The sequence below is a fragment of the Spea bombifrons genome, chromosome 13 (assembly GCF_027358695.1).
Source record: "Spea bombifrons isolate aSpeBom1 chromosome 13, aSpeBom1.2.pri, whole genome shotgun sequence".
Classification (NCBI taxonomy): Eukaryota; Metazoa; Chordata; class Amphibia; order Anura; family Pelobatidae; genus Spea; species Spea bombifrons.
In genome coordinates, this window is record NC_071099.1 from 4,117,827 (window position 1) to 4,226,477 (window position 108,651).

At 41.1% G+C, this 108,651-nt stretch overlaps 6 protein-coding genes and 1 long non-coding RNA gene across 13 annotated transcripts; 3 read left to right on the top strand and 4 right to left on the bottom strand.

Annotated features, from left to right (window-relative positions):
* Positions 1–8,234: 8,234 nt before the first annotated feature.
* DNTTIP1 (deoxynucleotidyltransferase terminal interacting protein 1) lies at positions 8,235–15,329 on the bottom strand. The gene is made up of 13 exons (XM_053453354.1): positions 15,175–15,329; positions 14,984–15,054; positions 14,354–14,450; positions 13,200–13,298; positions 11,876–11,944; positions 11,509–11,565; positions 11,379–11,440; positions 10,992–11,037; positions 10,780–10,838; positions 9,912–9,972; positions 9,529–9,600; positions 8,608–8,663; positions 8,235–8,350 (listed from the first exon to the last, which is right to left on the bottom strand). The coding sequence occupies exons 1-13, from the start codon at positions 15,262–15,264 to the stop codon at positions 8,242–8,244; spliced, it is 948 nt and encodes a 315-aa protein (XP_053309329.1). The 5' UTR covers positions 15,265–15,329; the 3' UTR covers positions 8,235–8,241.
* Positions 15,330–18,569: 3,240 nt separating this feature from the next.
* On the bottom strand, positions 18,570–39,818 carry UNK (unk zinc finger). 4 transcript variants are annotated; one of them, XM_053453397.1, is made up of 17 exons: positions 39,511–39,818; positions 35,650–35,859; positions 35,148–35,324; positions 34,499–34,629; positions 34,170–34,305; positions 33,299–33,416; positions 29,630–29,714; positions 29,329–29,471; positions 28,704–28,751; positions 27,741–27,926; positions 26,601–26,666; positions 23,300–23,474; positions 22,750–22,851; positions 22,299–22,484; positions 21,120–21,301; positions 19,401–19,658; positions 18,570–19,099 (listed from the first exon to the last, which is right to left on the bottom strand). In XM_053453397.1, exons 1-17 carry the CDS (start codon positions 39,615–39,617, stop codon positions 18,941–18,943), a joined length of 2,469 nt encoding a protein of 822 aa, XP_053309372.1. In that variant the 5' UTR covers positions 39,618–39,818; the 3' UTR covers positions 18,570–18,940. The 4 variants fall into 4 exon arrangements, with proteins under 4 accessions (XP_053309372.1, XP_053309374.1, XP_053309371.1 ...); XM_053453399.1 differs by having other exon boundaries at positions 19,388–19,658; XM_053453396.1 differs by having other exon boundaries at positions 35,121–35,324.
* On the top strand, positions 30,554–30,720 carry LOC128471456 (uncharacterized). Its single transcript, XR_008346110.1, has 2 exons — positions 30,554–30,634; positions 30,665–30,720. It is a non-coding gene; the product is annotated as an uncharacterized LOC128471456 (long non-coding RNA).
* Positions 39,819–44,460: 4,642 nt separating the features above from the next.
* Positions 44,461–47,136, top strand: LOC128471253 (histone H3.3A). Of its 2 annotated transcripts, none has more exons than XM_053453147.1 (4): positions 44,461–44,556; positions 45,656–45,796; positions 45,876–46,029; positions 46,286–47,136. In XM_053453147.1, the coding sequence occupies exons 2-4, from the start codon at positions 45,669–45,671 to the stop codon at positions 46,412–46,414; spliced, it is 411 nt and encodes a 136-aa protein (XP_053309122.1). In that variant the 5' UTR covers positions 44,461–44,556; positions 45,656–45,668; the 3' UTR covers positions 46,415–47,136. The 2 variants fall into 2 exon arrangements, with proteins under 2 accessions (XP_053309122.1, XP_053309123.1); XM_053453148.1 differs by lacking the exon at positions 44,461–44,556 and adding an exon at positions 44,884–44,973.
* Positions 46,891–63,861, bottom strand: LOC128471252 (uncharacterized). Its single transcript, XM_053453146.1, has 16 exons — positions 63,407–63,861; positions 59,321–59,431; positions 57,706–57,781; positions 57,403–57,562; positions 56,965–57,010; positions 56,709–56,767; positions 56,559–56,594; positions 56,390–56,442; positions 54,339–54,471; positions 51,512–51,708; positions 51,388–51,433; positions 50,709–50,774; positions 50,161–50,220; positions 49,996–50,078; positions 47,503–47,594; positions 46,891–47,426 (listed from the first exon to the last, which is right to left on the bottom strand). The coding sequence occupies exons 1-16, from the start codon at positions 63,441–63,443 to the stop codon at positions 47,392–47,394; spliced, it is 1,290 nt and encodes a 429-aa protein (XP_053309121.1). The 5' UTR covers positions 63,444–63,861; the 3' UTR covers positions 46,891–47,391.
* Positions 63,862–69,022: 5,161 nt separating this feature from the next.
* GALK1 (galactokinase 1) lies at positions 69,023–73,955 on the top strand. Its single transcript, XM_053453780.1, has 9 exons — positions 69,023–69,037; positions 69,437–69,616; positions 70,511–70,700; positions 70,816–70,935; positions 71,895–72,030; positions 72,120–72,301; positions 72,565–72,715; positions 73,117–73,279; positions 73,819–73,955. Exons 1-9 carry the CDS (start codon positions 69,023–69,025, stop codon positions 73,888–73,890), a joined length of 1,209 nt encoding a protein of 402 aa, XP_053309755.1. The 3' UTR covers positions 73,891–73,955.
* A 1,189-nt stretch (positions 73,956–75,144) lies between these two features.
* Positions 75,145–105,674, bottom strand: ITGB4 (integrin subunit beta 4). Of its 3 annotated transcripts, XM_053452915.1 has the most exons (42): positions 105,292–105,674; positions 100,467–100,544; positions 96,860–96,942; positions 96,390–96,491; positions 95,973–96,177; positions 95,495–95,591; positions 94,849–95,020; positions 94,326–94,589; positions 93,703–93,792; positions 92,965–93,087; positions 92,635–92,802; positions 92,292–92,368; positions 90,685–90,896; positions 89,967–90,070; positions 89,743–89,841; positions 89,417–89,546; positions 88,717–88,839; positions 87,834–87,940; positions 87,486–87,519; positions 87,094–87,279; positions 86,819–86,922; positions 85,895–85,953; positions 85,795–85,818; positions 85,473–85,621; positions 85,210–85,389; positions 84,768–84,916; positions 84,247–84,454; positions 84,005–84,150; positions 83,580–83,760; positions 83,027–83,164; positions 82,594–82,776; positions 82,236–82,367; positions 81,777–81,974; positions 80,291–80,455; positions 79,602–79,748; positions 77,820–77,936; positions 77,582–77,731; positions 77,277–77,465; positions 76,801–76,956; positions 76,531–76,695; positions 75,820–75,936; positions 75,145–75,631 (listed from the first exon to the last, which is right to left on the bottom strand). In XM_053452915.1, the coding sequence occupies exons 1-42, from the start codon at positions 105,320–105,322 to the stop codon at positions 75,492–75,494; spliced, it is 5,682 nt and encodes a 1,893-aa protein (XP_053308890.1). In that variant the 5' UTR covers positions 105,323–105,674; the 3' UTR covers positions 75,145–75,491. The 3 variants fall into 3 exon arrangements, with proteins under 3 accessions (XP_053308890.1, XP_053308888.1, XP_053308889.1); XM_053452913.1 differs by lacking the exon at positions 81,777–81,974 and having other exon boundaries at positions 105,292–105,673; XM_053452914.1 differs by lacking the exons at positions 79,602–79,748; positions 81,777–81,974 and having other exon boundaries at positions 75,146–75,631; positions 105,292–105,671.
* Between the last annotated feature and the right edge of the window lie 2,977 nt (positions 105,675–108,651).

The window sequence follows — 108,651 nt, forward strand, 5'->3', positions numbered from 1 at the left end:
ATACAGCGTTTGAAACTTTTGGAAGTGATTGGTTGTCAAAAAAAGGCAATGGCTGGCCGGGATTCGATGGTTAAAATGTCAATCAATAATGCGCCGTCAGTTTTTTTTATTTTTTTTATTTTTCTAATCTGTGACTGGCGCACTTACGATAGTTTTGCAGGCCAGCGTGTCTGAACATGTACCTAATTACATAATCCGGTATGACTAAATGGCCGGCTGGTTCCTTGTTAAGCAATATATATTGTTAAAGCACTTAAATATGAGGTAACCAATTCCATCATTTATGTATACATCAAAACAGTGCAACAAAATAAGTAGCCACAAATGTGTCATACGGCCCAAGTGCCCCGCTTTAGGAGAGCCAGTCACTTAATCAGGGCCGGCCTTTGGGGTGTGCGACCTGTGCGACCGCACAGGGCGCCACACTCCAGGGGGCGCCGCCGCCGCCGCCACGGGGTCCTCCGCCGCCGCCGCCGCCGCGGGGTCCTCCTCCGCTGCCGCCGCCGCGGGGTCCTCCTCCTCCGCCGCCCCCTCCGCACCTAAATGAAAACGTTGTTTTTTTTGTTGTTGGTTTTTTTAACTTTATTTAACATGGACGATGTTAAATAAAGTTAAAAAAACCAACAACAAAAAAAACAACGTTTTCATTTAGGTGCGGAGGGGGCGGCGGAGGAGGAGGACCCCGCGGCGGCGGCGGCAGCGGAGGAGGACCCCGCGGCGGCGGCGGCGGCGGAGGACCCCGTGGCGGCGGCGGCGGAGGACCCCGTGGCGGCGGCGGAGGACCCCGTGGCGGCGGGGGAGGACCCGGCGGCGGCGCCCCCTGGAGTGTGGCGCCCTGTGCGGTTTGAAGGGGCAGAGGGGGGGTAGTTTGAAGGGGCAGAGGGGGGGGGTAGTTTGAAGGGGCAGAGGGGGGGGTAGTTTGAAGGGGCAGAGGGGGGGGTAGTTTGAAGGGGCAGAGGGGGGGGTAGTTTGAAGGGGCAGAGGGGGGGTAGTTTGAAGGGGCAGAGGGGGGGGTAGTTTGAAGGGGCAGAGGGGGGGGTAGTTTGAAGGGGCAGAGGGGGGGGGTAGTTTGAAGGGGCAGAGGGGGGGGGTAGTTTGAAGGGGCAGAGGGGGGGGTAGTTTGAAGGGGCAGAGGGGGGGGGTAGTTTGAAGGGGCAGAGGGGGGGGTAGTTTGAAGGGGCAGAGGGGGGGGGTAGTTTGAAGGGGCAGAGGGGGGGTAGTGAGGGGGGCGCCAGAGGAGTAGTTCGCACAGGGCGCCGGAACACCTAAGGCCGGCTCTGCACTTAATTCAATAACTCCAAGGTTTTAAAAAAAGTGGGTCTCCTAAAAATCTCCTTTATTCTTCCTTCTTCCATTTTTTTCTGGGCGTTTTGAATGTAAGGTGGGCATGAATGCATCACATTGTTCCAAACACAATAATGTCACAAAAGTCTAATGCTCTAGAGCGGCAGCTTCTCCTTAATACAATGCATATCAAGTTACTAACAAAGTACTTTGCATATGCAATGTATCCTTCACTGGTGGGTGTGAAGGAGTGTCTCTGCCATAGAGATCTTCCTTGCTGCTGACAGCTCAATTGCTCAAGGGATTAACCCTTCATATTCCCCCAAGCACTAGCCGAAACTTAGTGTAGAGGTAAAACAGAAAGCTCTTTATTGAGGACAGCACACATATATTTATAGACGGACCAAAAATTATGGTGTATGATCAATATTAGATGAGAGTGATGTGTTGCACTCACAAGTGAAATAGATGATTCAGACCCATCAGAGTGGAGAAAAGTAGTATCTTTAATAATCTTAGTGTTGTAGATTGAGGACAGCACACATATATTTATATACAGCAAATATGATAGGATTAAAAATATAATCCCATCAACCACCAGACAGCCCGGCGCCATCATACAGTTCTCTGGCCAGCAGTGCCCACTATTTCGGGGTGATCCCGAGGGTCAATGAGCACAGGGTTACTTAGACATAAGAAGTTACTGGGCAGGCAGGTAAGGAGCCTCCCCAACTCAAACATACCCTCATGAGTCCTCGGCCTTAAAGGGTTAACGTGACAGTGGGGCTGTCCCTTTAAATAAAATATGTTATTCTTCTGCATGCTTTAGCCTGTTACATAGTTAAATAGCATTAAGCACGCATTTTTGGTAAAGACTACACATAGCCATGTCTCATGCCACACTTCCTAAAACATGAGTATTTGACATGTTGAGAGGAATGACATCTCGCCCGCATGTGTGCTGTGAGCTCATCCGCAATACTCTCAGTGGTGCCAATGAATGAGAATTGTAAGCATACAACAGATCACAGAATAAGCATGCGTGTAACCTGCCTTGGTTAATTCACTGAACTTGCAACATCATGAAGTTGCCTACAGGTAGGAAACATGGAACTTGTCACGGATGCTCTGCTCACATTTCTATTAGAAAGGGACAATGATGTAAATGTGGTGTCCCTTGGCGATCTGCTTGAAAACAAAGGAACATGTGCTCACTCTAATTTAAGGAGGACTTTAATCCTGAAGAAAAAAAAACATCTTAACTAAATCAGAATGACCAGATTGGCGGGTTTAACGGGTATATCTTAAAAAGCTATCATGAATGGCAGTGGCATTGCAGTATACATCACTGGTTAAGGGACACAGGATCACTATTAAAAGGAGTCAACCAAAAGAATTTGCCATTTAGGTAACTCTTTTGATATTATATTAATACTACTACTAATCTTTACAATAAACTGGAATACTAACCATGTAATGAGAATAAAAGGCATGCAACAGTGCCATTTTTTTCTGTTAGACAGCTTTAGTCTGCTAGAAGCAAAAGTGTCTCAATGGCTGCCCGTTCAGGCAGTTATCTCGTTTCTCTGGAGTGTTGTGTGTTCTACAACTGCACTTGGACAGTGTCGGTTTCTGAACAGCATGTTTGTGTCTCAACCAGTGCTCTGGAGTTAAGAAAGAATAACTTCCTTTTTTTGTATTTCATTTAATGAAGAAATCCCTTCTGCAGTTGGTGGGACAGAAGTCTACCTGAAAGTTCTGCCAGAGTAAAGATATATGTATGTGCTGCAGTGTCACAAATCTCCACCAGTTACCTCACACACAACACTGCTGTGGGCAAAAGATGCCACAGGTCTGACCACATGCTATAAACATACCCGTGGCTACCCCAGCCCTATCACAAAGCCAGGTAGCAGGCCACGGCATGTCTATACCCCGATAATAAAATGAAAGGAAGCACTTCAGAACTTGTCTCTAGTGCAAATGATACCTTTAACACAATAAATAAGTTAATTATATGTACATAACCCTCCAACTACCGGACAATAACCTGCATCTCCACAACATGAAAAGTCCTATCCGGCATCATAGCCACCAAGCTACAGGACCACATGGGCCAATACATGAGCACAGCTCAGAAGGGCATTGGGAGCAACACCAGAGGCCCCAGGGACAACTTGCTCATAGACAGAGCAGTCGCCCCCGACTCAAAGTCTGGACAGACCAACCTGAGCACAGCCTGGATTGACTACAGAAAAGCCTAGGATTCAATGCCACACACGTGGATCTAGAAATGCCTGGAGCTATACAAAGTCAGCAGAACACTAAGGACCTTAAGAAAAAGTTCAAGAGCGGAACTACTATCAGCCACTTCCTTTACATGGATTACATCAAGCTGTATGGTATGGCAAGAGCAAATGAGATATCGCTGATCCATTTGACACAGATTTACAGTAAAGACATTGGGATGTCATTCGGACTGGAGAAGTGCACCCGGATTCTAGTAAAGAGAGGAAAGGTACTTAAGACCAGTGGGGTGGGACCACGAGCAGTCCACACAGCAGACATACAGACCAGCTACAAGCACCTTGGTATCCAACAGTCACATGGGAACCACGATGAGGAGGCAAGAAAGGCATCAAAATCCAAGTACCACCAAAATATAAGGCAGATCCTAAAGAGCAAGCACAATGGGAAGAACAAGATCCACACCATCAACACGTACGACCTGCCAGTCATCAGATACCCTGCCGGCATAGTGAGCTGGCCAATGCCTATTTACAATGTACAAAGGTTTCCACCCCAAGTCCAACACCCAGAGACTGTACACCAGACAGAAATAAAGTGGATGGGGTCTGGTAAGTGTCAAAGCCGCCGTCCTGGATGAAACCAAGAGCATCTGCTAGTACATCAGTAAGGTGGCACCCAAGATTTAAAAACTCTAGTTAGCCTCCCTGGCAGACCAATTGTATCTGGTATTGGTGGTCTTGGTGAAGGCCTTTCTGAATTAGAAGATCGTTATCGTCAACCAATAGTTATTAAACAGAAGAGCTATCTTCGTGATCTTCTAAGTTCTGCAACATATGAATAAATTTAAATGGCAACGTGAGTACTATTGGTTATCACTTGATGATACCTCGCTTTATTCTACTTATTCTACTTATTCTACTTTATTTCACACACACAGGGCCTATGAGCCATTAAGTGGTGCTTACCAAGATATAGCGAATGTGTTCCTGGAACTATTGATTTTCTATTACAAGGTATTTCATTTTTATTAACACATAACTTCTTTAGTTACCATGGTAATATATATTTACAACTTCAGGGCACTGCAATGGGGGGGGGCGATTTGCTGCCTCATCTACTAACCTTTATATGAACTTACCATTATAAATTCAGTCATTACCACCAAAAATTATCATAAGAAAGTTGCTGGTAACACCATTTTGCATGCAAACAATTGTCATCCACGCAGCACTATAAAAAGGGATCCCTGTTGGACAAACTGTAACGATTTATCAGATTTTGAGCAACAGGCATTAGAACTAGTTGAGAGGTTAAATCTAGAGGTTATAAACGCAACAATATTTTGAATGCTTACAAAAAAGCCTCTAACAAGTCACGGACAGAATTATTAATTGATCGTAAATATCATTAAGTTAGCTTTTAACAAAGCGCCTCTGGTCTTTTTCAGTCGCCTGTTATGTTCTTTTTCTGTATAATGTTTTTTTTTTTTAATTTTAATTGAAGATTGGAATAAAGGAATTATTATTAGACGTAAACTGTTTGACCTGTTATTCTCATGGAGTCCCAGTGCTTTAAATTTTGAGCATCCAAAGATAAGCCTGAACCAGCAACAGACATGCAAGGTAGATGAAGTGGAGGAAGTACCATGGCAAGCCAAGACCCTGCATTGGATGTACCATCAAGAAGTAGCGAAGGTGGCTGACACTGGGAAATTCTACCAGTGGTTGGACAGAGCTTGACTCAAATACAGCACTGAGGCACTGATAATGGCAGCACAAGAGCAGGCACTAAGCACCAGAGCCATAGAGGCAGGCATCTGACACACCAGGCAGGACCCAAGGTGCATGTAGAGAGGCTTCTGAGGCAGTCCAACACGCTTGCAGGAACAGCGTACACTGAGCGGCACAACCTATTTGCTGGCATTGTGTATAAGAACATTGGCACAGATTCCACAGAAGGTTTTAGAGAACAGCAGGGCTAAAATCCTGTGGGACTTCCAAATCAGACAGACAAGCACGTACTGGCCAATCAACCCGACATCGTGGTGGTAGACAAGGTCCCAGTGGTCATAGAAGCACTAGGGGCTGCGACTCCTATACTGGGAGAGCAGTTCTGACAGATTTCAGGAGGACATCAGGACACTCTGTCCAGAAGAGTGCAGTGCTAAGACACTGCGCAGAACCCTCAAACTCCCAGGCCTCTGGTAGAGGACCCTTGGAAGGAAGGCACGTACCACCGGTATGGAGTGGTTCAAACTATATCTGTGTGATGGAATGCATAAACCCTTCACCCAAAGCACCAAGCTTCCAAACAAGGCCAGGGAGTCAGGTCTTTAAATTCTGTCTCTAGTGCACAGGCAGGAGCTGCACATGTGGATCATGGAGGCTAATACCTTCTGTTTTCAACCTGAGGGAGAGGCCAGTCTGAGAAGTCTCCAGGTTGGTATTAGATACTTTATGGATTACCAATAGAACACTTATGGAAGAGCATTGCATGCCAGTGTGTGAAAATAATGGTTTATCTTTTATTTGCTGTTTATTAACAAACTGAGCCCCTGCTGTTAAGAGGTATATGCTGTGTATATTCGGCAGCAGAGTAAAATAAAACAGACTTTATTTTGAACCTTGTGTGAGACGAACCCTGAAGAGGCACACGCTACCACAATCAGGTACGTAATTATTTTGTTCGTTTGTCTCTTAAGAGAATCTGACTTGGTTCCTCAGGCTTCAATATGTGCATCTTAGTTTCACAAAAACATTACAAAGCTCTTGAATACACACAGTAAAATACAGCAACCTTTGTGGAATATTACATTTTAATTGTGCAAATTATGCTACAATACACAAATATCGAAATTTCGAACACACCAACAGGTGTATGGTGACATATGCATTGGGAACCTCTTGCTGCTCCTATGTGCCAAAGTTGTTACAGTAATATTTGACTCAGTTCTAAAAGTTAACACTTAATTTTTTAGACGATATTCAATATGAAAAACTGATATTAACCCCTTAAGGACAATAGGGGTTTTTACTCGTAGTATATTGTGGGACAATGGCTATTTTAACATTTTTCGGTGTTCCTGTTTAGCTGTGATTTTCTTCTTTCTCATATCGTGCTCCCACACATATTATATATTGTTTTTTTCAGGACAAACAGGGCTTTCTTTAGATACCATTAATTTTATCATATCATCTAATTTACTATAAAAAAAATGATAAAATATGGGGATTTTTTGTTAAAAAATTACTTTTTCTCACTTTTTAAACAAAAAACTTTTACTCATCTGCAAAAACGAATGAAAAAACCTGCTAAATAGATTCTACTATTTGTCCTGAGTTTAGAAATACCCAATGTTTTTATGTTTTTTTGCTTTTTTCTGCATGTTATGGGGCAATAAGTACAGGTAGCGTTTTGCTATTTCAAAACCTTTTTTTCCAAATCTGGTAATTCTTCCCCCCATGTGCCATTTCGGGTATCTTTGAAGCCGGCCAATGCAATTTACCCCATCAAGTCATATATTTTTAAAAACTAGACACCCCAAGGTATTTCACATGCTGGTAATTTAACCCTTTCCATGCACTAATTTTACCACCAGCCTTTGTGAAACTTTATGGTAGTAATTTTTTTTGTATTTTTTTCACACACGTTGTACTTCAGGTATAAATTTATCGCTCCTGGTATATGTCCCTGTCAAACAACACCCCAATATGTGTTCAGTAACATCTCCTGAGCGCAGTGATACCCCACATGCATGGGTTTGTTGGGTTATTTGGGAGGTAAAAGGCCGCCTTTGTGAGGTGTGTATTTTTTGGCCATTTAGACATCTGATCCTACTGCCCCCATGTCCCATATTTGGGACACCTTTGAACCCGGCCAATTCAATTTACCCCATCAACTCAAATATTTTTTAATACTAGACACCCTATGGGCATTTGTAATGCCAATATTTTAACTCTTTCCATGCTGGAATTTTTATAAAGATAAAGAATTTTAGGACTTGCTTATTAATTTTTTTTTTTTTTTTTTGGTGACAGTGGAGATTTTTATATGTTACCATATTTTTATTTTTTTTAAAAAAAAAAATTTAAAATTTTTTTTAATTTTTTTTACTAATCATTCATTAGTGAGCTGGGCTCCATTGACCTTGCATGGTTGGATGCAGTACCTGCATTCAACCTGCAGGGGGAGCTCGAGAGTTCACAAGAGGGTCTGGATAGACCCTCTATGAACTAATTTCTATTGTTGATGCCATTCTGTGAATGACGGCAACGTCATTCACAGGATGGCACTTGTGGTTGCTCTTCGGAGCAATCACAAGGCGATCGGGGTAGGGGGGTAGTGTTGCTGGCATGCCTCGATATCGAGGCATGTCAGTAACACCATTTATGCTTAGGAAGCGATTCAGATCGCTTCCTAAGCTGTTTTAGCCGGGCGCCGCCGCGATCTTTCATGATCGGTGCGGCGGCGGCCATTTTTCTTCCGGGGAGGGCTGCCGAGGGCTGCCCTCCCCGGATCCACGGTCAGCCTCACTTGGGAGGCTTCCGTGGATGCTGCAAAGCCGCCGATCGCGGCGAAAACGCCGCGATCGCGGCGATGCAGCTATTTAACGGCAGCCCGTACATGTACGGGCATTGTCGTTAACCCGTTGCACGGCAACCCCGTACATGTACGGGGATTGTCGTTAAGGGGTTAAAGTGGATGTCCCTAGTCCTGTTCTGTCCTCTGCAACTCCATACACCGTCTCATCTTTCCAATCATCCATTGTGGTACAGTAAATGGCTTTAGTTCATCCAGTTTCAGTTCCATAGACTCTCTAGAAAGCAAAAAACAACATTTCCCGTTTAAACATTTTTATTGATAGGTACACCATTTTAAAATGTACTTTAACAATGAAAAATAGACATTTAAAAAATAAAAAATTTTAAAAAGAGACGCAAGGGTAAAACAAAATAGTGGAATATGCTGTACTTCTGGACCAAAATTACAAAAACAAAAAATGAAATGAATAGAACAAAAGGGGAGAGGAATCAAATCAGAAGCGTGCAAAAGGATAAGCACTATGTATGCTACCTGTAGTCCTCACTGGCTGCCAGCTCCAAGATATCTTGCTCCAGAAGCAGATAAGCCTGTATTGGCAGAGGTGATTCAAGATTAGCCACATGTATCTATAACAATGGGATGTTAAACTAAACATTTCCAACCTGAGGCCCACCGTTAAATGACAAAATATTAGAAGTGATTTTGTACGCTCACTATCTACTACGACTTCTGATTAAAAATAGTTCATAACGCGAGAAAAAAAAATCTGAAAACAAATACACAGTATATTACAAAAATTAAAGTCATTTTAAATGGAATTGTGGATTATGACTCAATTCCTATAGGCATGGCCTTAAAATTAACTGTATATGGTATTTGTGCTGTAAGGCCCTGCTTTAGTGGCATCTGTTACCTTGTAGATACTCAACTGAGATTATTCAGAATGAATTACACAGATGTACTTTGGGGCAAGTATCACAGAACTGGGATTCTAAGCCTAACTTTAGAATTTATTGAAGGGTAATATGAGATAATACAAAAGGCGACTACAGACTGTAAACAGAAACAATGCAAGACTGAAAGCCAAACTATACTGTAATGCTCTGTTCAGTTTCAGCTACTGCATTGGAGAAATCAAACTGTGAATATTGTATTAATGCACATCCTCGACTACAGACAAAATGACGGCCTAAGTACGCTTTCCTGAAATCTGGGACAATGGATGGTAAACGTAGCACTGTACCAGTCTGTCCTGTTCTAAACATTTGTTATAGCCAAGGTTTCCTGCAAGAACGTTGTACTATTGTGCTATAAAGCTTGTAAGGGATCTCCACCCAAACTCAAAGTTGGTACACATTTCATGTTTTTTTTACAAAGAATAAAACAAATAAAGAATACATAAAATAATAATAAATGTAAAAAAAACCAACTCCTTTTAAAACAATTGCTCACCATCTTTCCACCTGTGGCTTTCATGTGCTGCTGTTCTGTAAGCCATTGCTTGTCTTGGGGATCAGCAGCATACTGCAAAATGAAGAAATAGAAGATACAATTTACAGAAGATATAGATACACAACTCGTAAATTGTGGGAATAAACAGAAGGCTATAGTCCCATGGTCTGCTGTGATTTTAATATTTTGGGCCACTAAGCGAAGTCTTTTTACATGTTTACTTACATTTCCAAATGTAGTCATTTACACCTTGACTGTATCCTTTTTGCATTCATAATTATGGCCTATCTACAGAGCACCTTTGGCTAATGTGAAGGACAGGAACATATAGTGTACGTTCATAACATCCTAGTAGGAGTGCATGGGAACATGTGCTCACCTACCTTAAACACATCGGGATGTTTGATGTAAATCCGGCCTCTAGTGCCTCCCATTCCCAGAGCCCTAAAGAAGAAAAACAAAAACAAACTATAAGTATGTGAAAGCATCAACAAGAGGTTTCTCGTGTGTCTATCCGGAAATGATAATCCGCACCGGGAGTATTGGGAATAGTAATTAGTAAACAGACTAGATTCAAGTGTCATTCCTGAAAAGGGGTTTACAATACATTCTAGTAAACAAAGCAGCCAGAGTTTTTTTGTTTTTCATTTAGATTTGCCCTTGCATAATAAATCAAATCTATCATTAAGTATTCATTTACTGGCAGCCTTAAAAATCGATTTTGGCAAGATATTGGAGAAATCAGATACCCCTCTCTGGCATGAAATCACTCACCAAGTTTTCAATGCACAATGGAAAGATTATTTTATGCTTTACATTCCAACACAGCCAAATATAATTCTACCTGGTCACCCTGGGTTTAATCCGACCTTAGTAAGCCCCTCTATGGGTTGCCTTTCCGGTTATTTTATGGGCTTTTTACAGACCTTTAATACCTACCCAATGCTCCATGTCTAACATGTTATCTTCTATGTCTGGTATGAATGAATGAATGATTGCATTTTTTTTTTGCTAAATCGATTTGATGTTGTAAATTGAATATGCCTTTGTATACTTATAGTTATGCTCATCTTTATATGTGGCTGTGTACATTTATTTGAACTGAAAATAAAGAATAATTTAAATGGTAACTTAATGTAGGAGCCATAAAAAAATAAAAGAATAGAGTAACAAAATGCCACATAATCATGGAGAATTGTATAGTTCAAATTCAGGTTTGATTATGGCACATTGTATCATGCTGCTACTGACTTGTTAGCTCGTGATCCCAACACAAACGTGCTCCTGTCGCTCAATCTGTCCGGATCCCACTGCAGAAAAGGAAAAGAAAAAGAAAAAAAAAAAGAAGAATATGGCATCACATCCTTTCTAAATCCAGCTAATCACAGCTCCATTCATGCGCCCAACATGCTCATTCACAGATTTTATACAGCTGCAAAAAGTAGTGTCATTTCCTATCCTACCTTTGGCCCTTCACGTCTAACGGGTTCATTAGCTTTGAGTTTCAATCTGTAGATAAAAGAAAAATATTACTGGCCACAGAAACAACAAACAACCACCTGAAAAGGGCAGCCAGTAGTATCACAAGCATAAAAAAATGATTTTGATCTTAAAAGCTAAACAATTCCAAGGTAAATTGAAAAGGAACAGTAAGTTAAATTTTTCTTCTTCTCTCCAACTAAATACCAGTGATGTATTTACAGCAAATCACTTATTTATCACAGTTCCTTGCCCAATTCTCATTCACTAGGGTAACTGGTACCTTGGAGTTTGGCCTCGTAGGCATATTATTTTAGCGTCTAAAAGTTGTCAGACTAAGTTTGTGTTTATTACATTAAACTTCCACTTACGTTGAGTGTCCTACAGAAGCTCGTTCATTGCTCAAAGACTGTCCGGGGGGTCGTCCCTTCCTCTGTAACAGATAAAGATGTAAGATATGGCATAAAGAAAAGAAGAAAGTCTTCTGAAGTCGTAGATCACCTTTTTAGGAACCGGGCTCCACCGTGTTGACACATCTTCCTCTGTATGCCTTGACCTCTAGAAGACAAAAATGTAGTCACAACTTGCTGGAGATAACCAAATCCCCACTGCCCCCCATACACCCCTCCCCCCCAACTCTTAGGTTGAAAAAACACCATATTTCTTTTGAGGCATTATTTTCTTTATCCTGATCCCTCGAGTTCACCTCTATTATGAACCCCGCACTCAAAATATACAGAAAGTCCTTCCCCGACTACAAATACCCACTAAGCACCATACCCATTGTTGTGCCTTTTCTTTTGAAAACTCCCTCTTCCATAGCAATAATAAAAGCCTTAATAACATTAAAAAACTATACATTTCTCACCTTCATAACAGGCACCTCTATGGCCGACCTGGACACAGACTTCTCATTTTCTGCAAACAGAACCTTGGCCTTGAGAAATGAATAGGACATTTGTTATAAATGGTGAATTTTCAAGCTGGTCAAAAGTGGTAAGTGGTGTCCCTCAGGGTTCTGTTCTGGGACCAATTTTATTCAACATATTTATAAATGACCTGGCAGTAGGCATTGAAAGTCATGTTTCTGTGTTTGCAGATGACACAAAACTAGGTAAAGTTATACAGGGCGAGCAGGATATTACTGTGCTGCAGAGGGATCTAGATAGACTGGGGGGACCGGGCACTCAAATGGCAGATGAAATTCAATGTAGATAAATGTAAAGTTATGCACTTCGGGGTAGCGAATGCACAAGCAACCTACACCCTAAACGGTAGTGAATTAGGGGTAATGACAAATGAGAAGGATTTGGGAATTGTTATAGACAACAAACTAGGCAACAATGTGCAGTGTCAGTCTGCGGTTGCTAAGGCCAGTAAGGTATTGTCGTGTATAAAAAGGGGCATCAAGTCGCGTAATAAAGATATAATTTTGCCTCTGTATAAATCAATGGTAAGGCCGCACCTTGAGTATGCTGTGCAATTTTGGGCACCTTTTCTAAAGAAGGATATCATAGCACTAGAAAGGGTGCAGAGGCGGGCTACAAAATTAATAAAAGGAATGGGGCACTATAGTTATGAAGAAAGGTTGACTAATTTAAATCTGTTTAGTTTAGAAAATCGTCGCCTCAGAGGGGATATGATAGCATTATATGAATGTATTCGGGGCCAATACAAACCATTGTGTGGAAATCTGTTCATAAACAGGGCTATGCATAGGACACTTGGTCATGCATTTAGACTGGAAGGAAGGAGATTTAGACTAAAGCAGAGGAAAGGGTTTTTTACAGTAAGGACAATAAGGATGTGGAATTCTCTGCCTGCAGAGGTAGTTTTATCAGGGAGTCTGTACAGACGTTTAAACTGCAACTGGATGGATACCTGGAAAAACATAATATTTTCTTCTAATCTTTAATTATGGGGAAACAGCTTATTGATCCAAGGAGAAATCTGACTGCCATTTTGGGGTCAAGAAGGATTTTTTTTCCCTGGTTAGTGCAAAATTGGAAAGAGCGAAGCCGGGGTTTTTTTGCCTTCTTTTGGATCAACAGCAACAAATTAACAGATATAGGAAAGGCTGAACTTGATGGACGCATGTATTTTTTCAGCCTATGTAACTATGTAACTATGTAACTATGTTAGCGTACAAAAAAGTAAGCGGAATTTACACGGCATTTCATCGGGTGCTCTACCTGTTCCAGGCAGCTGCGACATGTTTCGCGGATGAGTTGCTCTGGGTCTACCTGCTCTCCGATATTCTCCCTCACGTTCACAGCAGCTTTCTGAAAAAACTTAAAAAAAAAAAAAAAATATCATTTAGAACATACTGGAATTCAACTTATCTGGGACATTTTGGCTCACCGGGGAATATTCGCTGAAAGGAGAGATGACAGCAGAATTGGTTTATTATAGATTATACAGTGTGAAGAGCCAACCCAATAAAGCTTTGCCTACAACAGAAAGCTTGGCAGGAACCCACTGAATTAAGCATTATGCAGGGCTAGCTCATCCCTTCTTGCTAGTGTTGGCCCTTCATAGTTAGCAGGAGAACAACATACTACCATGCATTCAAGTGGCCCTATATAATGCATTATTCAGTGTGAAATTCCTCTGATTTAAGTATACATTGAATAATGCATTATATAGGGCCACTTGAATGCTTGGTAGTATGTTGTTCTTTATTTGGATTACTTTAAACGGCCAATCAGCACCATTTGCAGCCAAGTCGTTCTTCCCGCACAGTAAATTACTGCGTTAAAACATTTCAAGTAGTATATATACAGGTATCGCTAACCTCATATCTAATATTCAATAACATCAAAGATCAGGCACATAGCGTACTTCCTAAAGAGCTTTAAAACTTTGATACGCTATGAATAACTGCGTGAGCTAGATCTTTTTTTCATTTTATTATTATTATTTATTTGATTAGTGGATTAGATGCTAATTTACCCATCATATGCCGATGTCGGTGCTCACGGCAACGTATTCCCTTTGGCAAGCCTGGCATTTACACAGCGAGCCCACAGAAATAATCAGCAGAAGCTGCTCAACACAACTTTTAGCTTGTAAAACCTTTTACTAGTCGGCATCTTGGTGATTAAAACAAAGTCATTCTATTGTTTATCACAAGGCAATACTATAAAGGAGTCTCAGAGCTAGAACACATACAAAAAAGTAACACGCAGCTGTCTGAAAACAATACGTTATGTAAAAAAAGAAAAATAGAAAACTGCACAACATTTAATGTAATACTAGTAATAAAGACAAAAACCGGTGGGGTTCCCTTCGGCCTTTGTCGTGGCCGCCAATTAGCGCAAAACAGGGAAGTATGGAAACCTCTCACCTTCATATACTTGTTGAAGACATTCTGAATTTCCTCGTTTATGGTGGGCTGAAGGACAGCACGCAGGAGATCCATCGAGACTGCCGGGTCTGTGAAGCTTTAAAAGAAACACACAATAGCAATGGAGGCAGATAGGCAAGTGCTACACAGGCACACGGCGCCGCCACACAGGCACACGGCGCCGCCACACAGGCACACGGCGCCGCCACACAGGCACACAACGCCGCCACACAGGCACACAACGCCGCCACACAGGCACACAACGCCGCCACACAGGCACACAACGCCGCCACACAGGCACACAAAGCAGCCACACAGGCACACAACGCAGCCACACAGGCACACAACGCAGCCACACAGGCACACAACGCAGCCACACAGGCACACAACGCAGCCACACAGGCACACAACGCAGCCACACAGGCACACAACGCAGCCACACAGGCACACAACGCAGCCACACAGGCACACAACGCAGCCACACAGGCACACACCGCCGTCGCCCTCAGTGGATCTCCATTTTAATTATAGCAATGTTCTATGTGACAGTTTTGCCCCACTCCATAACCAGGGGCGGCCATAACGATCAACCAGCTGTAACAAATAGACGGCTTCCTTGTATATTCTTACCTGACAGACACATGAGAACGTCGCCCCCTCCGCTGCACCTGCCGGTGTTTGATCATAATATTCCATGGGTTCTGAGAAGCAGATTTAGGCTTTATAATCCCCCGATGTAAACATGTAGAAACATATGTAAATATCAACGTACAAAACCCGTCCACGACTCCCCCTCCTCCTTCGTTTATCTCTTAACTCACCGCCGATATTCGGTCCCCCGCGTCACCCTCTTCTTCGCCCCCGCTCTGGGTTTGCAGCTCGGTGTCTTTACCTGTCCCCATCTTCAACATTAGACATCACTCCCTAGAGAAGCGCTCTGACGTCATCGGGGCGCGCCACCCGCCTCAGTAACTATGGACACGGCAACAGGGTGAGAGGGGAAGCGAATGTCAGAACGGAGACTATTGCTGTAGCGTGGTACAAAAAGCAGATGGAACATGGTGAGGGCAAGTAAACGCCAGACAATAGTCGGCTAAGTCACCCGGGCCATAAGGCTATAGAAGGATATATTTTGTCAGGCAGGGGCTGGACTGGAGATTAAGCCAGCTCTGGAAATAGCTACACCGATGTCAATCTCTGTGCCATTGTTGTAGTTTAATAACCTTGCGTGTTTAGGATCAGCCCCTTCCCTATAAACCCCCTTCCACTATTTTGCCACTGAGACCCTCATCATTACCACAGCCTCTTTCTATAGGATGCGCATACTGGCCATGCTTTAACACAGTGATTCCATTCAAACTCATTGCCTATGCTTAGCCACACTAATGTAAACTCAGACAGAAACTAAAGCACACTGACAAGCATCACACACATCACTCTTAGCCAGACTAACACACTACCAAATGAAACACACCACTCACTCTATAGTATAGACCTGTTGTCTCTGTAAGTCAGTTTGTTGTTACATACTACTTGTTATGTCCTGTCTATTCATTGTACGGTGCTACGGAATTTGATAGCGCTATATAAAACAATAAATAATAATAATAATAATAATTGGAGGCAGTGTTAGATTTATATTGCTTGTTTGATTGTTTGTTCTTTGGATGAGAGTAGAGGCTTTTTTTTTTAAAACCCTTCCAAACAATCGGTGGTGATGTAGGGGATGTCAGATTGTAGTTTTGGAGACTTTCTGACCCCAACTAACTTCTGCAATTCTCTAGCTGTGATCCTTGGAGATATTTTGGCCGCTGAAAACCATCTTCTTCACAGTGACATTTTAGTCAATATAGACACACATCCTCTTCTAGGTTGATTCATAACATTTCCAGTTGGCTGGAACTTCTTAATTATTGCCCCGATGGTGTTAATGGGCATTTACAATGCTTTGGCTACTTTCTTATAGCCGCTTCCCATTTGGTGAAGCTCAACAACTTTTTTGCCGCGCATCACAGCTATATTTCGTCTTACCCATTGTGATAAATCACTAAAGGAATTTCGCCTATGTGTTACCTAATATTTATACCCCTGTGAAACAGGAAGTCATGGTTGAACAATTCCCTGTTCCTAGTCAACCAGTGGTACTAAAAAGTGTAAAATATCTATGGGATTATACTTCAAATATATTTTAGACATATGAGTTCATAGTGGTGCCAATAAGTGTGCCACACATATAACATTTTTTTATTTCTTTGCAATTCAATGCAATTGTTTGATATCCATGCCAGCAGAGTATTTTCGTGTATTTTTGTGTAATTGTGTGTGTGTGAGAGCATGGATGTGTAATTGTGTGTGTGTGCATGGATGTGTAATTGTGTGTGTGTTCATGGATGTGTAATTGTGTGTGTGTCTGCAAATGCATACCACATATGTATGGTGGTGTTGGTGGGAAGTCTGAGATATAATAATAACAAGGCAGAGCTAAATTATGCTAATGATGTGAGTTGGGTAGAGAGGGCGGGGCTTTGAAGGGCAGTGGGTGGTACATTTTAAAATTGCTCTGCAAAGTGGCTGGAATTTTTTTCAAATGTTGGCAACTACAGTGGCGGAACTACCGGGGTCGCGACTGCGACCGGGCCCTGGAGTTCTGGCACTCAAGGGGGCCCAAGTAGGGCCGGACTGGCCCACCGAGAAACTTCCGTAGATTCGGCCGGCAGAGCGGGAATTGAAGCCGCCTCCGGCGTCAGGGGCGGGCTGGGCAGGGGGACAATGTTTTTTTAATTTAATATGGCAAGCTGGTCCGACATATGGAACGTCACCCAAATATATGACTGAAGAAAAAGTTTCTTGGAACAATGTGAAACTAAAACCCACTGTTCTAAGTATAGTTTATGCGGTAATGAATATTAAAAGCATTTTTCATGTGTAACATCAATAACGGACAATTTTTATTCAGAACAGGTTTTATTTTAATAAGTTCCAAAGGTTTTATTTTCTGTTTTTTTTTTTCCACATATAGATTTTATATATAAAAACAAAAATTCACATGTTTCGATTTCAGTACATGGTATTTTATGATCTGTCAGGCAAAAAAAAGAGGTGTGTTTAAAAAAAATTATATGGAAAATACAAGATTTAAAGAGAAAGGGACACAAGGTGACTGAAGTTATCTGAAAAATATATCCTTGCACCTAGAAATGGGAAAATTCCAGAAAGAATAAATTGGGTTCACCAGGAATGTACTTCTTTCAGATAACAGGGAAAACGCCCCACTGACTGCACTGTAAGAATCCCTACAGATCATTCTGCTGCACAAAAAGCATCGCGTTCTTTTTAAATGAAAAAAAAAAAAACAGTTTGGTCCAGAAATTGTTGTGTATAAAAAAAAAAAAAAAATCAGCATAGCTTGATCCAAATGGGTGGAGATGATGTAGTTTCCCTTCACAGCACAGAAAACACTCTGCCTAATTTATTTCTTCGCTTTCATAATCTTTACACTCGCTGTCTCAGGCGCAAGCAAAAAGGACAACCCGACGCTTTCACACTTCAGCTTAACATACACCCATAATTTACTCTCACGCCGTCTCACCGTTTTTTCTCGGATCCTGTTAAAGCACCCACTAAATAAGTCACAAGATTAGCAGACGTTCCCTCTACAAAATACAACAAAACACATGTTCATCTATAAAAATACATTTACCAACTTTGTTAACCAGACAGCATATTGAACGACGGCAAATTAACGGTTGCCCTTCATTGTTGGCCTTAGTAGAGATATACTAATTAAAAAAAAAAAAGTATTTAAAGTACATTATTGGGATAAGGTGAATAGAAAGGTTTTGTTCGCACGATATAAAACAGAAATGATTACTTCTGTGCTAAGTAGGTCGTCATATAAAGCAGTTGATAATACTTTTTTTGTTTACATGAAACTTTGGGATTTCTGACACTTTAACACTCCACAAAAACACCCACTAAGTTTCTTCAGAGCCAAAATGGTAAAGACAGCATAAACGTTGTTTCAGTGCCTAACCGGCACTTCCTTTAACGCACTGTCTAGAATTATTTTTAGACTGTAATTACTTGTAAGAACGAAGGTATACATTATTACATTATATTATAGGTCACATTTAAGATGGCAGACTGACTCATTCAACAGTCTTCGAGCGATGTCCATGTGAAAGTCACCTTCACTGAAAAGGGTGCCGTTTGAAATAGACGATGCCTCTGACGTATAAGTAAGAGTCCAAGGCATGTATGGTTTTTTTGCTTCATTTTTTTTTTTTTAAAAGAATTCTGCCAGAAAGTGATCCATTTTTAGGCGATAAAAATGGAAATACAAAATTTCGACCGTCCCCACGAATGTTGAAGAATAGCAACAGGGCAGGCTCTTTGAATCTCCGTTTCATTTTCAGAGTCTCCCTCAATAGAAAAAAAAATGTAGACTTGAAGAAGCAAGTTTCTAAGGAATGGAAAAGTCATGTTTAAAAGTGCTTAGTTTCACTAGGATTTCACTGTATGAATATATATTTATATAATTGTATATAAAATGGAGTTCTCAATAGCCTGGGTCCAGGCAGGCTATGGTCATGGTTGCAGAATAGGGGCAATGCTGGGCTTACAGGCTGAACAATCGCCACGTTCTGTTGCACATACTTCGCACAGCATCGCATGTTGGCACTGTAACATTGTCCTGTTTTGTTCCTGGCATTTATGGCATTTTGTTGATTGGAGCTGGAACACTGCCTGTAAATGAAGAAAGCAGTCGGTGTTAGAATGCAGAAGACAGAAAGCCACAGAGAAAAGTATATAGAGGGACATTTACAAACATGGAAAATGCATGCAGATGCCTCAAGCTTTAGAAGCTGGTAAATATAACCTAAAGGATTCTGGGTAAATTCTGACTTTAAGGCATTCACAAATGTACAAGTTTGATAATAATAATACCCTATCTATACTCAAGAGCAAGAAATAAGCAGCATGACAGAACAAAGAACAAATTACCACTGGTGGAATATTTGGTTGCGACCCTACCCCTGAGTCTGACCTTGTCGACTCTTTCCAGGCTTGTGTGTAGTTGCTTCTGGATGCTGTAGAGTGTATTAAGGGGTAGACCTTCTAGCTCTGTCAAAGAGCTGTGCAATTTTGAGTCTTGTGTTCCTGGGATTCTTTCAAGCTCTTCTTGCAATTTTTTAAGCTGCATCTCCAGAGCATCTCTTTGCTCGCGAGCCAGCTCACACTCGATGCTAGCTGCTGTGGCTCGCTCGTTGGCCTCCTCTGCTTCTTTCTTCCACGCATCACAAGCCTGAAATGAAAAAAAAGGATTACAAAAATAAATGCTGAAAATAAACTTAGCTGACAAAGTCTGTGTATAGAGTAAGATCTGCTACCTTTACAAAGGCTTCGTGCCATTTTATAGCCATTTTCATAAATACAGAAAGCATGTTATTACTATGTATTGATTTATGCTCATCATATGCTACAGCACTGTACAATGGTTAAAAATGATATAGCAAGTAGTACATAACATAGCAACTGGACTTCCAGAAACAAAATGATAAGGAAGGCCCAGCTCAAATGAGTTTACAATCTAGAAGTAGAGACTGACAGCAGAAACGATGCTAGGAATAACGAGGGGGAAGTAGGTGGCAGGAGAAGACTTAACATATCAGTAGCAAAGTTTCTTTACCAAGTGGTGAGAGCAGAGCAATAGGAACGTAACATAAATTAATAGTGCATATAAGTCAGGTGCAGAATGAGACCTCTGCCACCTATGTTCAGCAGCAATGTCGAAGATCTCGTGTTAGTGTCATGGGCCAGGGTTGGAAACATGAGCCTTGTGAAGGGCGAGTAGTGGTTGGGGCTACATCCCCAAAAGCAGATCCAAGGGTGGAATTATAGAGAGAGAGGTAGCCAAGTTAGGGCAGGACATATATGAGATGGAGAGGTAGTAGATTGGTTGAGATTGCTGGATGATGAAAGCGTTAAGAACCAAGGGAGAGGTTGTTGGGAGGAATTGGAAGTAGGAGCCAAGGATGAGATGCCAGGATAAAATATGGTGGCCAGAGATGGGGAATGAAGAGTTGGTGATTGAGCACATGCTAGAAGAGATATGGCCCAGAGTGTGTCATTGTTAGAGAAGGAGCTAGTCAATGGGTCAAGACCAAAGGAGAAGATAATAGAAAGGAATAAAGATGCCACAGGACTCGAGGGGGTGTCTGGTGGAATGTTGAAGACACCAAGGTTGCGAGAGGGAACATCAGAGGAAAGGAAACAGGGAAGCCATGACTAGAAGCAGTCACGAAAAATATTAGCAAGACCAGGGGGACAGTATACAACAGCAATACATAATGGTATGGCAGCAGTTGGATTAATGATTGAAGGGGCCTACAGGTCCTTCTTTCTTCTTTGCCGCCTGCTTGCCTGATTGGTAAACTCCTTTTTAATGGTACTTAGGAAATTGTCACTAAAGTCAGTCCAAACATAAGGGGATGGCTCATGAGTCAACCGATTATTCCTATATAAAATCAGACACATGGGGGTGAGAGGAGAACAGGCTACTAATAATTCAATGTAGACAAATCACAGGACGAACAAAAAGAATGATTGTGATAGTATGCAATACCTGAATAATTAAGCAGTAAAGCCAGCAACGATCCAGACAACAGACTTAAGTAAATGAAAAAGGTGGAGTACATAAACAAATAAAATTCTCTGTCATATTGCTCTTTAATACAGAACTAGAAACACCATTGTGTTTTAGTACCTGCTTTGCTTGCTTCCAGGAGTCCTCCCATTGTTTTATGGTACTGGTGGCCTCCTCTAACTCCTGACGAAGCCTCGCTAGCTCAGCACCACCTGGGCCGGAAAGAAAGGCAGGAGATGTCCCTGGAGAGTAACTGCCAGACACAAAGTGCTCCCATATACTGTTGCTCATTCCATTAAGACCTGCAAAGCCAACGAAAGGTTAACAGTGAAAGACTACTGCACACGATAGCAAGAAATATAGCAAGGAATATCGATACTTGCAGATTTTATTATATATATTTACACTGTATATACATTTATTCACATTTAGAAAAATTGCTACAAACAATCAAATTGAATAGTATTGAATTTAGGAATAACATTCAGGATCACTACAAGGCCCTTTTAAAGGGAACATGCATTCTTATATGTGGCATAATTATATATTGTTAGTGGGTTGGAGAAAGCAATCCAATACTGCAGAGAACGAGCCCGCCAAGCTGAACACAGTCTATGCCACACCACCGGAATCCATTTTCACTTTATTAGGTAGCGACAAACATGGAGGACAATCAGCAGGGAGTGGAAGACTGGCCTAACGTGTTTCAAGCCTCGTGGCTCTTAATCATAGGCTGAATTTCTAAGTTTTCAAAACACATTATATAGACCCGGAAATGGAAGTTTAAGGGAGGCGTCAAATCACCAGCGAACCCTTATGTGAGATACGTGGTACATAAATAAATGTTGGTAAATAATATAAACTAATTATTATGTAAAACAAATATATAAAATATTACAATAATAAAAATGTTGATAAAAAACAGTTTCAAAGTTACAAGCTAATGTTAGGTAAATGTTTTTGATACGATAACTGCAATAATTATCAGTCAGCACCAACATTCCAACGATGTTATGCTTCTTTAGAGCACATACACCATAACATGAAATCCTTGGATTTGGAAAAAAAAACAAAACATCTAATTTATTAGATTTAAACTCTAAATGAGAAAAAGGGAAAGAACAGTTGAAAAAATGCAAAAGCACAAAAATTGCTCTGGTCCTTAAGGGGTTAATGCAAGTTGCGGTATAAATAGTTGCATAAATTATCTGACTTGCTGTGTCAAACAACCCTTTAAAAGAAACCAAAAGCAGGAAGATAGATTGCTTTTTCGCACACTACCCGGTTCCTGTTACTCACCCAGTGAGCCATGCGCAGACGTGCTGAGAAAGGTGTTGTCAGACTGGCTGTGTGTACCTGCAGTCTGGTGGAGGAAGTGAGAAGACAAGGTGACTGGAGGGGATGGAGAGGTGGAGTGGAAAGATGCTGAACTGCCTAAAGATCCAGGTATATTCACAGGAGCAGAGCTCTGCATTAGGCTGCCACCTATAAACAACAAAACCAGTTACACTGGGAGTCGGAACGAACATACAAACATTCCAAAAAACGTTTTCAGGATTCGTCTACATACTCACAGGTGGATCATAGAAAGGCACAGTCACGAAGACACATTGCCACCAGTTAATGATCATTTTTTAAGTTGGTAAATGACTATATGATATAGGGGATTCCTTTAAGAATGTATGTAATTCTCTTAAGAAAAAGCAAAACCCTACTGTTTAAGATGTCCTACTGCAGGTGTTTTAATTACCAATCATGATTCCTCCTGAGGATGAAGCTGTGTTACTATCAAAAGATTTCTCCAGGGCAGCCACCCCAAATTCATTTAGATCCAGATCATCCAGAGCAGATTCTGGGGGAAGAAGCACAAATGATATTAGGATCATGCTGGCAAAAGAAATTGCAAACGCTCTAAGGCAGGGGCGTCCAACCTGCTGCAGGACTACATCTCCCATCCTTCTCAGCCAGCCCATTAGCTTAAAGAGCATTGTGGGAGATGTATTCCGGCAGCAGCTAGGGGGGCCGCAGGTTGGATGCCCCTGCACTAAGGATATGACTATAGTTGGACAGCAGCGATCTCAGTGAAGAGGTATTTACAAGTATTTATTTTTTTTTTTTAATGTTTACACAGAACTCACTAACCTAAGAAAAGGGAAGAGGTTTGTCACACCGGATAGCTGGCAGTCTCTGAAAATCTTCCGCCGTTTGTCTGGAGCCAAGTTTGTTGTAACCCAAAAATATTGTTGCCTGTGTGTATTAAAAACGTCGATGTACCACTGGAAAAGAAAGATTGGTCTTACCTATGACAGACTCCACGGTGTCACTGGTTGGGTAGAAGGGAAGTGCGTTGGCATTCATACCAGGGGTACCACTTGTGGCCGCAGGACTTGGTGGTGTGGCAGCCAGGCTAGACGTTATACTGGAGGAGATGCTAGAGGTGAGGGGGCTGCCCATGGGCATTATTGCTAGGGCCTCCTACGGTAAAAGAGCAAAGAGTGGATTTATCAAACAAGAAAGGTACTTTCAACAAAAAAAAGGGACAGTCTGTGTTGCCATCTAATAATAAAAAGTAGTAGTAGCCAATGAGAACGCCAAATTGTCAACATAAACACAAACATTACATTTCAGATGGATGATTTATGACACAAAGGGAGCGAACATAAGATCCTTAACAGTGGCCTACACCTTGATGATTGATTCTATCTTGCAGAACAGATTATTAGATGGGCCAGACCGCACAGAGAGAAAATCCCAATAAAAATGGTAATAAATCATTCATATGATATTTAAGCAAAATGTGTACAACATGTAAAAGAATACTTTTCTTCTTTCCAGTTTACTGAACCCACACAAGTTATATATTGTTTTTCCAGGACAAGAAGGGCTTTCTTTTGATTATTTTGATTGTATCATATTATTTACTTTAAAAAAAAAAAAGTACAAAATATGGTGAAAAATTTTGTACTCCACTATAAAAGCTCATGAAAAAACCTGCTAAATAGATTCTACTATTTGTCCTGAGTTTAGAAATACCCAATGTTTTTATGTTTTTTTCTGCACGTCATGGGGCAGTAAGTACCAGTACCTTTTGCTATTTCAAAACCATTTTTTCTAAATCTGGTAATTCTTCCACCATGTGCTATTTTGGGTATCTTTGAAGCTGGCCAATGCAATTTACCCTATCAAACCATATACTTTTGAAGATTAGACACCCCAGCTTATTTCAAATGCTAGTACTTTCCATGCACTAATTCTACCACCAACCGTTTTTTTTTCACACACAGTTTACTTCATGTATGAATTAACAGCTCCTGGTATATGTCACTGTCACACAACATCCCAATATGTGTTTAGCAACATCTCCCGAGTACAGTGATACCCACATGCATGGGGTATGTTTCGGGGCTAAAAGGCCACATTTGGGACGGTGTGCATTATTCTTGGGACATCGTTGAACCCGGCCAATTCAAGTTACCTCATTAACATGACGTTAACAGTAAAAAAAAAATTGTGTTGGGGGGTCTTTTTTTATTTTTACATGTTACCATTTTTCCCCCCCATTTATTTTACTAACCACATTGTAATTAGAAAGCTGGGCTTCATTGACTTGCATGGTTGAATGCAGTACCTGAGTTCTCAGGTGGGTCTGGAGAAAAGTGAAACTTTTTAGACTTCTTTATTTTTTAAAGGACGCGCAACCAGCAGTGGCAGTTGTGACCGCTTTTCGGAGCGGTCATAGGGCGTCCTGGGGTGGGTGTTCTGTGTCGTCGAATGCCTCGCTATCGAGGCATTTCAGCGACACCATTGAAGTTTAAGAGGTGATCATTGATTGCCTCCTAAACTCTTTTAACATGGCCACCCTGCCGACAAATGGGCTTCCTGCTGACAAATAGTTTGTAACGATACTCAGCATGAGTGCCTGTATGACGTTTCACAAGGAATGCCTGATTGCACAGCAAGACATGCCTTTTGGTAGGTCTCGCTGCCAACACTAACCAGAAGGTCACTGGAGGAAAAGATAGACTTGGGATCTCCAATTGCTCACCTGGTGGATGATTGTATGCCTTGCAATCAGCAATGCAAGTCTATGGAGCCTTGCTTGCTAATTGCAGTGTGATCAATGCAGGGGATGAGTAAGTGAAGAGTGAGAAACAAAACAAGTAAAAAAACTAAATATTACAGTGAGCTCAGCGATGTGTTACCCCATGTATAAGACGCACCTTAGGGCCCAAAAATTACACTTATCATGCCCAGGTTCCAGGATGAGTGTGATGTTAGCTGTGCTGGAATCTGGGTATGCCTGGGCATGATATGAGTGTTATTGCTGTTAGCAATCATGTATATTTAATATAGCAATCACACTCCTATTATGCACCACCAGCCAATACATGCACATCAGTTTCAGCCTCTCTGTGCCCTGCCCCCCTACTTACACATCCATGCTATCACACACACACACACACACACACACACACACACACACACATTACTTCATTTACATATTCATTACCTCATTCACGCATACTCGTTCATATATCCTCCCCTACCCTTACCTGGACTGCAGATCTTCTGGTGCCGCCTGGGCGAAACAAGAGACGCTGCTGAGCAACACAGAGGTATGCAGCAGGGCCCTTGCGGATGATTATTTTCGACAAAAAAAAAAAATCTACAACCACTGTATAAGACTTAGTTTTTAGACCCCAAATAAGTTTTTAGACCCCAAATTTTTCACCAAAAGGTGTGTCTTATACATGGGGAAATACGATACATCCCTTTGCCCTATATGAATTTTACATGTACTAAATACAATTTTACTATGTAAAGGGTTGATCTGACCCTGTAGAACATAAAAACAAATGTATGTATGTGGGGTATTTCTAATCAGGGGATGTGGGCTGCAAAATTAATAAGGGGAATGGAACAAACCTTAGTTATAAAGATTAGAAAGGTTGAATTTGTTTACATTTGAAAAAAGTTGTCTTGGAGAGGATATGATACAATTAAATACAGAGACAATACCAGACGCTCAAAGATCTGTTCTCATTTATAGGAAAGTGCAAAGCACAGGTCATTCATTCAGACTTTCGAAAAATTAATTTTCACTTAAAACAGCGAAAAAGGTTCTTTACAGTAAGAACAATAAATACGTGGATTTCAATAGATCTTTATATATTGGCTCGATGATTTTTTAACACGAATATTCAGTGATTTTAGTTGGTTATAAAGGTCAGGATAAGTTATAGCTTGCTGATCCTGTGATTTGGAGTCATTATATTAAAATTGACAATTCACAAAATGGACAATAACCTTAACACACCTTAAGGCATACTAGTGCAAAAGTAGGATCTGATCTTACAAACTATGAGGGAGAGGCAGCTAAGCTAATACAGAAATATAGGTTACAGGCTTTCTGAAAATATGCATTTTTTTTTAAATTACCTTTTCAGTTTAAAAGTGCAGTCAGTCTGTCTCATTATAATGAATCTCTAAATAATAATAATAATAATAATAATAATATAATAATCTGTAAAGGCTCATCATGAAGTTACTCCTGTTTACAATCCATATTAAAATATTATCGTTTCTGCCCTCCCTCCTTACCTGTTTGCACTGCAGAATTGGCTGCTCCTGATTTCTGTGTTCCAGGGAGTGCTGTTTTAACTTTGTCTACATTAGAAAAACAAACACAATGGACTTATTCAGTGACCGAGCAATAAGCCATTCAGTTCCAAACGGCTGGTCCACACAGTTCTGGAAACAGCAAGAGAACACAAGCACAACAGAGCTACACAATCTAAAAACATTCCCCTGGAGCTGAATCATTAATGGAAAAACTTAGTATACAGAAGTAAGCTTTTTTAGTTTATTAGTAAAACTGGGACTAAAGACACCTACGGACAGAAATCTATCAGCAGGGCGTCTGAAGTGAAACGCAGGAGCTGATCTGGAAAAAATGGCTGCTATTTCAGACAACCAATGATTGCCTGCTGATATCTGTCAGTTTTTGGCTTCTAATTGTGTACATAACTGTGACAGCTTGTTTATTGTGCACTTAATGCATTATAATTAAAAAGGGTAGGGAGGGGGATTAAAAAAAACAAAAAAAAAAACAAACAAACCACACTTCTTGTGAGTTGGTTTGGGATAAAACCAAAGGGAGGGAGGAGCAGCAAAAAGTTGTTATTTTTGTTCTGCCTACAGACAGGATAGAGGATATAACCGTGAAAAATAGGGGAGAAATGTGCGTTCTGTACAGTGAGGGTCTTAGAATACTAGAAAGCACTTCCTAGTGTGGACCCAGGTTGCATGGATACTTTGATGTTTGGCCTGGATTCACTTCTGGCAAGTAAACATCCGAGTGTTTGGTTTTTTTTGTTGTTTTAAACAGCGGGAGATGAAGGAACATTATGACTGCTTACGAGACAAAGTAATGGTCCCTTTCCTCAGCAAAACTGCCATAAATGTAATTTATCAATTAAGAAAAAACCTTGAGAGGGACGAAACTGTTGTACAAGTCAATAAATTAGAGAGATGTTTTAGGCAGGATTTACGGTAGTTTGTCTCAGTCTGTCAATCCTAGAATCCTGAATACATATGTATTGTAATAAGCACTGCGTAAATTGTTTGCGTTACTTTGTGTTTGTAATTGTATAGCGGATATGTAATTATTTTTCCAAATGAGCGGAGCACAGACTAACAAGCAAGTAACATCTCAGGATATGCAAAACAAAGGATGCTGACCTGGCTTTTGAAGCTTTTAAGATACTCGGCTCCTACGGAGTCCTCCCGTTCACATCCAGGGGCTTTCTTATAGTTACTAGATAGGTCAGAATGGAAGCCCAAACTATCCAGGCTGTGCGGTTTCCCCAGGGATCCAGGAGGAGAGCCACATGGGTTTGTCGGACTTCCTAAGCTGGCGCACAACATCTGTGAAACAGGGAACAACTGGCGGCTTAGAATAAAACCACGGGAGTTTGATTTACTACTTTACAGAAACGACGTAGACTCTTGGAATGTTATTTACATTTAACATGATTAACATTGTATAAAAGTTTGTGAAATACTGTCAAACCCCAGGTATAATACAGTTACAACTGGGGGGCAGGTTGGCAAATAAAAGGAAATAAAAACAAGAAATGCATTTTTCTCAATCATAGTTTTTATTAAATGTGAAAAATAGTTTACATGTGAAATATTTACTAGTAAAACAATTTTAGGTATTAAAACCTAGTTTAAGGAATATTGTGTTTGAGTTCTTTAAAATATAGCTTATTATGTCGTAGTAAATGTTGTATTCTGCTGTTTGTTTATTAAATTATTTTAAATAAACAAAAACATTTGCATATTGTTTTTTTTTATCTGATAATAATCGGCCAACTAATCGATTATGAAAAAAGTAGTTACAGCCCTACTGAGAAGCATCTTTCACTTCCAGGTGAAGGCTGTTGATTTATTTTTATTTAACTCTTTCAATGCTGGTGCTTTCAAAGAGGCTGGTGATCCATAGGATCCCAGCGTCTTTGTGACTTGGCCCCTATAAGCATTGAAGATGTATAAACAACGTGTGTATAATACCTGAGATTTTTTACAGTAAGTACAAATGAAATAGTGGGAGTTTAAAATAATCAGAAAATAGCCAAAATGTATATCTGTGGAAACACCATCACTTGCTTGCAAGGTACCTGCACTGGGAGAATTACTTACTGTAGCTGATGTTGGACTAGTGGGAAGATGACCCATTTTTCCCCATACCTTTGAACAAGAGAAAAGAACTTTTAAAAAATAAGTAGTCATTTATCTATTAAGTCAATATGCCAAATAAGCCATTGTTTGCTATAAACCTGAATATTTTAGGTGTGTGGTAGTAACTACGAATGCTGTAATCTGTAAATAGTATACCGTGGGTTTCACTCTCCTTATTTCTCTAAACTAATTTTATCAGTTAATGTTTAGATGATTTGTCAATTTGATGTCTTATTGCTCCATAAAAAGTATTGACACCATACAAACAAAACACAAATTACAATAATCTATCATAACCAAACATATTATCATTTCAATTAATACTAAGAAAGGGTGGATGGCTTTCAAGCAACACAGTCATTCAAAGTTGGAATATTTTGCTTGCCTTTGAAATCAAGCAGCATTTTTTGCCTTTTTGAGACAATGTTAGATAAAACTAGAACTGTCTTTTTTTCACCTTGAGTAACTGTCTTTATCAGTAGAATTTCAATGAATATTACATCACTGGTATGATACAAATAGGTTGTATGTCACATAAAGCAGGAAACTGTAAATGGCGGTTTTATGATAGAATGTAATTACATACGTTGCTGAAATCCGGAGCATGCGGGCTGGAGGGACTCACTGGAACAGAGTCTCCTGCCGCTGATGGCATATACATAACAGGTCCAGCTTGTGTTGGGCTTGAAACAGTAGAGGGTGACTGCAGATCATCGCACAAAAGGGACTCTGAATAGTAAGAGCAAATATTAAAGTTAAAATAAATCCATTTCCAGCTTAGTTGGTTTACATGGTAAACAGTATAAAAAAAATGTGTCCTGGTTTGGGTTTTTACCCACTTAAAAATAACTATGTAGACGGACATTGTAGTTAAGAGGATAACGTACGTTCCACGTGTGCGAAGGCACAGAATGGCCCACGTGGGCAGCTCCCAGACTGTTGCATGTCATTGCATTTAGTTGATTTGTAGATCTGGAAGAAAACAGACAGACAACCACATTAGGAGGTGTGCGAGTTAGATCTTATCAGATAATTAGTTTTTCTTGTAATTTCCCGGGAGCATAGGAGATAGCTCTGCCTATCCAGGGCAGGAGATTATAACATCCTCAGAACCCCCCCCCTTAACCATCAGTGAAAAAGACAAGACAGATTAAGCAAAGCAAAAAAAAAAAACTATTTGGGTGGGACAAAAATTGCTACCAGGAAGCGGCAAGGAAAAGCCCAAATGGAACGAGTTCTCGGGGGAAGATCCCTCCAGCGGCCTTATACGTCTCTGAAATTGCCAGAACAAGCCGCCGTGCTATTGAATTCCTGGAAATAGTCCTTTCTAGCTCCAGCAAATGAAACAATAAGATTAGATGACCGTATTCAAGAAGCATTTCTCAGTAGATAAATCTTTAGAAACTGGTGGACGTCCAGGCGGCGAAGCTGGCCCTCTCTGTAATTCTTAGGTCTGGGACAGAAAATCTGCAAAACAATGTCCTGCTGAAGATGGAAACGATAGAATACCTTGGGTATACACTCTGGAAGAGTATGCAGAACTACTCTGTCTTCAAAGAATTGAAGATACTGCTTCAATGTAGAGAATGTCTGGATCTCTGCTACCCTTCTTAATGATGTAAGAACCACCAACAGAACCGTCTTTAAAGATACCTTAAAAAAGACTTCCTCCACAAAAAAAAAATAAAAAAAAAGGTTGAATCCTACTAATGGCCTGCATGAAATGCTTGATTAAAGAGCTGCAACATGGACCTTCAAGGTAGACTAAAATTCTAGATCAGTGGTTCTTAACCTTGTTGGAGGTACTGACCCCACCCAGTTTCATATGCGCATTCACTGAACCCTTCTTAATTTGAAAAATAAAATATGATTTATTCAAATTCAAAACATAGGTATATATTTAGGTATATATTTATACATAGGTATATTTTTATACATAGGTGCACAAAATGAACAAAACCATTAAAGAACAAAACCATTAAGAACAAAGAACAAAACCATTAAAATATTAAAACATGATTTTCACCCAAAAACAAAACCATAATAATGAATATTTACTGCAAATCAGTGCGACTTCTGCTGTTGCCTTTACCTTGGCAAGTGCCACTCTCATGTCATTGTCGGGTGTGTGTCTTGACCTCCGCCGAACCCACAAGACTGACTCACCGAACCCCTGGTGTTCGATCGAACCCAGGTTAAGAACCACTGGTCTAGATTTTCCAAATCTTGCCGACGTGTAGCTCTGTTTCCTGCTTCGCATCGTGGTGTCTGTAACTTAGTTGGAGATACCAGAGAGGATGTATTTCTCCCTTTTAAAAACCCTGCTGTCGACTTCAGGTAAATAGGATTTGAATAGCCTTTGTCGTAATAAGTCTGGTTTGACCTCTAATCTTTTCGGACTCATCATTGACAGACAGACGAACTCTGGGTACCAAATCCTCTTGGGCCAATCTGGAGCTATGAGAATCACAAGGCACTCCTCTCGCTTCATCTTCCTCAGGATCATGGATATAAAAGGGGGTAGAGCAGGAAAGACATAACCCATCCCAAGTTACACCTCTGGGAGAAGGCCTTCTGTTGCCAGGGAGAAGAATAGATCAAACCTCCTGTTGTCTACATCTGGCACATCCCATTCTTTCTGTGATACTCGGAAATTATTTTCCAGAGTCTATTCCGCGGGGACCGTAGAGCTTTCCAAATAGCTAGAAACTCTAGCAGTTTGATGTAGAGATGACTCTTTTGGGCTGACCAGAGGCCCTGATGAAAATCCTCCTTCAGGGAGGCACCCCAGCCTTTCAGGCTGGTGTCCATAGAAATGACAACCCAAGCTGGTTCAGTCCACTGAACGCCTGCTTCCAGTTTTCTCTACAGCCACCACCTGAAGGCGTACTCTTGCCTCGACATTGAGCCATTCAGCAACACCAAAAACAAATTAAAAAAAATGTAGAGGCCCCATATGACTACTCCTAGGAGCGATCGTATTCACCACATTGAAAGGCTTTATTAGTGTTATTACTATATTCAATTATGGCGGTTATAAATTTTTTTTAAAAAGCGCGTAGGAGGCGAGCGACAATTACTACCACAAAGTTTGAGAAAGGCTGGTAGAAAAGTAGTGCATGGAAAGAGTTAAAATACTAGCATTTGAAATACCCTGAGGTGTCTAATTTTCAAAAATATATGGTTTGATAGGTATAAATTGAACTGACGATCTTCAAAGATGTCCCAAATAGGACATGAGAGCAGAATGACTGGTTTTGAAAAAAAATGTTTTGAAATAGCAATATTCTACTTGTGTTTATTGCCCTATATCTTGTGGGGAAAAAAAACAAAAAATTGTATTTCTAAACGCAGGACGAATATTAGAATCTATTTAGCAGGTTTTTGTTATTAGCTTTTGTATTCTTCCACTGGGGGAAAAAACACTTCAGAAAATTCTCCCTCCTCCGTAGACACAGGATCCTCAACTGCCACCCTTACTCAGAACCCGATGAGCACAGGTCTTCTCGTACTCAGCAGAGGGATGAAGATCAGCTTGGAAAACCTTGGTCTGAGGAAAAGTATTCATCACTGAAAAATCCATTTGTTAAAAAGGTAGCTTGTAGTTCTGTCATCATCTTCTGTTTCATTTAGAAATAGAATCCTCCTTAGCTTTCAGGCAGGCTAAACATAATGTTCTAGAAGGATTGGATAAGGTCCCTTTACAATTCCTGTAGGCTTGGTCTTTGAAGTGGTCTTGTTAGAAACAGAGGCCTCCTCAGGTAAATCAGGCTTGCCCGATGCCTTTGCCCATGATGCCAATAGCACACATAAGGGCTCCCCAACACGCAGGACAAAAGGTAACTGAACAGGAGATACAAGCACAAGGCATCACCTGAAAAGCGCTGAGGAAAAAAAAAAAAAAAAAAAAAAAAAAACAGCCAGAAAACCACCATAATCTTCCTCCCTGGCAGCCTGCATTTAGCTTGCAGATGCTGCCCTCGGCAGACATGGAAGCAATCACATGAGTGCACCGGAAGTGCATCATTTGTCACAGCAGAGCAGGCAATCCGGAAGGCGCCATATCCTGCATCTCGCTCCCCGTGCTAGAGCCTGAGAGGTGTGCCACGACGCCCGTCAAATGGCTCAGCGGTAGGTACTTGTCCTCCCTGGGACCGCCTCCCTGGAAACAGCAGCCCTCCCATATGCTGATTAGGGCAGGCAAGGTAAAGGCTCTTCCGCTTCCCATAGCGGGTAGAGAGCCAGGACCTCGGCACTCTACCACGAGCTATAAAGCCCCCCGATTGAGCAGTCCTCCCATGGACCGACTGGGGCAGAAAGGTAAGGGTTCTCCCGCTTCCCATAGTGGGTACAGAGAGCCAGGACCACAGAGCTCTCATATAAGCTCTTGGAAACTAAAAAAGGGGGATGCTGCGCCTACCAAGGATATGGCAGTAAAAACACTGGGTTGAGGAGAGGTTCTGGGGATTTTATAATTTCTTGCGCTACCTGGCTAGGCAGAGCTATTATCAGGCTACCCGGCGTGACTTGGAAAATCAACTGGGGAATTTCCCTACCTCTGGGTGGAACTGCTGTTCCGTGCGAGTGTGGCAGTACTGACAAGAGTCCCCGCTTTCACACTTGCTGGGATCTCCCCATTCATCTCCATGTTTCACATTGGGGCATGGGGAAGACCTGTTGTAAAGAGAAACATTACTAATGCAAAGTTTTATCACACAGAAAATGAGACAAATTTAATATGTTAGATATACTCTTAAGAGCTCTTTAAAAAAAGTTTATCTAGCTTGAAAGCTAAAATGACAAATAAAATGTTGTCAATGGTGCCAACAGTTCAGGGGCATCCAAGCATTGCCTTAAGTAGATTTACTTACGCTTAATGAAAAAAAAAAGTTACTATTGTATTGAAAAAGGGCATTTTGGGGATTTGGGATGCATTGCTTTTTAGTCATTTATTTTGAAAGCTATGTGCTTGCGATGGAATAATCATTGAAACTTTAATATTCATGTGTACGCAATATTCTACGCCATATAAATAATGTATAATCATGGTCTTTTTTCCTATAGGGTCGTCTCATATTCAGGCTCTTTTTTCTAAATTAATATTCAGATTTTGGGAGGGGTCGTCTTATAATTAATACGGTAATACAGAAATTACTACATGATGAAAAGGGAAAGAATCGTGTTTTTTTTTTTCTGGATTCATTGGGCAAATGCCTTGACCATAGCCAATTCTGGTATTTTGTTTTGCATTAGTATTTTGTTAAACAGAAAATGCTTGGTTTACTTAGAAACAATGGTATTTTAATCAGATTGAAATACATACATTAATTCGATATGGACTACGCATACCTGGTATAAAAACTGAAGAAAAGAACTGCACCAGCAGAAAACAACTTTGGGTCAATAATTAAAGTTTGTGTTTTGCACCTGTATTTGTTTTGACGTGGACTCCTTCTCCGGTCTTTGCTGTTGTGGTAGTACGGGCAGGCATAGCCTTGACGGCACAGTCGGGGAGGTTTTTTACATTGTTCGGTCTTGTAATGGCCAAGGACATATGTGGTATCTATACAACAAGAAATCAAGGTTAAGGGTTTTGTTTTGGAGACTTTTTCAGTGACTTTTCCTTCCCAGTCAATTGTTAATCTTTACTTTTCTTCTATATAGAGAAGTTTTTTTGTTTTAAATCTCAGTACAAATGACTTATGATTTAAACTAAATGCACTGACTTTTTCGTGTATAATCTTGGAAGTACTCACCTTGCCAGCGTGGTTCTTCTCCCAGGATTTTCTCAATCATGGCATGGCTGGCAGCAACAGCCGTTTGCCCCTCTATTGCTCCATCTAAAGCTGGCTGCCCATTCTGCAAGGCTTCCATTGCCTGCAACTCCCTACAGGTGAGAACGCATTTGCAAACATTTGAAATAGTTGCACCTGTTCAATGCTGACCCTTGTTTTCACTACTGAAGAACTGCTGAGCTAACAGACATGCTGTATCACCAAAAACATTTTCTGGTAAAGTCAACAAATTAAATGCAGAATTTGATGTCATATTATGGTTAAAGGGACTATGTAGTCACTTAATTTGTAAAGGCAAAGTCCACTTTGCATGGTGTCAATTGCATTTCATTGCATGCATCAATAAAGTGATAATATTTCCATGACATTTTTCTCCTTTCCTGTCTACTTGAGTTGAGCTCACCGCTAAAATAATGCTAAACGCAGGAACCAATTTTCAAGCAGTTGAATGCACTTGAATCCATGCAAGGGACTTTATTTCACAATGTTTATTGGAGGGGGGGAGGTTTGGAGTTTTCTTTTAATGGAACAAACGGTTATCATGGTTTCAGAAAAGGTATGAGCAATAACCGTGATTAGCTACCTGAGTGTCAGGTAAGCAGGTTCCCACCTGATGTCATACACTGGAGTGCGCAGATCATGGGGGCCATGGGCAAAAGCACAATGCTGCCCATTCTTAGTACAATGACCCTTGGAATCTGTCTCATGGATGCAGATACCAGTCTTGTAGTAGCGCAGGTGGTATCTTCTCTCTGTGTCACCTGTAGTCCTGTGTAGAAAAGGACATCTGGAAAAAACAGCGGGTAGGAGAGAGAATGAAGAAAAAAAAAATGAGTTTCAAAGCAAAAAGGTACTCTACAGGAGGAACTCTAATAACATCCCAACACTCACTTTACACTATCACGTAGCTTACTTTCCAAACGCGGATAATGTGACAGCAAGAGCTTTACAATTCCCTGATGGCACACAAAAATTTGACAAGACACTAATATGAACACACAAATAAAATAATCCAAGGAGCCGTACGCCTGTGATAGCTGCAAGAACCTCCACTGACAAAATCATTTTAAATGTATGATTTATTGGTGAGAAAGTTTGTTAGCGGGACTCACTCATCTCCCTCTGGGCACAGTCCTGTGGTTTCATCGTACTTTGTGCAATAGATGTCTGGACTGTAGTTGAAAGTTCCATCTCTCCTTCTAACAGACCTTCTTCGACGTTGGTTGACAAAGTGCCAGTGGAAACAGGTATAGGGCCGATGTTGGGTACACTTGTGCTGCACGAAAAGAGGACACTGCTCTGTTCTGAATTCTTTCAGGTACCTGCAACAAAAAGGTATAAAATGAGAACGGGGAGAATAACAGCAAAAAGCTGGAAAACAGAATTATGGACGCAGCCAAAGGGCTACAGTTTTGGCAGTCATCTATCGTAAAACCATCTGCTTTCTGACCTAAATAGCATTTTCGTCGCTGTTATACAAAGCTACGGCACGCTCAGTGAGAAAATTCCTACGGGATATGTATACAGTAATGTAGGTTAGCCTAAAAATATTGTTTTATCCCCTTTTGTTCTAATAAATGTCCTTTATTAAAAGACCTAAAGGCTGGAATTGTTGCCAGTCCAAGATTCCTGACAGGGCTCCCCTCTTGAGGCGGCTCATTTTTACCTATAACATAGCGAATCTGGTAATGTCTCCTGAGGGCCAGGTATATAAGAATGGGCTCAAGTGGCTTTTATGGAACAACTTTCTCACATCGTCCAAATTTTCATCTATCTTACATATACCGACCCCCACTAAATTGGAAATCCCTCACTGGGATTATGAGTCTACTTGCTCACTTTGCCTGGGCAATTCTCCCTTGTGAGGAGGTATTGGTTATCGTCTTCGTTAAATTTGGATAACGAGACTATCGCGCTGTGGTCTGCCGTGCTGCCTGCTGGTTGGGGGGTTGTGTTTTTATTTTCCCCTTGTATGTTTTGTTTTTATACGCACGCATGCCTTTATACCTCTCGGATGAGATGTGTCCTTGTACCCGTACCTCATGTAGAAACCTGGGGGATCTCTTCTCCTGTATTGTACTAATAATACTGTTATTGTGTGATGGAGCGCTGTTACAATCTGTTGTACTTCTACCTTTATTCTTTGCCGACTATGCCTATTGTCATCAGATTAGCCTTGCACGGATATGTACTACCTTTACGTATAGTGACACTGACACGTCTCATGTATATCTGCCTTTGTTGACATTTCTTCTGTATTGTACTCTGTGATTGTACTGTATCTCTATTATTATAAATAAACGTGAATTGCACAGAATTGTTATATGATATTTTGGGTGACAATCACCTCAGAGCAGATTCTTTATGGTAATGCTAATGAAGTCTTCTCCTGCATAGACTTTTGCCACCGTGTCCAGCTGGGCGGGTAACAGCGAGCTATTGTGTTATCACAGGCAGTATGATAAAGAGTCAGGGTGTTTATCTTATAGATTGGGTAAAGATACCAGCGCTAGAACACATCAAATGCTTAATATTCTGCTGCCTGAAACATTATGCAAAAACATTGGGGGGTTTTTTAAATGGATTTTTAATTCGTTACTAGTAATAAAAATAGTAATTTTTTTTTATTTTTTTTTTTAACATCAACAATAATATATATAGAGTTCCTGCCGTTTATTAAACCCCCATTCTAAAAAAAAGTCATAAGCGCTCCCACCAATATCCACTTCTACCCATTTCTAGTGTGTTGAGAAACCAGGACCGGTGCGTAGGCCGCTCCTCATTAAGCCGAAACCCACGCAACCCCTTAGTGACAACGGCTGATTTTACGTTGAGGACTTATTATAGAATTCAGTGACACTTTCTCAAACCACGATCCATCCTGAAAAAGCGCTCAGTAAACAGAATAACACACAGTTAAAGTAAAATTTAGGATTAGGCAATGTGTATGTCCTCGAATACAGAAGTACACAATGCATAGCCAGACACCCAATAAACCTAAAGGCGATGTTCCACTTGGATAAAACATTTAATAAGGAACACAGTGTGTTACTAAATAACATTAAGCAGAAACGACGATATTATTTCCTCAATAAATGCATACAAGAAGTCAAGAAGCTTTCCCTACACAGCACATTCGCAGCACACGGTCCTGCTCCTGTATAAAATGCACTGTTTGGAAGCTTGTATAAAATTCAACTTGGTTAAAGATAAAGCTTTGTAACAGCATCTACCAAATACCAAAACCTATACAAGAACACGATGTTTCTTCACTACGCAGCGGAGAAGAACAAATCTCTGGCGTCTCTATGCCTTATGGGGGGCAATGGAGTTCTTCTTGCAGGGGCTGAGCTAGACCTCCAAAAAGCACATGAGAGGAGCTTTCTCAGAAGCCACGCGTTACACAGACTGCACGCTGATAACGTACCTAAAGCCTACTTTTTTTATCCGATACCATTACGGAAGGACACATTAACCGATGAAAACAATGGAAAAGAAAAAAAAAAGGAAAGCATGTTAGAAATTTAAAGAAAGTGTGCGCAATCGACCTAAGAAATGAAAATCCAGACACCAGGAGACAGTAAAGGACCTAATCGAGGTTTGTAAACCCAAACAGTGTGACGCACCACTTGTTATAATGCCTACCCTTGGTGCAGCGCTACATGATACGATGGCGCTATATTCATCAATAAGTAAGAAAATAAAACGAATTTCTGAAGCAAGACCCTCCCACAAAATATAGCACTTAATTTATTGTCAAAGAAAGAGAAAAAAATCCCACACCAATTAATAATATGTGAATAATATCAATTATAATTCTAATCACCAGCCATATACGGAGGAGGGGATATTGGGCTTTTGTATAAAAATTAATTAGTAACCGATAGAGAACAGAGCAGCTAGTCTTGACAATAACAGGACTCCCCAAGAAATAGGGAAAACCTATAAAAAGGCAAAAATAAACTCAAAAGACGGCACGAAGATCAGTATAAAAACAAATATTTTAATAAATACAAAAAAAACCACACAAACAACAAGTGTATCCAATAAACACAATCCCCAAGTTAACGACTAAATACGACAAATCCGTTGCCATGGCATTTCCCAGATTATATCAGAGTTAAGAAATATTCCTCTGTGAGTTATAAATATAAACAGTATCGTAGTGAACATTTCTCATATCGCCATGCCAACCACAGAATGGAAAATCCTGTATTCCGCCCCAGAATCCCTTCTTAATAATCATTTATCTCTATTAAAGTCCCCCTTTTGGGTTTCATGATCTCATCAAGCAGCGTGGTCAGTAATTAATATATATAAATCTCTTTTAAACCCAAATACTGCACCCTGTAACAATACAACATGAACAAAGGCAAGCATGCGCAGAGATAAGAGTCCAAAATATAATCTTACAGGAGACGTCAGGGGTTAATAAAGTTGCCCCAAAGACATGATAGAAATAACGCCAAGTTACTGTGTGTGTACGGCTGTATGTAATCCCCCACCGCCGAGACACACAGGAGGCGGCACGCTTTACGGTGCGATTATCTTTTATTCGCAGACTCGTCTTGCGGTATAACCGACATATTATAAAATATGTTTATTGATGGATGTAGACGGGATTCAGCTCGGTCTCCCGCGATGTTTAAGCATCTACTCTAAAGCTAACAAAGGAAACTTACTAACGCAGCCGAGGACAATGATGTTGGCTCGCTGGCGTAGCGTTACATTGTCTGTGAATGGGAGCCACGAACTAGTGTGTGTCTCGAGGTACCCCTATCCAGGGGCTGCCCCAGCGGGCCTCGCATCTCCGGCCAGACCCCGCCCCTCTCTTTAACAACCTTACTTTACAGGTCTCATCGGTTCCCGCCGCGTTCGGCGCGGGATACTGCGCGTGAGTCACGCCGCCAGCTGACGTCAGCCGTCCTGTGTTGTGTCTGTGTGTTTGTTTTGGTTTCCCCCCCCCTACGTACGTGTAATGCTGGGGCTTCTCCGGCTGGGCCTGCAGCGCTCCGCCGGTAACGGGGGCAGGAGATGTTGAGGAAGCAGACGGAGAGCTAGGAAGAGGCCCCTTCGACATTGTGTGGCCTTCCTCCGTTCCTTTTATCGTAGGCTCTACGCGGAACGCTAGACGGGGGCTAAGCGCGCTTGCGCCGACGCCATCAAAGGATGTGTGAATCGCTCCGCCGACCGCTAGTCGTACTGGCAGTTGTAGTCCATAATCTCAGTTGAGGGCGCTGAAACCTCCGACAACAGCACTACAAAACCCAGTCGTCCTCACAGTTTGTGACCCGGATACGCTTACTTCCGCGTTGCATCCTGGGAATTGTGGTTTCATTTATTTAAACAAACTGGTACTTTCAGTAATGCGGAGCATGCAGTCTGCGTTTATAGAAGCAGAAGCTCTGATATAAGAAACCTGGCAGATGTATTTCGATTTTGCCCCGCTTTAGCTTTTCGATATACCTTCTTATATTGTCTGATTTAAAAAATACGTTGTAGTTAAGCTTGTATTATAGAGGCGGTGAAACCAACTATTTCTGCATCTCTGTAACTGATGAAATAGGTTAGATTTAAGTTTCTTACCAAGTGGCCTTTTGCTTTTGTAGCTGCCAACAGTCCTAAATTTACCCATACAATCCTGGTGATCTGTCTCGTATCTTTGTCTTTCTGATGTTTCATTCTTTGGGGATGCTTCTAGCTCGATGTTGTATACACTTTCTTTTGATACTATTTTTTAGATGTATCCAACATGTTAATACATTAAAACAATGAAAAAGATTTGGAAACAAACTCATCCTTTTCGCCCCAAACAGTTCAGTTGACCAAAATACAACATTTTGCATTTGAAAAAAAACAACAAACTCAAATAGGTTTTTTGTTCTGTTTTTTGCACAATGGAACTCGGCCATTCCCTGTTATAAAAAAGTATCCTGATTTTGGTAGTTACGAGGCCAGAAAAAGCAAAACTCCTGAACAAAAGTATATATTTACAATCCAAAGTATTTTAAACATTGCAGTAAATTATAAAAAAATGTAAACTAAAATATCTAGTTTTTTACATTTTTAACAAGCTTATAGAAACACAGAAAAAAACCCAGTACATTTATTTTCCAGGGTACATGCAGTTACTGAAACAACTTATGATTTGTATTTAGCAACCCTCCCCCACCCAGTGTGACCACACATCCCTCAATGTGACTTCACGACCTGGGTCCCGGGCAGCCTCAATCCGGAACAATGCATTGAAATAATTTCACACCTTTTCTGAGACACTCAAATGTGTTTTTAGTGTCTCAGAACTCACTAGCACACAAACAACAAACAACAAACCTAACAGCTTAGTGAATAAACCTAGAGGTTACATTTGGGGTTAGGGGAGATCTTAAGTAGTGCCGGGGTCCTGTTGGTGGATTGTGGAAGTGTTAAGTTACTGTATAGTGTTAGCAATAGGGATAATGATCAGGTTAGGTCACTGGCTATTGATCGGTGAGACTGATCAGCGACCTAAAGGATCAGTAATCAGTGGTCACGTAGCATTTTATTAAGTTAAAAAATATGTTAAAAATAAATGTTACAATAAAGAAATCGTTTAAATAAAATTTAAAACACTAAAAAAGTGTTGAGCCCAATCAATAATCAGCAGCCTAAAGTGTCACCAAATTGTTATTATATATTTAAAAAATGGCGATAATTTACTTTTTCAGTGCTGGTGCCTCATAGAAGCACAAACATTAACCCCTAAAATGCCATGACCACGTCAGAATCAATTAGGGGATTGGAATGGTTTATGCTGCACAATTGCTCTCACAAAGCAATCAAGCAGCAGGGAAAGGGTTCGGGCTAGCCCCCCTAGTGTGGGGACCAACCTAGTTATTGTTTTGATTACTGGGATAATATTATTAGTTGTTCTGTTGAAACGAATTATGGCCACTGTATACTTTGTAGGTTGATTAGGAAAAAGGATACAGTACATATTAATCAAAGCTGTATCACTATACATTATTTACAAAGATCCATTTAGTGTTTATTAGGGTCAGAACTATGTAAAATGCCATAACTAGATGTTGTTAATGTACAGTGTGTTGATGTCACATGTTATTAATATACATTTAAATATACATGCAAAGTAATACAGAAAGAAAATATACTAATACTGAATGGTTTTCCCTTTATCCAAAGACTTGTCTTTAGTAAATGTGGTCTTGTAGGGACTGTGGTGCGAGCTTTAAGGCAGAAGGGGTAGGCACCCAGTAGCAGGCAGTCCAAATCAAGAAATAGGTAATATGCAGTCGAGAAGGTCAAGGCAGAACAAGATCACAAAGGGTTAACAAGGTGAGGTCATGGAGCAGGAGATAATCAGGATAATCATGTAACCGGCCCAAAGGCAAAAGCCAGGCGGTCAAGAAGGTTCAAGTAGGGTAAGGAGCTGTAGCAAGAACTAGAGGGTCGATAACTGCACACAGAATGGTACCACAGCTTGGTAATAATCAAGCAATGTAGTGCACCATGTGGTAGTGGAGGCTCCTCCGTAGGAGCACATGCGCACGTGAACCCCCAAGCGCAAAAGGGGAAAAAATTGCTAAATACATCAAAAATCCATTTTAATCAAAATTAAATAGAAATAATAACTTTCTATTCAGATAAAAACTGATTTTTGATGAATTTTGCAAATTTTTTTTTTCCTTTTACGCTTTGGGTTACACGTGTGCGTGAAGCCTCCTGTCCCCTGATGTAGCCTGCCTATGCCAAGAAAGAGCTATGAACGTGCTATTAGAATCAAGAGCCAGCTGACGGCAACGGCCCCCCCAGGCTGCCCTAAATCTAAACTAAATGGCCGCTGCACAGGGCTGGATTAACGTGGGGGCTGATGGAGCTGCAGCTCCAGGCCCCTACCTGAAAATAGGCCCAGTCAGGGACGCACGCTGAGGTGGCCGTTGTAGGGCAAAAGCTGCAGCAACCGCGACCGGGTCAGCCACTCTAGGGGGCCCATTGAACCCCACGATCACTACGGCCCTGCTGTTTATGTGTGAGATAGAATGATTCCATGTAACTCACGTGTTATCTGGGGGCTCTGTTTAGTATTGTTTTTTGTAATACTCAGTGCATTATATAGACTATAGAAATGTTTGTTTTCTGACTTATCAGAAGGTATTTAAAAAAAAACACACACACACTTAAAGAAACTATGGACGTACTGGTACGTCCTGACCTTCTTGCAGAGACACATTCCTGCTGCTACAAGGGAGATCAGGCTGTCGTTTGACAACCCATTTATACAAGGCAGGATGGATCCATGATTTCATGTTGTTTACACCAAAGTCTGACCCTGCCATCTGAATGTCGCAGCTGGACTCACCAGACCAGGCAACGTTCTTCCAGTTCTCCATTGTCCAATTTTGGTTAGCCTGTGCGAATTGTAGCCTCACTTTTCTGTTCTTAGCTGACAGGAGTGGTACCCGGTGTGGTCTTCTGCTGCTGTAGTCCATCTGCTTTAGGGTTCAGCATGTTGTGTCTTCAGAGATGCTATTCTGCATACCTTGGTTGTAACGAGTGTTTTTATTTGTTGCCTTTCTCTCATCTCGAACCAGTCTGCCCATTCTCCTCTGACCTCAACAAGGCATTTTCATCCACACAACTGCCGCTCGCTGGATATTTTCTCTTTTTTGGACCATTCTCTGTAAACCCTAGAGATGGTTGTGGGTGAAAATCCCAGTAGATCAGCAGTTTCTGAAATACTCAGACCAGCCCATCTGGCACCAACAAACATGCCAACCAAGTCACTTAAATCCCCTTTCTTCCCCATTCGGATGCTCAGTTTGAACTTCAGCAAGTTGTCTTGACCACATCTACATGCCTAAATGCATTGACTTGCTGCCATGTGATTGGCTGATTAGCTTTTTGCGTTAAGCAATTGAACAGGTGTACCTAATAAAGTCACCAGTGAGTGTATAACGAGCGTGTGTATGCATATATATGTATGTATATAGACTCACAAAAGTGAGTACACCCCTCACATTTTTGTAAATATTTTATTATATCTTTTCATGTGACAACACTGAAGAAATGACACTCTCCTACAATGTAAAGTAGTGAGTGTACAGCCATTATAACTGTGTAAATTTGCTGTCCTCTCAAAATAACTCAACACACAGCCATTAACGTCTAAAGCCTTGGCAACAAAAACCCTTGGCCGCTCGCAGCGACAGAGCGATGAATGTTTGATTAATACAAAATGAACACCTGCAACAGAAGATATACGGATAATACGGACTCTGTAGAACTGTATGCTTAAACCTCACCTGTTTCTGTAAGTCAAATTGTTATGTTACATGCTACTTGTTATGCCCTGTCTACCCATTGTACAGCGCTACGGAATTTGATGGTGCTATATAAAACAAATAATAATATCTGACATCACCTTCCAAAAACCAATATCGAGTCTCATTAAAAATGATTATTAGGTGTTGGTAAAACACAAGTTAAGTGACATTTTTGTTAACAAAATTTTCAACAACAAAATTATTTCCGTTGCCTTGTCCTTCTTTTGCTATACGTGTGGTCTGCATTGTGTCTAAATAGAGCAATAACTACACGTCCGGAATTCCTCTGTACAGTAAGGGCCTCTGAGCTCTTGTGGCCTCTCACTTATTCCCACAGTCAACCTTCGAAATCATCTCAGGCAGCAAACGTACTCGAATTCATCCAATCAACGTGAAGAAATCCGTTTCTTCTACGATTGGGTTAGCCTGGCTCCCAACAACCAATCATAGCCTTATATAAGGAGCCAATCAGAATCAGAAGATTCCACCAATCAACGAAACCTAGAGAGTTTCTTGTAAGGGGCGTGCAGGATGATGTTGCCGTTTCAATATTGCCTCAGTTTAGCCAATGAACTTGTCGGTTTGTTTTGACGGTTTCTTACGTGTTACGTATCACGTCGTCCCATATATAAGGAACGAGCACCGTACGGCGAGCTCAAAGGGAGATTGGATTTGTGGCGTTCTGGTGTTTGGGGAGTAAGTGTTTAGTTTAAAGTTATTTTAAAATTGAAGTTTTCCGTTTCCTCGCTTAATTTGTTTTTGCGTGGATTGTGTGTCCTTATATGTAACGTTAATTAACGTTAGTTGTCGGGTTTCGTTCAGGGTGGTTTGTCCTTCGTTTATCTTAATGTTTGTCGCTTAATGCCACGTAAATTAGCGCGGCCGTTTATTTCTTTTAGTGCTGTGTTTACGTAATTGAGTTGCTGGCTTGTGCCATGTGGTGATATTTGTCTGTTTGGCAGTTGGAGACTCTGGCGGTGACGTCAGTTCTCGCTTTTTTCTCAGGTCGTTTGGGCAGCCATGTCCCCCTCCTTCTTACTCGTCATAGCTGCTCGCTGGCTGGGGTAGTCTGGTGTTTCCCAGTGTAGGAACTAAACTACGCCAAGCTATAGGGTAAAACGCGTCAGTGTGTGAACGGGCTTGATATTTCTGTGCAGATGGTATCGGGTTTTATTTGTGAGTCGCGGCTTTACTTGCCGGGAAGCCATTTTAGCGGAGACTCGTTGTTTGGTCGCTGGTCAAATGGCCGCTCTCACTGTACGGGGCAGACTAGACTTTTTTTTTTCTCTCTCTCTCAGTAGATTGATGGCTCACTTCCTTTAAATGATGTGATACGGTCGCATAGGTCACCGAGAGCACACGAACGTTTCGATCGTTGTTTCACAACGAAGCCTGTGACTCATTCGTAGCAATGTGTATTCGTTACCACCGAATTATCGCCTATAACTGGCCCTCTGTGCGGCAGTGTGGCCTGGTAGCGCACTGCTTCTAATGCTTGTGTCTACACATGACTAAGATTTAAACCGGATCCCGGATTGACTATTCCTGACAGTATGCATATCTTCTTCTGGTGTAGTAAACACTAATGGTGCTCCAGGAGGCATAAATCTCTTGCTTAAAACGAATCGGACTCTAACTCGTTCGTATTTACAGCATAGTAAACGAATTTCCTATGTATGCTGTAGGCATATAGTTCGTTACAGTGATTATTTTGTATTAAGGCTTTATTTAGTACAATCGAAATAAGTGTTTGTAGCGTGCATCTTTTTTAACTGTCTTGCATACGTATTTGTAGACAATAAAAGACCATGGCACGTACCAAGCAGACTGCCCGCAAGTCAACTGGTGGGAAAGCCCCTCGTAAACAGCTTGCCACCAAGGCTGCGAGGAAAAGTGCACCTTCCACGGGTGGTGTCAAGAAACCACATCGTTACAGGTAAGTCTCAAAAGATACTCTGGTTAGGAAATAAAGATTATGCAAGGATTTACATTTAGATTTCTTGCCTATGCTTTAGGCCAGGAACTGTTGCTCTCCGTGAGATCCGTCGTTACCAAAAATCCACTGAACTGCTGATTCGCAAGTTGCCATTTCAACGACTTGTGAGGGAAATCGCGCAGGACTTCAAGACTGACCTTCGTTTCCAGTCTGCTGCCATTGGTGCTCTACAGGTATGGGTTTAATACTTTAGTAGCCTTTGCAGATGAGTTTACTATGTATCCTGGGCTGCACATCCTGAATTGGGGTTGTCCATATTGGGTTTAGAACCCAGTATTGGGTCCCAAGATGCCCCTACTGTCCTGAGCTGTACAATTAATCATTCTCCATGTAGCTTGTGTGGAGTGGTATTGTATGTGGAATATATATGCCTGATATAAAGTCTCCAAATGGCTGAACGGTCCCGTTTGTCTTTTTTTTTTGTTACAGGAAGCCAGTGAGGCCTATCTGGTTGGCCTTTTTGAAGATACCAACTTGTGTGCAATTCATGCCAAGAGGGTGACCATTATGCCAAAAGACATACAACTTGCTCGCAGGATACGGGGCGAGAGGGCGTAACAAATTGGATTGTTTTACTAAACTGTGTATAATTGGTTTTTAATCCTTTTTTTTATTTTATTATTGGTATGGATCAGTTTCCTGTATCTACAAATCATTCCATCTGTCACTCAGGGTGAATGCTTGATATCCTCAAATGTCCCCTCGCTCTTAAACCTTTCTAGAGGCTTGGAGAGGGCATCTGGTGCTTTAGTTTATGCATGTCATTGACCCTTCCTCACACTTAGTGGTGCACTACCCATTTATCACTTACATAGCTTAAATAACACTGTTGCATAGCTTAAATAATGGTAAGGTATAGTTAGCGTTGTCTAGGCAGCACTTATTGCATAACAATTTGTGGCTGTCCAGACTGGAGAGGGAAAGTGAGGGATGTGTTTGTTCAGGTGCTTTTTCCATAATTGTGCCTATAATTTGATCAGTGTTTTAACATCGACTGTTAGTATGACATCACTGTGAATAATTTGTTTCATATCTTAACTACAGTGGGTTTTTTAATGCAACTTTTTGTGCCCTGTTAAAGAGGACATTTAGAGTGACCACATGTTAGAGACCAGATCCTGTATCCTTACTGAAACTTGCTGGCTCAAATCTGTGGGTATCTCATAGGTGCTTAACAGCAGATTGATGTGTTAACCAGGCAGCTACAGAACACAATGTGCATTTACAAGAGCTATTTTATATATTAAGTGTCAAACTTTAAATTAAATGTTTTACATTCATCATTGTCTTGTAAGATTTGTCTTCAGGCTATATAAATCTGGAGTACACTAAAACAGAATTGTTCCTATTATGGTACAGAGGGGACCAGTTCTCCTCTACCTCAAGTATTTCAATGCTCCCATGTGTCTTTGATGGGTGTGAAGGAACGCGCTTGTGGCTCTTCTGCTCCTGCAGCATAGCACGGTGGATCCTGTCACAGGAACTGCTTTCCTCCTGAGATCAGCATGAATAGTTGGTTCACTGACTGATCTTGTTCATACAAACCATTCTGTATGCTTAAATCCAGTTGCTGGGGGAGAAAAAGGGATGGGTTAGCGTTAACAAGTTGAAGGTTCTATAAAACACACTTAAGCCTCATATCTTACCGATACGCTTTATGATCTCTTCGCTTTCTCTGGGCAAATGTGCGTCAAACACCAGGCAGTTGAAGGAGATATCTGAACTCTCATCCCTGTGCCTGAGAGGATAAATAATTTGGTAAAGCACACTTAAGACCCATTTGGAGTTCTGTGGCTGAATAAAATAATTTTACCTCCCTGGCTTCGCTAAACATTTAGGACCAACCCCCATTGAGTTGCTGCAGCAAAGGCTTGAGAATCCCCGCATAGTTAAATTTAACGGCTGCCTCACACTGAATTATGCATGGCCTGCTCAGGCCCCCCTGCTGGAGAAACTCACCTGTGTTGGTCTTCTCAGCAACTGCTATTAAACCAGAAAACAAAAACAGTGGTGTGGGCTAAGGCTGGACCTACTTAGAGGATGTCCTGTTCTACAACGGTGTATGACCAAGGAGAACTTGTCCCAGGTGTGCAACCTTAAGGGGGGTCACAAGGAGTAAATTAGGGTTTTGTATGGAATACTTGTGTCATGTTGGCATAGATCTGCTTTTGAAAGGTAATTAGTATTTTGCCACATGGTAGCTATCCGTGTAGAATGTGGCTGAACACAAGTTATGAACGATGCAAATATCTCTTGGACTGTGAGTTAATATTTAGATGGCACCAAAGTAGTCACTTATTTGTATGGTTGTGTAGTATGTGTTGGAGCATTAAAGCAGAATAAATGCCTACATCTGACGGACCTTGATAGACTAGCATATTTTATGCATTCCACATGGTCAGCAAGCCATCCTGTCACGTTATTATAGAGATAACTTAACAGAGTGGCTGACTGGCTTTCTGTACAGATTTGTCTCTGGGACAAAGCCTGCTTCATCATCATATAATAGACTGAGCTGGTGGCGTATAACAATTTATATGGTTGCCACAGATGTGGTATGCTAGGTGTTGCACCCAGAAAAAGAAACTGCTAAGCTAAATGTTAAAATATTTTCCACTAAGGAATACCCCGTATACATGGGGTAGGCCATGTTCAGCACTGCAGGTTCAAAATTGAAACGGGCGCATTCGTTTTCACACATGGCATTTTGACAGATCAGGTTCTTTGGTCCTATATTTCATTTATTTATTTATTTTAATTACCTTAGATGACTCTTCTCTTTCTAGGACAGGGTCATCCAGGGGCTGCCAAAATGATCGGATCACTCATGAGCCCACTTTTTATTTTTGCCCCATAGGAGCACAGCATTGACTGATATTTAGTCACCACAACCACAAATATTAACCCCTACAATGCCACTATCATGTCATTGAAGGGGATAACGCTGCACCATCGCTCTTAATGGAGCGATCAGGGTGCAGGGGCGTTGTGGCAAGTCTCCGCCTATGCGGAGATGGAAGAAGCTTCAATCTCTTTCCCAAGCAATGCAACCCCTGTCCCTGAAGCTGCCTGTGGGTTGAGCCTGCAGGATCACTCCTGTGGGAGTGATCAAAGACTTGGGGTGGCTGTGCTGGTCTGCATTATGCGCCACGTACGTCACAGAACAGAGGCTTCTTGGACGTTTAAGCCCATACCCAAATGTGAAAATTTGGATAGAGTGGATAGTTTTTCAACTGCTTAGCGCTTTGGCCTAATGTTCATCTTTGATTACTAAATGGCCCTTTTTATGTTTTCAGAAGGATTATTATGTAAACATCATTGCTCTCCTACCCCCTTCAATCCCCTATGGACGTACCGGTGCGTCCAAAAAACGCATCCCAAGAATCCCCTATGGACGTACCGGTACGTCCAGCCCTTCTTGCAGAGACACATCCCTGCCGCTGCACGGGAGTATAGTCGTTTGACAGCCTGGACTAGAGGACTGCATTGGGAGGCGGGACCCGCCAAAAAACTTGCGGGTGGTCTTGCTGGGGCTACGGGTGGTCAGGCGCTCTACGTGCGGGTCCCGGTAGCCCCGCAAGGCTGCCTTCTCGCTGCTCCCTTACAGTGTCTCCTATCTTGCTCCGCCCAGGAACAAAACGGAGTCACGTGATGTGACATCTTTTCCTGCGACTCCGCCTTGTTCCTGGGCGGAGCAAGAAAAGAGGGCAGCCTTGCGGGACTGCGCAGGAAATCAGGTAAGGAGGCAGGCGTGATTGGCCACAAATGTGGCGGGAGTGGAACACCCCACATTGCGGGAGCGGGGCTCTAGCCTGGACTCCCCCTGACGGCAGAAGCCGGCTTTCTGCTGTCTGATCTGATGTAACAGCTTCCAGCATGAAAGCGGTTACATTTTAAACTCTCGGGCATTCCCTTCCGTGTTGCGTCAGCAGTGACGCAACATGGAAGGGAATGCGCGATCGGGCAGTTTGAAATGTAACCGCTTTCTGGCTTTCATGCTGGAAGCTGTTACATCAGATCAGACAGCAGAAAGCTATGGTTAAAAAAAACAAATATTTTGGTCCTTTGAAACCCCTAAGACTGAAAAGGTTAATGGAAACACTTTATAGCCCGCCATTATTGTGGTTTTACATACTCACACTACACATAACGCAAATATGCGTTTGTTATCCAGCCTGCGCCCCACACTGGAAATCTCTGGGTAAGGGTACTGAAACAGGACCTGCAAGCGTAAACGTGACGTTTAAATTCACAAACAACCCTTACGTAAGCTGACCGATGTTTTGGCACTGTCTCCACCTTACCTCCGATGACCCCATTTCCTTCACCACTATTTCTGTCTCCTTAATGTCAAGCAAAACCTCCTGGAGTTAATGAGGAAAAGAATTACAACATATACACATTATCATCAGCTGGGATTGCCACATCTACCTCTAATGTATGGGGGGTGCCTAATGCCTGGGTAACCAGCTAATAGAAAAAGGTTTGTCCCCCTTAGTGGCCAATACTGGCCCTGAGTTCAATCTCAACTTTCCCTTGTGGCAAGGATCAGTATTGGATCACGCAGACAGCCACACTTGCCAACGGCATCCTGGCCCTCTAGATTGGCTAGCATGTTGTTAATGTGAAAGGCGTGCAGCTCTGTAGATTATTTCACTAAAGGAGCACCCTGCTGAGCACAGGGACGAGCATTTTAGGGCAACTAAAGCTATGTTAATCTTGAAATGACAATGTAGGTGCAACACTAAAAGAGGGATAATCCTCTTCAAACTTAACTTCCCAGTGGTTTATTTTATATAAAATACATTAAAGCTTTAAGGCCCTTTAAACAGTTAAGAAATGTAAGTCTTACCTTCGGGGAAATGTTTTGTTTTTGCACTTTAGTGATACCGGCATCCAACACCTCTTTACCTCCAAACTGTAAATAAAAAAAAAATACACTTAAAGTGAGATGCCCATTTTTCCAGGTGTAAAGTTACACATTCAGGATAACTATATGATGTATGTTTAAATTACCATATTTGCTAGATTATAAAACAAGGTTTTTTTGAGAGAAAATGCTCTGAAAAATCACCATTGTCTGATATTCAAGGTAGTCTTCTAATCAGACCTCAGATAAAGGTCTGACTACAAGACTAAGATCCAGATCCCCTGCAGTGCTGCAGGGGACCCGGATCCATATAGGGGGTTAAAGGGAATATTGGAGGCAGAGTGGCATATAGGGGGTTAAAAGGGAAATCAGGGAGGCAGAGTGGCATATAGGGGGTATAAGGCATGTCTGGGGGTCAGATGTGCATAACTGGGGGGGGCAGGTTGGCAAATACAAGGAAGCAAAAACAAAAAATGCATTTTTTGGCCTTAGTTATGCCAGTGCTAATTCACTAAAGCCAGTTTTGTGGTTTCAGTTCCTTATATTCACTACACATCATAAAAAGTAATGTATAATGCATAGTTTCATGGAAACCCACTCAAAGTGCTCATTTAAACATGCTTTTATACTATCGTAAAGTCCACAGCAATCAAATATTTACCATCCCAATGTCAGCCTGTCCCAGGTACTGTAGAGCATACATCAACCTACAAAGCAACACGACAGTTCATTTAGTGCATGGCAACAATAGATTCCAGCATCTATGGCTCAGGGATTCTACCCACCTGCCATCCTGCTCAGGCCGCTCCTCATCAGACTCCAGAGTCCTGGGCTTCTGCTGAAGTTGGAAAGTAGGAATTCTTTCCTGGATTTCTTTTATATATGGAATTAGTGGGCGAAACAATTCCCCATTCTTCCAACGCCATCGGATCATCCTGAAAACCAGCGGCTCCCCCTTCAGTTTGCTTAATACCGTGCCAGCCTGGACAAAAGGTTAAGGCAGATATTTTAGAAATGTGTCTCTACTGATTGTTCTATAAATCTACACAAATTACACAATTGTTATAAAAAGCAGCTTTTTATTAAAAGCAAACGTTATTATTTCGGCGTTTTTGTGCCAAACGTTGCGGTTTCGTCCATTCGTTCAAATAATTTAGAACGAATGCAACATTGGATGAAAGAATGAGAAAAGAAAGAAAGAGTGAGATTCTTCTGTGTGAGACTTGGTGAGCCTCAGCCTGCCAAGAGTAAATAGATCATTTAATCGGTCCAGCACAATCCCTAACCCTATAACTATAAGCTAACTTTGACCCTCTTTCTTCCATCCATTGGTCTCAAATTACCTATTCAATGTCGACGCATTTCGTTCTGGTTTCCATGGCAACCAGACAAACTACTTAATGAACCAAAATGTTAGACGAATTTTGTGAGTCACACTTCTCTCTGCCTCACACAGCTTACATAGGATAGGTGTGCTTTTTTTTTTTTATTTTGTTTTTAAATTTGATTTGGACATCTGGTCAGCCTGTGCCCATGTCCAATTTTCAGACATCTTTGAACCAAGTCAATTTGATTTAACCTACTAAATCATACATTTAAAACATCAGTGTTTTAATTCTTTCTGTGCAGATATAGTGGTAATTTTATGACTTGCTCATAAAAATAAAAATAAACTTTTTTGGAACTGGAAGGTTCTCCCTGATGGTGATTTTTGCATGTTACCAAATTTTTATGCATTTTTTTAAAACTATTTTTATTTGACTAATCACATTGTGATTTAAAAGACAGGCTCCATTGACTTGCATGTTGAATGCAGTACCTGTATTCAATCTGCAGGGGGAACCCAAAGTTCTCCAGAAGGTCTTGAGAGACCCTCTTGGAAACTTTTTAAAGGATGCCACCATCTTGCGAGAGGCAAAATCTCTCCCAGTGACCACTCTCTGGAGAGGTCAGTGTGTCCTGGGGTGGGTTTTCGGTATCACTGCATGCCTCGCTATTGAGGCATTTCAGCGACACCGTTTAAGCTTAGGAGGCAATCGTTGTGCTGTCACATACCTCTAGAACTTACTTCACCAAACCTTCAGCTTTCAGAAAGCCCATTTCTTCAGAGAAGCCTCACCATCTTAGTTACTAGGACATTCCTGTCACCAATACAACCCCCACACTACCTCTCCCCTTTCTCCACACCTTATGTTTTCCTCACCCCATTCCCTCTAGATTGTAAGTAGGACCCTCTCTACCCAATGTATCGGTATGCCTTAGTCTGTCACTTGTAGTCTTGTCATATATCTTGAATATATATTGTGACAGAATGACCAGTCATACAGGGCCCCAAGGTACTCAGAGATGGCTCCAGCCTGGCTGTCAAACAAAGGTAGCACAGGTAGCAACTCCATTGTTTAACTAATCCCATTAATAGGATTGCTGCCAGGGTAATTGAAGGTTGGGTTGTTTTACAACAAAAAATGTTCATTCTTGCTGTACCCAATTCAAGGTAGCTGTGTCTACTTATTGGGTACACATAGCAGGGTTCCAAGGTGTGCAAGCTGACTGGTGCTTGAAGTGATTTCGGGGACAACAGGAGGATACATCTGGGTGATCTCTGGGAGTTACTACAGCTCTCTTAGTGAACCTGTTACATTGGTGGCAGCCGTGGGATCCTCCTTGTAAATGTCCCAGCAGAGTACCAGCAGCTACATCTAGATTGGCAAATGCAGTACCTGGGAGAGCAGCCACAAGAGGACCGGGAACTCTATTGGCAGGCCGCACAGTAGTGTCCAGAGCTCAAGGATGACTACCTGTCAGCGGGTGATGACTTTGGCTGCCCAGGATTGATAATGGAAATCCTACAGGAGGACAGAGAATTTGGGAGGACAGAGAATTTGGGAGTTCAGGGAAGGGATTCTCGCAGATGTGTCCTGTTACCTGCCTGACCTGTGGGCTGATTTGGATTATTTGGTTTACCAAGAATGGATCCTTGAGCAGGCCTACAGAGAACTCAGCAGCATGCTCCAGAGGAGGTCGATCCTGTGAGTATTGTGCCCCCACCAGAAGCACAAACAGCCAGGCTGGACTCTACCTGCTCCCTACCCTCACCCCAGACACTTTGCCCTATTCCCCGCAATATGGCCCAGAAACTGACCAAGACTCTCCCTGCATGTCCCAGATCCCCCAGCTGAACTGCTGGCATTGAGGCAGAGCGCTGCTGGCCTCTGACCATACCTTCCCCTTGTTCCCAAGCCTGACCGCAGCAACCAAGGAGGGTCCAGTCAGGCAGCCCCAGAGTTGGTGGTGCCCCTGGATTTTACAAATGGAGCTGAAGCGCTGGCCTCCGCCCACTCCCTTCTGTGACTCCAGCTCCGTGGATATATGAGGCTATGTTTTACAACAATAAAATGTTCATTCTTGCTGTACTCAATTCAAGGTAGTTGTTTCTACTTATTGGGTACATGTGCATGCTGACTGGTGCTGGAAATGATTTCGGGGACAACAGGAGGATACATCTGGGTGATCGCTGGGTGTTACTACAGCTCTCTTAGCAAGCCCGGTACATATATATTGTAAAAAGCATATATATATATATATATATATATAATAATAATAATAAATAACCTGGCCATTGCTTGCATTTCGCAGAGACACTCCATTTATTTCATCAATCACATCACCCGCCAGCACTACTTCGTCCACTTCAGCCTGGCTTCCAGGCAGAACCTCTACTACAAATACACGTCCCTCATGGTACCTTGAGATACAAGTAAATTTGTTTAGTTGAAACAGTTTTGCACAGAATGCAAGCAGCAGAAAAATGTAATATCCTTGCATTTACATAAGAAATAGCGGAGATGGATTTTCATAATACATGAGAAGGCTGGACGTACAAATGTCATTAGGGTGTCTTCTGCTGGCCTTTGTGGACCTATCAGTGCTTCTATAGGGGGTTGTAAGAGGATTTAATGGAGAGGAATTATCTTGGAAACCTTTACACATCTCAAATAATTACACCGATAAGCAATATAAAGCTATATAAAGTTTCAATAAATTAATTCAGTTGGATTAAAAGCAATTATACATTTTTAATAAATTTTGAGGGCAAAGAGGAAAATGACTGTTTGAGAAAAAGCTGCATATTAGCCATTTGTACATGTTCTGGGCTAAGATAACAGAACTAGTTTACTAGGCAGCCACTGCGTTGGGGTTAAACAAAGGGATGGCTCAGTTTTAATTACCTAGCCGGACACTAACTATAAAGCCAAGTATGGTGTTTGAGCAGAAAAACAGGTTTCTGTCAATGTTACTGTATTTTCTACTGAAGGACAATCCTTTTATTTTAAATGCCACTAGTGTCTCACATTGCCAAATGTTTTCTGGGGTAGATTCTGTTGCCCCTACTGCCTACGCACCCAGTGCAGATAGTTTATACTAATTTTCTATTGTTAAGCTAATAAAGCACTACATTCCATTTTGGTGCTACATGGAAAGGGAACAAAAGCGTAAAAGGCTGTTAAGATTAATAAGCAATATATATATATATGTTACTCCGGCAGAGCGAGAAGAGCCAGTTTCTGAGGTTGGCACTCCCCTCACAGGAATCAGACACAGGGCCCTGTAAATATCCCGAAGGGAGGAGGGTGGGGAGAGGAACCTGTATTATATAATCTATAAAAGGGCTTACTCCCTTTAAAAAAACAACAAAAAAACCCACACACAAAAGCAAAGTGCCCAGTGCAAATTCTGCAGATAAGAAAAGAGAATTACCTACACATACAGCACAATACTTTCAAGGCTCTGGGGAACGTTCCTGTTAATATTACATGATCAGACTTCACTTAACAGAAGTGCGCCGTGAAGACTCTGTGCCCAAGGACCACCTAAGCAGCTGTCTGTGGCACTTACCCGGTGGAAGGAAACCCTGTTGGGTCTCCCGAGTTCCCATCAGCGCGCAAGCATTTTGCATTACATGAAAACGGAATGAACGGGACAGGCCTCACAGCAGCACCACTGAGTACCTACTTTGGACGTTCAATAAATACGGCAATGCTAGCTTCCAATTAAGGATTCATGTATTAATGTAGCTTTCCAAGTGGTGACTACCAAGTTCTGGTGTTTAGTGAATATTTGCACCCAAGACCTGCTTAATATACAATAATGACATAACTCAATTCCTGCTTTGTGTGGTCACAGAAACTAAAACTACCAAAATTTCAAACGGCCAAAGGACAATTTTCTTTCTGGAGTTGTGGCTAGACAGCGGTACTACTATATAAGCAAGTCTAATGGTTGTCCCCCATAAGATGTCAGCAATGAATGCTCATCTCTCAGATCTCCAATGTGTAATTTTAAAAGAAACTTTGAATTAGAAGCATTTCTTACTTTATGTATAATTGTTTCATTACACGAGCATTGCAGATTGGGCAGCATAAACCATTTTCGCACGGGGACCTTAAAAGTTCTTAGGTGACTAATTATGTCATGTAGTTAGAAGGATGTATTGTACAATATAATTTATGGCCGTTTGTAAACAAAATGTTTTAGAAATGCAGAATAATGTGAATATTGGAAGAAATGGACATTGGAGAACTTGTCCTATTGACGAGAGACATTTGAGAGGAAATGAGAAATCAAGTTATGAATAAGTATGTGTGAACTTTATGGATTCCTACCTGAGCACCATTCCCAATTCTCTGCATGGCACGGTTTGATACATTGAGTATACCTAAAAAGATGCACTGATGAGTATTATCCCACACCTCCAGCTTTACAGAGCAGCACACAGAATTATAATAAAGCAGTAATAAAATATACATATATTAAAGAGAAAAGAAACATTACCGGCAGGATCCAGCTGTCATCCAGGAAACTGGAATTCTGCAAAAGGACATAAACAAAATTGTAAATAACTACATCTGCTGTTCTAGCATTTGCCATGAAGCTCAGAGTTTGAGACCCAATTTCATTAACCAGCTAAATTTTCTGCAATACCTCCAGATCCAGAGAGAAACTGCTTTCGGACATCACAAGCAACAGAGACAAAAAAGGCTCTAAATTGAAAGAGACAGAGTGAATGTATAATATAATATATATAACAGTATAATAATTAAGAATTAGATATACAGAACAATTAATGAAATGTGCATATATATTTTAAATAAAATCAGGGTGTCTTTTTGGGGGAAAAAAGGGTAAAATAGAGTTAGAGTAATGTCAAAGTGCTCAGATAGTATTAAGATCAGATTACCAAAATATTCTTCATTTCCCAGGACAGACAGAAGCGGGTCATACCACTGGAAGAAAAGTTATTTGGGTTTAGTCACTAAGTTGTGAACCTCAATTGACTGACTTAATTACGATTATGATAGGCTACTCCAAAATAGGCTGATTTGGCCTTGAATAATGCACAGTTAATAAGGAGACTGCGTGATAACAGATTAAACAAAAAAATAAATAAATAATAAATAATAAGGAGGAACATATATGTATGATGTATGTTTGGGGCCTTTCGTAATGCACACCGATCTGCAAACTCCCGCTTTGGTAATTTCCCTTAGCTTTTTTTTTTTTGTTTTGTTAAGTTTATTCACAAAGCGCAACAAATCAATTCTTTTCACAGTCATTTAAGTATGAAATACCATAACATAACATGGATTGAGCATCACTCATGTATGTCACGACCCACCTCCAGCAGTCTCTGCGTGTGCTGCAGATACTGGATTGCGGTCGCCAAAGATTTCCTATTGAGAGCCAGCCGTAGGAAGTATCTTCCCCTCCCTTGTGCCGTTAGCAGCTTGGGACAGGCGGTTGTCTTCTCTATCATCACGGCTATGCATGAGCGTCTACTGCATTTGACAGACACACAAAACATCTCAGACAACCCAGCTGTGCTCTCTGGAGAATAATGATTTTCTTGTTGCCACAAAGCTTTGTCTCTAACCAATTTTAAAAGTACCAGGGCTCCATTAACAACATTGTATTCTCTCACCTGCCACATGTGTCGTGCTGAGGCAGCTCCTCTATCCAATGCCAGTAATCTCTTCTTTTCAGTCCCAAGACTCCACCTGACAGATCACATTGGACATCACATTAAAAGGGTCCCACAGGGAAACAAATTATTTTCTTTGAGCATGAAATACAGTAATGTTGCATACAGTAATATAGTTTAGCATAGAAAGAAAATGTGGGGTTATTGAATTTTGTTCCAATAGGCTTCCTATACCTGCAGATCTGGATGCTGCCATTGCAGGCGTTGCCTGCTCAAGCACCACACTGAGCGGATTGCTTATGGCAATGCTAAAAAAAAAGTCATGGCTTTCCAAACTCTATGGAGGAGAACAATAGTTCATTAGTAAGAGTGTCAACATCTGGGTGATGAAGACTGAGGTATTCTATTGTTTTCTATAGGGCAGTATAAGGTCTTTGGGTTTTGTCTAGTAGAGTGGGCTAAGACAACAGAGCTGGAATACTAATGACTGGTATGCAGGCGTCGGAAAACATTTAACAACAAGAATCTGGGTGGTTGTTAAAAAAATATCATATATTATATAAAAACGATAGCAATAGCTTAATGTGGTGTCGGAGCAGGGAAAGAGTTCCAAATCAACAGACAGCAATGGCGGCCTCCAGGTCTACAGATAAAGGAGCATCTTAATTTTTTTTTTAAATAAAACCCACCTGTCTTCAGGGCTAAAGTACACTACTGTATACAACACTGAATTGCTTGTAGAAAAATATGTTTCCACGTGACTCACTTCCTAATTACAACTTTCTCTTCGCTGAACATAATGGAAGTGTTTTTTTTTTTTCAGGGATCAGTAAGGCAACTGTAATCCAAGCATAGTTTCAATTAAAAACAAACACTCTTCATCTCCTACATAGTGGCTGCTGTTCTGAATCTTCTTATATATCTTTAGTTTCAAGAGTGGAGTCTTAAAAACATAGTTTCTACACCAATAAAGGTTGCCTTCATGGTAGTATATTAGGATGGTTGTATGCACTGGCCAGAACCGGCCCTTACATGGGTCCATCAGTTGTCATCAGCAGATGTTGCTTGAAAACAGAAAAAAAAATAACTCCTGACTCCAGTTAGTTTTTGTTGAAGTGATTAGCCTAGGAGTTCACATACTTTTTCCAACCCACACCGTGAATGTTTGAATGGTGAACAATACAATCATTTGTGTGTTATTTGTTAAAACTGATTGTGTTCATTATTGTAAATTAGATGTAGATCAGAAGGGTCAGTGTTACTAAAGCATACACTCTTCTGGTGAAAAAAAAAAACTGAGGATGAGATGTGCTATGGCAAAGCAAAGAAAAGTTAATAGGTACATACAAAGGAGGAAATGTGGCTAACAATGGCTAAGTAACCAAAAAGTGACAGAGAATTGTGTATTTGCAAGACTTGTCTACATTGTGTATATTTAGGGATATTTTTATATATTTAAAAATATACTAGTTTCAAGGGTTAAATTATATACCAGTTCCCAGACCAAATAAAAGAATTATAAAAAATGGAATTACCTCTAATCTAAAACCTAAATCATTTTTAGCATAAAAAAGGGACATAACTGGCAAATAATTCTAAAAGCTCAGATACTCACTCTTCAGTCCTTTGCGAAGAATCATCTCTAATATTTCACACAAAGGAGTCACATGGGCATAGTCATCAGTGATAATGTCAGAGCCAGCGGCTCGTAGTCCCAGGACACAAGCTATGGGAGAAGAGAACAGCTATAATATCGCACTAATGAACATATTTGCCCTCCAGGCACAAAACAGTCATACATAACAATATTGGTAACCAAGGGACCTGCTTTATTTATAGCTTCTCTTGACAGAAACACATGTCCCCCTGTCACTTATATTGTAAGAAAATAAAAAAAGAAAATATATTACATATAAAATATGCTAATTAGGTGGGTTTTAATATATATATATATATATATATATATATATATATTATACTGCTTATTTTGATGTGTTAACATGCATATTTATTTAGCGTGTGGAACTGTAAACTGCAGGATCTGAGGAAGGTGACTAGGCCACAGGTTGCTCCTTCAGTGGGGAAGAAGGCCAACCACGATCATGACCTGTGCTCATACGATGCACACTATATAGACAAAAGTATTGGGACATACCTCTTAATTATTGAATTCAGGTGTTTTAATCAGACCTATTATTACAGGTGTATAAAATCAAGCAGCTAGACATGCAGTCAGCATTTACAAACATTTGTGAACAAAAATATAGGTCGTTCTGAAGAGCTCACTGAATGCAAGAGTGGCACTGTTATAGGATGCCATCTTTGCAATAAGTCAGTATGTGAAATATCATAACTGCTAGATATTCCACGGTCAAATGTAAGTGATATTATCGGAACGTGGAACAGCAGTAACTCAACCATGGAGCGGAATACCATGTAAGGTCACAGAGCGGTGTCACAGAGTGTTGAGGAGCATGGTGCGTAGAAGTCACCAACACTCTGCTGATTCTTTAGCTGCAGAGTTCCAAACTTCCACTGGAATTAATATCGGCACAAAAACTGCGCGGTGGGAGCTTCATGGAATGGGGTTCCATAGCCGAGCTGCATGCAAGCCTAACACCACCAAGTAAAATGCCAGGTGTTGGATTGAGTGGTGTAAAGCATGTCGCTACTGGACTCTGGGGCAGCGGAAGGCCTCTTTCATTTGCTACCACTTGCAACTCCACAATGGAGAGCTAATGGGAACGGCCAATGGGAAAATATCACATCCCAATATTCAACATTGTCCATCAACGCAAGTGATCAACTTAAAGGTATTTGTGATGGAAAAGCAATGATCCCATCTAGACCACAAATCGCGTCTAAGCCACCATAATAAAAGGTACCACTCCTGTAAGGTAAGAGACAAGATGGGGACCCACAAACATTGTTCCCACAAACATTGTTCCCCTGAGGACAAAGATGTAGGGATACAATACCCTAGCATAATTTGGGACCTAATTTTTTTGCACTGAACAGAAAGGCATGGACTCAAACAGAGCACCTCCTTCAACAAGAACCTAATTCAGAGTAGATCCAGTCTACTGGTTTAATGCCACACTTGGGGCAGAGTGACCTACGGGTGAGCCATTGCCTCTAATAATGCAAACGTGTGACTGTGATTTGTGCCAGAATCGTCTCAGATCATAACAACAAGATGGTAATTATTTTTGCAAGCAAATTAAATTTCACCGTATCTCATCTACGCTGTTAATATTTTGAAAAAGTGTTCCAATTAAACATTATGGGTGCGCAGGTGCCAGAACTGCAACCAGGAAAAAGCATTTCAAACGTCAATCATTCTGGGCCTCTGCAGATGCAGAAAACAGCAAGTCTAACCGTGGACCGATGAGTATGGAAAGCCCGGCGGCATCAAGCAGCTCTTGGGGAAGGAGCAGTTAGCACATCAGTCCCCAAGAAAGCAAATATTGTATTAGCCTCTAATGGTAATTTATATACACAAGGAAAGTAACACGTGCACAAGGAAACGTCATTTCAGATAAAGCGACGGAACATGGGGCGCATGTACACGAAAAAAAAAAGAATGAAGATGCGCCCCATGTTTTAATCGAAATTTGTACGCGCTACTGCTGTGCCGATTGGCCAACTGCTTAATTGACTAAGCATATAAAATTATATATTTGACACATCTGACATTTTAACAAATCAAAAGGGTTTGTTTTTAAGAGACTTGAAATATAAAACGGTCTGATCTGGCTGCTTTTTAACTCGCTTCACAAGATTCTACTATTTCTTGTTTTCTGCACCACTCATACAAAAAGTGTTACAAACATCTCAAAGGTTTTTAAAGAGACTCTGGTGTCCCAGAAAGCAACCTAATGAGCAACCACATATAAAAGTACTTTGTAAGAAAAGGGGATTTTCTCAATATGTGGTGGCGTCGCCCCAAAATAAAACTGGCAGGCGGTTCCGGACACTCTCACAGTTCACTTAGTAAATGCGCCTAAGCTCTGGAAGCAGACACAAACCCCTATATACTGGGAGCAGATGTCTAAAGTTGAATCTACTCGCTTTGCAGAGGACCTTTTTCTCTCCTCTCAAGTAATGGTTCTACTTATCCTGGTTCCTGGCAGGTGCTGCAAACTTTTGTCTTCTAATTTAGTTGGATCATGTCCCGTGAACACATTACAGTGAAGCCTATAACTGCATCTTTATATCTCACCATCTCTATTTTTATTTTATTAGAGTTTATGGACGTCTATATGCGATGGTGGGCCAGCGATATAACTGATTATGGAATTATGGTTACTATAAATGTCATGCAATTGAGTGATTTCATGATACTCCTTTAAGTATTACTCTGCTGAAGCTGCAGCTCCAGAGCATCACCTCTGTGGGCCAAGGCTGGGTGCCACTAACTGGCTACTTGGAGCAGCCAATCAGTGGCGAGGAGGGGTTCCCATTTAAATGGCAGCACATTCTGTGCACACTCATGGGGTGCTCGGTCTCCACCATAAATCTTTTAGATTGCTTTGTTACTGGACCACTTGGTTGATTCCTGCACCAAATCACTCCACTGACTAAAGGAAATACCACAGTGTAAAAAGTCAAGAAAACGATCCCATAAGCAATGCCGATTGCTGATTGGTTCAGGGAGCTTTTGGGAGGTTAAGGGCGCAGAGAATGGCAGAAGCTCCATAAGCGGAAATGGATTGGCTGAGGCCGGCTTTGCCAACTACTGCAACAGACTTCGATGAGGTGAATTACACCGATAAACAAAAGCCACAGGCTACAAACAATCTAAAGTAAAAAGATGTCAGGGTAACAGCTCCCTTTAAGTGTTAAGCGGTGACAAAGGTGTTCTGTTTAGGTAATTGGGACCACCTTAGGGGCACTGCTTGGTGATACACATACCTGGGAACTCTCAGGGTTTTACCCCATATCTCTGTGTTTCTGCCCAAGTCTCAGAGTGGAGGGGCAGATTCTCAGGGTCACAGTCTGGAGCAGACACCTTCCTATTCTCCCCGCTGTGATCATATACAAGATTGACATACTGTAGTTTTTGCTACAGTATGTTATGTCTGATATCCCTGCTTGAACGCAGGTGACCCAGTTAAGTGTATCTTTAAATAATGACAGGTTAAGGTTTCCATTAGGTCCAGTATCAGAGCCATATAGTTAATACATGCAGAAAGTCACTACATATAATCTTCATGACGGGCTATTAGAGGGTTAATATTTTAAGAGTCTCATTTAGAAAGTCCCCAGGTGAGGTGAGGAGCCCCGTCACTGAAAAGGTGTGGAAGGCGGACCAAAGCAATCTCCCACCTCTCTAGGTAAGCAGGAGGCACCGCTACCCTGTGGTGTACCCAGCCGCCCGGATCCCGCGTATATGACTGTTCTCTTACTGTGCCGCCACCTGACCGACTCCCCCTCTGCTGCGCCCCCTTTTGGTTCCGCTCTCACCCCCGCTTGGTGTGCATTATTGTGACAGTCCCCAATACACCATCCCATCCGTCTCGTGTCCCTTTCAGTCAGTGTCACTTGGAAGCCACCCCGCCTCGCTCCGGGAGTCATTTGGCTGCCAATTCCATTCTCCTGCCTTACCTACACTCACGGCTGCTGCAGTCACGTTGCGATTCACTCTCAGCCCGCACTATCGTTGCCCATTTACAAGGACCCTTCCCATGCATCTTCTCACCTTTAAGGGTCCCCAGCAGAGGGTCCTTCCCTGCCATGCTGTCCCTGGCACTTCCGCAAACAGCTGGAACTCTTCACCTGCAAAGGCGTTGGTCGGTGCCGTGTCAGAGCGCTCGTAGCCCGACAAGGAGTCTGCGGGTTACTGCACGGCTTGGAAGCAGCGACCGAAGGTTACAAAGCGAACGGACCCAGGTTCTCTTTATATGGATCAGGATACAGCGATGACCCCTCTGGGACAATATGGTCTGACCCAAAGTCGTGATTTAACAGTACAAGAAAGTGAAGTATGTTTAGTGTCGCGGGGGGAGCCCTTTTGACACGTGTTTTGTACAACTGCATTAGGTCCAATAAGAAAGAATATTGCCAGAACGCACCTACAAACTATCCCAGTTTACAATGAAAAGTCCCTTGTCCCGGTACTCTCTTTATTCCAACTTCAGACGCAGCTTACATAGAAGTGACCCCCCCCATAAACATTCCTCCCAACACCTGAAACGGTCAAAGCGAGGCACTTGTTAGGGGGTGTGGATAAAGGTGTGACCAGGGGCGTGGCTTTACACGCCCTTTGTAATCATGTAGAGGTTTCAATGCAGGTTTACTGACTGTATTACTTCACTGGTAAAGTCTGCATAACCAGGAGGGCGAACGGCAGTTGGCTAAAAGTTCAATAACAATTTTTGCCTCATGAGTTGCTGAAAAATGCAATCATAAGAAGGTGATGAGAATAGGAGAGAGGAGTGGGTAAGAAGGGTCAGCATAGGTATGGGGTAATGGCTGAGTTCCGGGGAGTCCTGTCTGACCAGATTATGTTTCTTTGTGACATAATTATGATATGATCAAACAGCAGAAACACGCAATACCGCATGCTAACCCATCCCTCCCAACAGTCCCTGTTTTTGTGGCATATTCCTGGTTGTCAGGCACAGTTCTGGGTGGCTTCTCCATTGACTTTTTGAGGGTAGTGGGAATCACAGGCCAGTTGGGAAGATATTGTGTCTGGCCCAAGGAGCGGTAACGTGAGTGCAGCACAGACTATCCCTACTACCGGACCATGCCACAGTCTAGCGGGGGTTGCCCCATTGCCCCCGTCCTGGATCCACCAATGGCAATAGCCCTACAAACCCCAATGCAGATGTCCAGACTTGGATCACAAATAATAAGGAGCAGCCAAAAGAAAATGTGCAATCTTAGCAGCAATAGAGCACAGAACCTTCTGCGTATAACTACACAAAAGCAGATAACCCTGCACCAGATGACAACAACACAGTGAAAACACCCAGTGGTGCTTAAAAACTCACAATCTGTAATTCACAATTGATAGGATACTATACCTATAGCAAATAATAATGTCTGCAATTAAAAAACTATTTTATCAAAAAATTAAAAATATTTTAAAATGAATAAACTCACAAATGTGGCTCCAAAACTAACATGGAGCTGCGTAAAAGCACATCCAGTTACTTAAATAAACATCCAGTGAAAACGAGGTATAACGTAAACTCAAAAAGGCTTCCTCAGGGAGCCAAAAACCTGTGTTGAAGACATTTAAACAGATGGGTAATATACACACTCTCACGACCAGTAATCAAGACCCATAACATAACAAACGAGACTAACCCAGATGCTGAACTCAATCTGAAATATAAATAGCTATTAAATATAAACATTATTCAAACGATGACATCAATTGCCAATATATTCATATTAACAAATGAACATTATTTACATTTAATATCAGTATGGCATCACCAAACAAAAGAAAACATGACAAACCACATGTTAAATTGTTTATTTGTATCTTTTTTGTGATGTCATTGTTACACAAAACAAAAGAAAAACACCATGCCCCTTGTTAAGCATCTTTGTGACATTTTTTTGTGACATCATCTTGATATCCAACAAACAGAACATGCCATGCAATATATTAAACATCTTGTTTCGATCTTTCTTTGTGACATCATTATCACAGTACCGCAAACAAAAGATGCCTTGCCACATGTCAAGTATCTTGTTTTAATCTTTGTGTTGTCATGAAATCAGAATTACACCATTCTGACATCATCATATACTCAAATGAAATAAATATATCCTACCACATGTTAAGCATCTTATATTGATATTTCTTTGTGACAACATCATGGCATAATCTGTACTCCATTGCATCCTTCTTGGACATTTTTAACACCAACTGTGTGATTTAGGTCGTAGGTGCGTGATCCTACGGTGCTGATAGTACAACATTAGGACTTTCTCACAAAAAAGCCAGGACAGTTGGAAGATCTGCCAACTATGAGTGCAGAGACATAACATTATTCTATGTGCAAAGACAGGCAGCATCCCTTTTCCTTCATTTGACAAAAGAAAACAGAAGGGATAGGAGAAATGTTGGCTTGTCCAAATTGGGTGAGAAAAAAAGTTTTACATGTATATTGTAGCATTAAAAAGTGCACCTTTTAATGTATTTTTTTATTATTGTTTTTATTGTTATGATAGTTGTCTAGGGCTGCAACTAAAGATTAGTTGGCTGATTATTTTTTCAATTAATCGGATAAAAAATAAATGTAAATTTTTCATTTATTTAAAATAACTGGATGTTAAAAACAAACGGCAGAATAAAAACAAACTTTGACAAAAATGCATTTCTTGTTTTTATTTCCCAACCTGCCCCCCCCAGATATGCACATCTGAGCCCAGACTTGCCACACTGCCTCCCAGATATGCCAAATACCCCCAGCCACATTGCCTCCCACATATGCCTTATATAACCTATATGCCTTATACCCCCTGATATGCCTTATACCCACAGATATGCCTTATACCCACAGATATGCCTTATACCCACAGATATGCCTTATACCCACAGATATGAATACCTGGGAACTTCTTGGCTTCAGCTACCCGGAGCCTTCCCTTGCGGGACGCGGCAAGGACTGCACACTGTCGTCTGCGGGCGGTCCCGCTGACCTCGGGGGGGTGGGGGGGTGGTGGTCCCGCTGATGGCAGCGGGAAACACCCCCATTTCAATGAAAAAATGGGCGGGGAGTGGGGCGTGTCAAGACCCCGCTCCCATGACCCGGAAGATTCGGGTCTTGACCCGGAGAACAGGAGGAGCAGCGCACACCCGGCAATCTCCGGGTCAGACCCAGAGAGTTCCCAGATATGCCTTATACCTCCAGATATCCCATAGTGCCCTCATAGATTCACAGACCCTTTCACAGTACACTGACACAATACACCCCATTATCCATAACTGCCCCAAATATTAATGTTATACTCACTGTTAGATGGGTGTCTTAGCAGTGTGGACGCTATAGGAAATAGGCGGGGCCAATCGGCAGTGTGACTGCAGAGAGGGACTAGGAGAAAAGGGGCCAATCACAGTGACTGCATGGAGGGACTGGGAGAAAGAAAGGGGCGGGGCCAATCGTCAGAGTGACTGCAGGGAAGTACTGGTACGTAGTAACTGCTGTGAGTCACACTGAATGAAATTGATTATAAAAAACTGCAGGGATGAAAATCGATTTAACTAATCGATAATGAAATTTGTTGGCAACGATTTTCATTATCGATTATCATCGATTAGTTGTTGCAGCCCTATAGTTGTCATTACTAAATTACTTTATTCCAAAAACAGGCAATCTTCATCCCAAACATCTTAACTGTGCCAATTTTGTGCCCAAACAGCTTGTTAATTGCCAGTTCCATCTTTTTGTACATTGTCATCTTTACACCCACATAGGCTAACAGTGTGCCTCCCAGTGCCAAATTTGTCCCCAGTTTACCATTGCCAAGCTTGTCCCCTAACAGCCTCCTATTGCCAAGCTTGCTTCAAAAAACAAACAGCTTCCCATTGCCAACTTTGTCCCAAGACAAACCTGGAAGTTCCTTCTCCGGGCTGGGAAATGTGGAGAGAATTAAACCAACTGGAAAAAACACTTCCAAATCTTGTTATACATCTCAAGGATGTTGCTTTCTTCCTGCTGGCCAAAGGAGTGTTAATGACTGCTGTTGCCGGCCTTTCCCTGCTAGGTTTTGCCTTTCAGAAGCCAGACTGATAACTTCAAAGTGCTTGGATCACGATGACAAACAGGACCCTTCCAGAGAAGATCCACCATAACTGGAAGATGTAGCGGATAAACCTGCGCTAGTCTTAGCAGTTTTGGAAATCAAACCCTTTTGGGCCAATATGGTGCAACCAGAATGACGGAGGCCACCCATAGACCTCTCTTATTTTGTTGATGACTCTGGAGATGAGTGAAGAGGAGGAGAGGTGTATGCAAGGGAAAAATCCCAAATCTGCGTCAAGGCGTCTAAACCAATAGGGTTGCCCAGCCGCATGGCGAAAGGGAAAAAAAATGTTTTCACCTTCTTGTTTACAGGCAAGGCAAAAAAAGGTCCACCTGTGGAGTTTCCCATTTGGTTAGAGTCTGAAATACTTCTGGATGAAAGCCTTGTAGGTGTCCCCGGGTAAGCAGCAGGCAAGGGATCCTCTCCCACGAGCGCTCCCTCTGCTGGCGGCATATAAATAGTGGAAAGGATATTTACCCTGGTGTGGTCCTTGCTTCAGGATCAAGCCTACCCACTGCTATTTTCGTCATTAGGACGGCATCTAGAAAAAGGCCTTGATAAAAGCTGCAAGGCTTAGCCAAAATGTTGACCACCACTTTCTGTATAGCGGAGTAAATTAATGTTTTATTTTTTTTTCAAAAGGCATAACCGACTATTGTTTTGGCATGAATTATATATAATTGACAAAATCACCAAAAGAGACTATCCCAGCACCTATTCACAACACCAGCTGCACCTTGTCAATGTGGTTTCCCTTCCCACATATACCAAGTACAAACAAATCCAAACACTGATAAAGTGCGCTCGGCGCAATCTAATAATGAAAAACAGAACCTGATGTAGCAATGTATTCCAAGTCTGGCAATTCTCGCGAACATATCTTAAAAATAAAAAACATAAAAGAAAAAAATAGTGCAATACAGTACACCCCTCCCCAATAACTGTTGCACTCACAAAGGAAAAAAGGCATTGGTTAATGTAATCAGGACCTCCAAATATACCATAGCCTTTCCACTCGGTAAAAAAGAAAGAATGCACCAAAAGAGTCATAAATATTGATCCATTATCCAACATCAGAGAACACAATTCAATGGGTAGAAATGGGTATATCTGAAATATTATAGCATGGAAAATGTAGTCACCCTATTGTAGAAAGGTCCTAGGGAATATTAAGTAAAGGTATAGGTAAGGGAAGGGTTTTTGTGACTAGTTATTATGATAGGATAGTGGACACGCTACGATGTTTCAGATAACGGTAGTAATTTCCAGCCAGTGTGGGCCAGTATAGACAGGAGTGAACCCTCTGCTCCTTCACATCTCCAATGACTATAGAGTCTTTACAATAATCCCGCAACGGGCAGTGCCACGTTATCAGCAGTTTGTATGCTGCCATTTATACCTAATTATTCACAGAACAGATAGCAGTCAGTTTTGCGGTGTGATTTGTCTCAGGCTCTCTTTTTTTCAGCATCTTGCGGATTTCAATGGTTTCCCCGGTGAAGGAGTAATAAACACAATATTATATACCAATTCCTTAGCATATCCGGAGATGTTCTCAAAGGATGTAGGAATCGCATGTAAATGGTCTCTATCCGGCATAGGGGTATAAAGTGTCCTAAGCGGTGGTACAAGAATACCCAGAGGCTTTAAACATTTTGTAACGCATGTCCAATGGCTCGGAACGTTATTGAGCTTTTCCTAATAAAATTACCCATTTTTTACATAGCTACCTGGTAGGACAGGCATTAACTTACACTGTGCTTCCCATTGATAGAGGTTTTCTGAGGTTGGCCCCATTGCTATCCCTATGTACCAGTGTCTGCTGCGTGCTTATATAGTGACTATAGTATTACACCCATACAATTAGTTCTTAATGACGTAATAAAGTATAACTTTTATAACTTGGTAATGCATAAAGTATGGGTTTGCTCATCCTTTACCTACAGGAGATGGGGCGGGTTAGAGCCAAACCCGGAAGTGTGCACGTCAGCTTGACAAGATGTCTGCTCATGTTGGAGAAGCTCGGCGGGTGTTTAGAGAGTGTTTTGGGGGAACTGAGCCCAAGATCGGAGTTTTCGCTCCCGGAAGGGTGAATCTAATCGGAGAGCACACTGACTATAATGGGGGATTCGTGCTGCCCATGGTGAGAATACGAGAGCCTAGCGGTATCTTGTATAAATAGTGCAGGTCACCATTGCCGTGCGTCATGTGACGGCGAACGGCGTGTCACGTGATCAGCACCCCCTGTCACGTGAGAGGCGAGCTGCGGTGGTATTTAGGAAACAGCAGCATATCTTGTAACCCTTGGTGACCGTCTATGTTTGAATGAAGCCGTGTGAATAAACTGATATAACTTTTTGAATGTGGGATCCTGTTACTTTAGTAGTCTGTATGCAGCAGTCTGACCAAACTTTGCTCCTTAAACTAATGGAAAATTTGTTTTTTTTTAAAAAAATAAAGTTTGTTGTCTTAAGAAGAAGTATACAAAATAAAAGAATATATATTATTAATAAAGGTGTTAGTCCATGACTTTAAAAGTCTCCAAGGCCAAGCCAAAATGGTGGGTGGCGGAGTTTGGGTTCAAAAAGGGTAATTTTGGTGGATGCCAAAAAAGGATCATTATTATAGGCGCCCGCACAGTACTTCAGCAGTCTAGGCATTCTGGCAGGTTTCTGACCAGATTAGCGGAAAGCTGTCAGCCGCTTCTATCCCGCACTGTCTATATAACAACGCTTTCTTCTCAGATGAAAACAATGCTTGGTAGTAACTTTGAACATGTGGTTGCCATAGGGTGGTGTGACATCAAATGACATTGAAACAGCATTATTTCTTTGTGAAGGGTGTGCTATGAAGGGAATTTTGTTATGTGTTGTATGTCTAGTTTTAGGGCGGATGATTTGGACATATTTTGAGGTAAGGAACAGTTAGGACACGAATAATGTCAAAGGTTATTACCAAGTCAATCTGTTTGTGATACTATGTAGTATACTATATATGTTATACATCATTATATTTGTGATTCCTCGTTCCTTTATAGGCCCTTCCTCTCTTCACTGCAATTGTCGGAAGTCCTCGAGATGATGAGAAGATTTGCATCATAACCATGGCTGATGGAGCTGATGAACCTCACAGAGTGGAGTTTGAAGCTCCAAGAGAAGGCAGATCTCTCACACCAGGGTCCCCAAAGTGGTCAAACTATGTTAAGGGAGTGATACAGCACTATAGAGGTCAGAGAGGACGTTCTCCTTGGATAAAACATTTTTGTATACATCTCAAGTGATTTCTATAACACTGTGACCATGTACACCATTGTCAATGTGTTTTTTTGTGTTATCTCACCAGCTGGACCTGTTCCTGGTTTTAATGCTGTGATTGCATCCAACGTACCTTTGGGTGGGGGACTGTCAAGTTCTGCTTCTCTAGAAGTGGCTACATATACTTTCTTGCAGCAGCTATGTCCAGGTACATGTCACAACCATTGTGTTTAATATGTGAGTGCAACTGATTTTATGTGTATATATATATATATATATATATATATATATATATATATACATATCACACACACTCACTGGTCACTTTATTAGGTACACCTTGCTAGTACCGGGTTGGACCCCCTTTTGCGTTCAGAATTGCCTTAATTCTTGGTGGCATACTTTCTATAAGGTGCTTGAAACGTTCAGTTGGTACTAAGGGGCCCAAAGTGTGCCAAGAAAATGTCCCACACATCATTACACCACTATCGCCAGCCTGAACCATTGATACCAGGCAGGATGGATCCCTGATTTCATGTTGTTTACACCAAAGTCTGACCCTGCCCTCTGAATGTCGCAGCTGGAATCGAGACTCATCAGACCAGGCAACGTTCTTCCAGTCTTCAATTGTCCAATTTTGGTGTTTCTATGTGAACTGTAGCCTCAGTTTCCTGACATGTTGTGCGCTCAGAGATGGTATTCTGGATACCTTGGTTCTCCTCTGACATCAACAAGGCATTTTCGTCCAAACAACTGCCGCTGACTAGATATTTTTCTTATTCTTGATGGTTGTGTGTGAAAATCTCAGTAGATCAGCAGTTTCTGAAATACTCAGACCAGCCCGTCTGGCACCAACAACCATGCCACGTTCAAAGTCACTTAATTCCCATTTCTTCCCCATTCTGATGCTCGGTTGGAACTTCAGCAAGTTGTCTTGACCACGTCTACATGCCTAAATGCATCGAGTTGCTGCCATTTGAGTTGAGTTGCTATTTGTGTTAACAAGCAATTGAACAGGTGTACCTAATAAAGTGGCCAGTGACTGTATGATATACAGCATATCAAATGAAAGTTAATACTTTGTTTTCATACAACATGACAGCGTCTGTATTTACAAACATATACAGTGAACAAAAATAATATATGTGGGCTGTCTTGCTTCTACAGATAATAGCGACCCCATAGAGAAAGCGCTTGCATGTCAGAAAGCTGAACACACATTTCCCGGAGTACCATGTGGAATCATGGACCAGTTTATCTCTGTTTTGGGAAAGGAAGGACACGCGCTTTTGATTGACTGCAGGTAAGTCAAGGATTCTAGGAGAGCAAACACCATTCAAAGGGACGCCTTTTAAAATCTAATGGTATTCAACTGCCTATGCTGTGGTCCAGGTCTCTAGAGGTTATGCCCCTGCCGCTGATGGATCCTGGATTAGCAGTACTGATAACCAATTCTAATGTACGTCATGAGCTTACAGGGAGCGAGTATCCAGCACGGAGGAGGCAGTGCGAGGAGGCAGCAAAGATTCTTGGAAAAGACACATTGAGAGATGCCAACCTTGGGGATTTGGAGGGTAAGCATTTGCCAGGCTGTTACCCAGAAAACATTTTTTAACCTTCCTTTCACAAAAGACTATACAAAAGCACTGTAAAGTAGCCCAACATCACTTGGAACTTTCACCCCTAGAACGGTAGAATTGTTTTAACATCTAATGTACGCATGGGATTTAAAGGGAGCGTGTGCTTTTTTTTTTTTTTTTTTTGGATCATCATTAAAAACATGGCTGTGACTTTTGTGGATGTTTTTTTTTGTTTGTTTTTTTTTCTTTTCTCACAGCAAAGAAGGGAAGTCTAAGTGAGGAGTGTTACAGACGGGCGCGTCATGTCATCGCTGAGATAGAGAGAACAAGTAAAGCAGCAGAAGCTTTGAAGAGAGGAGATTACAGGGAGTTTGGTACGCTAATGGTTGAGAGCCATAACTCTCTCAGGTATGACATGGTCACATACCCAAAGAATCAGGAAAGGCTTGACAATAAAAAGAGATGAGTGAAAAAAGTGAAAATGCAAACTAGTTATCTCATAGTGAATTACTCAGCACAGTACCTGTGTTTTCCTCAAACACCCAAAAATGAAACACAAATAGAAACAATAAAAATATTGTGCGGTTTAGCGATATTGCTAATAAGCAGAGCATATAAATTATTTTTTTTGCAACTTTTGATTATTTAATCCTGATATTTTATGCACTCACATTTCATCAGGGTGCCACAGATACTTAAAATGTGTATATCTCAGGGATAGAGAAATTAATCTCTCTCCCTCTCTCCTGTACACAGCCACATCAGTCCGATTTCTGGTGCCTAACTCCCAGTCTGTGTTACCTCTCTAGGGATGATTATGAGGTTAGCTGCCCAGAACTTGATGAACTGGTGGCCATCGTTTTGGAGATCCCTGGCGTTTATGGCAGCAGAATGACTGGCGGTGGTTTTGGTGGCTGCACAGTGACTTTATTGGAGGCTTCTGCCGCAGAGAGGGCGAAAGAATTAATCCAGGTAACACCGGTTTCACCCTCAATTTACTAACTAGATTTCCAAAATTGAGTCAACAAACAATTTTAATTCTTCAAAGATTAAAAACTTAATGCATCTGCAAGGGGGACACCGTGAACACAAGTTTCATATGCATTAGGACCGCTGGTATCCCTTTAAACTTAATTTATGGTTAATCATAAGTAACAAAGCATATGTGGAATGCTGTTTTAGTGTCATGTATTTGTTTATTTTTTTTTTGTAATTTACGATAATTGTTTATTTTACTCTATGATCATGGGACATGTATAATGCACTTACAACTTGATGATACATTGTGTGATAGCGTTGTTCTCCAATAGAAAAATGCAATAAATGATACAGTACATTTCTATGAAATTGTATTTTATTACAAAGAGTTAACCAGCTTTACAGATGACAATAGTTTGTAAACAAAGCAAAAAGCAAAAGACACCTTGAGAACCATTTTAGAATTAAACAAGTGATCCCCTGTCCCTGTTCTGCACTAATTCATTAATTCTGTTCTTTGTGGTTTTTTTCAGGAGAAATTTAGAGGCTCGCCTACTTTTTACATCACCAAACCTTCAGCAGGAGCTGGAACATTGTCCTTGTAGCAGTGGGCATGGAGTGTGTCGAGCCCACCATTCCTAATATGAAATAAACACACTATTTCTGTACACATCTAGTCACTATCGCCACGTTTGTACCAAATTTGAAGGTTTTTTTAACCCCCACATCTGAAAATCTATCCCTCTCCATCCAACATCAGGAAAAATGGGCAGACTAGATTATTATTTGCTGTCAAATTCTATGTTTCTGTGTTTCAACATTGTCTTGTTTGCTCTTAATCAACAAATTATTGTTTTGCCTGATTTTACAGCCAGAAAAAAAATCATTTTTATTTCTTTTTGTCTGTCTTTGTTTGCATCATCTGCCACAAACTCACCAATGTCCATATTACTATTTATGTAGTCTTACCAAGAAATCGCATCTTATTCCAGAACTTTTCTCCAGTGATTTTTTTTACCTTGGTGTTAGAGATAAGGACCCTGAGCCCATTCAGCTGCTTTTGAACTACAACTCCCACAATCATCAGCTGATGATGGGGGGTTTAAATTAAACTTGAAGAACCACATGTTGTCCAGATGTGTCTTGGTTGAACCAAACACTGCCCTTAATTTCAAATCATACTAGAGAGACGTTATCTAAATAGTGTGTTTATCTTTTTTTTTTAAGAACTACAAAGGCCATATTTATATTGGGGAAAAATGATAGCAGCTCTGCTGTAAAGTGGTGAATATGGCAGAGTCGCCGTAGTAAATCACTACCCCATGAGTAGTCAAAATTTGCCTTTATGAGTTTGGCCCAATGTATTTTAAATAGATTTACAGCAGAGTCTAGTGCATTGTAGTTTGAATTAAAGCACCTATATACATTGCACAAAATGTCTGCTGGTTACACCTGCATGCTGTTTATTTAAGTCTTTCTGCTGACTGTTACTGGATTAGTTAACTGCCAGCATTTAATTGGAAGGAAACCCTTCTTTCAATTATTCCGGGAAGATTTGCCTCCAAGGCGAACTTGGTGACGTTCACTTTATGAAAGACAAAGTTATAATTGCTCTCCCAAAAGAAATGTTTACGATAGATTACGGCTTCTGAAGGTAAGTACATCGTTTGGCCCACACCTCCCTATTTTTAACTTGCCAGTACGATGATTAAAATTTACAAAACAACGATCCCTAAAGCAGTCCTTCGAATAGCCGGATAATTAATGTATATGTATCCCCCTTTGGAATATGTGTCTTAAAAAAAATCCTAAAACATGTTTTATCTACCCCACAGTGATTAAAATGGCAAGTGTTTATTTACATAAAATAGTTAAATACAATTTGGTTTATAGCATGCCTTGGGCAGCATTTAAAGGACATTCATTGATCATACTGTAACAAAAAAAGATATCGCATGATTCTAGAGTGACTGATATTTCACTAACAGTACAATCTTAGCAGTATGTTCCCTTTTCTAAAATTGTAATACCAAGATTTTCTTGGATTCATAAGGCAGGGTCGCATGAGCAAAAGCACATAGCATACTTGTGCAGCAGCGAAAAGGATTAGAAGGCAACGGTGATAGAGTAATCCACACAGATGAAAAGAAGTGTCATGACTCATTGTCCAGATTGGCTAGAATGACGCTCAAGCATGCACATCCACTCAAGCCTCATAAAACTGGCGATCCACTTGCCGGGTAAGGGAACCACCAGATACCATGGTCCGTGTCACGTACTCTTTGGTGACCTGCTGTGTTAAAGCTCCAGAGCTTTCCATACGTCTAGTGGTGACAGACATGCCATCTAGAAGAGGTAGAAGACACCCGGGGTTATTATGATAATGGTATAGAACACAGAATATTATATTCAGCCACATGGGGGCGACAGGCAATGAAAGCACAACGCAGGAACCATAAAGAATTACTGCCTGCACAGAGCGGCGGGGAATGTTTTCATAGAAAAGTCATGATGCTGATGACCCTTGAGCTTACCTGTAAAGTAGGGCTCGGTGAGCGTGGAGTGGGTGACCGTGCTCTGATTGTACTCTGTCGGAAGGGTGAACATTTCTCGTCGTGTGCTCTGCTGTCCCCGAAACTGAGAGAAACTTCCTGTAGGGAAATAGGAGGAAACGAGCATGAAAGAAGGTTTTATTACTGGAAAACTAGAATCTGCGCGGCAGGGAAGCAGAACTTTAGAAGTGAAATGTTTCTATCCGCTGTTACCACCAATTCTGCTCTCTCTCTCTCTAAATACACCTTATTATCAGACCCGGGAGCATTCAAACTCCAGCAGAGGTGATGTGAGAGCATGGGTGACACAGCGCCAAATATCATGCTGGAGTAATTATATGTAATTATATGTATTAATGGAATTAGCGACCCTTACAGATATTTCTAATGCCCTTTTTGTGTTGCACCGCAGTGTATTCACAAACAGAAGGGAATAGGGAGCTCCGTTAAATATCCCACATATGGCAGGGTCACACTTTCCACATTCTAGTCAGCAAAATGTGTGTCCCTCAAAAAAAACATTTGAAAGGGAGCTTGAAACACGCTAGGTGATGCTTTTGTGCCTTTGGAGTGTCTTCTTGGATGGAAATAAGTATTTATTTTTGTTATAATATGCTGGACGGATTTAGTTCCATTTGTTCCTGGAAGTGGAGGGAGAGCGTTGTAATGACGTGTAATATTTCTGCCACTCACCCCCATCCTGGGATTCAATGGTGATGATGCCTTCTCTCTCGGGCCCAAATCCTTGTGTAGTTTTCGCCTGCACCTTAAACTTGTAAGGGAGGTTTTCATTTAGTGAGGGAACGGTTAGGGTCGTCTCTGGTTTATCACCTTCAACATAAATGTTCCGGGGTTCCCCTGAGATAGATGCACACAGATTCATTAAAGCGCCCCTTGCTTTTATTATATTTTTAAATCATACATTATTAATTGGTTGTGCCTTAACTCTATGTGCACACTTACCACCTCCATGCAGCATTTCATAGGTTACCATGTATCCCAGGATAGTTCCATTGGGTTTTCTGGGCCGTACCCAACTAAGCTGCAGGGAGTCTGGGGTGAGGGCAGTAAAAACGAGGGGTCCTGGGGCACTAGGTGTACTCAGGGTGAAGGGAGAACCTGTCAAAAGGGAGACAATCAAAGTGGCCATTTGCAGAGCAGCAGCCTTTTTTGTGCCATTATGCCATATTATTTTGAATTAAAAGGAAAAACCGTCACTATTATCAGGTTGATAAGACAAGATAAAGAAAACACACTTTAAATCCCCAATGTCATCTTGAAGATCATTAATCCTCGAAAGATGAGGTGGTGCAACTTTCAACTAATGTAACAGATCCATGGACTAGACACCCATTATTGATACATGAGTGGCATCATTTTAAAGAAAGGGTATATAGCTGAATAACAAGTTTTCATCATGTGCTTTGTGTGTAAGGTACCTGGGACAGGGCTTAGTGGACTCTGAGGATCCACCTGTGACTCAATTGTGATGACACCTTCACGTTCTGGTCCCCATCCCTCCTCACTTCCGGCCCTGACTTTGAACATGTATGAGTGATTTGGTAGCAAATCTTCCACTACCACGGAGTTTTCCTGAGGATTAGGGATGTCGATGGTTCGGGATTCGCCTGGAGAGGGAATTAAATGGGTTAGCATGATAGAACTTGCATGTACAAAGCACTTCCGAGCTATTTCTTGTGCATTTCTAAACATTATGAAGAATCACTTTCTTAGGGCCACTTACCTCCGTTCAGCATCTGGTAATGTACCTTGTACCCCAAAACCTCTCTTTCACACTGAGGTTCCTGCCAGCTCACTTTTAAAGAAGTGGGTCCCAACGCGGAGAACACTAAACGAGTTGGGGTATCGGGGATCCCAGGAGAGAGGCGTGCATCTGGTCAGAGAGAAAGTATATTTAGGTGGGTACAGCTGTTGCGATGCATTACCACTCACATTTTTTAGGTCGATCTGGGGTTACTTACCTTGTAAGGCCACATCTAGGCTGCTAAGTGCATCCCTTACGTCCTCAGAGTGAGTGCGTCCTCTTCCACCTCCGACCGAAAGTGGAGGCAGCCCGAGTCTACTCTGTCCTGATGCACCTGCACAGTGTGAAAAGAGCAAAGATAATGCTACAGGGCTATGGTGATCGGTACAAGCAGGCCTAGCTGGGGCTCTTTGCATTGCAAGCATACGTCATTGGTATAGGTTTGAAAACATATTTATCAGATTAAATAGGGCAGATGAAAATAGGAGGTGACTTTTACAATGTGAACACCTCCAATGTGCCTAACGTCTTGTCAAGCAGGAAGGCCAATCCCCTATTACTATTTTTTGAAGTTGAGCCCCATCTTCATGAAACAGATCACCGATTAAGAGATTTGCTTCACAAACATTTTGCAGCAGCTGCTAGAATTCTTTCTTTTAATTACGAGGCTCCCCGCGGTGACCAAGCTCATTACAATTACCAGCAAAGCTTATAGGAGCATCTGTGTGCCGCAGCAGGATGCAAGCTCAGGACCAACATGCATGGCCAGGTCCAGTGTTTGTGGATGGGGTTGTTACAGCGGTTCAAGGTTAGGCCCTCCCTGTCCAGAGACACCGGCAGTCAATCCAGCGGTCTCTCTGGCTATGGGGAGAGGGGGCACTGGGTGAGCAAACAATTGTGGGGTGAAAAGGTTTTTATGAGGCTTGAACACAAATTAGCACTTTTACTATCAGATGGGCCTGCAAAACATATAAACACCATACACGAGACTGTAGCCAAAAGATAATTATGTAACAATTTTACATACAATTCTATAGTCTATGTTAATCATTTACCACAGAAACACTCCAAAACAGCAGTTTTTAGGAGTTTTTGTATATTGTCTGATACACCAGTGCAATAATATACCACTGGACATGTAAATCCGTGATGCCTTTAGATATTTGAAACTGCTGTGGAAATGTCCTTCTGAATTATTAAACTATCCCCCCATTAAAAATTAAAATATCCCCCCACCAGCTGCAAAATAGCACATTACATTATTAAATTTCTGGTAATTTGCATTCAAATGACATTCAAAAAGTTTTCCCTTTGAGAATTTCAAAAAGTTCTTTCAAAGAGTAGAACCTCATGTTTTAGCTACAGTCTACGTGTGGGAAGCCAACATGTGTCACTTCAGGAGTTGTGGAACAGTAACTCTCATGATGCTGAGTCAGCACATGACATTATGGGAGTTGCACTCCCACAACATTTGGAAGGCTCCCTGTTGGCTGACCCTTGGTAAAGAAGTCCATTGTCATGTCCTGCAGACTCTTCTGATGTTAAGGGTGTAAAAGCAGCGATCCATGCGCCAGACACTAATGAATATTATCGTGCTGCATTAACATGAATACTGAGTATACGTTTTTATACCCCTCAGTATCGGTTTCCCTGTGTGATAATTGTAATGCTTCCTCACAGACTTGCTTAAAGTGTTCTTTGTCCATTATTTTGATGTGAAGACAGAGTAGTAGTGATGGTGCTACCCTATAATCAGGTAGCTCCAATAGCTGCCCCATATACAAAAAACCAACAAGGATTATGGTTCTCACTTTATGCATAATTGTTATTTTTCACTATAACATATAGCTAGGCTGGGTATACTCATGATCAATGCAGAATGCAGCACAAACCCTTGCAAGCAATTGCTTTTCACTGATCGCAGGTTCAGCGCAGAAGGGATTAAGCATCCATGGAATGAATGATGAATCAGCATGAACATGACATGCTTCCATGGTACCTATCACCGAGTGCGTCATTCTGGGACTGTCAGCCATTACTATTGAGTCCCGGGCTGTGCAGTTGCCATGGTATCCCTTCACCAGTAGGCCCGCAAGACTTCTCCCAGGGTACTCCTGCACAGGCGGGAGGTACCCGTCAACCCGCTCTGCGGGAAGGGCAGGCAAAAGAGACAGCAGGAGATTGTGAGGAAGGGGTGGATATCACATGAAGTAGAGCAGACAAACAGTAAAAGTAACAGAGGACTACAAAGAAAAAGATATATGATGTAAAAATCTTAAGGATAAGAGAAAGTGTTTGGGGGGGGCATGAAGGATAAGTGAAACATGGTACATAGGAACAGAAAGAACAAGGCCTACAAAAGTAGAAAATTACCAAAGAAAATACAACATAGAAGTCAAGTTGAAGGTAGGCTGCCTGCTGAGACAAATAGTTGGGTACTAGCAGAGGAAGCAAAGAACAAAAGGTAATAAAAAAGTGAAAGGGAGGAAAAGGAACACAACAAACACAACAATAACACCATGAGTCTGAGCTAGTATTTAACTGGTAGGGAGGTATGAATGTCCATTAAATGTTCATTATTAATAATAATAATGATAATAATAATAATAATATATTATTGGTGGTATTTTCTTTCTGTAAAGGGGGAAGCTAATCCCTGAATACCTTCCTTGTATTACGGTATCTTACCGTGTATTGAAGAGATGGTTGTGTGCTGGGAGCTGGTGCTGCCGAATCTGTATGTCTCCTGCGATACATGGGGGCTGAGCTGCTGATAGCCGGATGCCATTGTGCGAGTCAGGCTGCCTCCAGAGCCAGGGAATGTGAAGTCCATACGTCCATTTAAAAGTTGCTCTGAAGAAAATGTACTTATGATTACGTTTGCCGTTAAAGAAGTAAATCTATACAGTAAGGGGGCAGGTTGGGCCATGCGCTGGTCTCAAGATGAATCAGGCCTCAATTTTATCTCCTGACCCAGATGTTCAGGTTTAGTTCTCAGGACACATGTTTTCAAGACAGACCTTAACAAGTAACATATACATTACATTATTATACTATTACTATTATATAGTGATAATGGGGAAAAATAATTTAAGAAGGATAATAGGTGTTGAAGAATGAGTTGGAAAGCCTGCATTTAAAACCGGACTAGTGTGATCACAGCAATCTATTTATTGATGATTTTTCTACTGATTCATCACATTCCCTGCTTGAATTCAGTGAAATGAGGCTAATTGTTCCCATTACGGCTGTCGTTGAAACTAGCTGGAGACCACAACATGACAAATGAAAACACAAAGGTAGAAAAAGATTTCTCATTCACATGTAAATGTTAGGACATAGAACCCACTACCATCTCACTAATGGGAGCAAGACCCCACACCAAACCAGGACACCGACTTTAGATCGCGCAAGTGAACAATATTATATATTTTCTGAGTATCTCAAATAAATACATCTTTAAGTTGTGCCTCGTTTCTTTAGATCATGTTGTGCGTTTGATATAATTTGTCCACAACAAGCCAATATATAGAGATAATGTTTTATGAAGGTGTTAATGTTGATGCCTGTTAATGTATGTGTTAAAAATTACAATACAGAATGTCGCTATTCTTTTATTATAACTATAAAATCAATTCTGGATTCAAGAATGTGGTTTTTCATTACAGGAACCTCATATTGGCAGACCAATATGTTTCCATGCAAATCCTAGACATTTTGGTATTATGGTTGCATGGTAGCTTCTTATCCCTGTACCCTGGATATCTTATATCTTTTCATAAGAAATACAAGCACAACAACATATTGTTCAACATGCCAATAAGGTTGGGTTATTTTAAATATTATAATAATAGTTAATCTATAAATATTTAAGAAAAAAAAGGAACAAATTCACAGTTTATGAAACATTAACAAAGGTCCCTGCTTTAAAGTCTTTATGTGTCATCCATCGAGACAGTGTTTCAGAGTATCCATGTTTAATCAAGGGCAACCCACCTGTTTTTAAATGGCAATAGAGGAATCATGGGTAACAGTAACTTAACAATCACACCACCTGGCCAGCAAACATGCAATGCCCATGCAAGCTACAGGCTGTTAGCACTTTACACTTATATGGTGGTATAAGAGGGAAGGTAAAAGACAGCAGTGGACCCCCCCACCATCCTGCTGTCACCTTCTGGTGTGGCACGGATGGTCCCTTTCCGTGTCAAAGAACTGTTGGCATTAACAGGCTGGTCCAGAGTGCTTTCGGTATCCGTGGACAGAACACTGCTAACGGACAGACGCGGTATGATCTCTGCAGGAACTTTCCAGGTGATTCGTCGCAGGTCCAACTCTGAGCCCACAAGCGGGACGAACTTCCAGCGCTGGCCTTCAGAGGACAGGGGTAGCTTAGATATGATGGGGACCAGATTCAAGGAGAGAGACAGAGATGGGAAGAAAAGGTGGGTTCGGGAGAGCTAGCTCCGCTAACCCAAGTCTGGATGGCAGTGTGGTGCTAACAGCCAGCAGTCTGAGCCTGTCGCTCTGCTTTGCAAACAATAAACATCTTTATATCTCCAGATAAAGTTTACCCATTAAGCATCAGCGCAAGCTACAAAGTTGTTCACGTCCACAGTAGGGTGATCCTCACCTGACTCATCAGACACACTGGGTCGCTTACTGCCCACCGGAGAGCGTAGGACATCAGTACTGTACATCAAGTAACTATCATACTCTTCTCCGCCCTCTGCATCGATGATAGGGACATCGGGAATAATGGGAACTGCAGAGAGCAGACAGTGGAAATAGTTGTTACAACAGCAGTAAAGGTGGGTTCTCTAGAAAAAACATCTTTGCGGAAGCAGATTTGTGAATTAAGTAACTATACCACTAGCAATGCAATAGTATTATGCTCTGTGATACACAGAATTGCAGCAGGGTCGCTAAGCAAACAATGTTTATTGCCTTCCTAAACTTAATATAATGTTCCTCTTACAGAAGTCACTTACTAGACATTGGGCGTGCGGGCTGAGTGGCCAGGTTCATTGTGGCCTCTCTCTCTGGGCCCCATCCAGCCTTGTTGCAGGCCCTCACGGTGTATCGATATGGCTGGAATTCACGTAAATTCTCAATTAGGACCATGCGCTTCTTTGGGTCGTTAATCTGCACCCTTTTAGTTGGTCCAATGGGTTCTGCAAAAGAACACGTTAAAGCGTATTTTTAACAATGCTTCATGGTCTGGAAAAGTAGTAATAAAGTGAAAAAATGTTAGAGACACTAGACTGTAGAAACTGTAGACCAAATAATCTATTTATGAGGATGAAGTTTAATTTACAAACGGTAATCATCGGTAGTTTATCTCGTGTTCAATTTTAATGCAAACAGAAAAACTATAAACTGATACAATCTGAAATCAGGATAATTTTTGCAAATGCTCCTTACTATTGTCCTCGTTGACCAGGCCATAGGTTACTTCGTAAGCTGTAATATCTCCATTGGTCTCGGCCGGCTCTGCCCAACTCAGTTGTGTCACCGTGCTTGAGATGACATTAAATGCCAAGCGGCCTGGTTCACTGGGAGCTGCATAGAAGTTCAGAGTTAGTTTTCAAACAAGACCAAAGAAAAAATACAAAAATGATATCACGTTGGTTAAGAAAACACAAATAAAGAAAAATGAAAAAAATAGAGTGAATGAAAAGTATAAAATAAAAAATACTGCATATAAAGAATAAACTGTTCTATTAACTTTTTTTTGAAGTTCGTTTACAAAGGCTTACAAGGGATATATGCACTTTAAGACAAACTATAAAGATGCAAAATGATGAAGATGGAGTTGAGGGTCCTCAGAGGAAACGACAGAATTCTAATTTAGTAGACAATATAATCCTTTTTCTAGCCAGCAAAGCAAAATCTGTCTACTGATGTTATAATCTCTGAAGAAAGACAAGATTGTTTATCTATGTTAATTATCCCCAAAGATAAAGGTGGCACTCACGCTCCTCCAGAGTCTGACAGGTTACAATGTCTGTATAGGGACCTTCTTCCAGGGCATTGTAGCCACACACCCGCATCTCATAGTCACAGTAAGGATAAAGGTTTTCCAGCTCAGCAGAAGGCACCTTTGTGTCCAGGACTGTGGCGTCCGACTCAGAGTCACCTTGAATCCAATACCTCACCTATACAGGCAACAGACACATCTCATAATACTTAGTTCAGTATGGAAGATTGGTTTATTGCTTCTTCAAAAAGCTTATTGTTGTATTCAAATATTATCTTGATAGAGGAAAATTGTTATGCCGTTATAGACTAAGAAATGTTTACACAATGGTTAAATGTTTCTTACACAGAGGTTAATAATTACACCGAACGGAAAAAGGATAACCATGGTTGGTTTTATATCATACGGAGGAGCATTCCTACCTTGTATCCTGATATTTTGCCTGCTGGAGGCATCCAGTTGAGACGGATTTTCCGAGCACTGATAGCCTGGGCATTCAGGTTGATGGGTGCTCCAATCTTTCCACGTGGGGACTGGACAGATGAAATCTGTGCTACTTTCTGCACATCTGAGGTAGGTATAAGAAAAAGATAAATGGTTCATATTGTGCATATGTAATATGGCTCGCCTCAGAGATTATATTCTGCAATAATGTGCTGCTCACCAGGTGTGTCATCGATGGTGATGGTGCATTGTGGGTATTTGCCAATCTTTGCCCCGTATTTTGGGTTGCTAAGTTCTAATAGGAACTGCTTGACCTGACGGTTTCCAAGCAGGGTGTCTACTTCTGACCGTCCAAGGAGTGGAACTAGAATCTCCGCCTGATTGTCATCAGGCTGGAAGGTGATGTCTCCCTCAGAGAACGTGTAGTCCTGGAAGACACAGTATTACAGTTATAAAACAAAACACTTTAGAGAATTATTACTGAGCAAGATGAACACAAAATCAACATGATAGTAATGTATATACAACTATTTAAGAAAAGCAATGTATTTTATACCATATATGTTTGTGTCATGGAGATAACTTACTTAGAATGGGACACAAGGGGACTGAGAAGACAGATGAAACTGGTACATCAAATGACTACATACTTTTACGCTACAACATAAGTTTGTACATATATACCTGGTAGAAGCATACAACGATGAAGATATAAGTATAATTACTGTCACTTTTCCTCACCTTGCCTTCACGGGCAGTTAGGTCCTGTGTGCGGTATGTGACCTGGGTCTTGCCACTTTGGAGGATCTCACGTGCAACAGGAACACGGGCTAGTTGGTCCAGACGGCTGTAAGTGTAGGCTGGCTTCACAAAACTCACAATACTTTTTGCTGTGACAAAGCATAACATAAATACAAACTGCATACTTGATTACATCATACATATAACTTTATTGCTACAAATCTGAGAACCAGCAGAGAGCATTTACATAGAGATAGTAAGAGCTTATTATTATTATAGATATAGGAATTTTGTGAATTCTTTATGTAGGACAGAAAAAAAGGGTGAAGAGAAAGGTGGCAAAAGATAGGCCTTGCACTCTGATGAATTCTACATACTGTAATGTGTGAGGCTCTTGAGCACATATATTGTTGCATGCATATATGATGCCCTATGTACCCACCTTGCTCTTTTATAATGGTAATGTTGACATTTTTCCTGCCTAGTCGAGCTGTTCCCGTGGGTACATCCAGGGCCTCCACTAGAAGCTGCTTCTCATCATCATCCTCATCCCTAATAAAAAGTGGAACCCGGACATCTACCATTTCCACACCTTCTTGGAACTCCACCAGTCCGTGAGCATCTGGTGTACAGAAAAAGGTTCAATGAGATTGTTAGGAAGCTAAAACGAAACAGAAATATTCACAGGAAGGTATGTGCCCTCACCTCTGTCTGATGTTATGGTGTAGTATCCAGGGGACACCTTCAAGTCTTGAAATGCTTCTTGTGCCACATGTTTCTCTGTCACTTTTATGATCTCAGGCTCTGCCTCTCGTGGTGCCATTAGGACCGTGTCTGCAATTGTGTGATCCTGTCTAAGAATCAGGAGGGAAGATGATACGGACATGAATGTGTGAGCAGCAGATTAATTAAAAGAGTTGAAAGTGAGAAAAACATGCAGGTAGGATACGGTTTTAGGGGTTGGACAGAGGAAGACAAAGAAAGTGCAGCAGGAAAAGAGACATAAAAGTCCTAATATGTTACATACCTCTTACCAGCATTGGACTGCAACCTGTTATGAGACAAGAAACAGAGTCACATGACTGCATATTTTGGAGATTTATTGGTACGTTCATTGAGGTACTTACCGGAAAGTTGTCTGCTTCACTTTGTGTGTTCCCGGTATCACCTTATACACATCATTCAACTAGGGAACAATGGAGACAATGAGAACAAGCATTGATACCTCAAATGTACCATGATCATGACAGAGGATTCCCTCTTTAAAACTGCAACGGGAAGTGGTAGGTCAGACTTTATGGACTTAACTTGAGAACCACAACATGATCTCTGTCATGAAACCTACAACAACAAAATTAGAGCACCTGCTGCATATACAATGGTCTGATTGGGAAAAAATATTATATTTTTCATGGCTTACTCGACACTTCAACTTCAATGTCATCACATTTTTTAAGGTGACCTAATAACTCTAATAAAAGAGCATGTCCATTAATGGTTTTGTTGCTAACAGTAATGTTTTCAGCATAATATGCCTAAACACTGGTCTCCCTCTTGTGTCTATGCGTTATGATATGTTTTCACTCTTTTTATGTATTTATGTCTCTTTCTTTCTTTGAACCTTTCAGTTACATACATGTTCTCAACATTACTGTCTTGATGTTTGCCAATAAATACAATCATTTTTAATGCACTGTAATTTTTTTTGTATGTTTTTCAACACACTGACTTTATTTTCAAAGCAAACCCTGCAAAATAGGCTGAAAATGCGTTGCATAATGTGATATTAAATTGAGGAAATGTCTTAAAAATAAGTAGACTGACTGGATTATCCATTACGCAGGGTACCCATCCTCAAGTAAATCTTGGCAGGGTTGACCTTCATGTTGCATAGTAAAATCAGTGAGTTGAGATCAAACTCCTGCTTAAGTGAATAAACTCATGGTGTCTACATCCACAGACAAACCATTCAAGTGGGCCCAACTGAAATCCCTGGTTATGCTTTGGTATTTATAGGTGCGTCAACTCAAAACACCCTGCCTCGTTCTCACCATTTCCTCCACTTCCCGGCGTAACTGATCACATTCACGGGTCTGAGGTTTGGACAAGTTGTCTGTAAAGAGCCGTGCCAGCCGTAACGAGACTCCGTATGGAACTAAGGAAGAGGAAAAGTAAATTGATGTTTAACTTTACCTTACAAGCGTGAGTTCATCCTGTGATTTCCACATGTCATAACCTGTCCTCTTTATCTATTTTCCAGTCATATCAAACACTATCGGTTCTTATATTTTCACTACAATTAATCTCTCCAACCCTCGTCTCATACCCAGCTCCTTGGGGTTCAGGGTTCCTGGAGCAGGTGGAGGTTGGTGCACATTGTTGGTGATCTTCCACCTCACAGTGTCTCCTCCTTTGAGGTGTCCCGACCGCACTAGCGGAGTGTTTAGGTAATCAGATGACATCAGACTCTGTCGCAGCATGTAATGGTCTTCCTTGAATCCAACTGTCCGTCCTTAAAAGCCGTAAGGGGGAATTCATTATTATCCAAGGTCATAAATACAAAGTTGTGGGTAAGAGAACGATTGGTGTAAAAGAGTTAACAATAATATATGTTGGTTATTAGACTATTTAATATGTATTATGCGTTGGTGTTATGAGTAATTGTTGAGCAGTTTATGCCTCATTGATACATCTTGTATGTGATGTTTGATACTTTACCTCTACCACAGCAGGGGAGGAGAGCCAGACAAGCCTGTAGAGAAATATAGTATTCAGTACCCTCAAGATAAATGACTGGGATCTTTCACCTGTTTAACCCCTTCTTTTCTCCTGTTCTTCCCTCCTCTTCTCCCCGTTCTTCCCTCTCAAATGTATGGTTATAGAGACCTCAATACTCAGAGATCTAAAGCTATTCTCCTACAGATGAGATATTGCTCCATTCTTGTTTTCGTGTTTTTCTTTTGGGGTCCCATTAACACGGCCCTTTCTTTCTTAACTTTCTCATCTATAGTTATTCTCGCTGCCCCCACAGATGCTTCTCAAAGGGTAAATGGCTTTGACCCTTACCTTGCAACATGGACAGTATTTCCAGCAGAGCAGAAGCAGCAATCCAAGCAGTAGCATCAGGAATATAAGTAGTGGGATGAGCCAGATAAAGGCACCTGGTGGGCATTCTGTTAAGAAAGTACACCATGGTAAGAACAATTCTGAAATTTCAAGACGTGAAGGCGTACAGCCAATTGAAGGGGCAACAACACATCAGTGAGGAATGTTGTCCATGAGGAGAATAGGATAGAACAGGATGACTGAAAGGAGGAAATCCAAAACACTTTTATCAGAGGTGTTTTTACCTGATACGGTTGGCCAAGGATTACCAACCATTTGGTATTTTTAAAATATTGCTATGGGTTCAGTTCAGTAAAAACAAAACATCTAAATTATTACCAAAAGCAAAGTCTTTAGGTAGATGATATAAATGAATTTATAAATTAATGAATTTAAATGAATTTAGTTATGTTAAGAATTAGTTATATGGTTATATACTATTGATCCCTGCATGCCCCATTACAATTATGTATTATTTTAAAGAGGATGCTTTGGTTATATGGGAATACTGAGGTTGTGGATGAAAGTGGATGAAACAGAAAGGGGCATAAAAGTTATGTGGTGGGGTATTAAGGGTAATGGCAATAAAGAATTTAAACAAATAAGACAACTCAGTGATAAGGAGAGGGTAGGCTTCCTAGCAGGGTCGCCAATCGCCATCATAAATCTTTGGGCCCAGGGTCCCCTTGTCTTGTCTAGCCCCATGCTCCTTCTGCCACCCTGCCCCATGTGCAGATTGGAGAGGGAAGCCCACTTGCTTGTGAAGGCCCCATACACTGGTACTTGTATGGCGGCTCTGCTTGTTAGCTAAGAGATGGTTTTGGTGTGAAATTATGGCACTAACCTTTTTTGTTCTGCACCAGTACAGTGTAGTTTGCCTGTGTTGTTGCTTGTGCATCCACTGAATAATGATAAGTGCAATCATCCTCTTCATCTCGGAATGTACACTTTTCTGTGCCTTCATTCACTGCCAGACAAAGGAGAAATAAATCAAAAGAAAATGGCAGCAGGTCACCCTGTGTGGGGTTTACCCTGTTTATGAGCTATATAAGCTAGATGGATAGATGGATAGATAGATAGATCGATCGATTTTAGGTTCCCATCATCTTATTGATTTCCCACACATAATAAGGTCTTATGTATGTTGAGGAGCACATACATTTCTAGCAGATTTAGCATGGCAGCGAGTCATGTCCTTTACCAATATGTCTTGTCAGGTTCCCCTTAAGGAATCTGCGTTGTCAACCTGGAGTGACCCTGCTGGTCTCCTCCAGAAATGGGACATTGTTTATTCATAGCAATTACTGTAAATCTGTATACTCCCAAGGCAAATATGGTTGGATATTTTCACATTTTAGCCAAGGACACAGCGGCAACTTAATTTCGTTTAGTTTTATTAAAGCCATCAACGGAAAGGAGAATTCAATTCTCGTAAAGTAGAACAAAAATCAACTGGGAACATTGAAATGATTGCCATGAATTTCATGCACCATTTTCACAATCTAACTTTGTACAAGAAGGCGGTTATTGCCATCGCCATTTACCTTTCTTGAGCTCATCCACCATCTTTATTTTAATGTCACAGTCTTCACATTTTTTGCCCTTCTTCTCGCCAGTGCTCCAAGCCTGGCACTGCACACATGTCCGGATATCCTCGCACACCCCAAGCAGGCGCTGTTTGTATAAAACATGATAAGAAGAGGAAATTAGCGCTACCTAAAAATATGTATATGTGCATTATTTATATACGGTGTTTCTTCACATATTCTTCCATGTTTTTGATTGTCTGTCTGAGATAATACTAACATGTTTTTTTCATGCCACAGTGATTTATGAGTATTTGTATTAAGCTTGGATCAAGGTAACTTACCATTGAATAGGAAAATTCACAAGTGGCATCTGTATACTGGGACTCAGTATCACACTGGCAGCGCCCACACACACACTTCCCACGATTGTTACAAAGACCCTGTGAGAAAGAAGCAAGAATTTAAATGTTCTAATCCCTTCACCCTTGGCTAGCCTCATGCTATCAAAAAGTGAGCGCATGAATGAATGTGTCCTTGACACCAGTCTCCCTTCCCCCATTCTTACCCCATTCCTATCCAGGCATGTCTGATTGCTGGTCGGGCACTCGCACCCTGGCCCTTCCCAGCCAGGTTCACACACACATGCTCCCATGTAACAACGCCCTCTGTCTGCAAGAAAAATTAGAATCATGTGAGGGCAAAAGGAGATTTATTGAGTGGCAAAAACAGAGATTTTCTTTGAATGGGAACTCTATTATTCTAAGAGGAGAATGCTTATCCATGGGAAAACCTCTTACAGGACATGTGACGGATATTTCACTAAATGTTCTAAAGGCACTGTTACATCCACAAGATTCAGGAAATTTAGATCAAATTCATCTCCTGTAGTGCTCTTAATAAAAAGGAATTCTCCTGAATCTGATCTATCACTCTGCTTTCTGTTAGTGTCTGCTCCACGTTTGTGTAAAGCCCTGCACCCTATAAAACAAGTCTAGTATTATAGCCATACGAAACGCGGCGGTCTCTAGCTCACTTCTATGTCACTTAATAAAATACAAATATTTGAAATCACCATAAAAAATCAATAGATTAGAATGGGAGGTAGACTGGAAATATGATATATAAGCACTTGAGACAGATAATGTAAATGTGCATCTCTTATTAAAATATCTTAATATATTATTCACTTTAAGCCAACTTTCTGTTGGAATTATTTAACTCAGTTGGCAAAACCACTTTATAAAATGTTCTTCAGAGTTTTCCATAAATAATTGTTAATTTACCATTGCACATAAAGCCACCAGTCCGTGGGCACTGGAAGTTATTGTACTGGCAGAATTCCCCCTCATACTGGTGTTGCTGGGACTCTGAAATACACTGGCATACACCACAGATACACTCTCCACGTCCAGAGCAGACCTCCTGACTCCCCGGGGCAATGCACGCTCCGCTGTCTCTGTTTTCCTCGGCTGAGCAGTTACAGGTTTCTCCGCGCCTGTAAAATATAATACACAAGGGCCCATGGACACGTTGTATGATACGATATATAACACTCCATTAAGGGTGACAGAATTTTTGACAGTATATGGTAGCTACTAAATGCTGCAATGTTAGTGTGTCTTGTGGACTAAGCTGGTAACCAATGGTCAAGTCAGCTGCACTGTGGTCTAAATAATCTACAAAAAGCCCCTCAGGAAACGTATCCTTCTCCCAAGATTGTGTCTGTGTGTGTATACTGTATATATACACTATATGACCAAGATTTATGGACACCCCTCCTAAATATTGACTTTATGTATAAAATCAAGTATCTATGCCATGGTACACCATACTATCTCCATAGATAAACATTGGCAGTAAAATGGGTAGTACTGAAGAGATCAGTAACTGTAAAAGTGCCTTTGCCACATGTCAATTCATTACATTTCTACCCTGCTAGATCTGCCCATGTCCACTGAATGTGATATTATTGTGAAGTGGAAGCAGTAGATCACACACACTCGCAGAGTGGGGACACTTAGTGCTGGAGCACATAGGGCATAAAAAGCATCTGTCCTGGTTTTGGCTGATGCCAGGAGAATGTTACCCACCGGAATGCATGGTGCCTACTGTAAAGTTTAGTGGAGGAGGGATAATGGTCTGGGGCTGTTGTTCAGTGTTTTGGCCCCTTAGTTCCAGTGAAGGGTGATGTTAATGCTACAGAATACAAAGACATTTTAGACAATTGTAGGCAATGAACTTTGTGGCACCAGTTTGGGGAAGGCCCTTTTGTGTTCCAGCATGACTGTGCCCTTGTGCACAAAGCAAGTTCCATAAAGACATGGTTTGACGAGTTTGGCGTTGAGGAACTTGAGTGATCTGCACAAAGTCCTGACCTTTACCCCACTGAACACCGTTAGGATGAATTGGAATGCCAATTGCGAGACAGATCTTTTCGTTCAACATCAGTGCCTGACCCCACAAATGCTCTTTTGTTTGAATGGGCACAATTTCCAACAGAAACACTACATGTGTTGTAGAAAGCATTCCTGGAAGAGAGTTGTATCTAATTTTTCGTGGCTATATTGCTTACCAAGGAGCCGAAGTCCCACAGATTCAGCTCCTTGGATAGGATGTCGACCCGGAGAACCGGCTCTTCTCCTGGAGTCTCCGGGCAAAAACCTGGAGAGTTCCCAGGTATGCATATAAACTATGTTTAAAACTGTGACACTTTGCATTATAGAACCTGTATCTTTTCAGTATCTTGTCCCTGGAACACACTGTTTTGTAGGCTACCCACCTCTTCCCTGTGGGACATAGGGGCACATTTCAGCATATATAATGCTTTCCTGTGTTTGGGATGGGTGAAAACAAAAAAAACAAACTGAGCATATTTTACATTTGATCTTACCAGCGTTCTTTGCACTCACAGCGTCCACACACAAAGTGTCCATTGTAACTGCATTTGGGAGAATCTAACTCCTTTTGCTGCAGAAGAATGAAGCATTCAGTGAGGATAGTGTCACTGGAGATAACATTTTATAAAAAGTGAAATCTGGAGTTTAATATAATAAGGCGTAGAAACAGGTTATGGCATAGGATGCGTTTATAAAAAGAAATAGGATTTTAAGGGTTAATAATGTACCAACGACTGTCAATATTACATACATCACAGCTATATGCTGGTAGATACAAATATCTATAGTTTTCCAAGTATAAACATTGACATGTTGACATTTTTGTCCTATACTCACCAGCTCGCAGGGACACACATCACACATGACAGAAGCATCGATCTGTAGGCCATCTGTAAAGGAGGATGGTTTGATGAGGACTTTGCCTGCCTTGTCCTGTGGTGGAAGGTTACACACGTGCTGCCCACCAACCTGTTCTACTGCTTTCACCTTCACCTGGAATGTGCCCTGGATGGGGAAAATGTGACCATTCAGCCTCCTTTCCAAATCACCAGCACACTAACATTTTATGTTCTTTGAAAACCCATCGCCGAGCTGGTTATCCGAACTTTGGGTACTCAGTTATTTCCACATTCCTCACACCTGCTGCCTCATCTTCATGAAACTTACCACTTCCCCCCGAGTAACCTGGAAAGATCCTGTCTCGGTGAGTTTAGCGGTATTGGACGACACTGTAATATTCATGGAACGTGGGGTGTTGTCATGGCGGATATCCATTCTTGAGCGAATTTGCTACAGGCGAAGTGAAGTTTGTCAGTACAGCTCGACACGTTTAAATAAATGCTTCAAGAGACCAAAAGTATTTGCAACGTGACCCAATTGGCTTTAAAATACGCAACAAAGGATAAGCCTATTGATATAATTTATTTATGCACAAGTGTGATGTTAACTGCAGGTTGTCAAAAACAGACAAACAACCTCTAATACTACAGACACTAGCCTAATACCCTAGTATTAACTAAAAAGCACTGTTTAGAATGACCATAGTGCGGGTAGCTGTGGAACTACATATACAATATCGCTTTATCAACATACTAAAGAAAAGTGTTTCCAGGGGAGAAGATCATGGCGGTTATAGTTGCAAAACAACTGGAAAGTTGCCTGTTGGCTACCACTGATGTTGAGTGACATACGCTTTAAAGCCTTAATAAGTCATTTTGTCAGATTTAAACTGGATGCATCCCAAGAAACCCATCTTAGATACTTCCCTTGTCACTGGTCCACTGATATGTGGTAACACATAGGCGTAATACATAAATAAATCATACTTGACTTTGACAAATGGCCAGCAGTTTAATAACAAGTACCGTAAATCATAGAGTCACCCTCTACCTATCTGCTTCTTACTTTGAAAGCTTCCCGCAGAAGGTCTACAATGTTGGAAGAATCTTCTTGCAGTTCGCCAATCTCAGCAAGCGTAAAATATTTACTCAGCTTCTGTAAAAACGAAATAATGAAAGGGTCATGGGAAGGCCAACACGTGGCCAATATAAAGCATATTGTTAAATTAAATAGAGCGGAGGTTTCCAAAACTATTACGTTACTACGGGCATTTTTTAAAAATGGTTTGGTGAAGGATTATTTTAATGCATTTTAGCATGTATTAACCTCTTTACAATCCCATATCTCCTTGATATTCAAAGGTTCTCTTTCCTATGGGATCACTCAGGATATAATTATACTGGCATGGGCTCAGATTATTGATTAAAGGTACTAATGACAGTGTGGAACACTATTTGGCTCTACCAGATCCAACACAGTTGTACGCCACAGGGGTTAGGGGATCAATGATGTTTGTACCTCTGACCTTTTAGTAGATATGGCTCAGGGGTAGACTACCATCAGTAAAATAGAACCTTGTCTGCTCTACAGAGTTTTCAGGTGGAGAGCTTCTTGATTTTGTAACCGTAGATTATATTAATGATGTGGTGGGCTTGACAATGGCATTACAAATGGACCTTTATACTCACCTCATAGTAGCTGTAGGAATAGTTGGTCACAGCAAAAATTGGGATAATATTATTTTTAGCAAGCAATCTGACAAGGGTGGGGACAGATGGGTAATCCTGGACGGTATCGTAGGTGTACAAGCCAGTCATGTCTAAATGGCACTGTTCGTCATTTCTTGCTAAGATTCCATCCAGGACGTTCATGCCATCTGCCTCGTAGTGAAATGCGGATTCCGTGGAGAATACCAAGAGATGGGTGCTTCCCCTTCTCCAGCCAATGTGATTCTAGAGAAAGAACCAATTCATTTCAGTATTAAGTTGACATTCTCCTCTTAATACAACTGAAACCAAACGTATTTAGTTGATAGCATCAACGTAGTAATGAAGTACAGATCATTCTGTATAATTATGCTGAGAATAAGCGAAATGGTGCATAGTAATAATAAAAATCATCATCATCTACATAAACAATACTTTATTAAATATGCTTCTGACCATACATTTTATGTATGCACAATGCCAATGTTTTTTCTTTATTTCTTACCGTGCATACAGCAGTCTGTAGGATGGCATCAAATCCCCCTTCAGGAGCATCAAGATTTCCAGATATTTTCTCCTTTCTCAGCTCCTCACGGAAATGAGAAATTTTACTTGTCAGTGGGATGACATTTTTGAAAGAGAAAGGAGGAGTGCTGTCGGGCCAGGGCTGTTTGAGCCTAAGGAATGAGATTGAGTTTGTGTTTAGTCAGCTTTCTATTGCATCTGTCCTCAAATAACCCGTCCACACTCTCAAAACTCAACTACAACAGCAACACACGCACACTTCTTCTATCTTGTTGAATGTCAGCTGAAATTCCATAAGCCGATGCAGCACACAACCTTCTTTCTTGCAAAATAGACAATACCCATAGCATTGATGTGGTGCTCCATCTCATCAGGTCCAGACTATCAGCATATAATGTACGCAACAGTCACATTGCACATTGGTGGCCCAACATTATCCATAAAGCACAAGATTTTTCTCTGAACCCAAATAAATCTTTCTAAAACCTTATGGCGAGAATAATTACGCATCTGCTGGTGAACATGTGGCTACAAAAACCTCTAAAACACAACTTCCCAATATGCACAACCTCTCCAGCTTCACTGCATCTTTTGCAACATTAATGCTTTCTCCCCTTAATACTTACTTCTCTGGCCTCATATCGGTCTGTGGAACCGACACTTTGTCCACAAACTTTCCAAAGCCAATGGTATAATTACTGGAAAGGGTGCTAACCAAATCAGCTGTGAAGAGAACATATGATAGGGTTACAGAAAAGGTCCACAAGGTCAGTGAAAGTTAAAGTGAGGCGTGGACAAGAGAGACCATTGATGTCCAACTGCCCATATGGGAGCCACCATCGATCTTGTGTACCCCCAGCCCATAAGTTAGGTTGCATTGCATAATTAATTTATTCAGACAATAGCACCTCAAATTCAGATTTATTTTTCCATTTTGTATAAACATCCTCTGAACTATATTATCTTCTACCTTTGTCACCCACCATATATTATCTTATGTTTTAATATAAAATATTTATGAATACTGCTACCGTTATCCTTGGCTATCATCATCTAGTCATCTTACTGTGAAAGACCAAGAAATGAAGTTCACCCCATACTCACCCAGATCTTGTCCCATACGCTTAAGGTTGTCCAAATCATCAGACATGGAGTATGAGAAATCCATCAAGATATACAGATCTACAGGTGTGTCCAGTGGCTCAAACACATGCAAGTCAAATGAGGCTTCCTCCCCTGCACGAAGGCGCATGGACATTAACTGGGGAGAGACTTGGGTCTTCTTCATGCTGGTGTTAATTAGCACATTCTGTGGACAGAAGAGTATAGTAATAACTTGGGAATTATCCGCTGTTTATCAGGGTTGTTATAGGATATTGAGATAGAACTATACAACAGATTAAACCATGCCGGATTTTGGATACATAACAGGCGATGTTAAGGATGTTCATGTGGTCGAATGGTATAGATGGGTAACTTGTATTCTTACATAAGATGATAGAGTAAAGCTCCAAATCTCACCTGCTTGGTCAAAATCTCACTCTTCATGTACACAATCCCCTTTTCACTGCAACCATATTCTAAGAGATTCTCACGCAGGTCACAACGAGCATCACGGAAGTTCTAGAAGAGGAGTAGAGAATGAAATCAGCTACATCTAACTATTCCAACTCATCTAGTTATACGTAACTATTAACCTAAATGCTGTAAGGTAGGTAGACGGTCCTGTCCCGCTGTGCTGCCTTTTAGCCCACCTCGTGGGCAGTGGTGGTTTTAATGGAAACTTTTAAAGTATGTTTCTTTTTTTATTTTAACACATGCAGACAGTTTGTATATTTCTTGACTTATAGCATGATCTCATAGGTGACAGAACCACATTGATAGATGTTGCTGTCTTGTCTAGTGGACCAACTATTTACGTCAAGAAACAGGAGAGGCCATAGAGATCCCTATATGAAAACAGGAAGCCATATTGCTCCAAAAATTCTCACCTCATCTGTGCAATAGGAGCAGTCCTTGTCCACTCGGATACAGGCCGTGCAAGTCTGTGACCTGGAAGCCACACATCTATTAACTGGAAAACACAAAATACTCGCTATTACGTGATAATTAGGACAACTAGGTTTGAGAAAGAATTTGCACATTTCTAAACTTTAAACCTGAAATCTTACAAATAAATGAAATTTCTTATGAATTATAATATATTTACCAGTTTGTCGCATAAAATCACTGTAAATAATGTAATGGAGGTGCAGTTGTAAAAGCATATATTTATATGTACACAGGTCATATCGGCAACATTATATTTTGTATTCTCTTAAATGTAGATGTCTAGGTATTTTTGAATAAATATGGTACTTATACACTATATTTCGTGATTCTTTATGTTTCCAAATGTATTTTTTCTGGAAACACATTAATGTTTTCAAAGCTCCAGTAATATATTTAAATAGCACCCCCTATATTTCTTAGGGGTGTCATATATTGTGACAGGTGGTTGTCAAGGTCACGTGATTAGGGGGCAGATGTGAATTAACAGGGCCGGTCCGGCGGTGATGGGACAGAACTGGAAGTAGGGCTTTTTGCTGGCCATGGCTGCAGCACCTGAAGCGGCAGACCGGGTGAGTATGTGGCGCTGTCAGCCGGTGGCACAACGAGCAAATACCCAAGTGACAAGTTGGCCAGTCAGGGCCTGTGGGGCAGATATGGGCTGGAGGTGGAGGGATGCTGGGCAGATGTTTTGTGAAACAGACACATTATTGTATTATGCTGATTCTTCTCCATTTGAAGAAGAGACTTCTTGGAGCTAGAGGGTAGGGGTCTTTTCTAATAAATAATAATTAGTGTAACGGATTTAGGAGTTGCCAAGGAGAGTAAGGTGAATTTTCTTGTTTGCGTGCATCAATCTTTCTTCCTGGTCCCAAAGAACGCTTTGGGAGGGAAAAGGCAAGCCTGGATGCTCTTGGAACCAAAAAAGTTCAAATCACAATCGTTTGCATTGATTATTGTCTCAGGATATTTTATTTATCAAAGATCTTGAATGAATGGCAGACTCTCATCTGTATCCTGTCTCATCACATTTATCCACTTAATAAAAGAGGTTTCAGTGATGCGTCATTGAATTTACTGCATGTGACATAAATATATACGTAATAACTGGTAATACACAACTGGTAAGTAAACGGCTTAATTGCCATCAGACTCCCGCGCCATATTTTATTATTTCTGCTATGCATCATTTCTTTGATGAAGTCAACTACCAGGCACACAAAATTGGATTGGGGTGTTTACACCATGAACACGATGGAAGACGGTAGATTACAAGGCTTGTTATTACTTAAACACATTATAGAATAGCATATTTGACAATAAAAATAGTTCCAGGCTTATATAGTTCATTATTTCGCTATGAACATTTGGGGAGGGGGGGGGGGGGTGCGTCTTCCTTTAAAGCTAACATACTACAGATAGCACGTGACAGGTTTCCATGGAAACAAAGAGGTTAAATTAATTAAAGTTTCCCCAACTTCTGACTAATTATACTATTTATGCCTCCTGTATACTAACTGCGTAGATTGCAAGTGCATGACTATATCCATTCTCCTTCCAAACTTATTTTCAAAGTGCTTTGTATGCCCCATGGCAAATAAGTGAAGTCAGACTTCCTTTACCCCCCCTCCTGGATTACAATTTAATTTATTTACTTTCCTAAAGCAATATATTATATTTCCTTGTGGCTGGTGGGGGTTTAACCCATAGGGATCAACGGTAATCCTGACAGTATTGCCATGGCTATGCTCATGATATGGAGCTAGAAGACATTATGGAAAGTCTTTTTTCGTAGTATTCTCTAACAATGCCTTATCTGTGTCCTGATTCTACACCGGGAGCAGCAGGCACATGAACTTATGTATGGCAATAACGACAGATCCCCTAAGGTTTGTTTGCTTACTAGAGAGTGCAGTTAATGTGTTGTGTATTTGTGCAACTTCTTTATAATCTGTTGGAAGCGGTGATACTCGACTTCCTTTACAGTCAATGTTTACACTGTGACCGTAGATTGTAGAGCGAAGGAGTGGCTCGTGTAAAGTTCCCGTGTTCAAGGAAAAGGCAGACATAGACTATATGATCTTTCTACGGGTGCAATTAGCAGCGGGGTATGGAATAGGTTAGTTATAGACAGCTTTATGTGAGAAACTATTCACAAACGGTCAAAACTAAAGCAGAAGAAGGGTTACAAGCTGTGTCCCAGGGGACATGCCCCTATTCATAGGTAACTGCCAATTAATCTGGTCTCAGATGGAAAATTAGTAGAGCTTGTGTCCTTTCTGGGGTAAAAACTATCATCTTGTATAAAGAGAGGTGTACCGCAGACATCCAATATAAAAATGAAACATTTAACCCCTCAAGGACAATGGGCGGTCCCTAAACCCATTGAAAACAATGCATTTTGAGCCTGTACATGTACGGGCTTTGTCATTAAAGGGATAAACACCCTTCTTGTGTAAAATGATTCTTTAACAGGATCCTAAAGCGACTTTCCATGACTTAATTCCATTTTGCATGGGAGAGGGATCTTTGATGGAAGGGCATCTGTTCCAAGCCTCAATCCTCAGTAAATGCAGAATGCTGGCAAGCTGATCTAACAATATATCAGCTGCCAGCATGCAGGGACTGTAATATATATATATATTTTTTTTATCTTCGGTTACCTTTGAAACCAAAAGCTTCAGGGATATGAGGGTTTTTTTTTTGCTTTGCAGCAAGGTCCCCGTGTTTGAGTGAAATATCACTTCAACTCTTCAAATAGAAGCAAATCACAAAATAAATGGTGTTATTCGATCAAGCGTAAATCAGCGATACTCTCTTTCTGGTTGACCACTTTCTTTTTGTTGGCAAGAACCCTTTATTTGGTATTTGTGTTCAGCAATGCATTCTCCAACTGGGCAAACAGACTTGCTGACATAAATCATGTTGTAAGGATAATTCAGCACTGAGATGCTGAATTTCAACTCCATTTCTGCAGTGCCTATGAATGTCAGGCTGAAAATGCTTGCTGTTCATTTAGAAAGAAGTTTTTTTTTCTATTGTATCTGTCTGCTGCAAAACTAATTTTCTTAGAAATTTGGTAGAAAACAGTAGAACCAGCCGGTTCGCCATCACATCCTCGGGGGTCACATACGCCAGCGAAACCCCATGTTGTGCAGGTGCTAGGGGGACCCCCAATGATTTCATGTTGCACACGTGGATAATTTGATGCCAGCATTAATGACTTTTGCTGTTAATAATGTTTTCATTATTTATTTCCATCATTGTGCCCACATCGCTTGGTTATTTATGTGAAACAAATCAGCACCTGGGTTGTTTTAGCCCCATATTATAACAGCATATAATTGAGATTGGACTAAAAGGATGACCCTAAGCACAGCTCGCCTCTCCATCGCACATCGTGCAAAGAGGGACACGGACTACTCAACATAAAGTAACATAAAGTTGGGACAGCGATCTATCGTCACGTGTGTCCTGCTGTCATGACTGTCTAAAATAATTAGCACGTATTGGCATGAACTCGCGAAGCACACAATGTATCACACTTACCTTTGTTGCTTTCAGATAGCGGGAGGACCAGGAGTAGCAGCAGAAGACCAAAGGTGTTCAGGAGAGGCATCTCCCCACCTGTCAAATGCAGACAATGTCAGACTTTGTATACTTTAGGCACAGAAGCTGTGATCAAGGAACTTGTGTCTACTCTCTATATAATATATACGTAGTGTTAGGGGTCCATGATCTGTGCTGACAATAGGATTTTTTGGTGGTGCAGCACCACAGTCCATTCAATCCACCAACCACCATGGAAGAACACATACATGCCCGTATAAAGTAGATAGACAGGAGGGGGTTCATATAATAAAAATACAAAACAGAATGGGGATAGAACAGTTAACTGGTGAGTATAATTGGATAAAGAATTGACGTGCATGAACTTCTGTCTAAATAGATAAAGAAAAAATGGAGCAGCATAGAAATATTTTTTCTACTTACATATGATTTACCTAAGACAACAATTCTTCAAGAAATTCTTGCACCGGCCTGTCAGGGCTTGACAAACCCCAAAGCCAGGGAACCATGTCACTGCTAAGACCTACATTTTTTACATTTTGTTTATACAGATATTTATTGACGCACCTTTATTCCATGCTGGAGAAATCAGATCAGCTCCTAGGTTCTATACTTTATTTTATTAGATAGATAGATAGATAGATAGATAGATAGATAGATAGATAGATAGATAGATAGATAGATTAGATAGATAGATAGATAGATTAGATAGATAGATACTTTAATGCATAGGATAACTGTATACTCCCTATTTCTTTAGAATACCCCCATATGTATTTTCACCCCAGGTATTTGGAGTTAAGGAGGTATGTTTGAAGAAAGTATATTAAACGACTCACACGGCATCTTAATGACTTATTAGACCTGTGCAAGATGTTAAGCTATTGTATTAAAAAAATATATGTTTGGTAACATCTTCTTCTTTTTGAACACAAATAGGTAAAAGTGCCTGATTCCTATAAAATGAGAGGAAAAAGGCAATATTCACTGTCCCCTTCTGACTATGGAGTCAATAACGTAACTGGAAAGAACATCACACGTCGTGTTCGTCTTTATTATGATCGGCTTGGAATCCAGTTTCCCCGCCGGCCAGCAAAGTGCCCACCAGGTGACATCTTTATCGTTTCACATTTTGGGCAGTATGAGCCGAATCAACAATGTTTCAAAACATGAATATCTCTGATTATGGAAGAAGAAAGACTTTGCTTTGTTTGGCTCCAGAAATAAAAGAAGACTATTGTTGCTATTGTGGCGGCAAACTTTGCAAAGTTTTTTTTTTATTTTTATTGCATGGAATGATATGATGAAAGTATTTGTTATCCCTTATATCTCATCTCCCCAACTTTAAGATGGCTTTTCCGTCACAAGTGAAAAAACATTTTCAAATAACTGTTTTTCTAGTAATTAGCGAGATTAGCCACGTAAATAATGCCTGGTGCAGAAATATGCCAAAATACGGCATGTCTGAGAAAATAAATATAGTATTTTAGCTCTTGATGTTTTTTTTATGTATTCCGGGCCAAACTGGGGATGACGAGGTGGCCATTTGCTAATACAGCGTACAGCCAGGTATATCTGCAAACCGCAGCACTATAGAGTATAGATAACTATAGAGTGCTGTAGGCCATTTGCCCAGCGTGCCAGATGGTACAATGTCCCAGCCTGTATTTATTTATCATTGTAATTATTTTCTATGTGTGGAAACACACCATTACATTTCTGATTTTTCTTACAGCACCTTCTTACTTACTAACCCTCTGGGTGACTAATAATCCCACTAAATTACTTCTTTATAGTAAATTTCAACGGAGCTCCAAAGACTCAACGGACCTCCAGAGACTCGACGGAGCTCCAGAGACCCAACCGAGCTCCAGAGACCCAACCGAGCTCCAGAGAACCAACCGAGCTCCAGAGAACCAACCGAGCTCCAGAGACCCAACCGAGCTCCAGAGACCCAACCGAGCTCCAGAGAACCAACCGAGCTCCAGAGACCCAACCGAGCTCCAGAGACCCAACCGAGCTCCAGAGAACCAACCGAGCTCCAGAGAACCAACCGAGCTCCAGAGACCCAACCGAGCTCCAGAGACCCAACCGAGCTCCAGAGACTCAACCGAGCTCCAGAGACCCAACCAAGCTCCAGAGACCCAACCAAGCTCCAGAGACCCAACCGAGCTCCAGAGACCCAACTGAACTTCAGAGACCCAACTGAGCTCCAGAGACTCAATTTCTATTTCAGCTTCATAGCCGGCCCTAGGAAAAGAAATATGGTTTATAAGTAAAAAGATGTATCCATTAAGGCCATTCTAATTTGCACAGTTACGGATATATTAAAAGCAGGGGATGTTTAGCCCGCCGGGACGAGAGCAAATCATAGTCCGAGATACACAAAGTGAAGAATACTACTACTGTTACAGAAGTCACAAGCTCTAAACATGTTAATCCAATTGTGGTTCTAACTTGTATTAAAAATATAAGAAATATAAAAGGAAATTCATATATGGGAGTGAAATTTAAATATTATTTTAAAACTACATTTTCTTGCATCTCATTTTTTTGCATGATTACTGGTTGATATTTTCAAAGAAAATAAATATTAATATTAAATAGATTTTGGACTCCTGCGTCTTTACATTAAGCAGAGAAGTATTTACTTTGCTCTGGAATACATTTAGGTGATGGCGGGACATATTCATTGACGCCCAAGTTTGTAAAGTTATTTGCAAAATAAGAAATGGTATTACATGTCGGGATAAATACCACCTCCAGTGAACATAGAAGGGGGAATGAGGGTTGGTTTCAGTAAAGCTGTAAATAAAATAAGGAATATATATATATTCCAATAGTTGGCAATTCTCTTATTGCCCCATCGGTCCCAGAACAGAATACTTGACAGCTGCATGGAGGGTCAGCAGTAACCGATGTGGGGCATCTGTCACATGTAATATTTTTTTTAAATAATTATTATATTTGTTGCCACGAATGTACAGTAGCCACACAACCTGTTTGATTATAGAAACGGACACCCAGCAGAAGGTATTAGCTATTTGGCCAATCTAGTCTGCTTGAGGATGTCAATCTCTATTTGGTCCTCGGCTTAGTCTTATGCTTAGGACATTCCCACTCTGTGTTAATAATCAGACGGAAGTCTACTCCACGTATCCACCACCCTCCCAGTGAAGAATTACTATACATCATTACATCTGAGCCTTTGATCCCTACTTTTATACTGACCTCTTGCCCTGAAATTTGAAATTTACTTCCCTCCTGTAATTATTGCAGCAAGAAGACATATCCGTGCCTGCAGTATACACGGCAGAAAGGCCTTGTACTCCGGCCAGTATTGGCTGCTCCTGATGGACAACCTTTCCCAGCAGCTTCCTACTGAAGCATAACTCAGCACTCGGAGCACTTCTTGACTCCCCAGCACCCTCTGTAATGGCATCTGCCGAGTAGCTGTATTCCGTGCCCCAGCTTCCATGCTAAGTAACAGCATTCTGTGCCCTGATTGCCGTTTGTTCCCCAGGAGGAAGGTTCTGTGGTCCAGTTCCTTACTTTGAAGCGGCACAATCCCAATTTTTCACGCCAGCTCCAGACTGAAAATGTTTTCTGTACCCTTAGCGGTGCCGCAAAAGCTTTGTGTTCTGCTACAACCACAGCACACAAAAGACTCACCCTGGAGATATGTTTCTGGATAACTCACTTCTACACACTCAATGAGCACAAGGAGAAGACTGACAACAAAACGGGTACTTTTTCAACATAACTACTGTATTCCAACTAGGTTTCTCTGTAAAATATATGGATATTCTAATTAAATACTACATTTTCAAAAGTAGTTGATCCTTGGACTAGAACTTCAACTCTTGTGAATAATTATAGTCTTAAGTAACACGGTTGGTAGAAAATGTCAGATGAGGTGTGCAGATTTCTTCCATTTTCACAATGACTTTCGCCGGCATGCGGGCACCACTGGCACAGACGCAGTTAAAGTCAACATGGCACGGGGAGTGTTGGTTCCTCTCTAGAAAGCTTGCCTTTTGGATCATTTTACGCAAACGCCTATCGAGATCCTGAGAACCACCACACACATTTACCCCACGGCGCTTTACAGGATAGACAAATCTGTTTTCAGGCATGGCTTTATTACCGCAGCAATGGATAACTCCTAAGGCAATACAATTCCACTTTCAGACGCTTGCTGTTTAACCTGTTACAAGCCATCTTGGGAATATAGAAACATAGAATTTTGTCGATAAGAACCTTTCAGCCCCTCTAAACTGTCCATTTTTCTTGACGTAAAGATTCTGACCATAATCAGTCCTTGGTCATGTCTTAGATTCAAGATAGCTTTATGCCTAACCCAAGCATGTTTAAATTCCTTCTACCACTTCCGCTGAGCGGCTGTTCCATTTATCTACCGCCCTCTCGGTAACATACATGATAATGTAATACGACAAAGACTTATGAAGATATGAAAATACATCCATCGAGATAAGATAAGACAGATAAGAAATGATTGTCCCACCGAGTACAGTTTTCATAAACGTTTCTAAGCAGGTGTCCTGTTCCATATCTTCTCCATTAAAATTCCCGTGTGTCCAACATTTTTAACTCCAAAAAGTTACTTTCTTTCACACTATTCTTGCCGCACACTTACAGTACATAAATATACAAACTTATTCTTTCCCTTTTTACTTTTGTTTATATGCATTATTCATCTAAGAAAGTTCTAGTTTCAAACCGGTATTTCGGAATTCTAGCTTAATCTAGAAAGCCGTAAACCCAAAATGTTCTGCAGACTTACCGGACAAAGGTTTTCTCTGTTTCAGAACCATAGGATCAACGCGTCCGCTTTATCTACAGCTTCTTGGACCTGGTGTGGTTCTGTATATCAAATCTCAGCTCCCTTCCTTGTCCAAGGTGGCATAAAGATTGTATCCAAGTGAAATCAGTCTGCAGAAAGGAGCTCTGGATCTCAGTCCGCTTCTGGAGAGACAGGTCTTCCCCTCCACTTTAGGGAAAAGTTCAAATGAAAGAAACCAGGCAGTTTTATGGAGTGTTGTGTGTGACTCAGACCTTGGTCTGCCGTCTCTGACATTCCTCAAAGTTGTGAGCACACCTGGAGGGCAGGTACAAGGCTGGAACAGCCTTCTTCTCCCCTTTGCCTATGCACTCCCTCCTCTCTGCACCATCTCACTTTCTCTCCACACCCCTGTTGGATAGAGCTGGAAGTGAGATAGATTTCAGCCCAAGAAGACCAGTGTTACTGAAAACCCATTGTTAGTGGGGTGGAGTGCAGGGAGGGGATCTGGGGGGGAGAACAAAAGGCAGAACCAGTGAATTCGACTGTCCATCCCCTACCCTGAATGCAGAATTAGGATGAACTTTACAGTTATGCTGGATTGAGGCTGTTCTGTATGAGATATATTATTATATATGTTATATATATTATATATTATTATAAAATATATAGATTGTCTGATACACAATGTACATTTAGTCAATTCTACTATATTCAACATTGCAAAATAGTCATTTATTAACTAAGTGAGTATCATGGCATGTAGGTGGAGAGAGTGCTGCAGGAGGAAAGGTGCAAGGAAAGGGTTCATTGTTCATATGAAATGACAGGACACGTGAGGGAGAACACAGAGGCGTTGATTGAAGCAGATTAGAGCTATCTGGAAGATCATTGAGCACTTAATATGTATACGAAATGTCGCCAGTTAATATTATTTACTGCTTAGAACAGCATTGATCATATGGAATGTGCCTTTCACCTCTCCCGCTTGCATTAAATCACATTACCTCTGCTGGAAGGCTATTCCATGCATTCACAACTGTTGCATACGTCTCCTTCCTCCTACTTTCAGGGAATGTCCTTATGTTTTATAGAAAATGCCACCTTCTTGTTACATTTGAAAGTTTGTATTATAAGGAATAATAAATAAACATATCGCATGGATGGTAGGAGTATAGTAAGAACACTGAAACATATGAAGAATAACAAACAACTTAAATCTGGAGGGTGTTCTGACCTGGAATCTGACCTGGAATTACGGGATGTCTGTCCTGTACTGTTCATAGACATTTTTCTTAGATCTTCAGTTCTTCTGGTCATATGGAGAGGCTGTTTATCACTTTCCTAATTGTGCCCGTCCCAGCAGAACTGTAAAGGTGAAAATGTATCAGGAATGCCCCAAAATGTATATATTTCGAATATTTCTAAATTTCTAAAGTTAATGTGCTTGAAGGACCCAAGGTTTCCACAGCCTCAGAATATGACAAACAATTTCAGCATCAATGAACATTTTGGAGGTGCCAGGCTGGCAGAAAGAGTCATACTCCTGATAGTCTATGCAAAGGTAGCACTTTTACACCTCCCTCCAAATAATTACTGACACCCTCTGCGCTGCCAGTCACCTTCTCCTCCGATGATACCGTGATGGGTACATAATGTCAAACAGACATATGGAGAATAGAAGGCCTGGTTTATATGGCAAAGGGTATCAGAATGGTCTAAGGTGGCTAAACTGGTCAGTTCCTCACCTCTAACCATTTCTGTCAATTGCCAGGTGAGGAGAGCGGCAAACACACTGATGTCCCTCAGCCAAGGTCATCCACCATCCAACTGCCATATTTCCGGATAATATGCAATAATGGATTGGCGTTGGTAAGAGTACACACTTCCCCTTGTGTCATCATGCTATATTTTACTGTATATTGTTTGTTTTATGATCTCTGTTTCTTCATTTTGAAAGCAAGCAACAGAAGGGAGTGTTGGAGGCTCCTCTGCAACATTTGACATTTTATATGCCTAAATGATGTTCAGGCCTTCCCAATAAACATCATACTTTCATGAACCTGTCTGATTATCTACTTACGAAGCCGTTTCATCATTGATCATCATTATAGTGTCCTCACTCCCGAACACCATACATTACGATATGCTCCACATCCATATGTCTGGGTGCTGTTTATATACTGTTTGGACACAACCGTTCAAAAGTTTAGGGTCACTTAGCTGTTTTTGTGAAAAACAAAGAAATGTCTAGCTATGGGAACATGATTTTAAACTTGGGGTGATAAAGGGCCTCTGTAAAAATCTACAATAGTCACTTACAACATAAACAACATTTAAAATGTATTTCTGATCCATTTCATGTTATTTTAATGGACGACATTTGCTTTTCTTTCGTATTTATACATTCATTGTATGCGACATGCAATCCTACATGAGGGCTGTGGGAAGAGTCTAGTTAATGGAGTTTCCAGCGTGTTTAACCCCATACAGGGGCCATGACAGAAGCAGAGAGACCTCATTTGAATCATAATTGAACTTTTCTGTGGCATAGTAAAAAGCAAGCAATGGCTTTTGTGAGCGAAAGAGAACAAACGGGGACGGTGGAAAACAGAGCATTTTTTCTCTGGCTTAAATAGCAACAACTAGGACTAAATTTAGAAACAGGTACACAATGGTCATTTTACACATGATCACCTCCATAAAGCGACAGCTTCTTATCCTTGGCTCCTCTAAAGTGTGGCCACAAGCCCCGTTGTGTGTGTGGCCACCATAATGAATCACGTATGAATGAATGAATGAATGAATATGTAGGCAACAGAACAGACCTGGAGCTAAACAGATGTCTGCAGGAACTTAAATGATTGCATTGATGGTCACAGAACAGCTCTTGTATAGCATTCTCAGTTACATGGTCACGTGATTTAAGAAATAAATGCTTATAGGAGAACTGTTGTCATCACAGCTTTTAGCTTAACTAAATTCGCCTACCCTTACAAACACTGTCTGAGCCAATCAACAATAATCAGCAACTTAACAGCAGTACAGAGATAATTGAAGGGACGATCATGCAGATCTTGCGTTCTCCATGGTATGCACATAAGAGGGGTCCATTAAATGTCCAGCTTGGGGCGGCATGTCTCCGTTCCAGACATTTCAAAATTCACTTATTGTATCTGCTTTTGCTATACTGCTGGAAGGCACATTTTTTTTTGCGTCTACTCTCGTAATAATAAAGCGTTGATTTGCAAATAAGACTGAAGTGTTCACATAAAAAAGAGGATCCCCTTACTGGTTGTGAATTGAAGGAACATTTAGGAAATGTGGCCCTACTGCATGGCTTTTTCATGCATTATATTTATT

What these genes read in the sequence shown, in the direction of transcription:
- DNTTIP1 (XM_053453354.1), bottom strand. Translation starts at nt 15,264, where the DNA reads ATGTTGAAGATGGGGACAGGTAAAGACACCGAGCTGCAAACCCAGAGC. An exon ending in CGTTCTCATGTGTCTGTCAG is followed by an intron (nt 14,451 to 14,983) that starts GTAAGAATATAC and finishes TTTCTTTTAAAG; the next exon opens with CTTCACAGACCCGGCAGTCT. An exon ending in GGAGCCCGGTTCCTAAAAAG is followed by an intron (nt 11,441 to 11,508) that starts GTGATCTACGAC and finishes TATCTGTTACAG; the next exon opens with AGGAAGGGACGACCCCCCGG.
- UNK (XM_053453396.1), bottom strand. Translation starts at nt 39,617, where the DNA reads ATGTCGAAGGGGCCTCTTCCTAGCTCTCCGTCTGCTTCCTCAACATCT. An exon ending in CTGTGCCCAGAGGGAGATGA is followed by an intron (nt 35,325 to 35,649) that starts GTGAGTCCCGCT and finishes TGTTTTTTCCAG; the next exon opens with ATGTCCTTTTCTACACAGGA. An exon ending in ATGCTCCGGATTTCAGCAAC is followed by an intron (nt 28,752 to 29,328) that starts GTATGTAATTAC and finishes TCTTGTTCAAAG; the next exon opens with GTATGGGGAAAAATGGGTCA.
- LOC128471253 (XM_053453147.1), top strand. Translation starts at nt 45,669, where the DNA reads ATGGCACGTACCAAGCAGACTGCCCGCAAGTCAACTGGTGGGAAAGCC. An exon ending in AAGAAACCACATCGTTACAG is followed by an intron (nt 45,797 to 45,875) that starts GTAAGTCTCAAA and finishes CCTATGCTTTAG; the next exon opens with GCCAGGAACTGTTGCTCTCC. An exon ending in CTGCCATTGGTGCTCTACAG is followed by an intron (nt 46,030 to 46,285) that starts GTATGGGTTTAA and finishes TTTTTGTTACAG; the next exon opens with GAAGCCAGTGAGGCCTATCT.
- LOC128471252 (XM_053453146.1), bottom strand. Translation starts at nt 63,443, where the DNA reads ATGGCAGGGAAGGACCCTCTGCTGGGGACCCTTAAAG. An exon ending in TCTTCGCAAAGGACTGAAGA is followed by an intron (nt 57,782 to 59,320) that starts GTGAGTATCTGA and finishes GTGATCTGTCAG; the next exon opens with GTGGAGTCTTGGGACTGAAA. An exon ending in GACAGGCTGACATTGGGATG is followed by an intron (nt 50,775 to 51,387) that starts GTAAATATTTGA and finishes TTTTATTTACAG; the next exon opens with TTTGGAGGTAAAGAGGTGTT.
- GALK1 (XM_053453780.1), top strand. An exon ending in GGGGATTCGTGCTGCCCATG is followed by an intron (nt 69,617 to 70,510) that starts GTGAGAATACGA and finishes GTTCCTTTATAG; the next exon opens with GCCCTTCCTCTCTTCACTGC. An exon ending in AGTGATACAGCACTATAGAG is followed by an intron (nt 70,701 to 70,815) that starts GTCAGAGAGGAC and finishes TTATCTCACCAG; the next exon opens with CTGGACCTGTTCCTGGTTTT.
- ITGB4 (XM_053452915.1), bottom strand. Translation starts at nt 105,322, where the DNA reads ATGGTTCTGAAACAGAGAAAACCTTTGTCCG. An exon ending in ACAGAGAAAACCTTTGTCCG is followed by an intron (nt 100,545 to 105,291) that starts GTAAGTCTGCAG and finishes TGCATTTGACAG; the next exon opens with GTGGGGAGATGCCTCTCCTG. An exon ending in AACCATCTCTTCAATACACG is followed by an intron (nt 79,749 to 80,290) that starts GTAAGATACCGT and finishes CCCTTCCCGCAG; the next exon opens with AGCGGGTTGACGGGTACCTC.